Source organism: Falco rusticolus, chromosome 9 (assembly GCF_015220075.1).
Source record: "Falco rusticolus isolate bFalRus1 chromosome 9, bFalRus1.pri, whole genome shotgun sequence".
NCBI lineage: Eukaryota > Metazoa > Chordata > Aves > Falconiformes > Falconidae > Falco > Falco rusticolus.
In genome coordinates this window covers 44,743,989-44,881,755 of record NC_051195.1, presented here as the reverse complement: position 1 = coordinate 44,881,755, position 137,767 = coordinate 44,743,989, and the positions used below count along the sequence as shown (strand labels likewise).

At 51.1% G+C, this 137,767-nt stretch overlaps 6 protein-coding genes across 23 annotated transcripts in view; all 6 read left to right on the top strand.

Moving 5' to 3' along the window:
• The window catches only part of TPRN (taperin), a 21,072-nt gene extending 1,166 nt beyond the window's left edge, over positions 1-19,906 (top strand). Inside the window, exons 2-5 of the mRNA XM_037400137.1 lie at positions 1-1,048; positions 15,121-15,301; positions 15,553-15,683; positions 16,054-19,906. The exon at positions 1-1,048 is cut by the window's left edge and continues 95 nt beyond it. Coding sequence (XP_037256034.1) covers positions 1-1,048; positions 15,121-15,301; positions 15,553-15,683; positions 16,054-16,116 — 1,423 coding nt within the window. The 3' untranslated portion in view covers positions 16,117-19,906. The remainder of the gene's footprint in view (positions 1,049-15,120; positions 15,302-15,552; positions 15,684-16,053) is intronic.
• A 757-nt stretch (positions 19,907-20,663) lies between these two features.
• LOC119153873 (anaphase-promoting complex subunit 2-like) lies at positions 20,664-29,563 on the top strand. Its single transcript, XM_037400822.1, has 13 exons — positions 20,664-20,822; positions 21,472-22,085; positions 22,587-22,719; positions 24,355-24,529; positions 24,667-24,786; positions 25,090-25,207; positions 25,286-25,464; positions 25,579-25,720; positions 26,069-26,144; positions 26,723-26,926; positions 27,577-27,706; positions 28,066-28,301; positions 29,055-29,563. The coding sequence occupies exons 1-13, from the start codon at positions 20,739-20,741 to the stop codon at positions 29,265-29,267; spliced, it is 2,424 nt and encodes an 807-aa protein (XP_037256719.1). The 5' UTR covers positions 20,664-20,738; the 3' UTR covers positions 29,268-29,563.
• A 1,666-nt stretch (positions 29,564-31,229) lies between these two features.
• Positions 31,230-40,091, top strand: LOC119153839 (anaphase-promoting complex subunit 2-like). The gene is made up of 13 exons (XM_037400748.1): positions 31,230-31,348; positions 31,999-32,612; positions 33,113-33,245; positions 34,882-35,056; positions 35,194-35,313; positions 35,617-35,734; positions 35,813-35,991; positions 36,106-36,247; positions 36,596-36,671; positions 37,251-37,454; positions 38,105-38,234; positions 38,594-38,829; positions 39,583-40,091. Exons 1-13 carry the CDS (start codon positions 31,265-31,267, stop codon positions 39,793-39,795), a joined length of 2,424 nt encoding a protein of 807 aa, XP_037256645.1. The 5' UTR covers positions 31,230-31,264; the 3' UTR covers positions 39,796-40,091.
• A 3,002-nt stretch (positions 40,092-43,093) lies between these two features.
• Positions 43,094-54,125, top strand: TOR4A (torsin family 4 member A). Of its 12 annotated transcripts, none has more exons than XM_037400517.1 (2): positions 43,094-43,344; positions 51,265-54,125. In XM_037400517.1, the coding sequence occupies exon 2, from the start codon at positions 51,297-51,299 to the stop codon at positions 52,857-52,859; it is 1,563 nt and encodes a 520-aa protein (XP_037256414.1). In that variant the 5' UTR covers positions 43,094-43,344; positions 51,265-51,296; the 3' UTR covers positions 52,860-54,125. The 12 variants fall into 12 exon arrangements, with proteins under 12 accessions (XP_037256414.1, XP_037256411.1, XP_037256413.1 ...); XM_037400514.1 differs by having other exon boundaries at positions 51,262-54,125; XM_037400516.1 differs by lacking the exon at positions 43,094-43,344 and adding an exon at positions 44,402-44,504 and having other exon boundaries at positions 51,262-54,125.
• A 14,888-nt stretch (positions 54,126-69,013) lies between these two features.
• Positions 69,014-132,072, top strand: LOC119153526 (discoidin domain-containing receptor 2-like). Of its 7 annotated transcripts, XM_037400115.1 has the most exons (18): positions 87,018-87,167; positions 87,932-87,999; positions 98,834-98,971; positions 103,219-103,321; positions 105,552-105,780; positions 109,425-109,572; positions 109,782-109,887; positions 112,574-112,760; positions 116,002-116,248; positions 117,212-117,304; positions 117,826-117,983; positions 118,221-118,416; positions 119,650-119,894; positions 122,365-122,486; positions 122,863-123,060; positions 125,741-125,975; positions 128,223-128,372; positions 129,582-130,582. In XM_037400115.1, exons 3-18 carry the CDS (start codon positions 98,908-98,910, stop codon positions 129,720-129,722), a joined length of 2,622 nt encoding a protein of 873 aa, XP_037256012.1. In that variant the 5' UTR covers positions 87,018-87,167; positions 87,932-87,999; positions 98,834-98,907; the 3' UTR covers positions 129,723-130,582. The 7 variants fall into 7 exon arrangements, with proteins under 7 accessions (XP_037256013.1, XP_037256015.1, XP_037256016.1 ...); XM_037400116.1 differs by lacking the exons at positions 87,018-87,167; positions 87,932-87,999 and adding an exon at positions 69,014-69,078; XM_037400118.1 differs by lacking the exons at positions 87,018-87,167; positions 87,932-87,999 and adding an exon at positions 69,195-69,272.
• Positions 132,073-133,524: 1,452 nt separating this feature from the next.
• FAM166A (family with sequence similarity 166 member A) overlaps positions 133,525-137,767 on the top strand; it is a 14,834-nt gene continuing 10,591 nt past the window's right edge. The window contains 2 exon segments of the mRNA XM_037400136.1: positions 133,525-133,683; positions 137,211-137,644. Of these exon segments, the coding sequence (XP_037256033.1) occupies positions 133,628-133,683; positions 137,211-137,644 (490 nt within the window). The 5' untranslated portion in view covers positions 133,525-133,627.

Below are 137,767 nucleotides of genomic sequence, written 5' to 3'. Positions count from 1 at the left end.
CCAGGCCAACTGCTTTCTCCACAAGATCGGCTCCAACTCCTTCACCGTCACCCCCCGGGGCCTGCCCCCGGGCGGCCGCATCCCCGAGCCCCGTGCCCCGGCCGCAGGCCGCCCCGCACCACCCCAGGGGCCGCCAGTGCCATCGCCCAGCGCTCCCCACGCCAGAGCCAACGCCAGGAGGCCAAAGCCGGAGGAGGCTGAAGCGGCCCCGTCACCCGCACCCAGTGCCACCCTGGCACCCAGTGCCACCCTGGCCCCCAGTGCCCCCAGTGCCACCGGCTCCGTGCAGCCGCTCTCCGCCTCTGCCCCCCGGGCCGGGGGCTCCTTTGAAATCCACCCAGCCCCCAAGCCCGACCTGGCCGCCATCCCAGCCCACGACCTTCAGGCGCAGGCCCTGGCCAAGCTGCGCCTCAATTCACGCAATTCCTTCCTCTTCGTGCCCCGCCGGGAGGGCGGCCCAGCTCTGCCCCCGGCCCCCAGTGCCAGCACCGGGCCGCCATCCCCCGAGGAGAAGGCACTGAAGGAGCCCCCGCGGGCCCCCGCCCCGGAGCAGGAAGAGCCTGTCGCTGCCCCGCCGTCGCCTCTGGATCCCTCGGTACCGGTGACTTACATCGATGACATTGTGGAGCTGGACAGCGGGGAGCTCTCGCCCAGGGCCAGCTCGGCTGCGAGGACGGGGAGCTTGGTGGATCAGCCTGGAGGAGCTGGCCCTCACCTGGAGATGGAGTTCTCCTCCGTGCCCCTCTACAGACCACACTCTGCCCCCCACCAGAGGGGAGGCAGCACCTTCACTGTCGTGCCCAAAAGGAAGCCCGTTGCCCCGGGGCTGCAGGCTCTCACTGATGCCGGTGGAAGGCCACAGCGGGAGGAGGAGGATGAGGAGGAGGATAGCAAGGGAAAAAGCAAAGTCGCAGAGAATGCTGATGGGCCCCAAACAGGAGTGTCCCATAAAAAGCGCTACCCCACGGTGAACGAGATCGAAGTGATTGGGGGGTACCTGTCCCTGGAGAGGTCCTGCATGAGCAAGACGGGCTCTCACCGCAAGAAGGTAACTGCCTGGGGTGCCTCTGCGCTCAGCAGCCGGGCTGAGAGCAGCTTGGGACTGCTTTTGGCTTGGCTTTCTGTGAGGCGCCCGGGTGGGATGACGGGCAGTGCTTCTCTGGTCTGTTAGAGAGCCAGAGGCTTGCTCCCACGGAGCGGGCATTGGGTGCTGGTCCGCCGGGTGGGTGAGGGTGGGATATGGCCCGTGATAACTGCAGGTCCTCTCCCACAGTCGCTTCTTGGAGGTATAATAACAGAAAGTGTTTCAGGTATTTAGAAAATCGAGGTGAGCTGCCTGGTTTGAACTGCTGCGGACTTGACCCCTCTCTAGCTCTGCTCACTGTGTCTGGTGTGTGTTGGACACGTTGAGTTCCCTGTGGCCACTGCCCGGCTCGTGACAGTGCCATGGGCGGTGTGGCATTGGCGTCTTCCCCGCATTAGTGATCTATTGATAGAGGCTCAAGAATTAGGTCTCTATTAGGCAGAAAGAGATCAGCAACAACTTAACCCCTCTTGAGAGGATTATACCACCTGGCTGCTCATTCTGGCTGTGCAGCTACATCTCTGAAGACCAGATGACAATGGCTCCAAGTGTCTTTGGAGCAAATACCAGGTTTTCTCACTGCTTGGGAGCTAGCCTAGAACCTTGTGAGCCTTACGTTGAGAATTAATCTTTCTGTAGCTTGGTCCAGTGCATCTGGCTGTGGTAAAGCTGTGCTGAAAGAACAGGGTATTTTCCTGCACCGGAGGAGTAGGCATGAATTGTTCAGCTCTGAAAGCAGCACACCGAGGTGACAAATCCAGATTTCTAGGTCTGCGACGTGCCATGTTTTTCCATAGTGGGAAGAGTTGTTTCATGTTCCGTTACCTATATTGACTAAATATTTGATGGACTGAATCCACATGGTTGCCCGAGGCACTGAGCATTATAATTTGAGGAAATCTTTTGAACAAGGTGCATCTCATTTAGAAGGGAGACAGGGAGTGCTGTTTCTCGTGGCTTAATGTTAAGGTCCTTCATAACAGCACGCAGTTTGTATTAATATGATTGTACTACTAATGCAGGTAGCAGATCTGGAGCGTGAGCACCATGAAATCCAGAATAAGTAAACGAGCAGCAGAGTCGATTCTCCCTCAGCGCTCCTGCAGTTTTTCCCTGTCCTCCTACAGGGAAATGCTTGGTCAGACTGGAGTTGTTCTGCTGCTCAAATACCTGCTGGCTTGCACTCCTTCCAGCTGTTTTCTTGGGTCTGCTCAGTTCAGTTTGCGATATTCATTTACACCAAATCAGGCATGTGGTATAGATGCTGAAAATAGCAAGACAGCGTGTTAGAGTTGTGGATACTCAGGGTGTAGCAGAGAACAGAGAGGAGACCTTGTGGGACAACCACTCTTAGGTAGGTCTGGCTTCTGATGCAGCCAGAGGAGGTGATTTCTCTGTGCAGAGTGGTGGTGGGGCAGCAGCCTTGCTGATAAAAGAATAAAGCCTCAAGCAAGCAAACTAATTAAATAGTCTGCTGGGGAAGCTGTCCTTAACAGTACAAAAGGCGGGGAGAGGAGGACAAGGCTGGTGTGGCAACTGAATTGTTTAAGGTTGGTCAAACACTGGAACAGGAACCCAGAGAAGTAGTGGCATCACCATCCTTGGAGCTATGTGAAAGTTGCCTGGGGAGAGCCTTGAGCAACTGATCAGCTCAGACATGCTTGGAGCAGGGGTTTGGGCTAGTGACCTCCCGAGTCCTTTCCCAACCTAAAATGTCACAGGATTCTTTGAAATTGGTTGACAGCTGTTCTGTCTGTTCAGTGGTGGGTTTGTGTGACATTGGGCAGGTCATGTAGCTTCTCCGCCTATGTTCTTAACAGCTTAACAGCATTAACTAGCCCACTCTGCAGGCACTCTGAAGATGAAGCGCGCTAAATACCCCAAGATGCGTATACAACTGTAATGACGTTCACAGAATTATACAGGGAGTGTGTCCTGTATGAGAACTTGCATTAAAATCTGGTTTCTGAGAAGAGACATGTTAAAAGGCAAAGGAGGAACTGCCTGTTACATGGCAGGGGTCAGGAAACTGGAAAAAATGGGGACCCTTCGGACAGCAAGTTCCAGCTTAAGGAGAAGTAGTAGAGACAGACATTTCTCTGTAAAACTAAATGTGGCAATGTAGTGGGAGAAACACTAGGTTTTCTGTCAGTTCCCTTCCTGCTAGGGGTGGCAAGCGTGGAGTTTCACTTGGTTGCCAGAGTTCAGGAGAAGCTGTAGCAAATGGAAAGATTCCTGTTTACTCTTAACCTAGAGGATGTTTGTGGCTTTTGCTCTGGGTAATAAGGCTGAGTGTTGATGCCTGAAAAGGAAGGAGCTAGTATTGGGATGCATTCCTTGGTATCTTCCCAGGAGATTGCTGTGTGTCACCAAGACAACCGGCCAAAAACAAGGGTTCTGTTTTGTAGCTACGTCAGGTTTTTCAGAATCTTTATTTTGGCCTGAGTTGGGCAGAAGTAGACATTTCCTGTGAGCTGGAAGCTGAAGTTCTTTGGTAAAACCGATGTCCCTTTCTCTTTTTGGGGGTATCAAAATCAAACCTGATGCCGGTTTCAGTGAGGAGCTACCCAGGTCTTTTGGGGTAATTCTCTCCAGGCAGACCTGCTGGGTGAGCCCACCTCCTGCTGAGCATCTTCTTTTCCAAACCTTACCTTGGATTTGCTGAAAGGTCTTTAAGGATGCTCCAGGCTCAAGAAAATGGTGTGTAGTGAAACTCTGATGACTTGGAAAACTTCATCTGCTTGCTGATACCCAGCAGGAATCTGGGCAAGATAAACAGCAGGTCTAACGCAGCTGGGAAATGCCATGTTCCTGCAGATCTACGGGTGTCTGTGCCTACAGGCAGGGCTAATGGTTTATTAGGAGGGAGAGAGCTGGTGGTGACAGTTAGACTGATTGTTCTGTGAGATGCAAATTGTGTTTTTCTTCAAATGTGGATATTCAGCCTCCCTTTTCCATCCCCGTGTCTGGCCACTGATTGCCTGACTGGTGGAGATGCCAGCAAAAAGGAGCTGACTTGGTCCACATCATCTGGTCCACATCCTTGATGGCTTTTTGGGGTGTGAGGGTAGCTGGGATGGGACAGGAGGGGGTTCCAGTGCTGCTCTGGTCTGCGCGGAGACAGCTCCAGCTCTCCCCGCTCTTGGCCACATGGCTGCTGATGGCGGCTGTGGGGCTTGGGACTTTGCTGTGGCCTGAAGGATGCTGCTGGTGTTCATGGCCTTTCAGGAAAAACAGCTTTATTGCTCCCTCCAGATGCTTCAAATATGCAAAGCAGCCGTTTGTTTTGGGGTTGGAGCTGGATCTTGAGCTGGGGGAGGGAGAGAAACGCTGTGCCTGTGGCAAAATAAAAAATGGGTTCCCAGCTCTCTTGTGCAACTAAAGCGAGGGACAGTCGTCATTCACCCAGGGCTGGGAGGGTGAACGTGGGGTTGTGTATGGTGGGACACGATCAAGATTTGCAGGCGGAGGGCAGAGCCCCAGCTGTGCTCATCCTGGGCTGCCCGTGTGGGTGGGGAGTTTGAGCTCTTGTTGCCCTACAGGTGTTAAGATGCTCTTCAGGACTGTTCATCTACTCTGTGGCTGTTCTGAGACCTCTCTCCAAGCAGTATCACGGTTAGTTCAGATAAAGCCAGGGCAGGGGGGGACAGGACGACTTAATTTGAAAACTAAGTGCACGTTTGCAGCTTTGAACGGACGTGCTGGATTTCAAGCAGAGCACAGGGCAGCTGCTGGAGGAGGCTGGCTGAGCTGTCAGCTCTGGCAGTGAGGACAGGATACGTGTGCAGGAGGGGAAGGAGACCTACTGACCTTTATTCTAAAGAAGGAGTAGGGAAGAGGGTGCAGAGCGCTGTTGGTGACCTCTGTTCAGTGCTCATCTTTGTACTCTGTTATTACAGAAGAAATAAAGGCGCCTCAGTCTGATGGCAGCCCCGGGAGGAAGGGAAGGCTTTGCTGCAGGATGTGGATCTTTGGGATCTCGGAGGATAAAATCTAACTCAGCTGAGCTGACAAGAATCAATCTTGGCTTGGTTACCTGCCAGGATAACATACAATAAAGCTGTCAGCAAGATAGAAATCTAGGTTTCTGTGACACATGTGACTGGCATGTTGGAGCGAGTGATTGAAAAGGGCTGCAAACTGCTGAGCCAGCTGGTGCCCTGAGAAGTCATCTCTCTGTCTTTAGGCTCCATGTTCTAATGTTGTTGGTGGCTGGACCCTCCCGTGAAGGTCCTGTGCGTACAGAATTTACCCCAGCTGTGCTCCTTGCTTATGTCTTGCCACTCCTGCAGTTCATTGCAAGTCACACTGTTTATCCTCTCCAGGACCTGGTACCTCTTGAGGATCCCACGGGAAAAGTGACTTTTGGCCAGGCCACTCGAAGTCCTGTAAATAACAGGACTTGAGAGCCAACAGACATCAGGTTGTTGATGGTTTTGATGTTTTTTGCTTGTCACAGTTGGCAATTTGCTGAGTGCTGGAAGGTGAGCTGCAGCCTTGTGTGAACAGGGCTTACAAGAATGAGGTTGGTGGGATCCAAACAGCCGGAGTCTCATGCTTTCCTGCTTCTTTGTGCAATTGTCTTCAAAGATGTTCAGCTGAACCTCAAAATGTTCCAGCCTACATGGACTTTAGCATGGTCCATTTTCTAATGTTTTGAGCTGCATAATGCCTGAATGTGGCTTCTGAATGCCCGCTTGAATGTCTGTTAAAAAAATATTTTAAGCATCCTTCAGCTTGTCATCCTGGGCAGGATTGGGCAGCATTTTTGTTGGTCTAACCTGCTGAACTTCTTGCTGTGTAGCTTTCTATCTGCTCAGTTCTGCTGGAGTTCTCCTCTGAGAACGAAGTGTAGGCTCGAGAGGCTGGCAGGGACGAGCACTCCCAGCTGTTGCCCAGACCTGTTTGGAGCAAGTCTGCACAGTGTGGATTCTAAATACTAGTGACTGCCTGAAGTACTTTTTTGCAAGGTATAACACAAATAAATTAGCCATAACACAAATAAATTAACCTGGTGGTAGAAGCAAAAAATCTCCCTGCAAAAGTTACTTGGATTCCTTAGTCTCTGTGTTTTGAGGCGGTCAGGACCAAGATTTATGTTCTTTAGCTCTCACAGAGCTGCGTGCTCCTGTTCTATTTACTGTCTCGTGGCTGTGCTCTGCTGGCGCAGATACATCTGCCACCTTTAAGGAGGGGCTGTAGTATGTATCTGACTTGGATGTATTGAATTTTTGGTAGATGAGGTCAGCAGTGACAAGTCCCGCTCAGAAAATAAGTGTCTTGGACGATCAGGTGTGGTCCCTGCCCTGTGGCGGTGATTTCCATTGGCTGTCAGATGTAAGCAGGCTGTTTTACCCAGGCGGTACATTTCCCTGGCCTTTCTAATTCTGCTAATTTTTTAGCCTGTGATGTTGATGCCTGAAGACTCCAGAAATCAGGATCTTGTTGTGATTATAGTTTTTAAACCACCTCACCAGCTGCACTTGAGGCTTTTGGTGGGGAAGTAGGTGTTTTTTTGTTTCTCCACTGCCTGCCAGCTCTTTGAGTGCTGGTACTTTTGTTTCACTAAACTCCTGGCAGAGCAGATGAGTCGTGCGTATCTCATCTCCATAGTGGGCAAATGATTCTCCATGGCCTTGCTGTTCCCACGCTTCACCTCATGCCACAGTGTTCCCAAATTCCCCCTGGTTCTCCTCCTCCCGTCCCCTGCTTGCCTGCTGCTGTGGGCAGCACGGGGAACGGGGCAGAAGAGCTAAAATAGAAACTCTTACGCAAATAAGAGACGAGCCAGCCTTTGAAGCTGGTTAGGACGTGCCCAGGGCTCAGCCCACCGGAGAGCTTGAGAGGAGATTTGGAGTGCTTTGTGCTTTGGATTCTAATCATATGGATTAAAGTTAACGTTATCTTGATCGGTTTCCTTAATCTGTGGACCAGATTGGAGACTGTTTATAATTTCCCTCCATCTCAAGTATTGAGGTTTTCTTGGGTTTGGGTTTTCCTCTCCACTCTTTTTCCAGTACATGGTTGTTCCTGAGAAGGGCTGGGAAAGAAAACACTCAGGCTGGCTAGGGCAGGGGTCCTGCTTGTCTGTGTTATATGTGGGAAACAGTAGGAAAAATTCCAATGTTTAGTTTCCAGGTTTCAGTGGCCGTAAAGGAAACTTCGGTAGCAGCTATTGCAGTAGCAGCTCCTTCACCTCTGGGGTTGCACTTGCTCCCCCCCCCGAGCGAAACCTGGGCAATTTAAAATCTGTTTACAAACTCAGACTCTTCCTAGTGACTGCAGTGGGATGTGGGCACGCAGTGAAGCTGTGATGCTATCACTGTTTGGACAGCATGTGTAGGAAGAGTCATGTGGAGCATCTGTGTCACACAGAGAAACTTCACAAACATCCTGGGAAAACGTGGACTAAAGGAACTCGGTGCTGATGTTTCTGAGAAGTGCCCTTCAGGTGATCTTGGGAACTCAGCAGGATGGAGCTGCTGTTTTGTAGGCCGTGGAAGGACTACAGGCAAGCTGAAGAAAATACCTCAGACATTAGGAGAACAAAACACTGGTGTGGTTAGGGAAATTGTGTAGCTTGTAGCTAGTGAAAATGCAGTTCTGAGGGCATATCTGTAAGCCTCATGGTGAACTTGCTGCACTTAGTCACTTCTCTTCGAGGAAGTATCTTTTGCATGTTAGTAGTCCAGAGAAAGAGAGCCATGATCTCCGTTGTGCTGCTAATACCGTTCACATCACTGAAGCCTTTTGGTCCTGAAGTCTAGAATGAGCTCCTTGCCAGGATGGGAAGTAATTCTGTTCCCAGCCTCCCCATATTTCCCAGGAAATGATGCTCCATCTGTCCCGTTCCAGCTGGAGACTGTTCACTTGCACCAAAGCGAGGTACTTGTTGGACTGCTCTGGTCAGTCTCGGTTGCACAGAAATGTTTGTGGGTGGCATCTCCCAGCGTTGTGCCGTGTTGTAACCACAAATTGTATCCTCAGAGTCGCCTGTAAAGCAGAATCCTCCACTGTTTGGGAGTTTTGTGTGTTGTTTATGAAGATACAAAGTCTTGACACTAATTGTATTTTGTTTATGCCTGCTCTCTTTGTGTATTCAGATGAGGTTTGTTTCGTATATGTAGGGAGATTTGTGCAATTCTTAAAGGCCAAGTAAAGTAATAGTTGAATTGCTTGTTAAACGGTGGAAGGCTCCGGGTCCTCTGTCTGCAGATGTGCGAAGGAATCCTGGGGTGAATAGTTGCTTTGTACTGTTGTCAGACTGGGAGTCGCAACTGCCCTGTGGTTGTTTGGGCACTGGAATTTCTTCTTGCCCGACACAGTCAAGGGAAGAGTTAACAAAGCTGCCTGCCTTGTGATGCTCTCCGGGACTGCCCCTACCCTGTCACTTCTCATCAGGAATTTGAAACTTCCTTCTGTCTTGTGCAAGGAGTTTAATATTTCGAATCTCCATGCATTGCTGCTATCTACCATGTGCTTCAGCATATTGATTACACAGAGCTGGCTTTGTGGGTTGCCTTGTAAATGGAGACTTTCTTGTTTTGCCTTGTGGCTTGGGAGCTGGGATGCGATCCTGGAGGCAACCTCGCCTTTGCCAGCAGCACAGTGCTTACTTGACTTGCTACTGCTGTAAATCTTTAGCGCTGCTGGCTCTATTCAGTAACTAACTCTGTGATGCAGTTAATGGTTGAGCAGAACTCAGTGTTACTCTTAGGAAACCCTTCTTGGAAAAGCATGATCAAGTGAGCCTGTGGTGCAGCAGCCAACACCTGTGCCCCAAAACTCTTCTTGTTGTACAGAATTACAGAAAAGTACATTGCTGAAGTGCTGTCTGCATTTTCCTGGGCATACTTGGGCTGCTTCAGCCATAGCAGTACAGGGTTAATCTGGTATAGGAACCAAGCCTCAAGTCCCCTCCATTCCTAGGGGTACCTGTCAGGGGAAAACCCTTTCCTACTGTGTCAAGGAAACACTTTAGAGGTGCAAAAGCTCCTTATCTTCTGCCAAATGATAGCAAATGCCTTGGTAGTCTGCTGATGCTACTGCAGCCACCCGGCTGACTCATGACTATGCTTTCAGGACAAGTACAGGCATGTAGATAAGCTCATTGCTAACTCCTGTGAAATAGCTCATTTCCCCAAAAATCCTTTATCTAAAGGTTTCAGAGAGAAACTGCATCCCAGGGGAGTTGTCTGCAGGTGGTTATGAAAAAAATGCAGGTCCACACAGAGGTATGCAGTTTATGAGCTGCTTCTCTACCTCCTTGTACTAAATCTGCTGATCTGTGAGAATGGTCAGGCTGGGCCAGATGGAAAGGCCAGGGTAAACACTCTGGGGATCTTTGGCTACCACAAAGAATGTGCTTCTGCCTTCTGGTTCTAGTCTCACAAGCAGTTATTTGTCTGGGCAGGGACCTTCCCTCTCACCCGATGGCAGCGTGGAGCTGGGAGGTTGTCCTTTGGGAAGAGACCTTCCTTTTCACACAGGTCCTGAGCTCTGCTGGGCAGAGCCTCCACCAACCTACTGAGTGGGTTTTGGTGCTGGAGGAGCTTTCCTGCCCAGCCTGGGGGCCCTTTCTGACAAACCTCATGGGATGCTCTGTATCAGCAGGCTTCCTGATGCACTCCCGGCTGAGTGCTGCTGTAGTTTTCAGTTATCTGGTGTGATGGCTTGTGCTTTCGTCTCGTTGACTAAACCTTTAGATGATCGGCGCAGCAGTGAATGGAGCAAAGCTCAGTGTAAGACTGCTCAGAAGCACAAGGTTCTTCAGAACACTGATTTTGTTCATGCTTGCTCTCTCAGGAGTTATCAATCACTCTTTTGTATTCATGCTGAAATTGTTGTCCGCCCTTCTGGCAGATATCAGCCGAAACCCTCCCACTGCTTTTGCTGAGAGAGGAGGAGGCATTTGATTGACCAGGTGTGAAAAGCTGCTTTAAATCACGCTCAGCAGCACATTGGCAATCCATGCATGTCCTAGGCAGTCAGCGCAGTCCCTGAATTTGTCATTTCAGGATTATATTGCTTGGGGCAAGAGGGTGTTCAGAGGAAAACTAGTACCCGAAAAGAACAAATCTTGATCCCTGGTGCTACTCAGCTGTTTGCATCTTGGTTATACTACCCAGGTACTTCACATGTTACTGAAAAATTGCTGTGTCCCTCTTACTGCCATGCAGCAGCCACTGCCCTCTTACCTAGCCTGCAGCAGCAGCGCGGCGGGTTTGGACATGCTGGCAGCACTGTGTGGTGTTGGCAGGGGCAGGAATAAACTCCAGTTTGTGCTTCTTGACTTGCGATGCCATCCGGCTCCTCCACACTGAGTGGGGACGGCAGTGGTGCCCCTTACAGCCTCCTGCAAGAGCCACGGGTTTGGAAGACGGCTGTTCCCAGTCGCCCTGTGGGGAAGAGGAATTGAGCCCAAGCGTTTTCACTGTAGACTGCTATGATGGGGATCAGCTGACTCTCCTCACTGGAATATAGTTAAAGGGTGATTTTTTTTTTTCTCTTTTAATGCCTAGAACAATTTTTTTTCCCATACTATTTGTAAGGTGAGGAATTGGATTGCCAAAGAAGTTCCTGTTTAAAAGGTGTAAAAAACACCTTACATTATCACTTTGGCTTTGCCACATCTGCCAAGAAGTAAATGTGATAATGGATGGAGAAGAGAAAAGCCACACTAAAGAGTTTGCTTCTGGAGTTGATGCAGATTAACCCCATGATTTGCTCCTGAGACTTACGGAGATACCCTGGTTTGTGAGAAGCCATCGGGTGTTTGCTCTTTCATTAACTGTGGAGTCTTACAGGCTTTCCGCCTCAGCTTCTGGCAGTGAGCTTTTTTCTGACATTGGTTGGTTTCTGTAAACTGGTTATTTTTATTTCTAATATGTCTCTGTACATGGGAGCTCTTTCGTGGCTGGTCTGAGTGCAGACTGGGGTCTTGTTTCAGGGCATGCAGTCTGTCAATATCTTTTTTTTTTTTCTTTTTTCTTTTCTGAGCGAGCCCTGTATGACTACTCAGATTGATGCTTATTGGGCAATGTTTACCCTGGCTTCTCTTTCCTGGGTACTCTGTTACTCATTACTGTTCAAATCCTAGCAAATGAATAAATGATTTTTGCAATGGCCGCAAGAATCTGGAAGCCGAAGAGCACAACACTCCCTGAAAAGCCTGCCTTATCCTTCCCAGTGTGGCTCTGCTGAGCAGAGTATTAATATATAGATATATTGGTTTGGGTTGGACCCTGTTTTTGTGACACAGTTCTGGGTGTGAAGCATTCAGCTGAGCAAATAGTGACAAATCCCTGCAAACATCCACGACTGAAAGGTGCAAAAGTCTCCCTTGCCACAACTGGCAGCTGCTGCTGGGGCAGAAATGGAGGAAGCGCTGCTGAGACTTGGTGAGCAGAGCTCTCTGGCTGGGCTCGAGTGTGCTTGGCTCTTCTGGGATATGTTTTTTCTTCTAAAGAAAACAACCCCTGTCACCTTTTGTGTTTCCATAGAAGTCTATATAGGCTGTCAAGGGGATGCTGGCTGTGCAAACCTGCTGGCTGTGCCAGTACTGGCCTCTTGATTTTTCTGTTTAGGTTGTTCCTGGGACTGAATCTGCTTGTGCTCCCTACAAACAGTGCTCAGTGCTGCTTGTGAGCTGCTCAGAGGGTTTCTTAAGGCAGCTGTGTTGTCCCACATGTCCCCTAGCTCTGAATAAGTTGCCCTCCATCCTCTGTTGCATCAAGCAGAGCTGCTCTGTGCTTCCCCCGAAACCACCTCATGCTTGGGGAGAGCAGCTTGCGGGAGGAACCCAGGCGATGCCACGGCAGGTTTATCACCTTGAGTTATGGGGTGCTCGCTCTGCATAGGCAGGGCTGACCGAGTGCCCGGGGAGTGTGTGTGGGTGTGGGAAAGACAGCTGCTCCTGCAGAGCCCGTTTGCTGGAGTCCAGCCCTGTGCCTAGCACCCGGGCTGTTCCTCTGGTGTTTGCTTGACCTGGGTGTGTCCTGGGTGCTTTGTTGCAGAGTGGCCATAGGGCTCTTCCAGCTTCTTGGCAGCAGTGGCACTGGGTGCAGGGGGTGGGGATGCTACTAAGGTAAGTAGTCAACGTGGTTTTGGGGTGGGAGGGCTTGCACCGAGGTGCACTCAGGCCAAGCAGGACTGCCTGGTGTCAGCCTTCGTGTAGGTGGTGCTGGCCCACCCGGAGCTGTTGCTGAAGCAGCAAAATTATCTTGTTGGAAGCTCTCCCCCGGGCTGGGGCCCTGGCAGCGTGGGGCTGGCACCGCTGCGGTTATGATTGCTCTTTCTACTGCTTGGACAGCAGGTACTGGAGGAACCCTGGTGGCAGGGGCGTTCTGCCGGGCACCCAGCCTGGCTCTGGGAGGGAGCGTGGCCCGGGCTGAATTGGCTGTGGGCAAGTGGGAGCTGCTGTGGTTCAGGGCTTAGGTTGGGGTGTTGCCTCTGGGTGCTGCAGGAGTGTCTCCTGGTCATTTCTGCTGCTTTCTACTCCTTGGTTTTATTCCCAGGTGAAGCTCCATTCTTCTCCTGCACTGCATGCAGCTTTGGTCCAAATTGAACTCAAAGTCATTTCTCGTAGAGATTTCCTCACAACAGCAGAAAACAAGGAAAACTTAGATCCATCTCCCAAGCTTGAATTGTAAAACCAAAGCATGTCCCTCCTGTCCCCTTTATTTTCCCTGTTTAGCCAAGTACTGCTTGCCCTCCAGTGCAGTGGCCAGCACCAGTAAGCAGCCTGTGTGCCGTGTCTGGTTCGGGGATAGCTTCTGAGCTTCCAGGAGCCCTGGGCACCTCCACCCTCATGGCCTTCGTGCCTGGCAGCGTGGCTCGTCCCGCAATACAGGCACCACATTGTGACCAGCCGCTGCCCGCTCCGCTGCCTGGCTCGGATCAGGGAGCATCTAGGTCAGCAGCAGGGGTGACAAATTCAGGGAACAGAACTGGATGCTCTGATCTTCAGGGCTGTTATATTCCAACCCCTTTTCTCTGTAATATAATCGTTTCTCTCCCCATGTGTCATCTGGAGAAGGTCAGAATGGCTCTGGCCAAGGCTGGGGCAGGATTGGGGAAAGGCAGCTGGCTGCCCTCTCTGCTGTTTCCATCCTGCCTTCTCCTGGGAGCATGGGGAGAGGAGCCAGCCTGCGTCCAAGGTACATCCCGTACTTAGGCAGAGTAACACACAGCTCCACTGTGTGTATCTGCAGTGCGGAGGGGGCATTAGGTACTCACTCTGTTACCCACATTTGAATTTAAGCTCCCCCTAAGAGCAAGAAATAAATGCATCTGGGCAGCATGTGTGGTTGTTTTGGTAGCTACTTGGGCCACGTGCTGTTTCTCAGCCCGTGGGGTGTTTTGTATATGAGGGAAATTGCAGCTAGGGCACATGGGGCCAATGTGCTGCACTTTCTTCTTGCCAGTTACTACACAGCATCAAAAGTGATATTCTGAACCATCCTGCTCCTACCGACTGTCACAAGCAACCATGTCTTTTTAATTCTGGTCATAACCCTCTTAGCTCAATTTTACTTGTAGTTAGAAGGAAAGGGATCTCAACAGCCTTTGGGGGAGCTGCTCCTGAACCTAGATCTGCATTGGCTAGATACTTCCCTACTTTTGGCATAAATTTATTCCTGGCAAGCTTATCCTTCTTGTTTGTCTGTTGTATGCTGGCATCAGCAGTTCTTTTCTGCTCCTTGGTGTTTATTTTCTTGGTGTATTTACCAAGGGCTGTTGTGCTCTTTCTCAGCCTTCATTTTTGCTGCTGTAAGCAGACTGAGTCTCTTCTCCACCTCTTGAGATGACTTGTAACCAGATCTTCTGAGCAATGATTAGGACATGTAAGGCTGCAGGGGAACAACCCCTTCACTCAGCTTTTCCTTTCAACTTGGAAGAGGACATCTGGACTTGCTGCATCTGGTTTTGGGTGTCCTGCTACAGGATGGATGCAGAGAAACTGGAGCAAGTCCAGCGGAGGCTACCAAAGTGCTCCTGGGGCTAGAGGAAGTGGGATATATGGAGAAGCTGAGGGGGCTGGTTTGTTCAGCCTGGAGGAGAGAAGGGGGGGAGTCCCAGTTGCTGCTTTCCCCTACCTGCTGGGTATTAGAAGGAGGATGGAGCCAGACAGGCCCTATTCCAGTGGAAATGCCTTGCTTTATTCCCGGTTTATTTAAGGAGCATCCTAATGATGATTACAGTCCTGTAGCCAACCCAAAATTTTCTTTCCTGGTTATTCACAGGTGATCAACCCTTCCTCTAAGAGATGTTAGTCTTAAACATCATCCCATTTCTAGTGTTCTTGCTCGCCAGTTTTCTTCATTACCCATAACATTCTGGTTTTCCCTTGAACTCCCATGTTTGAGTCATCTTCATTTCTCAGTCTCCCAGTTATTGTGCAAAGGTCATTAGTGACAATACTAAATAAAAGTGTTTTCAAAACAGAACCTTTAAGGGCCGCCCACTTGTCTGGTATTTTCCCTCTCTACTACCAGTTGTTACCATCTCTTCTTTAGCTGCTTACATCTTACCAATTCTGGTATTAAACCCTGGTTGTATCTAGCTTAAATAGCTTTTTGCCAGGATGGCCTCTCAAAAATGTAGTCCTGATCACTGATGTTTCTGTTGTCTAGAGCATGGGTACACAAACGAGTTGGCAGGCATTAGCAATGTCATTTTCCAACATGTGGGTGCTTCCCTTTCTTCCTTGGGAACACTGGTCTCTCTGAAGCAACATGCTAGCAACTCCGGGCTGCTGTGCATCGGTGTCAGATGATGGCAAAGTATGTGCCAGGGCAAAACGCCAGAGGTAGTGTTGACCTCTCAGCCTCCTGCCTCCATCCCATCTATTTATCTGTCTGCCCTCATGGTTTCTGTCAGCATGGTAAGAGATTAGGTAAGGCATATGGGGGAAGGGGGGACACGTGCAATGGCTCCTTTAAACCCGGCATGGGAGGTAGCCTTTGCCAGAGCAGGTGTTGGGATCAATGGTTTCTTACACTGCTTTCTGATAATTCTCCTTTGCTGTTGTCTAGATGAAGATCTCTTTCAATGAGACAAGTTTGCAGACCATGTTTGAGTACCCTTCGGAGAGCTCACTGGCAGAGGAAGAGGAAGAAGAGGAAGGACATGCTTCTGAACCGGAGGAGGACAAATCTCGAACCTTGTACATTCCACGCCCAAATAGCACTTTGCATCCCAATACACCTAACTCAGGTGAGTGAGGCACTGTGTTGGCGCTGTGGTGTCTGACACTGTCCATGTTTCCTGCAGACCCTTACGGGGCTCCACACGGGTGGAAATCTGACGGCAGCTACTCCTGCTAGCTGATGGCAGAACTGAGGCTTAGTGGGGACAGGGCTCGAACCAGAGTGGGGAACTGCAGATGGGCAGCTGCCATGCCGGGCTCCTGATCCCACTTCCTTTTGGGGTGCTGAGAAGTATTTATGTCAGGTTTGTTCTTCCAGCAGATCTATCCAGCTACACCCCAAAGCACTCTGTGAAGTTCAGTGAGTGGCAGGAGCAGAAGTATGAGGAGATGCCTGCTGCGGAGGGGTACCTCCCAAAGGAAGCTGATTCCCATGGGAACCAAGTGATGGTGAGACCTCAAATCAGCAAGTCTTGGCTTTGCCCTGCTGTGCTCTTATCTGTTGCTTGGGTTGGTCTGGGCAGTGGATGGGATGGGCTGTGCCTTCTGCTGAACACCTGTGTTTGTGTTTGCTGCCCAGGGAGGCGTGCCACCACTCACAAAGGGATCAAGGCAAGGTCCCACTGCCACTAGCAGACCTGTAAAGGAGACTTAATGCAGCTGGCACACTTTATACTCCAGGGCATGTTTGGAGGGGGCAATTAAATGCACTTGTTAGCCCTGGGCAAGATGTCAATACAGCCTTCACCGTCCAAAGGTGTGGGTGCTCATTTGCTTTGGCTTTGATGACACGTCCATGTCAACTCTGCTTTCTCCACAGCTCACCCCAGCAGAGAAGGGCGGACTCTCCGATTTCAGCAGTGAGCCTGCTCTCTATTTTTGATCGCTTTCATCTTCTAGCCTGCAGCAGCGGCCGCTGGACAAAACGTGTCAGTGCACCTTCCGAATGTCCCTGCAAGCACCACAGAAATAAGCTTCTGGGTCCCTCCCTCACCACAGTTTTCGATGGATCCTGATGCCAAGGGTGGACTAGATGCTGTCAGGCATCTTCGGAGAATATTTGCACTGGATTCTGGGACCTAACTACCACTTTTAAGGCATACGATTTATTCTACCTGTGGCCTTGCATATTCCTTGTTCAAGATCAGCTGCCATTTAGGCAAGCATCTTCACAACAGCTATGTAATCCCAGGATGGGTGTTGGTTCTCTCAGTACTTTTCCGAGTCCACTCATCCAGGCACTGTGTGGGGTCTGGACAGCTTTTGTAACACTCCTCCCATCGGAGGCCCCAGTGGAGAACAGTCCTGGAGCTGGGGCGCTGGGAGTATCTGGGCAGTTAGCTGGATTCACAGTCATCGTCGTGATTTGACAGCTAGATTGGGCGTCAGTTTGGAAAACCATTGAAGGTTCATGGTTCTCAGCATGTGTCTGGGTCTAGTTTCGCTGAACCATCATGGAATTAATGTGCCAGTTACATACTTGTGAAGGAATCACTGTGTGAGGGATGGGAAGGGAATAAATGCCTTTAGCTCTAGGTGACATTTTTGCACTATCTATAGTCCAGACTAGCTTGAGCCTCTTGACAATTCCCAAACATTGGCCATAGCTTTGATCTGTCCGTATCCAGCTCTGGCATCCAGTCTCTAGGACCTGCTGGTTGTGCTCCACTTTGCCGGTTCCTCTTGTTGCTTTGTTCCAGCATCTAAGGGGGCCAGGCCCAAGAGTCATCTGCCTCGGTTGGCAGGGAGGCTTCCTTCTAGCCATGCTTGCTTCGCTCCTCCAGTGCAAAGCACAGGAGGGAAATTTAACTCCCTTCCTTCTGCAGAACTTGGACAAGGAATATGTTGTTTTTTCCTAGGATTTTTATAGTTCTATTGTAATTGTTTAATGCAGCCAATATGCAAAGGAATCTGTTAGACCTTTCCATTTAAGTCTTCTACTACTGTAAACTCAGGGTCAAAATTGCACTCTGGAAAAGATGGAACACTGCTGCTAATATGATTTGTACTTCTGGGATTAAAAGAGATGCAGTTGGAATAGATACAGCCTCTTTGGGCTTTATGAAATGAGTGGTACCCCAGCATGTAGCTCTGTCCAAAGGAATAGGCTGTTATCTTTGAGTAAATTTGATACATTTATTACTTTGTCTATTATATATAGATGATGAAAGTCTGTTCAAGGTGACGCTGGTCTATGAAGTGAAAATACTCTTCATAACTTGCGCTTGTTTTGGTGTGTATTGTAGCAGCAGGAGGAAGGTTGTTCTGCTGAAAAATACGGTCAGGACTAAATGTTAGGATATACCTACTTCTAGCTGTTCTTTTCTGCCTTGAGTGCCTAAATATTGCTGGAACGATAATGCAAAAAAAAAAAATACTGAGATACTCAGCAGTTTGTTAGACTTTGGCTGGAGGGGCCACTGGGGAATACTTTCTGCCTCCTTGCACTTCTAAGGCTTGGCCTTTTCAAGCTGGCTCAAGATCTGCTCCCTGTGTGACCTTCTGGGAGAAGTGTGTGGCTGGCAGCACATCTGCCTGTGACACGACGTGAGTACCATGGAAATGGCAATGAATCCCATGTGCTAAGGCTCCTCCTGCTAATGAAATAGTTCAGGACAAGATGCTGAGGCGGGGGTGGAATGAGGAAAAATGCAGGACTGCTAGTGACTGCTAGACTTAAGGGATGAGTAAGTTATCAGGTATGCAGAGTTAAATACTGAGCAGTACCTGCAGCCAGTAGCTGTGCATGCAGCCAAAGGAGATCAGGGACTATGTTGGAAGACAAGGTTATGCACAGCTTTTCTAGCAGAAAAGGTGCTGGTGAGCATCTTGCACTGTGGAAAAGCTCAGGCCAGTTTAAGGCAGCCCTATTTCTAGATTTGCAACTTGATAAAACTGCACGTGGTAAAGTAAAAGCTACTTGTAATTAAAAGTTGGGGACAAGGTGTCTGTACTGGTCCCGACTTCATTCTGCTGTGGGTCAATGAGGAACACTAAAGCCAACAACATCCTGCAGCTTGTTCCACTGACTTGAGCCAACTAAACTGCTGCTCTGGTACTCTGCATGCTGTTCTCGGTGAGTTAGCACTGAGAACAACTTGCCTGGTTAGGACAGGCTCAGTGGAGGCATGGGAGTACAGAGTGTGCTTCTCAAGAGGAGGACGTTGGTGCCCTGCCTGGCGTGCTGCTCACTTCTCTACTCCTTCCTCCAATTTGCCTGCTTTACCTTGCAGCTGTGACTTGCACCTCGTTGGGTGCTGCCTTTGCGCTTCCCGGCTTTGTTCTTGAATCCCTGGCTGTTCCAGATGAACTCTTTATTAGCTTGCTCTTGGCAGAGCAAGGTGAAAGTGGTTTTGAGGGCTGAAGCGTTAGCTGGTAAGTCACCTCCTGGGATACGCTTCAGTATCTCTGTGCTCAAACTAAAGTAGATGCCTACCCTGATCTCTAGCATTGATACACTTTAGCAGATCTCTCATGAATACCAAAGTGCATCTGAAAGGAAAATTTACTTTTCCAAAACAAAGACTTTGATTAAATGTGGCATCCTTGTACCAGAACAGCAGCTGTCCCAGACCAACAGGACTTTCCAGGCTGAAGAACAAGTTTAGGAATGCTTTTGTCCACGTGCTTGTTTCTCTTTTTTTCCTTTTGAAGTGCTTTGCGGCTCACTGGCTTTACCAGCATTCCCAGTTTCTCCCTTCAGGACATCTAGCAACGTCTGAGAACTTTGCAGTATCTGGGAAAGAAAGAAATAAAAATAGTTTTATTTTTACATAAACTGTTTCTGAGTTCCCTCTGAGTTCAGCTGATCTATCTTGCAGTAAGAGGGCTTCTCCAGCCCTTACAATATCTAATTCTCAGCGACGTATCGTCCCATCTCATGGTGGAGGAATTTCTCTGGTTCGTGCCCATATTGGGAGTATGAAACACCTTAAGCAATTTACCTCCCTTGGAGCACAAGGCAAAGAACTTCCTGAAGCGGGCTGGGGGTGAATTTTTGGGTTGGTTTTTTGCTTCTTTGTTTTAAAGGGAGATGTTGATACCTGGGCTTTTTAGATCTGTATGAAATCATGCTCAGCTGACCCATTTTCAACCATCTTCCACTGTTAAAATGGCACACTTCGTTTCTTCCTTCAAGACTAACTCAACTCCACAATGACCTTAATTCAGACTAAATTTTTTATTCATTTTCTCCTATTTTTAGCTTATACTGTACATAATCTAACATTCCCGCTTATGCTCTAGGAAGCAAGGCTACAAATGGGTTTAAGAGATATTGCTGCCTGTCCTTACTGTTTAAAGTTTTAACGCAGTAGACAACTAACAAAACATGAGAGTGGGGTTGTAGTCCCAAAGATCACTTACATTTCTATGACCTTGTGGGAACAGCTGAGTGGTCGGAGGAGAGGCGGACATAAGTGCTGTGCAGGATGAGACACCGGTAGCACATGGTGGTGGGATCTTGTCATCTTGTCTGTGGAAGAAAGTGAACTCCTGCGGCTGCTGGGGCTGGGGGAAGGCAAGGAGTGTGATTCCGGGCAGATGTACATCCCCAGGGAAGGAACTTTGTTGCTGGTGTGTGTGCAGGGCGCCTGCCTTTCCCCTCCGAACCGCCTCTGCGTTCTACCTGCTGTGAGCGCCTTTTGATTTCAATAAACATGAATTCATTTGTAGGCTGGGGGGCTGTGACTCGTATCTTGCGTGGGGTTTCTTCACAAAGGTGCTGCCTGTGTTGCTTTACAGCACAGTTTTTAAGCTATTAAATTTCTATGTGTTCTTCCCCTTCACCCCCAAACCATCCATCGGTTTTTGAAAGAAAATGGCTCCAGCCCCATCTGAAAAATAACTCACAGAAAGTGCTGACGGAGGGAACGGGGGGAGTCGAGGGCATGCAAAAAACAAGTGGGAAAAGGAGAACTGAGGCAGCAGGTCCCAGGGGCGTGGGTGTTTTAAACCAGATAGTTGAAGGAAGGTCATCGCTTATCGGAAAGCGGGCTGGGAAGGTCCTTTTGTTTTTCTTTAAAAAACCGGTGAGTGTGTAATCCAGGAGGGAATTCTGCTGGAATGCTGCCCCAGGCCCGCTCCCTTGCCGACGCCGTCCCACGGCAGGTGGCAGAGGCCGTGTTCCGGGCTGGGCGAAGGCGCGTCCGGCGGGGCGGCACCTCTGCCCGCAGGGCCGCTGTCACCTGCCCGGGCTCACGGCCCCGGGCCGAGCCCCTCGGTCCCGCCAGCGCGGGCTGCCCGGGGGCCCGGCCGGGAGCTGCGCACGGGCCCGGGGTCCCCTGCGGGGGCCGGTCTCGGTTCGGCCGCGGCCGAGCTGCCGCGGCCGGCCCGGGCCCTCGCTACTCCAGGCCCCGCAGCCGCCTCCGCTCCGCCAGCCCCGGCCCCGCCGCCCCTGCAGCCGCGCCATGTGTCCCCCGGCCCCAGACCCGCCGTGTGCCCCCCGCCGCCCGGCCGGGCCCGGCCCTGCCCGCCCCGCCTCCTCCGCGGCGCGGCCCGGCCCGCATGGAGCCGCCGGCGGGCGCGGAGCTCTCGGCCGCCTGGAACACGCTCAGCACCGGCCTGGTGCCGCCCGCCGCCCTGGGGCTGGTGAGCGGGGCCGGGGGGCGGAGGGGCGGCCGGGGCTGCGGGGCTCCGCGCTCTGGGCCCTGTGGGCGCCTGAGGCGGGCCCGGCGCAGGCCCCGACCGCGCAGGCTTCCGCCCCCGGGGGGCTGAGGCGGCCCCGGCCCGGCCGGTCCCGGGGCTGTGGGGAGAAGCGGGCCCGGGGGCGCCTGGCGGGGGCGGCCTGTGGCTGCCGGGGACTGCGAGGGAGAGGCCGCGGCGGCCCAGGCGGCCCGTCAGGGCGGCCGGGCAGGCTCGGGCCCGAGGGCTGGCAGTGGGGGCCCGGGGGCGGTGGGCAGCGAGGGCGGTGGGGGCCCGAGAGCGGTGGGTGCCCCCGGGTGCGGGCACTCGGGGCAGTGGGGGGCCCGGGGGCGGTGGGGGCCGAGAGCGGTGGGAGTCTGGGGCCGGTGGGGGCCCGAGGCCTGGCCATGGGGGCCCGGGGGCGGTGGGCAGTGAGGGCCGTGGGGGTCCCAGGGCGGTGGGCACCAAGGGCGGTGGGCATGGGGCTGTCAGCAGCGCAGCCCCCCGTGGGGCTCGGCGGAGCAGCAGGAGCTGCCAGGCGCCCTCTGAGCTCTGGGCCCCCCGGCACAGGCCCCCAAGGGGGGGTCTCCAGCTCGGTGCCCCCTCGGCTTTCCAGGCAGTCCCGCGGTCGGATGCTGCGCAGCCGCTGAAGGATGCGGAGCTGCGGGCAGCCCTGGACGTCCTGCGGCGTTACGACTTGCACTCGGTGGTGGAGGAGTGGTTCGTCGAGGTGCTGCAGATGGACCTTCAGGCAAACATAGCTCCCGAGTTCTGGAATGGCATCGGCCAGCATGAGAACACGGCTGAGGAGCCCCAGTGCTCCTCGCTCCTCCTGGACGCGTTTGGTCTCCTCAGGAGGCGCCTGGACCCCTACCTGAACAGCCTGGAGCTCCTGGAGAGGTGGACCGAGGCGGGCTTGCTGCTGGGGACGGGTGCCCAGACGCTGCAGGAGAAGGTCTACACCATGTTCAAGGCGATCCTCTTCTTCTCCACGACCAAATCCTTCCAGGAGATGATCCAGCAGTTCTACGGCCGCACGTTCAGGATATACATGCGGCAGTGGAAGAAAGGAGAAGAGGGAAGGAGCGAGCGTGAGAGCAGCATGAGCGAGGACAGTGATCCGGAGGAGGGCGGCGGAGACAGCGCGCTCTGCGCAGGGTGCAGCAGCAAGAGGGAGCAGTGCTGGTGCCCCAAAGCCATGGAGCAGTTTCAGCAGCTCAACGACATCCTGTACGTATGCTTACGGGGTGGTGGCTGTCACTCGCCAGGACCAGGCGGTCTGGACGGGGAGCAGTGGCGGGTTTTCTTCATTTCTGGAGATGGGAGGAGTTGCGCGTGAGGTCGGGCCGGGTCACAGTGATGGGTAGAGAACCTGACGCAGGGTGTCTGCAGGTGGCTGACGACTGGTGGTTGAACAGGAGGAGATCTTTAGAGAGAAAGTTCTTCTCCCTCGATACGACAATGCCTTCCTCTTGCGCTAAAGCCACCTGTCCAAAACGGGGCAAACTTTTCTACATGGAAAAGCTTTTGATAGCCAGAAAGTCACGTTCCTAAGGAAGATGGGGTAGCAGTCACGTCATATGCTATACACGCAGTGCGTCTGTGTGTCAGAGCATTTGCACTGAGGCCTGCATCTGTGGCGTGTCCGGGGCGGAAGGTGCCTTTTGGGTAGCGGGGCTGTCTGTACTTGCTTGTGCCTTTGGTTCCATACACGGTGCATTGTCTCCGTAGCCGCCGACTGCATTTGCTGGAGAGAGTGAGTGCCGATGCGGTCACAACCATCTTGCACAGGATGATAGAAGAGAGGATGGAGCAGCGATGCAGGGGGGAGTACGAGCGCTCCTTCCTGAATGAGTTCCAGGAGGTAAGGCAGGCGTGCGGGCGGCAAGGGCCCTTCCTTTGGAGATGAGCAGCTGCTGCTGTTGGTGCTTTAGCAGCTCTGGCTAAAAGCAGATTCCACCTCAAAACCCCTTGGTCCTGGGCTGCGACTCCCAGCGCCCTTGGCAGAAGAGGTGGTTACAACTCTCAGTTTTGGTTTATGCTGGAGGGGACGGTTTGCTCTGGCCCGTGCGTGACGGACCCTTGTGTTTCACCCGGTGAGGGCCATAGCAGGAATTTCTGTGATTCCGTTTGACAAGCTACGAGAGCGTGCAGTGCCACCTGGCCTGCAGAGGACCCTCCTTCTGCGTAGGTGGGCCCATCGTTAGAATTTGTGTGGCTGTTTTCTGTCCTCTTCCCGATTTTTCAGCACCCATTTAAAACAGGCATCGGGAAAGTGAGACGATGGTCTGGCATTGATCTCACTGGTGGGCCATACACAGAATTAGAATCCTTCCTTGCGACGACCTGGTTGTTTTGCTGCTGCCTTAAACCAAGTTTGTGTTGGTCAGCGTACCCAGTGTGGCCTTCAAATAAATTGGTCTCCGGGTTATGGCTCTTGCAGGATCCAGCCCTGGCTCCGCAGGTTGCCCTGCGCTCTTTGTTCCTGGAGGCGTGACCTTGCCTTTGCCTGTGTGGAAGCACAATGTGTGAAGTGAGGTTGCCGTGCAAACCAGGCGGCTCTCGGTGGTTGCCCCAGTTTCCTTGCTGTTTGCCGCGTCGGCTATTTCTGTCGTGTGCAAACATCGGCAGTCATTTTTGTATTTGCTCCCCTTTAGTTGGTGTGCAGCCCTTTCTTTGCTGGAGCTTGTGTGAAAGAAAGGCTTTTGGGTGACCTGGAGATTGTTTGAGGACATTTTAAGGGCAGCAGGGAAAATGCAACCGCGTTCGGCTTGTCAGACGTAACTGAAGGTGCCCTTGCTCCCATCCCTTTGGGAAGGGCAGCGTGTTTGGCCACAGGACGCTGGAGCGTGTCAGAACTAGGAAGAGAGAATTTTAAGGCAAAAAGCATAAGCCTGGCAAAGCTACCGGCAAAACAGGAGAAGTCTGAGAAACAGCTTGCTAAAAGTACAAGTGAGAGACTCATCAGCAGTGGTCTGGAGAGTCAGTTGATAATCAGACTGTGACAGGAGCGCTCAGAGAAGATAACCTCACAGGAAAGAATGGGTTGGTTTGATAATGATTGTATTCCTTAGAATTGACTTTGCGTCATTTATAGTCCTTTCCTTTTCTCCTTCAGCATGCGTTATCAGCTTTCCACAGTCTTGCCCAGGTTGATGCCCAGGTGTTGTGTAGTTGTCAGGTTTGTCCTGTCTGCCGTTGTAACAGTCAGAACGTGTGCATTTCTTCAGTGCGTCCTTGGTGGAGTAGATAATTAAAATGAGCTCAGCTGGTATTTGAGGTCTTGGTTTCAAGTGCCTGATTTTGGTTGATGGTGGGTCCTTGGGGTGGCTTGCTTGCTCTTGACGGCTTTCAGGAATCACCGAAATGTGTCACAGTCACAGCCGGTGTGGCGGGCAGTTTGCTCATTCATCTGCCTGTTGATAGGTGAAGTGTGGGACACAGCTGTGCATCCAGCTGTGGTGATCACCATCTCTGTGCTCCCCCTGTCCTTGTGCAGTGGATTGAGAAAGTGATCGGCTGGCTCAGCAGGGTTTTTCTGCAAGACGGTCCCTTGGCACGTTCCTCTGCAGAGGCTAGCAGCACCTTGAAGCGCTGGCGGTGCCACGTCCAAAGGTTCTTCTACCACAGCTACGCCAGCATGCGCATCGAAGAGCTCTTCAGCATTATTCGAGGTAGCTTTGAGCCATTCAGTCACTCGGACTTGGCTGGATGCACGATAGCTCGGCCTTCCTCTCCTGCGGTACCGCGCTGTCTCCTCTTGCCTTCCCCTGGAGCGTGGGGCTGCTTCTAATGGTGCCTTGGTTTGTAGATTTCCCAGAGTCCAAGCCTGCTGTGGAGGACCTCAAGTTCTGCCTGGAAAGGACTAATCAGAGGCATCAGCTGCTCAGCTCCCTGAAAAGCGCTCTGGAAACGCGACTTCTGCACCCTGGTGGGTACAACATCCCCGCGTGTGCCGTAACACTGTGGGGAGCCTGGGCATGAATGGGGATCTGGTGGGACCCCTCATCTGGCTTTGTGTTTGATGAGGGGGAGGCGGTCAGGCTGTGCACATTCGGGTGTGCCCGGGCAGCAGGAGCTGCTTAGATCTTTCTGCCTCGTTTTCAAAGGGGTGAGGAGCTGAGCGGGAAGTTTAGCTTTGTCAGGTGGAGCAGAGGGCTTGGAGCATCCAGGCTCCCTGCACCCAAGCTGCCTGTGCTCTGTGACTGTGAGTCCCTGTGCCCCTCTCCTGCAGGAGTCAACACGTCCGACATCATCACTCTGTATATCTCGGCCATCAAGGCACTGCGGGAGCTTGACCCCTCCATGGTTATCCTGGAGGTGGCCTGCGAGCCCATCAGGAAGTATCTGAGGTAGGAGGCTGGCGGGGCGGTCGTGGGCATCCCCTCTCCCTGCCCTTCACTCGCTCTGTTTCTCTTGCCTGTGGGCAGGACTCGGGAAGACACGGTGCGGAAGATTGTGGCCGGTCTCACAGGGGATGCGGAGGGCTCCGATCTTGCCAACGAGCTCTCGAAAGCTGACCCGGTGACCCTGGAGAACGGCCAGGAGAGTGACGATGACATCTCAGAACCGGGGGACTGGGTTCCTGACCCCGTTGACGCGGATCCAGGTTAGGTGCCAGGACCAGAAGTCTTGAGCAGCTCATTTGCTCATCCTCTAGAGCTGAGCTGAGCTGGGGCAGGTCTCTGATAGTCTGGCACTGTCGTCTGCTTGACCTCGCTAGGAAAATCCAGTTCCAAGCGTCGGTCCTCGGACATCATCAGCCTGCTGGTGAGCATCTATGGCAGCAAGGACCTGTTTATCAACGAATACCGCACGCTTCTGGCTGACCGGCTGCTCCATCAGTTCAACTACAACGCTGAGAGGTGAGGTGCAGGTGCCCAGCCTCGTCGCTTTCCATGGTAGAATCACCTGGTGAAGGTTGCTTCAGTTGTGGTCCTATGAGCAGCTGTTCGTCTTTGGCCATTTCCTCTGCAGCTCTGGGTCTGCATGTGGAATTTCACGTGCTCACCTCTTCTCAAGCTGCACCCTGCTCCATCCTGCACTTGGCTTGCACTGATCGGGCAGCATGTAGGTGACACCTTGCAAGGCTTCCTAGGAGGAGCACCCTTGTGCTAGAAGCTACCTGTTTTGGCTGCGTTGCAGGCGGCAGAGGCCAAGCCAGACCCGCCTCTCTGAGGGACCTGTGTCTGATCTGGTGTTTCTCTTACCAGGGAAATCCGCAACGTGGAGCTGCTGAAGCTGCGGTTTGGTGAAGCTCAGATGCACTATTGTGAAGTCATGTTAAAAGTATGGGGTTTACTTTTTAAATTCAAGTCCTGGGTGTTTGAACCCATTGTGAAAGAGGAGGGACTTGAGGAGGGACCCCAAAGGGTTTTCTAGGAAAGCGGGGTTCCCAAAATCCCTGTGAGGGGGCTGGTGTGTGAGAGGCAGAAGTGTGTTCAAAATCTTGTCTGCTTTTTAAGCCCTTTGGGTTGGGTTGTCACCTCTGAGGAATGGTGGCTCTGGTGCTGTTGTCTCTCCTGCTCTTCCTGCCGTGCAGTATTCCAGCAGTGAAGAGCTGGGCTCCTCCAGCTCCTGTGGGGCTGGGACTCTGGCGTTTAATTCACTTGGAGCACTGTAGGAAGCACAGTTCTGGAGGGACTCCAGGCTAGTGTTGAGTGGAACAAGCCCTTTCTCAGCCTCCCCACGACTGTTTCTGAGTGTGCAGCAGACTTTGATGCAGACACACATGACCTTGTCCTTTCCAGTGTCCCCATCGTCATTTGGAGACGATGCTAGTCCCCTTGTTTAAGCTTCCCCTTTAGTAAGGGTTAGCACTGACTTGGAAGAGAAGGAGCTGCCTTAGCTTCCTGTGCCTTTTCCAGGATATGGCTGACTCACGACGCATTAATGCCAACATTCGTGATGAGGAAGAGAAGCTTCCAGAGGAGGAGAGGCCACCGTTCAGCCTTGTTGCTGTTATCCTGTCAAGTGAGTTCTGGCCGCTGCTGAAAGAGGAGAAGCTGGAGCTTCCAGAGAAGGTCAAGGAAGCCATGGAAGCCTATTCCAAGAAGTATGAGAAATTAAAGGTGAGGCACCTTTAACCCTCCTTCAAAACCATGTATGCTGTTGAGACTTTGTTACATGGCGTGGTCTGTGCAAAGTCTGCTTTAACATCCCTTGGATTTTGGCTGCTGGTACACCCGTGCTGTTACGGTGGAATCGCGCAGTCCTTCAGCTTTGAATCGGGGGTTACAGCTGCCCCAGCTCAGCTGTTGCCTCATGGGGGGGGTTTCTCTTTATGGGGTGCCTGGGTCGTTGTGGTGATGGCAGTTAGGGAAGAGAGTTTTCCTCGGCCTTCAAAGCAAGCAGGGCTGTTTTCACAGCAGTATGAGAAGAGATGGCGTGTGTTCCGAGGAAATGCTGCCCCAGAGGAATCTTTCTTTCCCATAGGAGTTTGTCCTGGGCAGCCCGTTTGGTCTTCCAGTGTTTCCTCAGCCTGTGCTTACCCTGCCAGGTCTGGATGACAACTTGTGCCGAGGAGGATGTTTCCCATGATGGGGTGGGGGCTGGCTGGTGGCAGTGCTGGGCGACGTGTGAGGAGGGGAGCAGCTTCAGCATCTGGCAGGGGCCTGGGGGTGCAGCTGGCCCTGGTGGCAGAGGGGCGTTTGCAGTAACGCAGCGCTTAGTGGCTCCTGTTGGCAGATGTGCCGTGAGCGGCTGCTTCCCCCTTTTGCAGGCCATGAGGACCCTGAACTGGAAGTACCACCTGGGCCTGGTGGACTTGGACGTGGAGCTGGCGGATCGCACCCTCTCCCTGTCCGTGTCCCCCGTGCACGCTGCCATCATTTTGCACTTCCAGACCAAGAGTGAGTGCTGCGGCAGAGACTCGGTGTCAACCCCTCGTGTCTGTGTGCTTCGCATGGCTGGGTGGGAGGGCCATGTTAGGGGGGTGGCTGGAGGCTCTGAGAGCTCTGGCAGCGGCACCAAGACCTGGCTCGTGGGCTTGGACCTACCAGAGGGCTCAGCAGGTCCCCAGCCACCCTCGGAGACGGCACGGAGCAGGGCCGCAGCTCAGCACCCGCTCCGCGGCCAGGCAGCCCCTGCGCACAGCTGCTTGCTGCTGGCACTGGCTCCCAGCCGTCCCCGTCCTCTCACCGAGTCGTGGCTGCTGGGGCTGGGTGGGCAGGTGTCCCGCTCTCTTCTCTGAGATCCGTGGGGTCTGCAGGTACGTGGACGCTGACGGAGCTGAGCGAAGTGCTCAAGGTGCCCGTGACGTCGCTGAAGCGTAAGATGACGCTGTGGCTGCAGCAGGGCGTCCTGCGCGAAGAGCCGCAAGGCATCTTCACTGTGATTGAGGAGGAGCAGAAGGACCAGGTGGAGAAGGTCGTTCTGATAGACAGCGACGAGGAGGGGGACTCTGCCATGGCCTCACAGGCTGACCAGAAAGAGGAAGAGCTGCAGGTACGCGCTTGTGCGTCTCGGCCGCTTGCGAAGCCGGCGGGACAATGCAAACATCCCGAGCTTTTGGTTTTGGGGAATCTGATTGAGACGAGGGCTTCAGTTTGCGCTTTGGATTTGCATTTTCCCCTGCAGGTGGCTCAGTGCAGCCTGACGGGTGTTGGAAGGGGCTGTCTCTTGGTAAACGCTCACTGGTGCAGGGGCTGGATCACAGCCTTCCCTCCAGGGAAGTGCCCGGCTGCTGAGCCACGCAGCCATTTGGGTATCTCGACCTCTGTTTTCTCAGTGTAAATAAAGAAAACCTCTGAGACAGGATTTCCTATTTAAAAGCAGCCGTAACTTTCTTGGATTCCCCCGAGCGGGGCTTCATGGCACTTAGGCTGCCAAAAAGGCTGCCCCGGCACTAACAGCTGGACCTTTGCCTTCTCTGCGTTGTGGTTCCTGGGCGCTTCCAGTGCTTTTCCTACCCGTGTGTCATGTGCGCGTGTTGTGCCGCTGGGCAACACGCAGGTGTCATACTGGTGTTTATCCACTGAGGGTCATGCACGGGCTGCACGTCAAATCCTGCTTTCTGGCTGGGTGTCCTGTTCTGGGATGTGTCCTCTTGAAAGGCCGCATGCTCCTGGCTGAGAGCAGAGCTCACAGCCACCTACTACAGCCCTGCTCCGCTTTTGGGATGGGGGATGCTCAAGCTCCCCTTTTCTTCACGGTGCAGATGCCAGCGTGATTTACTGTTGCTCGCGTGTCCCCCCGCAGCTGTTTTGGACGTACATCCAGGCCATGCTGACCAACCTCGAGAGCCTGTCCTTGGAGAGGATTCACAGCATGCTGAAGATGTTTGTGATGACAGGCCCGGTGGTTACCGAGATCGATCTACAAGAGCTGCAGGGTTTCCTGCACAAGAAGGTGCGGGACCAGCAGCTGATCTACTCCGACAGTGTTTATCGCCTTCCCAAGAACTGCAACTAGACTGTGAGCGTCCCTGCCTTCCCCTCGGTGTCACTTCTCTGTGCCTGTGCTGGGTTCCTGCGTGCCACCCAGATCTCTGCACCCTGCTGGGAAGTTCCTCTGCTCTGGGGGTTTTCTGTGCCCTCTTCCCCAAAGCGGGTGTCCTTTTCCACACGGAGACAGCTCAGCAGCAGCCTGGGCTGTGCGCCCACAATTGCTGGGTCTGGGCCTGCTCCCCACGGTGCTTTTCCTCCGGTACGTGAGTGTCTGAGCCCACTTCACTGGGCAATAAAAGCCAGCAGTCGTCTTTTCTCAGACGGTACCAACTCTTTCTCTTTCCTCTCAGCCTGCCAGGCACTGTCTCCCCCTCATTGGGTCTCCATCTGTGGTCCCGGGAGGTTTTGGGAGGGGGGCTGTTGGCTCCACTTGCTGTCTGGGTCTCTGTGTGCGGCTAAAGCAGCATCCTGCAGCTGGCTGTGATGAGCGAGACCCTGCACAAAAGCAAGTGTTTGTGCCATCTCCTGTGGCTGACGTGGGAGGAAGATGCAGGATCCGCTCACCCTTGCTTGGGACTCCTAAACTGTGGGGCACGATCGTTTTGTGGGATGAAGAACGCTTTGGATGGAGGAGGCGTAGCAGTTCTTCAGGGCAAGCTGTTCAGTCCCAGCGGAGAAGTAAGTGGGTTCTGGCAGCGGTGGGATTGCTTCACTGTGGCAGGGAGCCACAGCGGCTGCCCTCAAGGGTGCGTTGTCTTGGTGAGCTCCAGAGGCCCCAGCACCACTGAGATGAAGGAGGGGGTCGGGTGGGATAGCGCCTGAGCTCCGCTGGTTAAGCATCGCGCCCCAGCCTGGGGATCAGGCAGTGGGTTTGGGGATGGCAATCCTGTCTCCGTTTGCTACCGTTCAGGCTTCCGTGGTCCTGCTTCCCAGGTGGGTTTTGCTCCTTGGGAGGAATGTGCTGGGGAAATCTGGCTTTTAATAACCACTTGCTTTCTGTGGAGCAAAGAATGAGTGTCCACGGCTCCAGGAGCCTTCCCCCTCCTCTGCTGGCTCCTGTGTGCCAGCCCGCGGGCACTGCAGCTGCTGGAACTGAGGTCCCAAAGGGCCACGCTTGAACCTCCGGAGCAGCCTGTAACCCCGGCTGCACTGCTGTGCGTCCAGGTGTACGAGAGGCCCGTGGAACACGGAAAGCAACTCCTATTTAACATACAGCCTTGTTTTTCAGTGCCTAAAGGCCTGCAAGTCCCACACTGCTGGCAGCCTTTGTGCAGCTGCCTGCAGCGGAGTGTGGCACTTACCCCCACCTTTTGTGCATTCAGGGTTTTGTTCTGTGGGTAAGAGCACATTTCCGTGTTTCCCCATGGCACTTCACTCAAGGCTGGTGCTGTTGTGGCAGCGGGAACTGTTACGAAGCTGAAAATATTCCTTGAGATGTAGGGGCTCTGGTAACAACCAAATGAACCCCTGTCTGTGAACACAGAGGGTGTGACTCCAGGGGAAGGCAGGAAAGTGAGAAAGCGGCTAATCCTAGATGGCAGCAGGCATGGAGGGAATTCGTGACCGAGAAGCCCCGGCAGAGCTGGCAGGACGCGCTGCCCTCCAGGCTGGTGGGGCGGGCAGGGCACCGGGATGCGCTCGGAACCCCCCGGGCCTGCGCGGCGGGGACATGAGGCACAAACCCGCACGAGCTCACGGCCCCGGGCCAATGCCGCCTCCGGACCCCGCAGCGATGGTCTGGGGATGCCCTTGGACCGGGATCCAGCAGCACCGAAGCGAAGCGCAGCCCCGGTCAGCGCCGGGAGGCGGCCACGCAGCCGCACCGCTCCGCTCCGCCTCCCGGCTCCGCCCGCAGCTCCAGGCCCCGGGCCTGCCGCCCTCCGCAGCCCCGCCGTGTGCCCCCGGGCCGCGGCCCCAGCCCAGCAGTGTGCCCCGCGGCCCCAGACCCGCCGTGTGCCCCCCGCCGCCCGGCCGGGCCCGGCCCTGCCCGCCCCGCCTCCTCTTCGGCGCGGCCCGGCCCGCATGGAGCCGCCGGCGGGCGCGGAGCTCTCGGCCGCCTGGAACACGCTCAGCACCGGCCTGGTGCCGCCCGCCGCCCTGGGGCTGGTGAGCGGGGCCGGGGGGCGGAGGGGCGGCCGGGGCTGCGGGGCTCCGCGCTCTGGGCCCTGTGGGCGCCTGAGGCGGGCCCGGCGCAGGCCCCGACCGCGCAGGCTTCCGCCCCCGGGGGGCTGAGGCGGCCCCGGCCCGGCCGGTCCCGGGGCTGTGGGGAGAAGCGGGCCCGGGGGCGCCTGGCGGGGGCGGCCTGTGGCTGCCGGGGACTGCGAGGGAGAGGCCGCGGCGGCCCAGGCGGCCCGTCAGGGCGGCCGGGGCAGGCTCGGGCCCGAGGGCTGGCAGTGGGGGCCCGGGGGCGGTGGGCAGCGAGGGCGGTGGGGGCCCGAGAGCGGTGGATGCCCCCGGGTGCGGGCACTCGGGGCAGTGGGGGGCCCGGGGGCGGTGGGGGCCGAGAGCGGTGGGAGTCTGGGGCCGGTGGGGGCCCGAGGCCTGGCCATGGGGGCCCGGGGGCGGTGGGCAGTGAGGGCCGTGGGGGTCCCAGGGCGGTGGGCACCAAGGGCGGTGGGCATGGGGCTGTCAGCAGCGCAGCCCCCCGTGGGGCTCGGCGGAGCAGCGGGAGCTGCCAGGCGCCCTCTGAGCTCTGGGCCCCCCGGCACAGGCCCCCAAGGGGGGGTCTCCAGCTCGGTGCCCCCTCGGCTTTCCAGGCAGTCCCGCGGTCGGATGCTGCGCAGCCGCTGAAGGATGCGGAGCTGCGGGCAGCCCTGGACGTCCTGCGGCGTTACGACTTGCACTCGGTGGTGGAGGAGTGGTTCGTCGAGGTGCTGCAGATGGACCTTCAGGCAAACATAGCTCCCGAGTTCTGGAATGGCATCGGCCAGCATGAGAACACGGCTGAGGAGCCCCAGTGCTCCTCGCTCCTCCTGGACGCGTTTGGTCTCCTCAGGAGGCGCCTGGACCCCTACCTGAACAGCCTGGAGCTCCTGGAGAGGTGGACCGAGGCGGGCTTGCTGCTGGGGACGGGTGCCCAGACGCTGCAGGAGAAGGTCTACACCATGTTCAAGGCGATCCTCTTCTTCTCCACGACCAAATCCTTCCAGGAGATGATCCAGCAGTTCTACGGCCGCACGTTCAGGATATACATGCGGCAGTGGAAGAAAGGAGAAGAGGGAAGGAGCGAGCGTGAGAGCAGCATGAGCGAGGACAGTGATCCGGAGGAGGGCGGCGGAGACAGCGCGCTCTGCGCAGGGTGCAGCAGCAAGAGGGAGCAGTGCTGGTGCCCCAAAGCCATGGAGCAGTTTCAGCAGCTCAACGACATCCTGTACGTATGCTTACGGGGTGGTGGCTGTCACTCGCCAGGACCAGGCGGTCTGGACGGGGAGCAGTGGCGGGTTTTCTTCATTTCTGGAGATGGGAGGAGTTGCGCGTGAGGTCGGGCCGGGTCACAGTGATGGGTAGAGAACCTGACGCAGGGTGTCTGCAGGTGGCTGACGACTGGTGGTTGAACAGGAGGAGATCTTTAGAGAGAAAGTTCTTCTCCCTCGATACGACAATGCCTTCCTCTTGCGCTAAAGCCACCTGTCCAAAACGGGGCAAACTTTTCTACATGGAAAAGCTTTTGATAGCCAGAAAGTCACGTTCCTAAGGAAGATGGGGTAGCAGTCACGTCATATGCTATACACGCAGTGCGTCTGTGTGTCAGAGCATTTGCACTGAGGCCTGCATCTGTGGCGTGTCCGGGGCGGAAGGTGCCTTTGGGTAGCGGGGCTGTCTGTACTTGCTTGTGCCTTTGGTTCCATACACGGTGCATTGTCTCCGTAGCCGCCGACTGCATTTGCTGGAGAGAGTGAGCGCCGATGCGGTCACAACCATCTTGCACAGGATGATAGAAGAGAGGATGGAGCAGCGATGCAGGGGGGAGTACGAGCGCTCCTTCCTGAATGAGTTCCAGGAGGTAAGGCAGGCGTGCGGGCGGCAAGGGCCCTTCCTTTGGAGATGAGCAGCTGCTGCTGTTGGTGCTTTAGCAGCTCTGGCTAAAAGCAGATTCCACCTCAAAACCCCTTGGTCCTGGGCTGCGACTCCCAGCGCCCTTGGCAGAAGAGGTGGTTACAACTCTCAGTTTTGGTTTATGCTGGAGGGGACGGTTTGCTCTGGCCCGTGCGTGACGGACCCTTGTGTTTCACCCGGTGAGGGCCATAGCAGGAATTTCTGTGATTCCGTTTGACAAGCTACGAGAGCGTGCAGTGCCACCTGGCCTGCAGAGGACCCTCCTTCTGCGTAGGTGGGCCCATCGTTAGAATTTGTGTGGCCGTTTTCTGTCCTCTTCCCGATTTTTCAGCACCCATTTAAAACAGGCATCGGGAAAGTGAGACGATGGTCTGGCATTGATCTCACTGGTGGGCCATACACAGAATTAGAATCCTTCCTTGCGACGACCTGGTTGTTTTGCTGCTGCCTTAAACCAAGTTTGTGTTGGTCAGCGTACCCAGTGTGGCCTTCAAATAAAATTGGTCTCCGGGTTATGGCTCTTGCAGGATCCAGCCCTGGCTCCGCAGGTTGCCCTGCGCTCTTTGTTCCTGGAGGCGTGACCTTGCCTTTGCCTGTGTGGAAGCACAATGTGTGAAGTGAGGTTGCCGTGCAAACCAGGCGGCTCTCGGTGGTTGCCCCAGTTTCCTTGCTGTTTGCCGCGTCGGCTATTTCTGTCGTGTGCAAACATCGGCAGTCATTTTGTATTTGCTCCCCTTTAGTTGGTGTGCAGCCCTTTCTTTGCTGGAGCTTGTGTGAAAGAAAGGCTTTTGGGTGACCTGGAGATTGTTTGAGGACATTTTAAGGGCAGCAGGGAAAATGCAACCGCGTTCGGCTTGTCAGACGTAACTGAAGGTGCCCTTGCTCCCATCCCTTTGGGAAGGGCAGCGTGTTTGGCCACAGGACGCTGGAGCGTGTCAGAACTAGGAAGAGAGAATTTTAAGGCAAAAAGCATAAGCCTGGCAAAGCTACCGGCAAAACAGGAGAAGTCTGAGAAACAGCTTGCTAAAAGTACAAGTGAGAGACTCATCAGCAGTGGTCTGGAGAGTCAGTTGATAATCAGACTGTGACAGGAGCGCTCAGAGAAGATAACCTCACAGGAAAGAATGGGTTGGTTTGATAATGATTGTATTCCTTAGAATTGACTTTGCGTCATTTATAGTCCTTTCCTTTTCTCCTTCAGCATGCGTTATCAGCTTTCCACAGTCTTGCCCAGGTTGATGCCCAGGTGTTGTGTAGTTGTCAGGTTTGTCCTGTCTGCCGTTGTAACAGTCAGAACGTGTGCATTTCTTCAGTGCGTCCTTGGTGGAGTAGATAATTAAAAATGAGCTCAGCTGGTATTTGAGGTCTTGGTTTCAAGTGCCTGATTTTGGTTGATGGTGGGTCCTTGGGGTGGCTTTCTTGCTCTTGACGGCTTTCAGGAATCACCGAAATGTGTCACAGTCACAGCCGGTGTGGCGGGCAGTTTGCTCATTCATCTGCCTGTTGATAGGTGAAGTGTGGGACACAGCTGTGCATCCAGCTGTGGTGATCACCATCTCTGTGCTCCCCCTGTCCTTGTGCAGTGGATTGAGAAAGTGATCGGCTGGCTCAGCAGGGTTTTTCTGCAAGACGGTCCCTTGGCACGTTCCTCTGCAGAGGCTAGCAGCACCTTGAAGCGCTGGCGGTGCCACGTCCAAAGGTTCTTCTACCACAGCTACGCCAGCATGCGCATCGAAGAGCTCTTCAGCATTATTCGAGGTAGCTTTGAGCCATTCAGTCACTCGGACTTGGCTGGATGCACGATAGCTCGGCCTTCCTCTCCTGCGGTACCGCGCTGTCTCCTCTTGCCTTCCCCTGGAGCGTGGGGCTGCTTCTAATGGTGCCTTGGTTTGTAGATTTCCCAGAGTCCAAGCCTGCTGTGGAGGACCTCAAGTTCTGCCTGGAAAGGACTAATCAGAGGCATCAGCTGCTCAGCTCCCTGAAAAGCGCTCTGGAAACGCGACTTCTGCACCCTGGTGGGTACAACATCCCCGCGTGTGCCGTAACACTGTGGGGAGCCTGGGCATGAATGGGGATCTGGTGGGACCCCTCATCTGGCTTTGTGTTTGATGAGGGGGAGGCGGTCAGGCTGTGCACATTCGGGTGTGCCCGGGCAGCAGGAGCTGCTTAGATCTTTCTGCCTCGTTTTCAAAGGGGTGAGGAGCTGAGCGGGAAGTTTAGCTTTGTCAGGTGGAGCAGAGGGCTTGGAGCATCCAGGCTCCCTGCACCCAAGCTGCCTGTGCTCTGTGACTGTGAGTCCCTGTGCCCCTCTCCTGCAGGAGTCAACACGTCCGACATCATCACTCTGTATATCTCGGCCATCAAGGCACTGCGGGAGCTTGACCCCTCCATGGTTATCCTGGAGGTGGCCTGCGAGCCCATCAGGAAGTATCTGAGGTAGGAGGCTGGCGGGGCGGTCGTGGGCATCCCCTCTCCCTGCCCTTCACTCGCTCTGTTTCTCTTGCCTGTGGGCAGGACTCGGGAAGACACGGTGCGGAAGATTGTGGCCGGTCTCACAGGGGATGCGGAGGGCTCCGATCTTGCCAACGAGCTCTCGAAAGCTGACCCGGTGACCCTGGAGAACGGCCAGGAGAGTGACGATGACATCTCAGAACCGGGGGACTGGGTTCCTGACCCCGTTGACGCGGATCCAGGTTAGGTGCCAGGACCAGAAGTCTTGAGCAGCTCATTTGCTCATCCTCTAGAGCTGAGCTGAGCTGGGGCAGGTCTCTGATAGTCTGGCACTGTCGTCTGCTTGACCTCGCTAGGAAAATCCAGTTCCAAGCGTCGGTCCTCGGACATCATCAGCCTGCTGGTGAGCATCTATGGCAGCAAGGACCTGTTTATCAACGAATACCGCACGCTTCTGGCTGACCGGCTGCTCCATCAGTTCAACTACAACGCTGAGAGGTGAGGTGCAGGTGCCCAGCCTCGTCGCTTTCCATGGTAGAATCACCTGGTGAAGGTTGCTTCAGTTGTGGTCCTATGAGCAGCTGTTCGTCTTTGGCCATTTCCTCTGCAGCTCTGGGTCTGCATGTGGAATTTCACGTGCTCACCTCTTCTCAAGCTGCACCCTGCTCCATCCTGCACTTGGCTTGCACTGATCGGGCAGCATGTAGGTGACACCTTGCAAGGCTTCCTAGGAGGAGCACCCTTGTGCTAGAAGCTACCTGTTTTGGCTGCGTTGCAGGCGGCAGAGGCCAAGCCAGACCCGCCTCTCTGAGGGACCTGTGTCTGATCTGGTGTTTCTCTTACCAGGGAAATCCGCAACGTGGAGCTGCTGAAGCTGCGGTTTGGTGAAGCTCAGATGCACTATTGTGAAGTCATGTTAAAAGTATGGGGTTTACTTTTTAAATTCAAGTCCTGGGTGTTTGAACCCATTGTGAAAGAGGAGGGACTTGAGGAGGGACCCCAAAAGGGTTTTCTAGGAAAGCGGGGTTCCCAAAATCCCTGTGAGGGGGCTGGTGTGTGAGAGGCAGAAGTGTGTTCAAAATCTTGTCTGCTTTTTAAGCCCTTTGGGTTGGGTTGTCACCTCTGAGGAATGGTGGCTCTGGTGCTGTTGTCTCTCCTGCTCTTCCTGCCGTGCAGTATTCCAGCAGTGAAGAGCTGGGCTCCTCCAGCTCCTGTGGGGCTGGGACTCTGGCGTTTAATTCACTTGGAGCACTGTAGGAAGCACAGTTCTGGAGGGACTCCAGGCTAGTGTTGAGTGGAACAAGCCCTTTCTCAGCCTCCCCACGACTGTTTCTGAGTGTGCAGCAGACTTTGATGCAGACACACATGACCTTGTCCTTTCCAGTGTCCCCATCGTCATTTGGAGACGATGCTAGTCCCCTTGTTTAAGCTTCCCCTTTAGTAAGGGTTAGCACTGACTTGGAAGAGAAGGAGCTGCCTTAGCTTCCTGTGCCTTTTCCAGGATATGGCTGACTCACGACGCATTAATGCCAACATTCGTGATGAGGAAGAGAAGCTTCCAGAGGAGGAGAGGCCACCGTTCAGCCTTGTTGCTGTTATCCTGTCAAGTGAGTTCTGGCCGCTGCTGAAAGAGGAGAAGCTGGAGCTTCCAGAGAAGGTCAAGGAAGCCATGGAAGCCTATTCCAAGAAGTATGAGAAATTAAAGGTGAGGCACCTTTAACCCTCCTTCAAAACCATGTATGCTGTTGAGACTTTGTTACATGGCGTGGTCTGTGCAAAGTCTGCTTTAACATCCCTTGGATTTTGGCTGCTGGTACACCCGTGCTGTTACGGTGGAATCGCGCAGTCCTTCAGCTTTGAATCGGGGGTTACAGCTGCCCCAGCTCAGCTGTTGCCTCATGGGGGGGGTTTCTCTTTATGGGGTGCCTGGGTCGTTGTGGTGATGGCAGTTAGGGAAGAGAGTTTTCCTCGGCCTTCAAAGCAAGCAGGGCTGTTTTCACAGCAGTATGAGAAGAGATGGCGTGTGTTCCGAGGAAATGCTGCCCCAGAGGAATCTTTCTTTCCCATAGGAGTTTGTCCTGGGCAGCCCGTTTGGTCTTCCAGTGTTTCCTCAGCCTGTGCTTACCCTGCCAGGTCTGGATGACAACTTGTGCCGAGGAGGATGTTTCCCATGATGGGGTGGGGGCTGGCTGGTGGCAGTGCTGGGCGACGTGTGAGGAGGGGAGCAGCTTCAGCATCTGGCAGGGGCCTGGGGGTGCAGCTGGCCCTGGTGGCAGAGGGGCGTTTGCAGTAACGCAGCGCTTAGTGGCTCCTGTTGGCAGATGTGCCGTGAGCGGCTGCTTCCCCCTTTTGCAGGCCATGAGGACCCTGAACTGGAAGTACCACCTGGGCCTGGTGGACTTGGACGTGGAGCTGGCGGATCGCACCCTCTCCCTGTCCGTGTCCCCCGTGCACGCTGCCATCATTTTGCACTTCCAGACCAAGAGTGAGTGCTGCGGCAGAGACTCGGTGTCAACCCCTCGTGTCTGTGTGCTTCGCATGGCTGGGTGGGAGGGCCATGTTAGGGGGGTGGCTGGAGGCTCTGAGAGCTCTGGCAGCGGCACCAAGACCTGGCTCGTGGGCTTGGACCTACCAGAGGGCTCAGCAGGTCCCCAGCCACCCTCGGAGACGGCACGGAGCAGGGCCGCAGCTCAGCACCCGCTCCGCGGCCAGGCAGCCCCTGCGCACAGCTGCTTGCCGCTGGCACTGGCTCCCAGCCGTCCCCGTCCTCTCACCGAGTCGTGGCTGCTGGGGCTGGGTGGGCAGGTGTCCCGCTCTCTTCTCTGAGATCCGTGGGGTCTGCAGGTACGTGGACGCTGACGGAGCTGAGCGAAGTGCTCAAGGTGCCCGTGACGTCGCTGAAGCGTAAGATGACGCTGTGGCTGCAGCAGGGCGTCCTGCGCGAAGAGCCGCAAGGCATCTTCACTGTGATTGAGGAGGAGCAGAAGGACCAGGTGGAGAAGGTCGTTCTGATAGACAGCGACGAGGAGGGGGACTCTGCCATGGCCTCACAGGCTGACCAGAAAGAGGAAGAGCTGCAGGTACGCGCTTGTGCGTCTCGGCTGCTTGTGAAGCCGGCGGGACAATGCAAACATCCCGAGCTTTTGGTTTTGGGGAATCCGATTGAGACGAGGGCTTCAGTTTGCTCTTTGGATTTGCATTTTCCCCTGCAGGTGGCTCAGTGCAGCCTGACGGGTGTTGGAAGGGGCTGTCTCTTGGTAAACGCTCACTGGTGCAGGGGCTGGATCACAGCCTTCCCTCCAGGGAAGTGCCCGGCTGCTGAGCCACGCAGCCATTTGGGTATCTCGACCTCTGTTTTCTCAGTGTAAATAAAGAAAACCTCTGAGACAGGATTTCCTATTTAAAAGCAGCCGTAACTTTCTTGGATTCCCCCGAGCGGGGCTTCATGGCACTTAGGCTGCCAAAAAGGCTGCCCCGGCACTAACAGCTGGACCTTTGCCTTCTCTGCGTTGTGGTTCCTGGGCGCTTCCAGTGCTTTTCCTACCCGTGTGTCATGTGCGCGTGTTGTGCCGCTGGGCAACACGCAGGTGTCATACTGGTGTTTATCCACTGAGGGTCATGCACGGGCTGCACGTCAAATCCTGCTTTCTGGCTGGGTGTCCTGTTCTTGGATGTGTCCTCTTGAAAGGCCGCATGCTCCTGGCTGAGAGCAGAGCTCACAGCCACCTACTACAGCCCTGCTCCGCTTTTGGGATGGGGGATGCTCAAGCTCCCCTTTTCTTCACGGTGCAGATGCCAGCGTGATTTACTGTTGCTCGCGTGTCCCCCCGCAGCTGTTCTGGACGTACATCCAGGCCATGCTGACCAACCTCGAGAGCCTGTCCTTGGAGAGGATTCACAGCATGCTGAAGATGTTTGTGATGACAGGCCCGGTGGTTACCGAGATCGATCTACAAGAGCTGCAGGGTTTCCTGCACAAGAAGGTGCGGGACCAGCAGCTGATCTACTCAGGCAGTGTCTATCGCCTTCCCAAGAACTGCAACTAGACTGCGAGCGTCCCTGCCTTCCCCTCGGTGTCACTTCTCTGTGCCTGTGCTGGGTTCCTGCGTGCCACCCAGATCTCTGCACCCTGCTGGGAAGTTCCTCTGCTCTGGGGGTTTTCTGTGCCCTCTTCCCCAAAGCGGGTGTCCTTTTCCACACGGAGACAGCTCAGCAGCAGCCTGGGCTGTGCGCCCACAACTGCTGGGTCTGGGCCTGCTCCCCACGGTGCTTTTCCTCCGGTACGTGAGTGTCTGAGCCCACTTCACTGGGCAATAAAAGCCAGCAGTCGTCTTTTCTCAGACGGTACCAACTCTTTTTCTTTCCTCTCAGCCCGCCAGGCACTGTCTCCCCCTCATCGGGTCTCCGTCTGTGGTCCCGGGAGGTTTTGGGAGGGGGGCTGTTGGCTCCACTTGCTGTCTGGGTCTCTGTGTGCGGCTAAAGCAGCATCCTGCAGCTGGCTGTGATGAGCGAGACCCTGCACAAAAGCAAGTGTTTGTGCCATCTCCTGTGGCTGACATGGGAGGAAGATGCAGGATCCGCTCACCCTTGCTTGGGACTCCTAAACTGTGGGGCACGATCGTTTTGTGGGATGAAGAACGCTTTGGATGGAGGAGGCGTAGCAGTTCTTCAGGGCAAGCTGTTCAGTCCCAGCGGAGAAGTAAGTGGGTTCTGGCAGCGGTGGGATTGCTTCACTGTGGCAGGGAGCCACAGCGGCTGCCCTCAAGGGTGCGTTGTCTTGGTGAGCTCCAGAGGCCCCGGCACCACTGAGATGAAGGAGGGGGTCGGGTGGGATAGCGCCTGAGCTCCACTGGTTAAGCGTCGCGCCCCAGCCTGGGGATCAGGCAGTGGGTTTGGGGATGGCAATCCTGTCTCCGTTTGCTACCGTTCAGGCTTCCGTGGTCCTGCTTCCCAGGTGGGTTTTGCTCCTTGGGAGGAATGTGCTGGGGAAATCTGGCTTTTAATAACCACTTGCTTTCTGTGGAGCAAAGAATGAGTGTCCACGGCTCCAGGAGCCTTCCCCCTCCTCTGCTGGCTCCTGTGTGCCAGCCCGCGGGCACTGCAGCTGCTGGAACTGAGGTCCCAAAGGGCCACGCTTGAACCTCCGGAGCAGCCTGTAACCCCGGCTGCACTGCTGTGCGTCCAGGTGCACGAGAGGCCCGTGGAACACGGAAAGCAACTCCTATTTAACATACAGCCTTGTTGACGCTCACCTGCCACTAAATAAATCAAAGCAGCCCAGAAGTGTCTGGGCTCCATCCAAAACTTCTTGCCATGGGAAGGCGAGATGGAGGAAGACATGGGCAGCCTGTGCAGATATCCCTTGAGGAATCCTCTTCTCTGTATGTGCTGCAGGTGCAGAGCCCCAGGGCTGCGTTTGGCAGCTTCTCTTGTTTTGTTTTACTCTTTCAGGAAAGAAAACTGTTTGAGCATGTGGAAGTATCTGGAAAGGCAGGCAGCCGCAGGGTCAGTGTCTGCCAGCCACAGGAGCTGGAGCTGCGCGGGGTGTGCCATGGCACGTCCCACTCCACGCTTCGTGGCTGTCCATTGAATGTCTGGGCACGCTGCGGCTGCGACGGCGCGGGCAAATGGCTCTTTTTGATCTTTTGAGATCAAAGGAACCACCAGCATTGCAGCGGGGCTGCTGGCAGCCAGGGCTGTCCCTGGCCACTGGTGCAGGCAGGGCCGGCTGCTGGGGCAGGGATGGTGGCTGTGAGTGACGCCAGGGCCCTGGCCAGTTCTGCTGTGCTTGTAGATGCAAAAATATTTCTTTATCTATGAGCACAGGTGGATATATTCCTCACCCCGCAAGGCAGGCTGCTGCGGCGCAGTGAGTGTGCCCTAGCCATACCCCATCCCCGGCAGCGCTCCCAGCCTCCCCGTGATGAGATGTGGGGCACATCCAGCCCTCCCCACCGTGCCCAAAGCTCTGCCGGTGCTGGGGGGGTCAGGGTGGGGAAGGGATGGGATGAGCACCTTTCCTGCCCTGACTTTTCCCAGCTGCCTTGATGCTGCCCCTGTGGGATGTGATGAGTTTGGCCATTCTGAGCGGGAGGGCGAGTGTCTCTGCTGCGGAGGGGACCCGGAGTTGTTTCCCTCCCCACGGAAGGTCCTGGCGTGGCTGAGCTGGAGCCACCAGCTGAGCATGGTCTTTTCAAAGTATTAGAATAGGAAAAAATTTGGTTTAATGAACACTTTAGCTTTTGTGGAATGTAAAAGCCTTAAAATTAATTGAAACAAGCTGGAAAGGCAATTTTTCAGCCTGAACAGAGGAAGCTGGGGAGAAGTAAGGGCTTTGTGCTCTTCCCTGTGCCATTTGCCATGCAGCTGCATCGCTTCCAGCTAGAGCTACATGTGCTGGCTGGGGCAAAGCCCTGCCCAGGGCAAAGCCCTGCCCCAGGTCCCTCACTTTTGCAAATCGCTTCCACTTTTAGAGGAAAGAAAAAAAAACCTATCGCTCAAATGCACGGAAAACCCCATGTCTTTACTCCTTAGATGCTTGGAAATGGCTTCAGTTCCTCTGGGGTGTTTTACCAACGCCCTTGTTGCATGGCATAAATCCTTCCTGTGGACACCCCTTTATGGGGGAGCGTGTCACAATGATTCTCCCTGATTGCCGCTTGTGAAATGAGTCAACATTTATGGCACCGGGGGGACGCTGACTGCGGGACGCCGCGTAGGTGGCTGTCCCACCCGCCGCAGAGGAGTGGCTGCGGGCACTCGCTGCTCTCCATCTTCACCAAATTACTTCCCAAGTTTTCCATTTTTCTCCCCATATTTTCTACTTTTTTCCCAAGGGAAGAAGCAGTGTGAACACGAAGCCTCCGAGGTGCAGCCGTGTGTGCCACAGGTCCCTGCCCTCTCCGCTTGCCCACCCAGCACCCTTCCCATTGCCGCCCTGGCACTGAGCCCAGCCGGCGCCTCACGGCTTGACCGCAGCCTTCACCGAGGCCAGCACATGAGGGGGCGAAGCTGCCAAGCCCATCTTTCGTTGTATTTTCCCCTTTTTTAATGGTTTTACTGAGGTGGGGATGGAGCTCAGCTGGAGGAGGAAGCAGCAGCGGATTTAAATTGGGGGTTAGACGCTGTCATCTGGACCAGCGCCCCTTGAGTGGCTTTAAAAAAAATAAATTAGATAAAATTCCACACTTTCCTTCAAAAAGAGCAGTCGCCCTCATTTGCCGTGGTCTATTTATAAACTGTTTAGAAGGGCCATGATAACCTAAGCAGGATGCGGCGTCCCTACAGGGGACATTCCCCGGCCCACAGATAAACTGTTTGGGTTATTTAGGATGTGTTAAAGCAGGGCTGCTTATGAAGGCTGGAATTCTTTGCGAGGGGTGAGATTGGGAAGAGCGCAGGGTCTGGCTCCACGGCTCTGGGACAGCATCCTGCCCGGGGAATTGCTGATCTGCTGCCGGTTTGACGCTGAGGGACCTTGCTTCTTGCTGATACGCCGCCAGGTTTAGGATGCAGGAGGGCTGGCGGTGTGGAGAAGCCCCGTGGAAGTGAGGGGCTGGAGCAGCGGTAGAGGATTCAGGGCAGATCAACGCAAGGTGGGTGATATAAAAGGAAAAAAAACATCCAACAGCCCAGGCCATCGCTAGTGTGGCGGCTCAATGCTCAGAAGAAGGACATGTGGCTCTGGAAATGATGCTGCGGGGCTGGATCCTGCACGTGGTGCTCCCAGGGGATGCTGCCTGCCAGCTGCTTGGGAAGCCCCATGCAAGGAAGCTGCTGCCTACCATGGATCAGATTATTTTATTTTAACTTTTATTCTTTTTGGGGGGCTGCAGGGAGGGCTGGCTCTGAGTTTGGGGTCTGTGGGGCTGCTCAGGGGTTTCTGTGTCCTCACCCTGGTGCCATTTCCCCTTCTCTCACTTGGTTTCAGGGCCACCTGCCTGCTCCCTGCCTGCTCCAAGCTTTGCATCCATGGGGTGTATTTCTGATCTCTACATCCGTTTTCCTGGCAGTTCCAAGCCCGAGACCTTTTTGGCGGCCTTTAGCTGCTTTTTTTGATGGATTTCCTCCTTTTTTGCAAAGTTTCTCCAGGCAAGGCCAGCACTGTGGGTGTGGGACCCTCCGTCCTGGAGCTGCTGGTGCTCACCCTGGATCTGTTCTGGGATGTGGGCACCCATAGCTTCCCTGCAAAGGGACCTGCTGGCCCTGCGGGGGTTCGTTCACCTTGTTCTGACTTCCCAGGGGAGCAGAGGGGCTTGGGGTGCACGTGTCAGGGATGCAGCTGCTGCTCATCAGCCCTGGAGGTATTTTGGCTACACAGGCGATGTGCCAAAAAAAATATGCAGGAAAACCCTAACATTGTCTCTAAGTTGGTGCCCAGCAGCAAGGGACCATGCAGGCGCCCCAACCTCCGGCGACGCTTTCTGGTGGGTACCAGTATCGGGGGGTGCCCGTCACCCGTGGGTACCCAAACCAGTGGGTACAGGTTGGTAACTGGTACCACAATCTTGGCTCGGAGGTGGCCGTTCCCCTGTCCCCGGGGCTTTCTTGCCCCTTTTCCCCCCGAGGTGCGCCGTGGTGGGGCAGAGCTGTGGGAGAGGCTGTGTTTGCGCAGGATTTGCATTCGTGGCTGCAGGAAGGGCCGTGGCCCCGCAGCCGCTCGGCCCGATCCCCAGCCACCATTTCCTCCCTGCCTGGGGCCCGGCGCGGGGCTCCGGCACCGGCAGGGACACGGGACAGGGCTTGTGGCCCCAAGGTGAGTGGAGGGGACTGGGGTTGGCAGGAGAGAGGGCCCCAACCCCCCCCCCCACCGCTGCACTGTACAGACCTACCCCATCGCGCTGCCCCATTGCATGCATACAGCCCCCCGGGTGCATGGCCCCAGTGCACAGGGGTGCCCCTCCCCCATAGCTGCATTGTCCCCCTGCACCCCCCTGCCACTGCCACCCTGCCTGTGCATGTCCCCGCCATTGCACAGCCCCCCCATGTACACAGCCCACTCCATTGCATGTGGGGGTCCCCCCAGGCACTGCTCCCCCATTGCATTGCTCCCCACACAGCACCCACCCCACTATGTTGTCCCCCACATACAGACGCCCCCCGTTGCATTGTCACCATGCCAACATGTGCCTGCCCCCCCAGGATGTCCCCTCCCCATGGCACGGCAGCTTGTTCCCTCTACTTTGGGGTGCCAGAGGTCCCCAAAGCCCCCTGGGGGGGATGCGGCCCCCACACCAGGGCCGCGGCAGGGGCAGCAGCAGCACGAGGAGGTATTTTGGCCAGGAACACCAGCAGCAGCCAGTTTCTACAGTCCTGTCCCCCTTCTCCCTGCCTGCCCGATGGGTCACACTGGAGGGATGTCCCCACATGGGACACCTCTTGGTGCCAGTGATGCCCCTGCCCCGTCCTCCCGCTCCCCCCAGGTGCCCCCCTGGCTTTCTTGGCAGCCACCCCAGACTGAGCCAAGGATTTGGGAGGCTGGTTAGCGTTGGCACCAGGACAGCATCCCCAGCTGCCAGCGCCAGCCCTGCAGCACCCTGCATCCATCACCTGTCACCTGCACGGGCACCCCATGGCTGTGTGTGGCCCCCGGCACAGGCTGGTGGTGGCCACGCTGCCCCGCTGAGGTCCCCACGTGCCATCGAGCTCCCCCAGCACCACCAGGGTCCCACACAGGTTGCTCCCACGTCCCCACTGTAACCAAGAGCTTGTCACCGTCTGCTCTGGCCATGGCCCCCGCCAGCTCTCTGTCCCCACAGCTGGGGAGGGGTTTAGCAATGCCATTTCCCAGGCAGGGTAAGCATCCCTGGAAGCATTGCTTCGAGCCCTGCTTCCACTCTCCCTTGCCTTCCTGCTGCATTTCCGAGGCTGCTTGCCCCCCATGCCCCCCCCCCAGCTGCCCAAGGGGCGCTGGGGATGGCTCACGCTCCTTCCCAGTTTCAGCAATAAATTTTTTTCTGGGCTGTTAGGGTTTGCTCACGGCCCTTGGGTGGTGGCTGGGAGCTTCTTGCTCCTCTGATTGCTTGGGGGGGCATTGCTTTTCTTTTTCTTAAATGGTTTTCAACCATGCTGCTTGTGGGAATATCTTCCTTCACAAAAATCTGAATTAGCCAGAAAAACATTTATTTTCATGGCTACTCCTGAAATCCCTGCCCAAGCTCCTCCGGAGGGGACCTCCAGCTTGGGGTCAGCCCTGCCGGGCTTCCCAACCCAGAGAGCAGCTCCCAGCTTTTCCATGCCAGTGGCTGTCCTGCAGCTGAGCTCCTCTGCCTTCGTGACACAAATCCCCACATTTGCAAGGATTTGTTAGGCAAATCTTCCCTTGCCACAGTGGAGGCACGTCCGGCCACCCAGCACAGGGTCAGGGAGACTTTGCATGTCTGGGCTGCAGGGATCCTGCTCGGAGCATCCCCTTCCCACGGAGATGCTGGGACCTTGATATGTATCACAGCCAGGGTGGGATCTGCACTGCGATGATCCAAAACACCCCAAATTGGTGGGTTTTTTTCTTTATTTTTAGCCCTGGGCAGCTGTTCTCACAGGGAGCGGGTTCCAGCTGGGGGTTTATCCAACAATAGGAGCTTGAAAGACTGGCAAGAGGTGGCATTGCTGCTCTGGCTTTGCCAAATGGGCTTGCTTTTTGGGAGAAAAGCTTTGGCCGGATTGTGCAAGTGCAGGTGGGAGGTGTCGGGGCAGGTTCATTAGGGCTAAAGGAAAGCTGAGCTGCAGGTGGAGGCGAGGCGGAGCTGCTGTGATGAGCCCTTGCACTGCCAGGTACAGAAAAAACTCCGCTGCTTCCTCCTCCTCACAATGCAGCTGGTGGAAGAAGTAAGTGGTTTTTCCCCGGGGAGTTTTTGTGCAGCGAGGGCTCGGGGTGCCCGCGCCGTCCCTGGCAGAGGTCAGTCCTGCAGCAGCTGTGCGGCCTGGCCCGGCCACCCCCATGTCCCGCTGCCGTGGGGCTGGGGGCTGCCAAGGGGCCAAAAGCCACCGCAGGGTTGGGGTGGCTGGGGCAGAGGAGCTGCTGTGGTGCAGGAGCTTGCCCAGGGACAGACAAATAACTCCTCTGGACTTGCTGTTTTTTTCCAGACTCACTGTTTATTTATGGACTCACCATTTTTTCCCCAGATTCACTTAATTTTCTGCCCTCCCTGTTTTCCCTGCTGACAAGGTCCCTCATCCCCAAGCTGCACCAGCTCTGGGACAGCCCCGATAACCTCCCAAAGCATCACCGCTTCGACCTTTGTTGGTGACGGGCTCCCAGCTAATTACACCACAGAGGGTGGGGATGTTTTGCCTGAACTTTGGGCTTTCGAGGCTGCGCGGGTGATGAGCTCATCCCGCTGCCCCATCCCCATCCTGCTGCGGACACCTGGGATTCGTGTTTCTTTGCACGATGCCACCGTGACGGCAGCCACCGAGGAGGGCTTTGAGCAAGAGAGGGGAGAGAAGACGGGGAGAAGGAAGTGCCGCTGCCAGCCACTCCTCCTCACCATTTCCTCTCTGCGGTTGGGTTTTTATACGGATAAGGGGGGCCAGAGGAGCAGCTGGCCTGTCCAAGGCCGGGGGCTGGGCTCGGCAGCCGAAGAGGAACGCCGGCAGTCGGCCTCAAGGAAGACGCTGTGGGTAACTGCGCTTGGTTCGGCTCCCCCATCCTGTCCCCCACCCCGTGGAGGGTCACCAGGGCACCCCTCGGCTTCGGCCACTTCAAGCTCCATCCCCACCACCACCTCCTGCTGGTCCCAATGGACCCTTCCCACCAAAAAACACCCCAGTTTTGTGGGGACCCTCCTGTTCCTGCCGGTTTTGGATGCTCCAGGCTCTTTCCCTGCGCTTGCTGCCCTTCCCAATTGGTCTCGGTCTTTGGAGCTTGGTAAAATGTTTGAGCTGGGAGGGAGGCTGGCAGGGCTTGGTGGCGAGCAGGCTCTCGGGGCAACACGGGTGGCTTTTGCATTGCTTGGCTGTCACCTTTGTGCTGGGTTTTTGGGGAGGGTGAGTGCCTGTAGACCCCGAGCTCAAGCCGTGAAGCAAACCATGTGTCTCAGCTTGTTTCTGAGCAGTGTTTGTGGGGAGCTGCAATGCGGAGTGCCAGGGCTGTGCCCTGCACCGGGGCCGTGCTGGACTCTGCCAGCAGCCAGGATTTTTGCTCCCAGCCACGGAAACCCTTCAATCCACAGCCCCTGCTGCCAGGGGCTGTTTTGCTCCACATGCCCCCTGTAAATGTTCAGTTTTGGTCAGATGGGGTTGGATTTCAGCTGGGATGGGGGATCAGCTTTTGGAATTTTCCAGCTATTCCCTTTTCCCAGCACCTTTGCTAACCCAAAGAGCCTGAGTCTGGGGGGCAGCTCCCTCCTCTCCGACGCCATCCTTGGGATTCAGCAGCCGGCACTTTAACTGGGGACACGTTTCTCTGGCTGCTGTCAGCCCATGTCTCCTGCAAACTGGGCACTGTCTACCCATGAACATCATCTGCCCGGGGGCTGCCCCTCCCCAGTCCTGTCCCAGTTCCCTCCCAGCTGCCTCTGACTGCTGCACAGGCTGGTCTGTTGTGGAAACCTTGTTTTGGCAGGAGCAGGGTCATGCACAAAGGCAAATGTTGGGGAAGAGCTGAAGGAGGAAGGCTGGAGGTTTCTCAGCAGAGCTAAAAGCAAGCCTTCCTGCCGTGCGGCTGGAGCGGGCGCAGAGCAGCAACTAACGGTGTTTGCACAAGCACTTGTGATGCTGCAGGCTGCATGGCCGGGTTCTTTTTCCTATCGTTTTTGCCAAACATCTAATTAAGCTGCTGAATGCCCATCTCTGCAGGCTGGCAGCGCTGCTGGGCTAGCACAGCTGCCTGCCCTGGCCCCAGTCTGGTGTTGAGCAAGCGGGGGCTGCTCTCACAAAATTTGAGTCCTATGTAAATACCAGCAGGTATTAGGAACTGAGTCATGGTATTAATGGGATTATTATATGCGTGACTGGACAGATTTCTTGCTGAGGATGGGATTTGGTCCCTACACCCTGCCTCACTCGGCTCATCTGGAGGGCTGGGCATCCCATGCTGGTGGGATGGATGTGCTGTTTGGGCTCTCAGCTTTTGGGAAAGAAGGTCTTAAGCATCTCCCAGCTAATAGCGCTCAGTCCTTGCTGTTTTCCACCAGCTTCCCCGCACGAACACAGCAGTGGTCAGAGAGCTGGCTCTGGGTGCAAGGAGCTGAGCCACTTCATGCTTCAGCCAGGGCTAGGGGCAGGGTGGGATGGCAGCCTGCTGTGTGCTGGCAGCATCCCCAGGGGAGCGTTTGGGATGTCTAGTATTTCCCTGCCCGTGTCCTTCTGATCCTTAAGCCTTTTCCCATGAACTCCCACAGCTTCCCCCCGGCATTCAATCAGCCCCCTCTATACCTGCTTGGGTTTGGGGCTGAGAGAGCTTCACCTTGCGTTTGCACTGATGTGTGTTACAGCCAGGAGGGCTGTCCTGGCCCCAGGCTGAGCTCTGCCATGTCCCCGCTCCCTGGGGACTGTGTCTGTGCCAGTCTGCGCTGCACAGGCTGCTTCCCAGCAGCTCCGGGAACAGCCAGCCTTTTGGGGACCTTCTGGCACTGTGTGAGCAGTGCAAAGCGTGCAAGATGAAGAGAAGCAAAGGTGTGACCCCAGGGTGGTGTGGGGACAACCTGGGGCTCCCTGGCATCCCTGGTAGCAGTGGGCCCCTAGGCCTCCTGCCAAACGCTGTCTCTGTGCCTGTTTGCAGGAATCTCATCCAACTGGTTTTGCTCTGGGCACGGCCAAAGCCTGCAAATGGTCAGCAATTAGTACTCGGGGCTAATTGCTGCACAGCAGTAGCTCGTCCAGCAATTAGTGCTGGGCTGGCCCCAGCTCCTTCCCACAAGGAGCCGGCTGCCAGCACATGGAGTAGCAGTCAGCTTGTCCCCGAGGCGGGGGTGAAGGCTTTGCTTGGCATGTCCCGGCACTTCGGAGGGGCCGGGGAAGGAGCAGGGTGAAGCGAGGAGACGCCTGGGAGCGTTTCCCTGTGACTCCCCACGCAGCATCCCCGGCCGCCCTTTTGCTCGCTATGTGCCGGCGGGCGGCCGCCTGCGTCAGCCTCATGGCAGGGGAAGTAAAACCTTCGCTGGAGCGTGACATTTTGCAGGTTGGTGACTTCCTGCTGAGCCGAAGCGAGTTAATAACAAACCTTTCGGGAACCTCCTCCTCCTCCTCCTCACTAGGGATGTGGTGCTTTAAGCCAGACCTATGCTTGATTTTCTTGGGCAGCTGGTGAAAGCGGCTTGCCTTGCTCTGCCCATGCTGCCTTCCTGCTCTCGGGGCTGGCGATGTCACGGCAGCAAACTGTCCCTTGCGTCAGCGCTGCCGCAGTCCAGAGGCGGTGGGGAAATGCCCTCCCACCATGACACAGCTTCTGCCACCACTGCCTTCGTGTCAGGCAGGGATGGATCCGTCCCTGGCACTGTGGCAAGTGGAGGTGGTCGTGCACGGGGTCCTGCGCCGTGTGGCTGCATCCAGGGCTGGAGGTCTGTGTTCTTGTGGCGGCTTGCCCCCTGAATCCGTACCTCTTGTCATCGCATCCCACTGCTGGAACACGGCCTCTCCTCTTCTTCCTAGTTCACTGACTGAGGTTTGCCCATGCGTTCTCCATCCAGAAGGTTATTCCCAGGGATGCTCACGTCCCTGCGCTCTCCTGCGTGGCTCCGGGGTCTTGTGTGGGAACGGCACAGCATCTGCCACGTGTCTGGGGTGTGAGTGCATGGGCACACGGGGCAGGGAAGGACTGTGGGGGTAGGAGGGTCGGGGTGCTGTGGGGCAGCCCCGCTCCTCTCCCCACAGCTGTGTGCTGCTGGCAGGCTTAGTCACAGCTGTGCCCCTTCTCTGCAACCTGTTTGAGCGCCTCCTGCCCTGGGGCAGCCTGGGGACACTGCCCTCGCCTCCTCCCCCTGCCAGCAGTGCCTGGCACTGCCTGGCATACCCGTCGGCTGGGAAGAATCCCCCCAGGGAGATGCTGTGCCACCACAACCTGCGTGGCAAGAGCGTTTTCATAGTAGGTTACTCCCATGCACGCTCCCACACCCCGCAGCAGCTGTGCAGGTGGCTGTTCCTGTAGGAGTGTGTACGTGTGTGTGCACGTGTGCAGGTGCGGAGGGGTGGGTTTGCGTCCTGCTTAAATCCAGCAGATGTAAGGAAATAGGACTGGGAAGCTCAGTTCGGAGCATGGGTCGGTCTGCCGGGGGCTCCCCAGCTCTGGCTTCAGCCAGCTCTGAGATTTCCTTCTATATGTGAAGGCAGGATTGGTTTTGTGATATACATCAATTTGCATTTATTTACACTGAATTTCATCCATAGTTTTGCACATCTAGAGCATCTTCCAGAAAATCAGCTTAGGTCTGAAAGTCTCACTGCCACCTTACCATTGCCAATTGCTACAGATAATGGTTCTGTCTGTTAGAAAGTGGGATATCTGTCTAATCTGTTATTGGTCACTTTCTGGTCTTACAAATTGATTTTACTTTGTTTTGCTTTTCACAAAGAAGATGATGTGAATGGGCTGTAAGAACCAGACGAGATGGATGGAGAGCTGCCCTCTGCTGAGGTGGATGGGGAGGTGTCCTCTGCTGCGGAGGGAGGAGAGGTGCCCAGTGTGGAGAGCGATACCGAAGGAGAGGTGCCCTGTGCGGAGAGCAGTGCAGGAGGAGAGATGCCTGGGGCTGAGACCAACACAAAAGAAGAGGCACCTTGTGCTGAGAGCAGTGCGGAAGGAGAGATGCCCGGGGCTGACAGTGACAGAGAAGGGGAAATGCCCTGTGCTGAGAGTGATGCAAAAGGAGAGGCATCTTGCTATGAAACCGATGGGGAAGAAGTACTGGAAGCTGAAATCCCTGCTGCTTCAAAGAAAATGTCTTCTATTTCTTCTCCCTTGCGGGCAATCATCCGCTTGCGACGACGATACCGGCTGCAAAAGAAAAGCCGCCTGCATTTAGAGCTCTCTCGAGAAAAGTCTTCAGAGCTTGTCCATACAAGGCTGCTTCAAAGGCAACTTTCCTTGAACCGAACTAGCCTGTACGGCCCTTCCATGTCCTTCTTTAATGAGGCAGGCTTAGAAACTTCCCGGTACTTTACCTTTGACACATCTGTGGAGCAGTATGCAATGAAAAAATGCAGGCAGAAAAAGAACCGCAGAAAATCTAGGATAGTCCTGTATCCAGATAAAACAAAAAGATACCTTCCAACAGAGGAGAAAAGCAAGGCAAAACGCTGCCTCCTCTTACTCATTGTCATTATCTTCTTCCAGATTCTCAATGCAATAGAGAACCTGGATGATAACCTCCAAAAATATGACCTAGATGGTTTGGAAAAAACAATGCACCGGGAAGTATTTGGGCAGAAGGTTGCTGTGGAAAGTATTATGGAATTACTGAAAGACTATCTGGCTACCCACATACACAACAAGCCTCTAGTAATCTCTTTAAATGGCCCGACAGGAGTTGGAAAGAGTCATGTTGGCTGGCTGCTGGCCAAACACTTTCGGTCTGTCATGGACAATGACTTTGTGCTTCAGTACTTTGTTATGCACCACTGCCCCAGTGGGGTGGCTCCTCTTACTTGTGAAATAGATTTGTCTCGGAAGATTTCTGACATGGTTACAAGAGCAGAAATAGAAGAGAAGATACCATTGTTTATTCTGGATGAGGTTGAACTCATGTCTCCGGTCCTGCTGGACACTCTCAGCCGATTCTTTGAACCCAATCAAACTAATGAGTTCCTCAATGCCATCTACATTTTAATAAGCAACATAGGAGGTGGTGAAATAGCTAAGTTTGTTATCCAGAATGCATCTGCTGAGCTTCTGCATCAGCAAAGGGGAGCTGAAGAACTGCTCAGCATCATCCAGCCTGTACTGATTGATGCCCACCCTCTCTGGAAGTCTGCAGACATCATCCCGTTTGTTCTTCTGGAGAAAACTCACGTCATAAACTGCTTCCTAGAGGAAATGAGGAGGGAAGGGCTGTATCCCGACCAGAAGCACATCGAAAATTTAGCGAGTCAGCTCAGTTACTACACTACAGGGGACAAGGAGTATTCCAGCATGGGCTGCAAGCAGGTTGTGGCCAAAGTCAACCTGCTGTAGTGATTCACTGCAGAGACCGAGTCCTGCTCTTAGGATTTGCAAAATTCTGGGTTTATGGAGGAGTAGGTGACAGCAGGCTGTGGTCCCAGCGTCCTTTCTCAGCCCTGCACTGGCTCTGCTGGGGTCAAGGTAGAGGGATGGCAGCCTGGGCTCCTCTGCAACGTGGTCTCTGGTCTCCTCCAGATGCTTCACTTGTTCCTCATGTTGCATGAATAAGCCAGGGGCAACGAAGCCCAAGCAGTCTCCCATTAATTGTGAGATGTTTTGTTTGTTCCTCTCACGCTCACTTGGGATACTTGTCATTGAGGAGCTGTGAGATGAGAACAGACGCTGTGGGATATAAACAGGAGGGGGAAATAGTGACTGGGTTACTGTCCCTGCAGTACACGTAGCTGTGTCTCACTCCTCCTCCAGGCTCACAGCCTTCAGGTCTTTGCTTTGCTTGGTCCTGCCTGGTGGTACATGGAGCAGAGACAGTGCTGTACGCCTGGGAGAACTGGGGGAATTTGTGGCTCCTGACCCCCCAAACACCCAGGCAGTCAGAGCTCTGCTTTCCCCAGCTCCTGTGTGGCCACGTGCTCCAGACTGCTTTTTGGACCTGTTCCCGAGCTGTTGCTCTTCTGAGCTCATACCTGAGCTCACCTTTGGCACCTCCAGTGACATTTCTGCCCCGCAAGTCTGTTTGGGCTCGTCTTGAAGACTGTTCAGCTGTGCCAGCCAGTGCAGAAATAACAGACGGATTGTTTCAGGTCTGGTGGTGGCAGCTCTTCCTGAGAGCTCTTCTGCTTTGTGCTTCTGGGTACAGTTCACCACACTCCTTATCTAGAAAGCCCAAAATAGCAACTGACAAGATATTAAGCAGCACACACTGGAAAAGACAGTTTGGGCTGTCTGGGCCGAGTGCAGTGGGAATCCTGGGCTTGTTCCCAGTCCTGCGAGGCCAAGAAGAGGTTCTTTGCCCCCGAGACCCTGGGGAGAGCGTGCTGCCTGGAAGCACCTGAGGGAAAGCACATGTCCTTGTTTGAGCAGGCAAACGGGGCAGGTATTTATGATGTTGCTTTTTCAGGTTTTGGTTTTGTACCTAAATCTCCTTCTACAATTTGTTGTGAATTATCATATACGTAATCCTATGGAAGTTTGCACTGGCTGTTTGACTTGCCTCTTTCTAATTGTTGGTCTCCAAAGACTTCCATCACAAACTCCTGCTTCCAGAACTATTGTCAGGAATAAATCCAAACTATCCTGAATAAAATCCTTCTAAGTACATTTCCTTTATTTGATTGAAATGCGATTTCCCTCCCAAATTTATCTTCTGGGCCGACGTAGCTGCACTGCCATGCCTGTGCTTCTTGGTGACTTGGATCGGGAGCGAAGGCTACAGCTTTGCTGCGTGTTTCTTGCAGTCCACCTCGATGCGGGGGGTGTGTGTGCAGCTCCTCAAGGTATGCTCATGGTAAGCCCCATCCAAAACCCACAGAGTGCAGCAAAAGCTGTGTGCCACACAGCTCCTGCACCCCCCAGAGCTGCACAGGGGGGGCTGGGCTGGAGACTGGGTAAGTGTGTCCTTGGCTGAGATGATGCTGGGCTGGAAAGCCTGTCCATGGTTTCTCCTCTTGAAATTATCCAGTAGAGAAGCCCATGTTGGCAGAACTCCCCCATGGCACCAGAAGAGCCCCCTGAGCTGGGGGACACGCGGTTCCCAACACCTGTACCCCTTTCCCTCCCAAAGAAGCTTGGCTTTGAGTTGCAGAACAAAATGCTGGGGCTGCTGGGGGAAGGGGACAGCCTGGGGTGACGCAGCATGTAAGCAAGTTGGCAGGCAAAGGTGTCACCTGTGGTGTACCCCGGGGTGAGTGTGCACCCCAGCATGGTGCTGCAGACCCACCCCTGGCTTCCTGGCCCCTGCTCCATCCCAGGGTCATTTCTTTTCCATGCTGGAGTTGGAGATGCGCCCCCTGTGCTGTGCGTGGTTCCTGACAGATAACCCTGCACTGTGCCTTGTGCCCATGCATGGACTGATGCTGCTCCCTCCCACCCAGCCTCAGGGACCGCCAGGCACATGCTTGTCCCTGTCACATCAACTGGCAGTGGATGGCACCGGGGATCGTGCCTGCGGGTGCTCAGGTGGGATGCTATCTGCGGGAACCTTGATGTCTGGACAAAGTGGGCTGCTGAGATATGGAAACAGCAAACTCCTGCCTGCTGGCATCGGCACTGACGCACCCGCTGCCTTTGGTGGTGTCTCTCCTAGCACCCATGGGTGTTGCCCAAGTCCCTGCTCAGCTGCAGGGCTCCATTGTTTTGCAGCCAGCCTCTGGGACTGGGGCAGTGACCCTGCTCTGCTTGGTGCCCACAGCCCCCGTCACCTGTAGGAATGTCATCAGGCACAACCTTCCGTCCAGCCTCTTCCATTTTCCAGCTGCAGGAGGATCCTTAGTGGTTCCTGCGAAAGGGCTGAAAGCTGGAGACCACTTGACCCTCAAACTGGTCCTACACGCAAGCTGGGAGGCTTTTCTTTTGTACAGACGCTGATAATGAACGGCTTTCATGAAGCTTGTGGGCTTGGAGCACTCCAGGCAGGAACGCCGTGGCCAGGTTTCCCAGGGCACTCCTGTGCCAGGGACGTGGCTGCCTGCTCCGTGTGGCCCGGGGCTCTGAGGCTGCAAACGGGCTGTGCCCTGTGTTTCTGCACGGACATGGCCTGTCTCCAACCAGAGGAAGGTGAGTGCATGGACACGTTCTGCATGAGCTCTGGCTAACTTCAGCTGCCTCCAGGAAAAGAGGTTTGTCTTTAAATATTCCTAAAAAGGAGCTAATCCCAGCTGCCTCCGTTAATCAAGGTGAGCCTGTCTAAAGCCGCCTCCAGAGGTGGATGCTGGATGATGTGGCCAGCCTGGCTGTGAGGCTCAGTCCTCCCTGGGATTGCTTTCTGCTGTGGGAATATGCTCCAGTGATGGCACAGTACTGGACTAGAGCTGCTCTGTTACACACCACAGCATCGTGCCAGCCTTGCTGGTCCTGCCTGGTCCCCGAGCTTCCCCAAGTGTCGCTGGAGCTGCTCCTACAGCAGTGTGCCCACCCAGCAGGACCTTGCCCTTGCTGGCAGGTGCCTCTGGTTAGGATGGCTCTGCCAAGGCCCACAGAGGACACGGCACATTGGCCTGGGGCACCTGAACAGTGTTTGCAGGTAGGTGCATATTTGAGATGCCACTTGCAGGGGGTGCAAGAGTGACAGTCAACCCATTTTCACATACACTAATGATATGCCCTTGCACGCACAGCAAGGAAAAGCTACAGGTGATCCCTGGAAGGTTAAGTGCTTTGTTGCTTTCTTTCCAGCTCCTGTGGTCATCACTAAACAGATGAGCTGGAACCAGGAAAGCAAATTTTAACATCAGTGATAGCAGGGGAAGATCACAGATTGCAGTAGGGGAGAAAAGAGCAAGGACAGCTCAGGTAACAGCTTTCCCAATAGCTGTGAATGATGCAATTCATCTGAGGGTGCAGAGGGAACTGTCTGCAATGGCTTTTGAGACCACAGGGTGATGGGGTGAGTCTGAAAGGTGGAGGGAGGACAAGCACCCGCTCTCCTTGGCAAGGGGGAGAAAGGCACAGGTGAATATGGGAGCAAATGCACGGGAGGAATAACATCCAACGTTTTCCAAGTTAAGTTGTGACCATAGAGTCTAATTTCCTCCCCTGACAGCTGATAGGATAGTCAAAGAATAGCTGTTAAAAGTTACTAGGATGAACTGGAAAGTTTTCCAGAGCTTGGGAAATTCAATATTGCCCAAACAGTGGGGAGGACAGAGATGGGAGTTTGTCTGCCCATTGGATTTAGAGGGGATGCGGAGCTGAGAGGCATGCAAGCATTGCAGAAGACAGGCTTGGGATGAAAGGCATAAATTGGAGGAAAGGTCTGAAAGAAGGTGCTGCAGAGGAGGGTGAGAGTGAGCAAATGCACGTTCCAGGGCTGGGAGGGTGAAGGGCTGGAAGGAAAACAAGCTGGGGGGGATCACAGCGCTCACGCTCCACACATGGAATAACACCACGGGGTTGTGAGGAAGGCAAACATCCCATTAAAATGTATAAATAGGTGTGTTGCATATGCAAAGGATGAAGTAATGCGGGGCCACGTGTGGTGCCTTGCTGGAGCGCTGTGGCCATATTTGGGCACCCTCCTGGGGAGGGAGACCTGGGGCTGCAGCGCACCAGCCGCCCTGCCTGCAAAAGTGAGGAGGGGAGCGAGCCGGGGGTGTGTGTGATGCAGCCTGGGGAAAAGTTTCAGGTGAAGCATGATAAGAGGTTTCAAATATGCAAAAGACTGGCAGATAGGAGACAGTGGTGCTGGGTTTGCCTGGTCCTCCTTGGCAGGGTGTGGAGTTGGCTCTGGAGAGTGAGATTTAGGTTAAACTTCAGGAAAATTGCTGTAGCTGCGGAAGTGAAGCACCAAAATGGATTTACTGGAGCAGCTGCAGAACTGCTGCTTCTGAACCTAGGGACAGAAGAGGATGGTTTAGCCAGAGCCCCAGAACTCTGCCTCAGTGCTCTCACAAGGTCCCACTTCACCCATCTTCCATCACCCCTTGGTGCCTGTCAAGGGTTCAGCTGTAACTTTCTCCTTCCCAGCCACGTGGCTGGTCTTACTTGCAGTGTTTAGTTTTCACAGAGTTCACACCAATTTAACGTTACTGCTCTGTAGTGGATTTGTTTCAGTTACTAAAATACCTGGATTTAGGTGCAAAGTTTCAGGCACCTGTATCTGAAAACTGTCAGCCTGGGGAAGTGTGGTGAGATCAGTGAGTAACTCCCTGAATGGATTGATTTTCCCAGGTGGAATGAGTTAGAAGGACAAGGGAATCAGCCAGTATTGAAACTAGAGTATGCAGAAGAGTTAATCACTTAAGTAAATTAATCTAGAACCCTGTTTACTTCCCCTTGCCACTTTTCCCTTATTGATTCAGTTTATTGATAGAGATTAGATATGATCGTAGGGTCTAATAAGTATTAGACATGATTTTAGGTCTACATCTAGAGCTATCTCACAGAACCTGTAGCCGTCTCCGGGAAGTACCGGCAGAAGGGGCAGACCTCCCCAGCACGGTTCAATACTGCCCCGTTACAGATGTGGAGCTGGTCGGTGGCTCCCTGTGCCGCCATGCAGGAGCAGAGCTCCTGATGTGGGACTTGGCATCGGCTCTGGTCCTCCTCTGGCTGTGGAGGTTGCTGCAAGGGGCCGCTCACGGCTCCTTGCAGGATGCAGGCGGGCCAGAATCTTCTGTGGATGCTATTTTGAGTTTACCAATGCTGTGCTTCCAGTGGTGTTTCATTAACGGCTCCCTCAAGCTGGGATTCAACTGAATCCCAGTTTTTGGCATCTTGAGGTAGTCTGAGTAAGTCTGCCTGGGATTTCCCCATCCCTGCTTCCTGGAAAGAGGCTTCCCAGGAACTCAGGCCTGGGAAACGGCCACCTAGAAAACCTTGCCTGAGCCACAGCTCATGCTCCAGGCTTCCTTGGCAGGGTTGGACCCCAGGGGCCAAGTGGTACCCATGCAGCCCCCAGGTTATTCCAGCTCTTGTGCTCCTGGATGCAACAGTGAGGACAGAGTGAGTTCCTGCAGGCCAAACTCACACTAAGCCAGCAGCTGTGGGCCAGGCCTTGCTTAGTTTGCTGCTAGAGCCGTGGAAGCCATCACTGCCACCTTGAGCTATAGGTCATCTTTGTAGGGGCATCTTGCCCTGCACTTGGCTTTTGTTGCTTTACTCCGGGAGGGACAACCATGTTCTCTCCATCCCCAGCTCCCAGCCTTGCTGCTCCAGGCTCGGGCACCTCCCCAAACCCCCACAGCTTCTGTTAACTTTTGGCATCAGCTCCAGTTTCCCCAGAGGGGCAGGAGGGATTTGGTCCTAAGGAGTCCATCCTTCACCGGATCCTGGCACCTGACCCCATGAGATGTGTGTACATTTTTTTGGCCGGCAAGTGATAAGTTAAAGAAAGGATTAACTGCAGCTAAACCCTCTGTTTTCACCTGTACCTTTGCCCCTCTCCTGCTCCTGTAATGTGCTGCAGTACCCACACACTCTCACTCAAACCAGACCCATATTTTTTTGCTTGGAAGAACAGGCAAGATACCATAAATACATATTTCAGAAGCTGGGAGAAAGGTATTCCTAGAACTTACGGTTTTCTTTTAAACATTTTGAGCCACCCAACACGATCTGTGTGCAAGTACAAAAGGAGTTGCAGGCATGACTGATATCAAGGAATCCGATGTGGTGTTCCCACCCAGCCCTCCCCAGCTGCCACATTGTCACCACATGGCTCTCAGCTCCCCGGTAGCTTTTCCAAGGCTGCAGCTGAAGAGGTACGTACAACTGGTGTTACTATCGCACGCTGTTTCTCATAGACCACAGCAAACTGCCCAGTTCTTCCTGAGATAACTTCATATGTCCCCATGGGATCAAGGTTTCCGAGTCACAGGCTTGCTTCGCCTATGATGAGGTGCTGCAGGGACCTTGGAAAGTCAGTTCTAAGGTTTTGCTTTGAGCATAAGCTGGTCCTTAGCTTTGAGGTTGTTGCTTCTCTCTCCGTGAAAAAGGGCTTGCGTGCCTCAGGTGAGCTCCAGCTATTTCCGATGATGTAATGGATGTTTCTGCCCCTCCCTGCAGACTTCTTTAGCACAAACAGCACCGCAATTCTTGGATGTCTTGAGGTCAGAACACTGTACTGAATGTTGCAGAGCACCTTGGCCTGACATGACCCAGTGTCCTCAGCTCCACCAGTGCTATGGCCTCTGTCATCTTCAGCTGCAAAAGCCACTCCGTGCTGGTGCTTTTACTCGCGTGACACATCCCATGGGCTTTCAGGTTGCACCTTTATCCTAAAGGTCCAGCACCTCCATCTCTGAGTGCTGCTCCTGATGCATTCAAGGCTCAGTTTTTGGCTTTGGTGATCTATTGATGAAATGCACTGAAGTCACTGGGTTAGAGGGGGTTGATGAAATTCAGTTCTTTGGATCCAGCTCAACAGAAATTGTTTTTCCTCTCCTTGCACCTGGTGGGCTGAAGATCTGCTTCTTGCAGTGCTGATTCATCTTAGTTCTTCTCACTTGAGGAAGATCCAGTGACCTGCTTGGACAAGCTCACCTGGGAGTTATAAATACATCCCTGCGTAATACTCACATGACAATAAGCTACTGGGGAATGATCATTGCCAATAAGAACAGGATTTGTCCCTACAGGTAGAGACCCCTTTTCCTGGGGCTCATTTGGAGGCTGGGTTATTACTCGCCTCCCTACAGCTGGGTGTTGGGCAATGCTGGTGAGATGGATTAGGCTCATGAGAGATGCAAGATGTGGAACATCACTGAGAAACCTCTACATGATTAACACGAGGTGATGCTGTTGGTGCCAGAGCAGGAGTCAGGACAGGATGCTCCTGTCCATCGGGAGCTGCCCATTAACTGCGCTGAGGTAAACACAGCTTATATAATGGGACAGCTGGAAGAAATTGAGCTGATCTGTCTCCTGGATAGATCCTGGTTGAAATAAAGGGGGTAGCTGAATGCATTACTGAATGTTTAACATCCAGGTGTATTTGGTGTCCGGTTCAGGCACCTGCCTGTAGCACTTTCTCCTCTGAACTGAGCCTGGCCAGCCCCAAACCCATGGCCTCGGAGTGGGAGGGTTCATTACTGACCCTCCAGCCTGACTCATTCATGTGTCGGGGCCAGGGTGGGTCTGAGGGCTCAGGCACCACAGGGCAAAGCAGCAGCAATCCCCATTAATTATTTTCTTATCGTGTGCTTCTTTTAAACCAGTTACGTGATTTAGGTGCTGCCTGACAATATTGCACCAGTCGTGGGAGGCAGATGCTCGGCAGGGAGTGCAGCTAGGGCATGGCCACTGAGCACAGCTTTAGCCATCAGAGTTAAGGGACAAGCAATTTTACCCCACCCTGACCAGCTTCTATGAGAGATGGTGACTACAGAGGCTGCTTGAGCCCGTTCCTTACATCTTAGGAGTTGCCTTGCCAGAAGTTGCCATTAGGCAGGTAATTTTGGAAGCAGCAATTTGTCTTCCAGCCCTCTGGACTTTGCCTTGTGGTGGAGGAAAAAGATGACTGAGGACCATTAAAGTTCTGTCTTTAAGCCCTGGCTGTGTCTCAGGTTTAAGCGCTCATCTGGGCAGCATAAGAGACTGCCCTGAGGAAGGTGTTTTTCAGCAGCGAGTGTCTTCAGGTGAGCCACTGGCTCCAGCACTTGGTTTGAATGGGGATTAGGGGTGACAGCAAAAGCCACAAGCAGTGTTGCCATGTGGAACTAATGACCATCACCTTGGAGGTGCTGGGTGGTACCTATCTAGAGATGGGACTACATGCGTGCCAGTCACTGTGTTAGTAGCTGCATGTTGGTTTTGCCTAAGACTTAGTTTCCCGTGGAATAAGCCTGATGACTGAGAGTTTTCACATCATGACAGCAGGGGACATGATGGTGATTGACAATGCTGAAAGCACAGATGTTTGATGCCTTGTGACTTAAAGCCAATATCACTTTGTTCTTCCAAGAAGCAGAAAGCAAGCAACGTTAGGGAACCCAAAGGGCAAGAAGAGCTATCAAAGAACAGTTTTAAAATTTGAATTTTGCCCTTTGCTGCTTTGTGGTGGCTAAAGGCTGCCTGAGAAGACTTAGGAGAGATCAAGATATGTTTGATTTTACATTAGCCATCCAGAGCTGGTTGGCTGTTTTACAGAAGTCCATCTTTCATTCCCACCCGCTTGGTGCAGGTGTGAGATGCCCAACGCTGACAAAGATGCATGAAATTTGCAGCTAAATCCTCTAAGTTCATGACAAAGGTCCAAGAGAGCTGGAGACTTCTCCAGCAGGTTTGAGGGCACTCAGCCCTTTCAGGCTCTGTTTAGTTATCATAAGGCACCAAGAATTTGAATGTGAGTGTTGTTCTTTCCTTTTCTGGGCATATCTGAGATTGAGCTTGCCAGAGCAAGTGCTGAGGTTGCTTGTTTTCTGGGGTAGAGTGCTGAGACTGCACAGGGTCATAACAGAAACTGGGGTCTCCCACCTCCGCCTCTCCAGCTCAAGGCCAGCGATCCTGGCAGCTGGGATGGGAAGGCAGGGGAGGAAGGTGAAATCATGCCTGTCCTCAGACTCCACTTTTGTTCTTTATAGCAGATAGGTGAATTTTAATGAAGGATATGCTCTCAAAAGCACTGAAATATCTTGAGGCAAAGTCTTGTGATAGACAGTTGTAATAAAGGAGAACGGAACTGGGCAGGAGAAAATTTGGAGCATGCTCTCACACTCCTGTTAGCAAAGAGTGCCCACGGGCAGATCCGTGGTGCTGGGAGCAGAGACATTCCAGAGCAGTTTGTGAGTCAGCTGAGCTCCTCCCATCACAACTTCACTCATCAAAGCAAGTATTTATAGCACAGGTAGGAGTAGGGAGAGAAATCAAAGAAGAGCTTCCCAGAAAGATGCATAAATCACTCCAAGAGTTCAGCTCTGGGGTTCTGCATTTTTTGCTTTAATAAGAATGAATAAATGTGCTGTTGTTATTACTAATATTTCTTAACATTATTTCATCGGTCTGCTTTTTGAATTAAAACCATCTTTGAGCAAAGAGGTATTTTCAGAGAGCTCTCCCAGCTTTCAGAGCTACCACAGCAAGCTGCTAAGGACATGCTGTCTTACACCAGAGAAAATATTTTCTCCAGCACAGATCTGCTGAAAAACAATTCAGAAAGTCTGTCCAGGCCGATGTTTGCTGTCCGAACTGTCGGGAGACCTCCAGGCCTTCCAACAAAGCGAAGCAGAAAAGCCAGAAGGGTGCTGTACCCAGCCCAGGTGAGAAAATATTTGCCACGTCAGGAGAAAGACCTAGTCAGGCGGTGGCTGCTCTTCTTTGTTGGCATCGTCCTCATGCAGGTCTTAACTGAGGATCCTGAGCAAGAGAGACTGGCTGGGGGAAAAAGCCTTAGAAAGCAGCCACTCTGTGCGCCAGCATCGCTGCCGGCTGCAGGGCTCGGGGCTGCAGGGAACAGCTCCAGAGAAGACAGGGCTGTTTCAGAGGCCCCGGCAATCATTTCCACATCAGCTTATGGGCACCAGCCTCCCAGGCAAACCACGGCAAATGTGCCGCAACAAGCAAGGAGACATCCACAAGCCTTCTGCAGGCGATGCTTGACCAGTTTCTCCCGTGCAGAGCACTAAACTGTGTGTGAGAAGCTGACCTCCTGCTCCTGCTCTCGGACATCAGCTGCTGGAGCACCATCGTCAGCAGCAGGTGGCCTGTGAACTCCTGCACCCCTCCAAGGGGACACCAGGACTCTGGTGACACAGGGGCCAGCAGTGGCCAGAAGAGACTTCGATGAAAGACCAGGACTGCAGGAAGAGCCGTGCAGTTTTCACTGCTGATTTTGTTTGTGGCTGCGATGAGAGACTGTGGTTTCCAAGAGCTGTAACAAAAGGCTGTAGGACTTAGGTTTACTCTCCTGGGTCGGGTTTGTACTCTGCTAACCTACCTGTCACTGTTGCATAACTTTTTCCAGTGCCTTTATTTGCATGTTGTAATTTAGTGTCAGTTCTCACAAATTAGCAGAAAGTAGCTCAGCTCTTGAAGTGACGAGAGTGCAAAGATCCTGTGTGCTTTCCTCCCTCTGTTACGCTGTAAGAATAAAACTGCCAAGATCAGACTTTCACAACTTGTTTCATCTGAGATTTTAAAATTAAGATTTGCCACGCTGCCGTGTGCTGGGAAGTGCTGACCTTCCTGGGGAAATAAAACTGTCCAACCAGCAAGAATAGTGGGGTCAGAGCCACAGCAGGACCCAGACACCGACACACTGGTGCCCAGCACTGGGAGAGGGTTCATGGACCTGGGTCAGGTGCTACGGCTCCAGTTGGGGAGATGGGGCACGGTATGAACCACGGCACTGGGATAAGATATCTCCTTGGGGAAACGCTGGGAGGCCCCTAAAGAAAACCATGGGACATGCTGGGAAGGAGGGTTGGTTGAGGGGAAGGTCAAACTAGGGTTCACCAGTGATCTCTTCTAACTGACACCTCTGCCATTTCTGCATTTACGGGTTACTGGGAGTTCAGTAGCACTTTGTGGTTCTGTGCATGAATTATGGGATCAGCCACCAATTTTTTGGACAAAGTGAATGTGATGCTGTCTGGGGGCTAAAAAGCAAGATGCAGCTTAGAGTGGGGCTGCTGCCTCCCAGACATGAGCAGGCTGCCTGAGTTAGAAATAAAGAAATATGGCTCAGGACCTGGTTCTGCTCCTTGTCCAGCCATGGGGCTTATTGCAAAGAGCCACTCATGGCTCCTTGCTGGAAATGCAGAGTCCAGGATTTTCAGTGGATGATATTTTGAACTTACTGAATTTCCTGGGCTGCTTTATCAGCCAGCCCCTGAGGCTGGGATTCAGCTGCCCTAATTTAGGCATCCTGAGGAAAGTCTGAGTAATCTGCCCGGGATTTCCCCAGCCCCACTCCCTGGGAAGAGCCTGCCTGGGGAAAGGCCACCTGGAAAATCTTCTCCAAAGCATGTCCATGCTCTAGACTCATGTATCTCATGTATGAGGACTCCTCGCCATGAAGGTCAGTCCCAAAAGGCCATGCTGTGCCTTTGCAGCCCCCAGCTTTGTCCTTCAGCTCTTCAGTCCAACATTCCACTCTGTAGAAGAACAAACTTTTGCAGGGTTGCTCAGGGTTTTGTTCAGACCAACTTCTAAAATCTCCAGGCATGGAGATTTCACCACCTCCTTGGCCAACCTCTTACCTGGGACATAAATCAGATCTTTTCCATGCCACGTGATGACAGACAGCTAGTGTGCCTCACATAGCTGTTCACTGAGCAATGTGTCTCAGAAAGCAGGTCTTCTCATGGCAACAGCAATTAGTTCCTCAGGCCCCGATAAGAGCAGAACTCAGATGTTTCATAATGAACTGAAGCAGCCACACGTGACCCAGAGATGGAAGGAAGCTGGATCACACATGCAGTGATTGCAGAAGAGGTGTGGAAAAACCAAGCGCAGCACGGCAGGCCAAAACAGAGAAGAGCAAGGAGCTGCAGCCCACGGCAATGCAGAGGGACCTGCTTATCTCAAAAAAACTGCAGCTGAAAAAGCTGAATCACTCACAGAATGCAGCTGCTTAATTTCTACTAAAAAAAAAAAAAAAAAAAAAGTGCAATCTGTCCATGTGCAGCCAGGGAACTGTGTGGAGCAAGTAGCAGCTGGAACACAACTTCTGTGAGTGGTGGCCCAGGACGAGCCCTTCAGAGGGGCTCTGCATCCCTTGTGTAGGCAGGGGAAGGCGTGCAATCACAAGGAACAACTGAAGATGGAGTTTGGAAAATTCTGGAATTGTAAAGGTTGTGGGAAAGAGAAAGGTCTTTCTACAATGGTGATGGTGGTGGTGGTGAAATCTTTCAGGGTTGGTTGCGAACCTGGTGAGCAAGGGCTTCCCCCAAGCCCAGCAGAGCCCAGAGGCACCACGAGGGGGCAGCAGAGGCAGGCGTTGCAGGGCGCAGAGGCAGCGGCCTGCGGCGCTCCCGGCACCCGAACAGCGACACCGCAATGGCGCACACGCAAGAAATGGCTCGGGATCCTGTCACCGCCTTGCGAGAGGGCTGGTGGGGGGGGGAAAGCGGAACCTGTCCAAACAAACTAGCGCGATGGGGCATAACGCAGCAAAACAGATGCAGGTGCCTGAAATATAAAACCCCCATCGCTGAGTCTTACAGGTGAGATGTTTTCTTGTTCCGTACAGCACAGGATGGCAAGCTGAGGTGTACGGTAATGCAGATGTAACAAAGGCAGCCATCAACCGACTTCTAAGCCAGATATTGACAGCTTAAGTCAATGCAGCTGCTGAAAACTCATTTCCAACCTGGTGGCTTGAATGAGCTAAATACAAAAAGGACTGCTGTAATCTGTTGCATGAAGTCTAGCGTTTCATGTTGTGGTCAGCCCCTGCTCCTACCTGCTACGTTCCTGTTTGCTGCAGCACTTGCTTTTGGCCCGACCTAACATGGCAGGACCAGCTCAGAGCGAGGGCAGGAGTGAAGGATGCTGCTAGGGGTGCACATTCCTGGTCCACAGCACGGTGCTGTGAGGGCTGTCACGCAGCTGAGCCTTGCCCAGCCCTGTTGTAGCTACTCCCGGGCCTGTGCATTGCCAGGGCAGTTTAGAGATACGTGTACCAGGTCCAGCTGAGCTCACAGGGGATGGGCAGCCTGCCAGGACAGCTTTGGGAGCCCTGGAATGCCCTGGGGGGATAACAGACAGGCTCTGTAGCAGGGACATGCCAGGACTCAGTTCCGTACTTGAATTTCCAGCCCTGCAAGGCTTGTGGTTCCTGCTAGTAGCTGCCTTTTCTGCACAGGGGGGCCCTTGCAGCCCAGCTCTATTGCCCCAGACGCCTCCAATATCACCTGCTGTCCACGGGCTAGAGCCTACATCTCATTCCTTCATCTTCCAGAGTCCCCAGTTCCCCATTCTGCATGCTCCAGAGTATACATGCTCCAGCCCCAGCCCCTTCTTTCCTCATACCAGCCGTCCCTCCAACCTCTTCCCTTGTCCAAGTCCCCTTAGGCGATCTCAGCCCCATCTTGCTGCCCCAGAGTCCCCCAGTCCTGCTACAGGGCACAGAGTCCTTTGCTCCAGCACACACCCCTGCTTGGTAAAATCTCTTGGCCTCTAATGCAGACAGCATCCAGATGTGTACTGGGAGCAGCCCCTGGGACATTCTGCCTGGAACGGTCCCAGGGGAGCATGATGGATGCACTACGTCAAACCCAGGCCAGGGACCATGCCGGCGGTTTGCCGTTACATATAATCACATCCCTGTACCCAGCAGTGTCCCCAGGAGCTGCTTAATTTAGTACAATAGATGTGTCCTAGGGGACCAAGCACACTGAGATGCAGCACTCCAAGATGCTCCTAAAGGGGTACCTCTGGCCATATTTCCCTGATCCAACAACACGAACACTTGACCCCCTGTCCCCATGCCCATCTAGAGTACCCACAGAGGTGCTCAGTATTTTTTCTGAGGGAGCTGTAAGAAGACTGTCCGTAACCTCACTAGCAGAGGAAGCTCTGTGGCAGCTTTTCAAGTTGCCCCCAAATGTAGGAGCCAGCACTGCATCCCCTCGCTGTGCAATGAGGGCACCGCCGCTGCTCCCCGCGGAGGCATGCCATGGGAGTTATAAACACAGCTGCTTTCGTGAGGGGCGTTGCTCACCCTCTGGCTCTGCCTAGGTTGGACTGACGGTGTCCCAGAAGTGTAATGGAGAAAATATTAAAACGCTTTTTTGTTGCACTGCCTCACCTAGATATTACGTGCTGCACTACTGCATTGCACAACTGGTTGTCTGAGAAAGGGTAGGCTGAAAAGACTGCTGTAAAGAAGACTTTAGAAGACAAAAGTCAGGGGAAATGATAAATAAATGAGCAATCTAGTGAAGATGTGCCAGGGTCTGTACCTCTTCTTGCCTTGCAGCGTTAGAGAGCTACTCAACCGAGCTAAAAGCCATCAAATTGAAAACTGATTTGTGTTCACTCGTGCAGCAAAAAAGGAGTAAAAATTCTTTTTGGGAGACAGAAAGTTTGATCACAAGGACGATGGGATTACCCTGACACCCAGTGTTTCTGCTTCCTGGACAAAGCAACATTCTTCACTGTTACTTGCTCATAAACAGTATCTTCAAAAAGTCCAGCTACTTTATGCCTGGAGGCTGTGTCACTCTGTCCAGCTGGTCACTAATGTTTTGGCTATGTTTTTACCTGGTGTGCTGGACATCTCCTCCGAGCACACCCTGTCCCCGGTAAACAGGGTTTTCCTTCCTTCCCTTTCTCCTGCCCGGGAGAGTTTCCCACTCACATTTGCTTTCTTCAGCTTGTTGGAGGCCGTGTGCCTGGGCAGCCCCAGGGAAGGGTCCGTCTCCTTTGACATCGCTGTAAAAACGAGCTGAATCGACGTCAAGTTTGTTAAAAAGAGGCAGGTGTGGGAGAGGCTGTTGTAACCGGCTGGTGGCCCCACGCCACTGAGTGCCATCACAGCTCTGGGGGTGCTGGGCCAGCAGGAGGGACCTGCTGGCACCACGGCAGGGGTGGGACCCTCAGGGATAAGGTGGTGACCTGGGGCAGGTGGCAGTGGCTGGGGAGCAAGGGCAATGCCATGGTGGCTGAGGAACATGGCGGTGACCTGAGGGATGAGGGGCAACAGGGGGACATGAGGGGGCTCTAATGTATATAAGGTAACCTACGAATGTGGCGGGGGCGTGAGGTACACCAGAGGGACATGGGGACACAGCATGGCCCTGAGGCATGGGGGGTCCCCTGGGAACACGGTGGGGCCCTGAGGCACAGGGGGACACGGCTCAGCCCTGAGGCACACGGGGACATAGGCCTGAGGCACAGGGGGATACAGCTCAGCCCTGACGCACAGGGGGACATGGTGGGGCCCCAGCCCTGAGGCACATGGGGACACAGCTCAGCCCTGACACACAGGGGGACATGGGGGCACAGCCCTGAGGCACATGGGGACACAGCTCAGCCCTGAGGCACAGCAGGACACAGCTCAGCCCCGAGGTACAGGGGGACATGGGGACACCGTGGGGCCCTGAGGTGCACGGGACGTGAGTCAGCCCTGAGGCACCTGGGTGTTACAGGAACATGACTCAGCCCGGAGCACGCAGGGACACGGTGGGGCCCTGAGACACATGGAAGATGTGGGGACATGGCGGGGCGCTGAGGCACACGAAGGACATGGGTACACGGGGACAGAGCCCTGAAGCAGGACGTGCGGACATGGGGGACACAGCCCTGAGGCACATGGGGAACTTGGGGACATGGTGGGGAGCTGAGGCAGACGGAAGATGAGGGGACACGGGGACACGGCCCCGAGGCACACGGAGGACGTGGAGACACGGGGACACAGCCCCGAGGCCCCGGGCGACGCGGCCCCGGGCGCTGCCCACGGGCGGCCCCGGCCCAGCGCCGGGCGAGCCGCGGCTCCCGCCCTCCGCGCCGCGTTGCCACAGCGACGCCCCCGCGGCCCCGCGGCGCCGCGCGCCCCCGCGAGCTGTCGCTTTAAGAGCGGCGCGGCCGCGGCCGCCCCCGCCCTCGCCCGCCCGGGGCCGGAAGGGGGCCGTGGTGCAGCGCGCCCGCCCGCCGCCGCCGCCCGGTCCCTCAGGTAAGCGCGGCGGCTCCCCGGCCCCACCCCGCCCGCCGCCACCGGGGGAGGCGCTGCCCGGGGCGGCCGCCCCGTCCCGCCGGCTGCCCGCGGGCCCGGCGCCGTGGCCGCCGCCGTCCCGCCCCGTTCCCGGCCGGCCGCTGGGCGGCCGTAAGTGCGGGGGGAGCTCGGGGCCGCTCCCGGGGCGCCTTTCGGTAAAGCCGGCGGGGCTCCGGGCCTCCAGTGGGGCAGGGGGCGCCGAGCGGGTCCCCTGCGGCCGCGCCCGGCTCCTGCTGCGGCCCGGGGCGGGCAGGGGCCGGGGCCGGGCGGGCGAGTCGCCCGGGGCTGGGGCACGCCGCCCGGTGCCGTGCGGGCTGCAGCGCGGGGCTTACTCCCTCGGCTGCCCGGGAGCGCGTAAACCTGTTGAAGCGCTACTCTGGACAGTTCGGTGTTTTCAGGCAGTAACGTGCGGCGAGAGACCTTTCTAATTAGCGCTGCCAGCAGTATTTCGTGGGGTTTCCAGCCTTTGTTAGGCCGCCGGCCGGCAGCGGGCTCAGCACCGCTCCGCAGGGTGCCCCCGCGGCGGGGGCTGCCCCCGCGCCCCGCGGCCAAGCACCGACCCGCACCGGCCGTCGCCTGCTGCCCCGCGGCTGGAGCCGCGTTGGGGGGCTCTGTGGCCCCGCCAGCAGCTGGCAGAGTAAGCTGTGCGGTGTAACGGTGGTGGCAGTTACACGCAGGTCCCACGGTCTGGTTTGTCCTCGTAAGCTTGAGAGGTGGGTGCTTGTGCTGGCCGACGGTGTCATCTGCTTGGGTTTTTTTCCCTTTGTGAAAGACTTTTTTTTTTTTTCTTTAAGTATACCTCTGTGGGAAAACTTTGGTTTTCAACTTTTTGTTTTGACCTTTTCTGGTTGATACTCAGTATTTCAGTTTCTTGTTCATCGGTGCTTTTCCGTTTCTTCCTGTTTGCGCTGGATGCGCTAGCTTGCTGTTTCTTTGGCTCACCTGGCTTCTGAATTTTCTGTAAGGGAATGGGGGATTGGGAGAAGACAAAAGTATGAGAATCTAGGACTATTTCCTCACAGCTTCTCTAGCAGCATCTTGTAAGCCAAAGGGGAAGAGGAAAGAAAAGAAAACTTGATCAAGTGGAGCTCAGGGTGCCTTGCTTTTTTGGAGGCAGAAAGGGAAAAATTTGGTGAGGGAGCAACTGAGATTTGTTTCACTTGTATTCCTCTTCTTTTGAAGTTAAAAGATAAACCAACATTTTGAAACGCTTCAGTTTTAAATGCCGAGCTCTTCTTTGTCTCTTCAACTGACTCCACTGAAAAAGAAAGTTCTTTAAAAAAGCCCTTTAGTGGCAGATCTCCAGTTGTGGAGCCAGAAGCGGTGGTGTGTGTGGGCAGAGAGGCCTTGCTGCTCTTCCATCAGCCATTCCTGCCTTCTCTCTGTGGACCATAAAATTAGAAAGGCTCTGGTGTCCGTTTAATCTGATTGTCTGCGTACTGTGGGCTGTTGAAATCAAGAGAAGCTCTGTGAATTAGCCCCCATGCCACTTGTGGCTTGCTCAGCCTGTGGGTTCTGGCCTCTGGTGTATAATTAAGAAAAGTAATTATATTTTAAGAAGGCCTGTATCTATTATCCAGGTGTGTGCTTGTTGCCTGGGCAGATGTCAGTGTGTATGAGCTTTCTTTTGCTGCTACCAAGTTATCTGTGGCCTTCTGATGGTTGTAGGCTACAGTTTGAAAATCTGCAGCATCTTAAACTTTCAGGAGCAGTCCCTGTGAGACCTTGAGGTGCTCTGTCCTTCTCCTCCCCTGCGAATTGCCCAGGTGACCTGCCTTTTCCCTTGGAGCTGGCTCCTTGCCTTTCCCAGGAGCCCTCATCTTTTTCATTCAATTCACTGTCCAGGAAAACCTTCATTTGTTGCATCTTTCCTGAATGTGGTTTTTGTGCGCAGTGACAAGCCTGGCCATGGAGAGCACAGGTCTGTGGTGAGGGACAGAGAGCCAAGAGCAACTGGAACTGGGTGTTAGTGAAAACTGTCAACTTTGCAGCGAAGGAGGATGTCCAAAACATGCAGCTGTCTATTGAGGCTTGAGGTAGCTCGTTGGAAAAGAGTGGAGATTTGGGTCTTTGAATTCTAAATAGTCATTGAGAAGAAAGTGTCAGAAAGTTTTATTAGTGTCCAAATACTGGGGAATTATCTTGGCTGGAGTCCAAAGGTGAAATGGCAGTAGGACTCTGGGATGACTTCAGGAATGCTACTTGTTGCTGCAGTTCTGCACCATTTGATGTGGTCACTCATCTTCTGAAGATGTCCTAGAGGGATTTCAAAACAGTTGAAATATGCAAGAACTGGTGTCTTAGGAGTATGCTGCTTGTTCAGGGTTTCCTGCCCTTCCTTCCTTTTGTGGTGGCTGTTTCTCAGAGAGTTTGGCTGGACTTGGGGGTCTGTGCCCTGGAGGGACCGGCAGCTTCCCGTGAGAAGACTTTTTGGGTACCAGAGAAATAGCCTAGAGCCCCTGCTGAGTGGAGAGCAGTGCAGGCAACAGTGTGCCCATCCAGGTGATGTACTTGGGGAGTGGGGCAGCTGTGCTCTGAATCTCTCCCTGTGGCTAGTCAGGCATGCGGGGGTGCTGTCAGCTGGGCTAAGGCAGCACAGGGCAGTTAGGGGCATGGGAGAGGCCTGGGCATCCAGGAGGAGAGAGGAGTTCAGCAGGGAGGTAGATCTGACAGGGAGCAGATGCCTACCACAGTGGTAAACAGCACAGAGAGAATAGTTGCCTCTGCCCTGCATGTTCTGGTTGGATCAACTTCAGGGAGATTTTCGATGAGCCTGTAGGTGAAATTCACTGTTTGATTCCCCGAATGTCCTGCTGTTCCCTTGGGCTGTTTGTATCTGCTGGTGTTTGCCAGACGTTGCCTCTTAAACTGCAGCTGTTTTTGCAGGTTCCCAGTTACTGCACAGTTGTTCTTACTGTGTTTATTTTAGTGGTTATAAACTGATTTTTAAAAAGGAGTTGGAACTTGAACTGGAAAATCTCCTTTTTCTTCTTCCCCTTCACGATTTGGTTGAGAAGCTATGCCATAGGAGGTGGCAGCTGAGCCCTTCAATATTGCCCCCCCTTTATGCTTTGAGTTTTCTGAGATGGGGGTTTCCCAGGGATTTGGGGGTGGCTGTCCTGCACCTTGATTTTGGTAGCAGACATATGTTTGGGGGGGTGTCTGATCTTGATCTAAGTAAAATTAGGAACTTGGCTAGGGAGTACAGAGCTTGATGGAGACTTTTTTGTCTCATAACATTGTTTAGCCTGTATGTTTGCAGTTGAAGAAAGCAATGTGTTTCTTTTTTCTTAAAGACACAGAGAGCAAAAAGCTTCTTTAGGGCAATATTTCAAATTGTTGTGAGGTTGAGGGTTGCGTTTGGAGCTAGAAGGTGTCACCATTGATCAAAACAGTTTCACTGTGACTGTCATCTTGCATTGTACAGGGCAAAGTCCCTCACAGTGATTCTCACAGTGGGTTTGAGAACTATGGTTTGAGGTTGTAGGTCATCTTTTTGAAGAGTCGTAAGTAGCTTTAGTAAAGGTACAAACTGAGGAAGAACTGAGTGCAGTTAACTTGATCCTCTGCTGTCATGGTATTACCTTCCCATTCTGATCTTTGCTTTCTTCTGTTTGTTTCATAACAGTTACTTTTGCAAGTTGAACTGAGAATAGGTGCTGGAAGTAGTGAATAATCACTTTGAATAAGCCATGGCTGGGAAGAGCCAAGTGCTCAGTCCTCCTGATCTCTTTTGTTAGAGACTGTTTTGTTAGAGGCTTTACTTTTTTTCTTCTGTGTTGAACGTTAAACAGTGATTTCTATGCAGGAAGTTTAAGGAAAGTCTTTCAAAGTGCTTGAATGACCAACTAGGGGCAGCTAAGAAAGGGTTGCCTGGGAGATGCTGTGGACAGCAGCTAATGCAGGGTGTGAGAGCTTGCATGGAAGAAAGGCAGGATCCTGATCTCATCTTCCCTGCCTCCCCTTTGGGGTGGAAGCGTGGTGGTCCTTCTGAAAGCTCAGGGAATGCAAATGTGACTGAGTTTGCAGGCATGAGTCACACTGCTTGTTCTACTCACTGTAGTGCTCCTTCTAAATGAACAAGGTGCAGCTGGCCCTGCAAATGTGAACAGAGTATAATCTGGGAATCAAATGCTGCACTTCATTTCCTATGTGCTTTGCACTGCTCGTGCTTCCCTGAGGTTTTCACTGGGAAAGAAAAGATACTGCCTTGTGGGGAGGGGTGCCCACGGGCAGAGTGTAAGCTTTCTGGATGCTCCTGGCAGCGTCACCGGAAACTGATGTAAAATTCTGTTACACCACTTTCAGCAATCTCAGGGTAAAGCTGGCTTCCAGTGAGCTTATTGTTCCCTTACTCCTCTTCAGAGCTCCCACTATACTGGTTATTCTTCTGTCTGGGTGTGTGTCTAGGGTCCGAGTGATAATTGTGGGGGAATACTGAAATACATACTCAGAAATTAAGAAAATGCTCTTACGCATTCAGGTCACCACTGTTGCATGTTCAATGGGTTGCTTTTCTGGATGCTACTCAACTTGCAGCTCTGAGTTTGTTCTTGCACTCTTCCAGCACCTGCTTAAAATGAGTTTGTATGAAAATGTGAGTGCTTTCAGGCTGTGGAGAATGAAAACATGATGCTCCAGTCAGGTGTTGGCAAACTGTCCTGCTGTCTGGAGTTGTATGGGAGGAGAAATGGTTTCTTGGTTGTGTGACTCCAGTGGGGAGAGAGCAGCTGGGGTTTAACAAACTGGTTAAAATAATATAGGCCCCCAAATTCTCCAGAGACATCTCTCCTTTCCTAGAAGCTTCCTTTAACAAGCTGATTTCTCAGGCTGATTGCTTGCAGATGAGATCATTCAGTGTGTTCTTCAGGGAAAGAATCTCTGAACTTAGACTAGCGAGTGAGAAAGTTTTAATACGCAAGTCACATGCCCAGTGTCCTCATGGCACATACAAAACACAAGAGACTGTGAAAGCATCCGTCTTCAGGATGGCTTTGTGCTCCAGCAAGAGCTTTCTGAATATAAATAATACCAAGGGATGCTCTCAAGTGCTGGGTCCCTGTTGCTTGGACAGCAACATGAGATAGCAAGGAAGCATTTCATCCTTCCTTAGCTCTGTTTCTCTCTTTAGTGTGTGTGGTGTTGGGATAAGGCCAAGTGAGGGAAGGCTCTCATCTGCTTTAATTCCACAGACGTTTTTCTGCTGGCTTCAGCAGAGGAATTTATGTAGAATTGATGATAGTTCTTCTGTTGATGCATGAGAACATTCTGAGCAGGGAGGACTTGATGCTGATGTTCTGCCACAGAGGATCCCACCAATCTCTGGTACCTCTCAAAAGGGATGCTGTTTTCCACTTCTCTTGATGGCAACTTGGGCTAAGGTGTACTTAATGGAAAGGCTGCTTCTTCCAAAGTAATCACAGCCATCGCTTAAGAATGTTGAAAATTAAGCAAAGCTGTTCTAAAGTGATGTTGGATGGTGTTCCCAGCACAGGAGACCAAGCTAAAAACTTTTGTTGCCAATAACTTTATAAAGTACAACCTGTTCTCACAGGCAAGGTAGAGGCGCACTTTCCTGATGCCAGGGCTCCTTTGTGCCTGAAATTACTTCTTCCAATCAAGAAGGCATTAGTTATGCAAAAAAAGATAGTATTTTTTTTACTAATACTGATTATGGAAATAAGAGTCAAGGAGCCATTTGTTCTCAATCTCTCTCTCTAAAAAAAAAGTGAAAATAAAAATTGGAATCAGACTGGGTGGGGAAAATTTCAAATCCCAAACTTGAAATCTGCTGACATTTTATGTAACTTGGAATGTATAAAGCAAGATGTGTTAAAAGCTCCTTCCACTCCATTTCAGTGCCTGGAGGGGAGACTCGTTCTGTGGGTCACGCTTGCTTCCTGAAACAAATAGGTGAAAGTAAATCTTACAGGTGAGCACAGACTTGGTGGTGTGGTTTTTTTCCCCTGTTGCTATGCTGCCTGTCACTTAAGCATGTCTGCTCCATGGGAGTTTATCAGAAACTCTTTTCCAATGCTTAACTTCATGCAGGAGGTGTCATGTCATTTCATGGAGGTGGAAAGTCAAGTGCACAGAGGTGGAAAACCTGTATGCATGCTCATCAAGCTTTGATATCCTTGTGTGTGGTACAGTGCAAGTTAAAATACCTACTTTCTATGTTGTACTAATTTATTCCCTAGGTAAAATAGTTGTGAACATAAGTTGCTTTGGTTCCATGTCCTAGTCACTGGCTGATACTCCCAGGATCCTTCTTTTAATGCAAAGGACTGGCAAACCACTTGTAGCTCTGAGGGATTGCAGTGAGGCTGTATATTTTTCAAACCAGCTCAAGCATTTATTTCTTAATGCTGCTCCCTGCTCATGGATGAGATCCTGCTGGGTCTGTTCATGGGCTGTCTGTCCACCAGGAGTCTGATGATTGTCCCAGGGCAGCCACCTGGGCCGAGCAGTGCATACACATGGGAGAGGATGAGCTGTACCCTGAAGAGTGCTGCCTAAACCTTGTTTTGTCCATGAAGCTTCAAGTAAGGAGCTGTTGAAACACCAGCCCACTCAGAACTAATGCTTGCAGAATGTATGACCAAGGAATTAAACTGGGTGGAGTTGTTCCAAAATTTGGATTTGGGGCCTGTCTGCTTCTAATGCAGCAGCTCTCTGGGTGTTTGCTTGGAAGGGCTCCCAGCATGGATGATGCTCTCTTGACCTGATTTGACTTTCCTTCCTTGATGCTTGGGTACTGTGCCCAAATCTCTCTGCAAAGCTCTGCAGTGCAGAGCTCTGGTGCGTGATAAACCTGAAACAAGTCAGCTCCTGTCCAGAGATCGTAGGGAGATGGATCAGCTTGTATGTGCCGTGGGGGATGGAGGAGAGGGCGAGAGGACAAGAGGCGGCACAGACAAACAAACAGTTGTGTTTCTTCCTCAGGACTGTCCTGTGTCCTGAGTCTGCCAGCTGCAATTTGGAGGCCAGAAGAAGAGGGTGGGGTATTTTCTTCCAATCAGATGAATTTTTGCAGTAAAAATGAGAAGTTAGTTCAGTTTCTCTGGGAATAGCATTTAAGGTGTAAAAATGTCCCACCCATCAGTAACAAAGAGCTGCTGAAGAACGAGCAAATACAGAGACAGGGCCTGCAGAGCACACTGCATTTGCAGCTCTTATTTTTCCTTGAATCTGGGCATGTTTCTGTTGCATGTATCATTTGGTAGTGATATCAATTATTGTGTTGCTGCCTTCTGGAGAGCTAAACTAGTCAAATGTCAGGTTTTGTTCTCTGTATTACTGCTTTATTTTGCTTGTGCTTGTTGGCTTCTACCTGTCAAAAAGTGAAAAAAACAAAACAAACCCATACAAAAAACCTGTAGCAGAAATAGCTGGAGTACCAGTATTGTCCAATGTGAAAATGTCAGCCTGTAATGAGTGCTTTTCCCTAAGCTTAGGCTGTTTCTTATGTTCCTGACAAGCTGTCACACCTTTGTACTGGGTAATGTGATCTTCCAGGAGTTTCTTTAGTTTCTGCATTGATAGTGAAGCTGAGTTGGGGGTGCTGGTGCGAATGTGCAGCGCGAGCCTCCAGTGCCATGTTGTTGTTTGGGATGAGGTGTTGGTCATGTATGCTGTGATTTGGCTGCTGAAGAGAACAGAGCAGCAGCCATGCAGCGAGCTCCCTCACAGTTTCCGTGGACAAGGATCCCAACACTGTAAATTCATCTTGTGGACTTTGTAAGTGCGTGTGTCTTGCGTTTGTCTGGATTCTGATGGATATGATTCCAATAACCCAGTCTCCCAAAGTGCCCTTCATCTTTCCATCAGTTTGATGCCATCCATCTACATACTTTCTTTCATGGTTTGGGGCAACCTGGACAGGGCTCTACTCTCAGAAAATGAGCTTTGCTGGCCAGTGCCATGTGCATGTACCATGGGAGACAGCTGGGAGGAACAGCATTGTGGCAGTTTCTCTGGTGGCCAACGACCCTCTTTTCTCTTGGTGCCTGATGCTGCTTCCCCATCACCCTCCAGACAGAGCATTGCATGTAGGCATGCTGCCTTCTTCCTGAGGACTGAACCCACCAGTGATTAGATGTGGTTCAGTCTCTGCTACGGCATTTTTTGGCCTCCTCCCAGCACTGGAAGGACACCAAATAGCAGCAGTGCTTCTGCAACCTCCCTAGAGTAAAGACTTATAGTGGGAAATGATTTTTCTAGTTGTTTCTAATGTCCTGAGAGCTATTGGCTGTCTTGCTTTTAACCTGTATTCTTGGAATAATTGCAAGCCTTTGTATTTGAACACATAGCTGAAGTTAAATGCCAAAAAGAAATCTCTTATGGCAGGTGTTAATTTGTGCAAGGACAGTCTGACGCAGTGTGCTGACCCTGTGTGAGACCTGTACAATACATCAAGGCACAGATACTGGTACTCCAGTATCCCTGCCAGTACAGAATTAGCCCTGATTGTGTCAGTGCCGACATACTTAACCAAGCTTTTAATATAATCTAGAAGGATCTCTTCAGAGAAACTTGATGCAAGTCTTTCATAAAACCGTTGGCAATAATTATTATGCCTCTTCTCATTTGCTGTCACAGAATGATGGAAATACTGGTTGGAAAGGACATCTAGAGATCTTCAGCCTGACCTCCTGCTTGAAGTGGGACTGTCTCCAGTGTGTGATCGCCTCAGCCGTAGCTTTGTCTGGCCAAGTCCTGAAAACGTCCGGGGATGGAGCAGTGTACCATGCCGGATCAGCTTTTGTTTGCTTTTGCTTGAGAGTTGTACCTAGAGAACCACCTTATGGTGTGTTATGCATTTAAGTTTGAATTACCTCATCCTGCTGGTTTAAAAACATTTAAGTGAACAGTTAGGAAACGTCCCAGTAGGGCTAATAGTGTAACATGTCTGAATCCTTCAGTCTTTTCCATGCTAGTATGGGAAATATGAGCAGACCCTAGTGCTGTTTCTGCAGGAAAAGGCAGGGATCCTGTTAGGTGGTTTTCTCATGTTTGCATGGGGTGTTACAGGTGAAGCAGTGCTTGTAGGATCTATCCTGCTGTTGGAATGAGCGTATGGGTGTTTCCCCCTTGGTATTAGCTGTGGTGCTTGCCCAGATAGGAGCTGCACTGGTCAGGAGGGGCAGGAGGAGCACTGTGAGCATCCTTTGCCCTGAGGCGAGTGTGGGATTGGTGCCAGCCAGCTGTGCGCCCAGGCTGAGGCCACACATACACAAGGCATGCAGCTGCCTTTTATCTACCCTCCCCAGCCCCTCACAATGGGAGGAGAGGGTTTTCCCCAGAGCCTGCTGTGTTTATTTCAGAAAAAATACCAGGTCATGAGATCAGTGTGCCTGCTGGAGTGCACATCTAAGTTGCCTATCACGGCCCTGAGTATTAACGGGAGCAGAAGAGCTCTCTACATCTGAGAAGTAAACTTGCCTTCAGAAATGCCACAAGCTTCTGGACGCAGTGGGTGTCCGTGAATGGCATGTAGTCAGGCCAGACCAGAGGCCTGCTGCTGCGTCTGGGCTGGATTTCTTCAGACAAAGCTGCAGATTGCAACACCCTTATACTTAGGCCAGGAGGCCTTGCTTTGAGGGGAAATGGCTGAGATGCAAGGAGCTGCTGAGGAGGTGGAAGCTTCCTTAGCCAAGGCCTTGTTGCTAGACTCAAGTCTGGCTGCATCCCTGGACTCTGCATACCCTCATGTCACGGGGAGATTCAGAAATTGTGTGTGCTTCATTGGCACTGAAAGGGAGAGCTGCTGTGGGATGGTTGTGATCTTGCTTGGCACTGTCTTCTGCTCTGGAGATTCATGTTGTTTTCCTTCAGTGCAAACCAGCCGTCGTGTCAGAGAAGTCTGGTCATGTGGAGTGAGCAGCAGCGTCCTTGGGTGTGTTACAGATTCTCACTTGCGCCATGCAGAGGGGCCCTTTGGTATCCTGCCCGTCTGAACCGCGTGCCCGGGAGCATGCTCCTGCCTTTTGTTTCCATACCAGAGGCAATGAAAAGGGCTGGGAGCATGGGCTTCTGCAGTCTTCTGGTTATTTGAAGATGATAGTCCTGCTGAGGAATCGCAGAAATGTGGTGACTACTGTTGTCAGCTGCTCTCTGCATGCTAGCTTCGGACAAAAGCGCAGAGGTCAGGTTTGGGGTTGTATGGTTGGAGGGTGCTGGAGCAACAGCTGTACAGGGCTTCAGGGGTGGCAGCTAGAGGCTGACTTTGGCTGACAGCTCTTCTTATGCCACCAGTTCTTCCATGCACCACTTAACTGTTGCAGGGGTCTGTCTTTGTGCATGACAAGCGGAGGAGCTGGAGCAGCATTGCTACAAGCTGAGCTTAGCCCATTTGTTTTAGCGTCCCTTGCTGGAAAAGCAAATGGCTGGTGCTGAATCTCCCTTCCCGTGTGCTGTTCCTCCTTGCTGAGGCTTATAGCTTTTGGTTTGCTTTGGCTTTCTGCTCATTCTCGCAGTCTCTGGAATAAAACCTCCAATGAAGGAAGCTGATTAGCTTTTCTCTGAGCTGGATTTGGAATTAACACTCAGACATTGGTCTTCTCGGATCCCCATGGCTTGTACTTTTTGAGGTGAAATATGCCAACACAGTTTCACCCAGGAAGCTTCTGGGGGAGAGGAACAGACTTGGGAAAGGATCACTGCAGGTGGGATAGCAGGGCTTTGCCCCCAGCAGTCCTGGCACCTGTGCAGCTCTGCTTGTCAGAACTCTCCTTATACTGCCTTCCTTGCTCCAAACTCATTACTGGGATAGAGGGCGGAGAGAAGGACATGAAGCACAATGCTCAGGATATTAGATATTATCTAGTGTTTCAAGAATAAAGGTCAGCTTTGAAAGAGGCCTTGTGCCTGCTGTATATATCAATTGCTTCCAGGGATTAGATATTAAAAGCCCAGAGCAGAAGCTTTACTACCTCATGGGAGTTGAGCCCTTCCTTGGAGTGGCAGTGCTTGCTGTTGCAGGACACCAGAGGGTACTTCGCAGACAAAAGCGAGGCAAAGAAGCTGGAGAGATCCTGCCTGGGCTGCTCCCAGTGTCCAGGGATAGGGAGGGATGTCTGCTTGCAGATGATGGTTTCCTCTGCCCCTTTCTCACAGTTGCGTCAGCAAAGATGGCCAGGGAGAGTGTTTACAAGTGTGTCCTTGCTGAGTGCTGCTGCTGCTCTGTGCCAGGAGTTTATTCCTTGTCTAGATGATGTTCACTGGGGCTCTGTCATAGCAACTGAAGCTAAATTGGTCTCACTCCACTTGTTCTGACCTGGGGGTTTAAGTACTACTTTCCTTCTCTCTACTCTCATCCCCAGCTTTGAAGCAGCCCATGATGTGGCAGCTGGGGACCATGTTTAGAAGACGGGAGGCTGCTGCTGCTGTTAGGATCTTTCCTGGTAGTATTAGAGCTCTGAGTGAGATTTTGGGGGCTGGAGGGGAGTTGTCATTCCTTCATTGCCACCTCCCCAGTCACTTACCCCTGGGTGAGGGAGCCATGATGGCAAAGTGATGCTGAGGCTGCCTCTGCTCCCATGTCCCAGTAGGACAGGGCTTCACTGAGCAGCTGCCTGTGTGCCCAGAAACAAGCAGCTTGGCTTAGCTGCAGAACTTTATCTGTTGAGGCATGAGGATGTATCTATCCTGTGGCTGGACCAGAGGCTGTGCTTGTTGTGGTGATGTAGCAAGTTGCTGAGGGGCAGAGGAGACTCCACACTGCTGTGGTGTTTGCCCTGTTGAGGACCCTCATCATCTCTCTTCAGAGCAGGAAAGGTTTCCTTGGCATGGGATGGGAGATGTGTGGTGGAGCGCGAGTGCTCCCCTTGTGCCCTGTTGTCTCTTACACCACTTGAGGAGGGTTTGTCCCACATCAAGTCCCATGTATGTCACGACATGAGCTATGTTGTAATCTCTGAGCTGCCTTCTGTTATCCTGCACAGCAGCTCTAGTCGGTACCTTGTATGTAAGGGTGGTGGTGTCAGTATTTCTTAAAGGATATCACATATGCGTCCCAAACTTGTCCTCCCCACTGTGCCAAGCTCTGCCCTGCTTTCCTCTTTCCCAGGTTTACAGCTGGAAGTGGATTTCTTTGCAGTGAGAGGATGGTACTAGCAGAGCTAGGCTGAGCAGATGTTTCAGCTGGGGTAGGGTGGGAGTGAACATGCCCTCACATCATGGTTAAGGGCAGAAGAGGGCTGTAGGGGGTAAACAAAGCACTTTTACAGCAGGCTGCTGTGTTGCATCAAAAGTTCCTGGAAAGGTGATAGGTGGGAACTGGCTTTCACCACCTCTCACTGAAAGAATAAAAAGCTTGAACATTGTGCAGGTCCAGTCCTTAGTGGGACTGTCCTGTGCTCTTCAACTCCTTTGTCCCTGCTTAGCCATAGGCTGCTCAAGTGATGGCCTGGTCCTGTCTGATATGAGATATTGGTGCTTACTGGGGTCACTGGGCCCTGCTGTTGCCTTCTTGGATAAAGGCAGGTAGAGGTCCTGCCATAGCTGGGCTAGGTGGGTGACTGGAAGGCAAGGAGTATAAAGGCCATGGAGCAGAGCCACTGCAGAAGGACGGGTGGTCTGGTGTATCACCGGCGCAGCCTGTGCTGCTGCTGCTTCAGGAGAGGCCTGGCAGAAAAAGCTTTTAGGTGTTTCTCTAATTAGTGTTTTCCTTATTCTCACTCAGGTATGTATCCTTGTCTCACCGCTGGTAACTGAGACAGTTCTCTGGCTGCAAGTCACAGGTCTAGTGCGTGTCTCTTGACATCCATTTCTATAGTGGGGTTACGTAGCTTCTCCTCTGCAAGAACCTTGTGCTTGGTACAGAGGAGGGATCTCAGGTGTTCAATGCTGTCTGTCTGTCTTGAGGTGTTTCTCTAGTTGTCTTCACCTTAGCATCAACATGCTCGTGGGTGTTCCTTCATTTATTTCTCCCACTGCCACCTGATCAGGCAGTGGCTCTGGGACAGCAAAAGGCAACTTCCTGATTTCAGTGTGAACAGCTCACTAGTTCATCACCCACAAATTTCAGCTGTGCTATTCAGTATAGCAGGTTATTTTTAAGCACTGGATGAAAATAAGCTGCTTTTAAAGCCTGTAGAAACATTTTCAAGGCATAATCTTCTGTTTTCTGAGACCGTCTCTTATCTCTTAGAATGCTTTTGAAGTACTTCTGGGATTTATGATACTGTGTAGATTCCTTAAAAACAGCCAGATTGTCCTGCATTGGGGTAAACAAGCTTTTGTGTCTAAATTTCTAGATGGAATTTACTATCTGCTAATGGGTCTTCATCTGTTAGTGGGACAGATTTTTTTTATGAAGCCAAACATGATCTGTTGGAGAAACTGTAAAAATGCCAGCCCTGGCCTGAGCTGCTGGTTCTGCTCCCTTGCTGTTTGGAAACTTGCTCATGCTGCAGAAAGCTGTTCTATGCAAAATCAAAACAGGGTCTGTTGATGTTATTTCTAGTCCTTTGAGAAGATGACTTACTGGTCACATGTGCTGCTATGAGGTCATTAGGAAGTTTCTCAAATACACAATTTGAGAACCGATGACGCTATTGCAGAAGTATGCTCCCTCTGCGATGTGAGATGCAAAACTCTCTGAAGTACTTCAGTTTGTAATAGCTCTGAGTGGGATCTGTTATTGTGCATATTTGGGCTCATTCCAGTGAAAAAAGTGTTTTCTGCTTTGCTTCATCCTTAGATTGATTAGTGAATGTATAGCGTGGGATCAAGTTACATTTCAGAGGGCATCCAGCAGAGAGCCTATTTCTATGTTGAAGTGCTGAAGGCATCAGTGAGTAACTGCAAGATCATCAGTTTTCTAGCAGTGCTTTGTGTGTCTATGGCGCTGTCCTTCCCCAGGGAAAGAAGCTACTCAGATCTGTTTGGACTTGGGCCATTGCTCTTCCCAGGGCTGTGGGAGAATGGGAAGCTTTCTGTACAGCCTTGATGTTGCTTATGTGATGTGCATCTGCTTTGATGCTTTTATTGGTGTCCCTCCTGGACTCCCTGTTCCTGGATGTCTAGCAGTACCTTCTGTCACAAACTGCCCTGTGTCCTCCAAAGGGAATTGTTCTGGTCCCAGCTTACCCCAGGGGCCTGTATCCAGCTTGGTCCCTGTGCATCATGATGTTGACAGGGCAGGCATCCTTATTTTGGCAGGAGAGTGCCTTGTAAGTGTGTTACCTGAATCAGTAACACAATCGTGGAGTAGGGCTTCCCAACCAGGAAAGGTTCTCATACCTTTCCACCTCCACCCTACTGCTGGTCATTGTGTTTCTGTCCCAAACCATCTATGAGCCTTAGGGATTGTCCCATCCCTCTGAGATGATTAACACACTCACACATGGACAAATTACCCAGGGGCAAAAAAGTAAATAGTTTTCTGTTCTTGGTATGGAGGGGTGGATTGTGTGGCTGAGATGGCATAAGGAGGAAGATGGGAGCATTTGGCTGTATGTGACCATGGCTTACAGCTGTATTTTCCAGTTGGCACTTAGTGTGGGCACAGGGTAGTTCATGTCTGCTTCCTTTTTTCTTTTGAATACCTGCTGTAGTTTAACCCCAGCCAGCAACCAAGCACCACACAGTTGTTTGCTCACTCCCCCCAGTTGGGATGGGGGAAAGCATCAGAAGCGTAGAAGTGAGAAAACTTGTGTGTTGAGATAAAGACAGTTTAATAAGCAAAGCAAAAGCCTGGCACACAAGCAGAGCAGAACAAGGAATTCATTCACCACTCCCCATGGAAGGCAGGTGTTCAGCTGTCCCCAGGCCAGTAGGGCTCAGTCACATGTAATGGTGACTTGGGAAGGCAAACGCCATCACTCTGAATGTGTTGTCCTGTGTCCCATGCCCCCCCCCCAAATCTTCCTTCTTCCTCCAGCTTTACATGCTGAGCATGATGCTGTATGGTGTGGAATATCCCTTTGGTCAGTTGGAGTCAACTGTCCCATCTGCATCCTCTCCCAGCTCCTTGCGCCCCTCAGCCTGCTTGCTGGCGGGGTGGGGTGAGGAGCAGAAGAGGCCTTGACTCTGTGTAAGGATTGTTCAGCCGGAACTAAAACTTCCCCTCTTATCAGCACAAATGCAAAACACAACTCCTGCTAGCTACTGTGAAGATAATTAACTCTACCCCAGCCAAAGCCCTGGACTTCAGGTGAGCGGACTTTGGCCTGTTCAGGGCTCTGCTTGGTAGCTGACCATGGGATAAAGCCCTGGAGGGACGAGGGGCCCAAGAAAGCTGGTTGATACGCAGGGATCACCTCCACCTCCTCTGAGTTCAGGAGTGGTGCATCCCAACAAAGAGGAAGTCAGGTAAAAATGCCAGGAGGCCTGCGTGGATGAACAAGGAGCTCCTGGACAAACTCAAACACAAAAAGGAAGCCTACAAAGGGTGGAAACAAGGACGGGGAGCCTGGGAGAAATACAGAGAAATTGTCCAAGCAGCCAGGGGTCAAGTTAGGAAAGCTAAAGCCCTGGTAGAATTTAATTTGGCCAGGGATGTCAAGGGCAACAAAGAAAGCTTCTATAGGTATATCGGTGATAAAAGGAAGACTAGGGGAAATGTGGGCCTTCTCCAGAACAAAATGGGAGATCTGGTTACCTGGGATGTGGAGAAGGCTGAGGTATTCAACAGCTTCTTTGCCTTTGTCCTTATGGGCAAGTGCTCTGGCCACACTGCCCAAGTCGCAGAAGGCAAAGGCAGTGACAATGAAGAACTGCTCACTGTAGGAGAAGATCAGGTTCAAGAACATCTAAGGAACCTGCAGGTGCACAAGTCCATGGGACCTGATAAGATGCCTCTGCGGGTCCTTGGGGAAGTGGTGGATGAAATGGCTAAGCCACTATCCATCATATTTGGGAAGTTGTGGCAGCCCCGTGAAGTTCCCACTGACTGGAAAAGGGGAAACATAACCCCCAATTTTAAAGAGCGGGGAAAAAAGGAAGACCTGGAACTACAGGCCAGTCAGTTTCACCTTGGTGTCTGGCAAGACCATGGAGCAGATCCTCCTGGAAGCTACGCTGAGGCACATGGAAAATAAGGAAGTCATTGATGACAGCTGATACAGCTTTACTAAGGGAAAATTGTGCCTGACTGATTTGGTGGCCTTCTGCGATGGGGTTACAGCATTGGCAGATATGGGAAGAGCAGCTGATGTCATCTACCTGGAATTGTGCAAAGCATTTGACACTGTCCCATGTAATATTCTTGTCTCTAAAGGATGTCTCCATGGAAAGACATGGATTTGATGGATGAAGTACTTGGTGGATAAGGAACTGGCTGGATGGTCACACTCAAAGAGTTGCAGTCAATGGTTTGATGTCCAGGTGGAAACTGGTGACAGGTGGTGTTCCTCAGGGGTCTGTACCGGGTCCGGTGCTGTTTAACAGCTTTGTCAGCAGCATGGACACTGGGATTGCGGGCACCCTCAGCACGTTTGCTGACAACACCAAGCTGTGTGCTGTGGTTGATGTGCTGGAGGGCAGGGATGCCATCCAGAGGGACCTTGACGGGCTTAAGCGGTGGGCCTGTGCAAACCTCATAAAGTTCAGCAAGGCCAAGTGCAAGGTCCTGCATGTGGGTCAGGGCAATCCCAAGCACAAATACAAGCTGGGTGGAGAACAGATTGAGAGCAGCCCTGAGGGGAAAGACGTGGAGGTGTTGGTTGGTGAGAAGCTCACCATGGCCAGCAATGTGCACTTGCAGCCCAGACAGCCAACCAAATCCTGGGCTGCATCAAAAGAAGCGTGACCAGCAGGCTGAGGGAGATGGCGTTCCTCTCAAATCCCAGTGGCCTTGTCACCCAGGTGAGCGTGGCCCCTGGCTGCTGCACCCCAGGGCTCTCCAGCGGCTGCAGCAGTAGCTTTGCAGCAGAGCCCGGCTGTGGGCAGGGGTGGCAGCTGGAGGGTGGTGTGGCAGCCCTGTGGCTGTGCCCTGTGGTGGTGCCTTACTGGCATGTGTGGGTGCTTGCCCCAGGGTGCCCGCAGCCTCCAGGTCTGGGAGGCCACATCAGTGCCTCCTGTGGCTCCATCTGCTGTGCTTCTGCTTGTCCTGCCACCATGGAGCCTCAGCAATGTCACCTGCCCGTGTCACCTGTCACCCTTGGTAGTTATCTCTGCCCAACTGCCACGTTCTGGTGTTGAGTTTTGTGTTTTCTCTCTATTTTTAAGTGGAAAGGAAATGAACGTGGTGTCGTGCAGCTGTGTGACAGCTGGGTTTGTGATCTTCACTCCTGTGGGACCCCAACCAGAGGAAACCAGTAGAGGTGAGCTGTTGTGATGAACATGCATCGAGCCCTGGCGTCACTGCCCTCTTCCAGGAAAGCCTTTGGAAGCAAAAGTCCAAATGTCTGAGAAGTGCCCCCACTCTGCTCTTTGCTTGTGATAATCCCGCCGGCTGGACTTGCTTAATAAATGACTAGTTCTGTCTCTGCTTTTTACCTTTCCCCCATGGACAAGACGGGCTGGTGAAGAGCATGAGGAGCACGGCGGGGTGATGCCTCTGCCAGGATTTTTCCCGCGAGCGCAGGGAGCAGTGTTAAACAAGAAGGTGCAAGCTGGCTCCATGGTGCTGTGCTGGGGCCTGGCTTGCCCCTGGGACTACACGGGCCCTGCTTCCTGAGCAGGAGAGCTGCTTTATGTTGTGGTTTTACTAAATGAATTCAAAGCTTGGCCTTCCTCCAGGCGAAGTCTGGGCCAGGTGCCAGCGGAGCAGCCCCTAGGGAGAGCACTGGAGCAAGGAGGGGCCAACAGCAGGGAAGAGCAGAGGAATCCAAGAAGGCAGATTTGCCTAGAAAACAGCTCTGTTTCCATCTGCTCGGTCAGGAGTTGCTATAGGAACTGGGATGATAGAGGCAGGGCCATCTCCTGGGCCTGTCTGTGTGTGTGGAGGGAGGGAGGAGGGAGGAGTTACTCAAGTTTGAACATATCATATGTGCTGGTGGAAAGTTGCAAAGAATGTCGAAACTACAGCCTGGCTCAACCTGTGGAGTTCAAAAGAGACATGGCAGTTGTTCCCTGTGCTCAGCAGGCCCCGGGCAAGGCAGGTAGGGTCCTTTCGGCTTAACTCAGCTTGCGGTCGGCTCTTTTCTGTTGTTGGATAAAGCACAAATGCCTTCGGAGACTTGCTGGAGGTGGAGGGGGGTTTGTAGAGGTGGCAGTGCTGGGAGGTGAAGGCTTTTCTCCCTGGGCTGGAAGGGAGACTGTGGCTCTTTGCACCTTGTTTTCATCCCACAGCTGTGGGAGGGTTTGCACATCGTGGGTATTCCCGCAGCGTTGCATGCCCACGGCCCTCTGGGATTTGTGGGATCTTTTGTTGGGTAGAAATGTGAAGCTGGCTGGTGTCGTCCTGCTGGACAGAAGTGGTTTCTGGGGCTGTGGCTCTCTGGGAAAGCCCATGGTGTTTGAGCTGACAATCAGACATGCTTGCCTGAAATGTTTCAGGGCTAAGACTGAGTCAGATATGCAAAAGCTGGAGCTGGCAGCGAGTTGCTTGTGGACGGTGGGAAAGTGGGGAGGACACGTTCCTGCCCTCTGAGCCCAAATGACTCCTGCCCCATGTGAGTTTTGTGGCTGTGTTGCCTGTGTTCACTCACCTCTTCTCTTGAGGAGATGCAGAGCTCTTGACGCACCTACTGCAGTTTTTGTCACTGTCAAACTTTCTCAGACTCACATTGAGCCTAAAACACAGGAGTGTGAATGCGCAGGAAACTGCTTCTGAGAATCCTTGTTTTTAGGGTTAACGGTGGGGCTCTCCAGTAGCAGCCCTTCCAGATAAAATCTAATTTCCCCAATAAACCCATTTTTTTAGGTGCTGAGAACTTTCCAAAATAGCTGTGTTTCTACCAGAGCATTCCAGGATCGCTCACTGCTCCACAGGTATTTATTTAATAGGTTTGGGTGAAATTTCATCTGCCCTTTTTGTGTCACTGAGGATTATCTCTGCTGAAAAAAAAAAAGTGGGTAGTGTTGTTTCTCTTTTTGAGAAGCTGCACAATAAGCTGCTGAAAACTGAAATGCGATCTTTATACACAGATGCGAAGCTTGCCAAACTGGATTAGATCACAGCCCACCTACTCAGGCACCCATCTTATCTCAGGCAGTGGCTCCTTGGCACATTGCGCATAAAAGCCCGAGAGCTTCAATGCAGACACATGTGGAATAACTTGCCTGCATAGGAGATAACTTTCTGGCCATGTTAATTACTGGTTTGCTTATGCCTGGCTAGATGAAAATTTATATCTAGTGTACTCTTTTACTCTGCTAATGGAATCGCAGATGTTCTTATTATGTAGATCCACTTCCAATATTTTATTGAATTACTCCCACGTTGCTCTGTGGCAGTATGTCCCAGAGGCTTCATGTGCATGGTATGCTGTGGAATTTCATTTCCTCAGTTTTAATTTGTTGTTTTTTGATTTCAGTTGATTTTCAATATGGAAAAGAGGTAAATGGGATCCTTTTTTTGGTCTAGGCGTCATTATTTTATGTACTACTTTTTTTTTCCCCTTAATCTCTCCTGTTTCTCTCATCTTTGCCTCAATCCTAGGATTTTTGTACAGCTACCTGCCTTCTGTGCAATTGCTAAATCTTATTACTACTTTGTGAGTCCTGTTTTCTGGTCTGCCTTGAGAAAATTTGATCAGAATCAGCCATTCTGACTTTCCATAGCTGTGAAATATTGTGAGAGGTTTTTCAGTGTTCCTGTAGTTTCCTATGTTTATAAGGAAAACATTTGGTTTAATTGTTTGAAATACATTGTGGTAAGCACAGATCTCTAGGCTGTCTATAGTCATGCTAGGTATTTTGTTGGAACATTTAGTTAATTGAAATTTCATCTCTGTACATGAGAAGTTATATTTTATCTTGTAGACTTACACTAGTAAGGAGTAAACCCAGCAGAACGTAGGTAGACCAGTCTGGAAATACTCACTGGAGTTTGCAGGCTTGCTGCAGCAATTTCAGTGGTTCTGTAAGCGTTGCCCCTCACTGCTCCCATCTTTGCCAGGCACTTAGTAAATTAAACTTTGAAAATGTGTTGTGTAGTTAAGAGATTTTGCTGAAGCAGGATGTAACCCTGTGCGTACCCAGACTTTGCTTTCTTGGTTAGGTGCGCTGATGCACGTTCTGCTTAGCCTCTGAAGTGATGCACACTGAGGACACGACCTGCCTTGTCCTCGCTGGTGCAGGCCAGTGTTAGGGAGGGCAGCCACACTTCCCGCTTGCTGCAGTTTGGTATTTGGAGTTATTTCAAGCTGTGGAATGCATTAAATGATGATAATTTTTGCTGCTTTCTGATATTGGAAAAGCTTCTTCGAGTTTGGTCTACTTTTGTAGAGATATGGCATAGCTTTTTGCATTCATAAACATTTTTTTGGTAAGACTCCAGCGGAACCAGCAGTGCTTCTCGAGTGAAGGGTGAAGTCTGTGTGCCAGTGACAGGTGCACTGAACTTTTGTTTTATGAATACGAAGAGACGTTTTACAAAACTCATAAAACGCAGCTTTTTGTAGTATCAGCATTTCTGTGGTGGTTTGATGGAAACTAGATGGCCAGCTAAATTAGTAGATGTTCCAAAATAGTGTTTCTGGTTTGATTTTTCACTGAACCATCTCTTAGTTTGGCTTCCACCCTTGCAAAAATCAGCAGCTTCTCAGCTTGGTGCTGGGTACTACGTGCTGCTGTATGCAACTTTGTTTGCTTCTCTTCTGGTTTTGCAAAGAGTCTGTTCCAGTAATCATGTTTTATTTTTTAAAAAGAACCCACTAGGAGCAATTTGGGAAAAAAAAAAAAGGTGCGGATAAATAGCTGTTACTGTGAAGTATTTTGGAAGGTAGGCAATTAATAAGGAAAGCAGAAGATAAGTGAAAAAGCATAGCAAATACATCTCAGGGCACTGAGAAATATTTTGATATCTGTATAACAAAACAAATTTCATCCATGGTGTTTATATTGTTGGGAAAGCTTAAAAATACCCAACTGATTGCTAATAACAATACTGAGCAGCAAAATGTTTCCTGTGTTTGGGGAGAAGCTGGATGATGTATTCTCCTTTATGAGAATATGGAAATAACCTTCCATTACACTGGTAATGAGGGAGGGTGTTAAACACAAGATAACATTTAAAAGTCTTTGGAACTTGAGCAAGATTGGAACCTGTTTGTTTAAAACAAACTGGCAAAGCAGCTTTCTGAATCCTGCCTGCTAATGTGTAATAAATCTGGGAAGACCGAAGGAGTTCCAGAAGTTTGGGAAAACGTAAATGTAGCAGTGTTTTAAAACAGAGTGGGAGCAGGTAACCAACAGGTGGTTGAGACTAACCTCCATAACCTCCATCCAGAGCGAGATCTGAGGAAACCAGTGCATTCCTAAATCAATGTCAAATTAAAGAAAGAACATGCTCAGTGATCCATGTGCTCTGATGGAAAGCAGATCACGTCCGAAAAGTCTTCAGATTGTGGTTTTTAATGAGATTCCTGTACTGGTTGCCAAAAGTAACTGCATTGACATCATATATCTGGTTCCTAAGTTCCCTGCTGTTGACCAAACGCTGCTGCTCCTGGGAAGCAGAAGAGGCTGTGCTTTGGAAGTGGGGGCAAGTCAGGTCCCTGGGGCAGCTCCTGGGTAGCACTGTGAAGGCAGGTCCCCCTTGCCCTGGGCAGGGTCCCATCTCTGGCATATCCTCATGTCCTGCCGGGGTGCCTCACCACTGCTGGTAGCTGGTGGGCTCTGAGCTGAGAAACACCTTCCTGAGCAGTTCTGGTGGTATCTGGCTTTTGTTTGCTGTTAGCGTAACCAGTCCCTGCCCTCTTGCTTGCTAATGTGGCAATATCTCAGCTTCCATTTGGCTGATCAGTATGATGTTGAATAAGTAGATTTAGAAAGTGCCACCTGATACCACTCAAAAATAGTTACCGGTGGGAATGTGATCCGTGCAGTGTCTAAACAGAGGGCTGTGGAGTAGTGCTCTAGTATCACTATGGGACAAACTCCGTTATTCCCTGGTTTGCCCATGAAGAAGCTGGTGGGAGTCGTAGCAAAATCTGGCCAGAGCTGCTCCACTGCCTGGGTGGAACCTCGGTCTCACGAGTGGTGACTTGGGAGCAAATTCTAAGTAACTTAATACTGAAATTTGGCTTCGCTGAGGAGGCTGATGGTGGTTTAGTCAGGACAAGAGAAGGCTGTGGGATGTCTAAGAGCAGATTATCAAGATGACAGAAACAGCCTTTTACTGAGGTGTGTAGCAGGAGGGTTGACAGTTATCTTCAACTGCAGTAACAGGAGGTGCTGTCCTAGTGTAAGGAGGCGTGAAGTTTTCCCTCCGCAGACAGTCAAGCAGTGGAAGAGGTTGTCCAGAGAGGTGGAGGAGCCTCCATCCTTGGGGTTTTTTAAGACCCAGCTGGACAAAGTCCTACATAGGCTGCTCTGAAATTGGTGCTAACACTGCTTTGAGCAAGAGGTGGGATTAGATGTTCTCCTGAGGATCTCCTCCAGCCCGAATAATTCTGCAACTCGGTAACCTGATCTCCTTTAGAATACAAATTCGAGTACAGTTAAGTAAAAGGTTATGGTGGAGCCCCTTGAGAGTGGGGAGGGAGGAAGGTGGTTTAGATTGAGTGCTCTTAATATTCCATCTGTCACCTGTGTGGTTAACATGTCATATATATGGTTGCTATGTGAGACTCACAGTGGAAGATTGTAGTTCTTGAGAGGACTATTGCTAACTTGTAGTTGATATGTTTTAAGGATAGTGTAAAAAAAAAAAAAAAAGAAAAAAAGCTGGAGAGATGCCAGTGTAATGAATAGAGTGAAAATGTCCATGTGCCAGGTGCTCTCTGGTGCCTGTTCTGTGTGGGAAGGAAGCTCTGGTAAGGGTAAGGGACAGTGATCACCACTGCTTGGGCACATGGAAGAGAATTAATTGCAACTTCTGGTTTGTGCACATCTTTGGTTTTCCTGCTGCTTCTGTCATATGGAAGCAATGGGCCTGGAGGCTGCTTCTCAGTTGAGGGGACCTGTGTTTTGGAGGGCTTGTTGGAGTGCATGAGGCTCACCCTGCCCCTGCTGCTGGGTTTAGGGTTCCTGGGGGATGGTGTGCATTCATGTCCTGTGTAGTGTTGCAGCGTGCCTGGCACTTCTGCCTGGGTCATGGGAAGTACCTCCAAGTTCCTCAGTTGAGATAAGCACAGTGTACTCTTGCCCTGGGGTTGATGGGGAAGGGTGTCTGTGTTTTTGGATTAGTTGAGCGAAGAACCACCAATAGTTAGTATGGTGAATTTGCATTTCCTTATCTTTGGCTTTGCATTTCTAATAGTTTCTAATTTTGGTTTCTACTTTGGTTTCTAACTTTGCATTAAATTCATTTGTTCGTTTATCCCAAAGTCTGGGTTTGTGTCAAAAGTGCTGTCTGCAGTTTTACAAAGTGAGGACACCCCACTCCTGTGGGGCTGGCCAACAGGCAATGGGAAAATGCTGAAAGATTTGTGGGTCTCCAACTCTTCTGCAAAAACACAACACCTCCAGGCTGTAGATAAGGTACTCGGTCATGTTTGAGTCCATGGGCTGAACCTTCTCCCAGTATTAAATGGTGATGTCATAGGTGACTGGAATGCTGTTTTTCTCCTAAAATTTAGCAAGAGTGAGGTGTCACTTTTTTTTTTAGAATAGCCCTTTTAGATGTTTGGTTACAATGTGGAAAAAGATTCAAGCCCTCCTCAGGGCATTCCTGTCACCCACCCCTCAAGAGGGTGACAGTAAAGTACACCCAGACCTTGATGTTCCCATCCTTCTGCCAGTGCCTGAGACACAGCTCTGTGGTGGCCCTGTCCCTGCCCTGAGTGCCACTCCTGAATATGGTGGTCTTTTTCTTAGCCCCACGTGTTCTTTTGTGTCTCTTGTGATGACAGGTTGCTTTTATCTGTCCAGCCTTGTTGCTGCTTTGGACATGGCTTTGTGGTGTCACTGTTCTTGCCCTATGTCCCCCACCGCATTCCTAACATTGTCATGGGTTTTTACTCTTTCTGCCCATCTCTGTTGGTGCCTATATCCAAGATGTCCTGTTGCAGCCTTGCACTTCATGCCAGAATCTTGCTGGGCTGGCCCAGCTCCCCTGTTACTGTCTAGCATGTTGATTTTTGGTGTCACTGTTTGCACTTGGGTTTGTCCAGGTGTCACCCATGTGTCATGCAGAGGCCTCTCCCTGTGCTGCCTGGTTGACTGAGTCTAGGGATGGCTAGAGACCATACTCTCAGTGCACCTAAGGGACAACTTGTTGCTGCCTTCTCACAGGGCTCCTGCACACGTGGTGTGGCTGCCTTGATACTGGGCTCATCTGTTCACCCTCCAGTGGCTCTGCTGGAGTGGGTGGTCACCTTCTCACGCCAGCAGTGCTGCTCTACTTTTTTCCAATGTTGTGGCAGTTGGTGCCACTAGAAGATACTACCTTTTCTTAAGGTTACTATCCCCATGCACTCTTAGCGTGATGTTGAGTTGCAAAGGCAAAATCTTTGTTCCTGTTGAATAGGAATGCGTAGAGAGGAGATGACTGGGGCTTAAAAGCTCTCTTAAAAACTAAAAATTGATACCAGCAGCAAGAATTGTAAACTAAGCAAAACATTTTAAGAAGCGATCAGAATCCTTTGTGCTAAGCATTTTCTTCAACAGATTGTTTGGTCCAAACTGGAGCTGCATGGGCTGTAAAGTATGTGCTCCAGAGGAAGACTGCTGGGTTTGGGGTATCCCAGGTTAATTCTGAGGCAGAGAAGTGTTCCACCATCATGCTAGAGCTAGAAAAATAGAAATCATGCTTTCCAGCCTCTTATTCAGACTTCAGATATTGCCCCATGAATTCCTTTAGGAATGCTAGGAGATACCATGCAATCCTCCTAATAGTTTCTGAACCTCTTCTGAGGAAACTTTGATTTAGGGTAGGTCCTCTTGTAACATGTGGTGTGCATCATACATGCAGAGCTGTAAGTATCCATCACAACCGGGGAGTTTCTTGGTGCGGTGCTGGGCATCTGTAATGGGATTCCTGCAGCAAACCCTAAGGTCCCATTCCGAGGTAATGATCTGTGAAGGAACCAGTTAAAACAAATGCCTGTTTCAGTTGGGATCTAGAGAGGCTTGCAAACATGCCAGACCTCCGTAATGGATCTCTGGAGGGAGAACAGTACCTGGAGGAGCTCCAAGTCCCACCTTCTTCGTGCACATCACTAAAGAATAGCTCCCTCCTGCGCCCACTGTGCTCAAAGGCCCCATGCTGCGCTGGGGATGGTGCTGGGTCACAGCGAGCTGTTTCTCTGCGGAGAGATGAATTGGCTTTTTAGACGTGGTATCTGCTGGGTATATTGGGAAAAACTTCCCTCTTTTGCATTTTCTTAGTAAGTTTTTTTAGCAAGTAGATTTTTATTTTTTTTCCACTCACAATGATTGTAACAGGATTTTATTCTCCTGTAGCCAGCTGTTAGCAATTAGCAACTTGATCCATTCAGTCCTGAGAACAGAGTTTAACACTTTCTTGCCTCTGTGAGTATGTTGCTAATCCTGTTTTTGCTGGTTTCGGGCTTGTGCTATAGTTTGGCACTTTCTGTGTATGTGTGGGCAGGTCAGGAAGAAAGGGCTGAGTACAGCAAGGGGCTCTAATGCAGCTGAAAGAGGTACAAATAAAAGTATCAAGTCATCTACCCAGGAAAAAATCATTAGGAAGATGATTTCCAAAGCAGTTTGGACAGAGGCTTATATATAGTAGTATATTCCAGTGTGTTCTAGCACTGGGAAGTGTGCAGTTTGGGAATCCAGTCTACTACTAGCTGAGATTTAGACTCAGCAGAAATCAACATCAGTAGTTCTTCAGAGATTTCCGGCAGTACAAGCTCCCAAGTGGAGCTAAGGCTTCTCTAAATTATGAGGCAGGAGAGAAAAACACTCTTGATGACCTCGCTCAAGAGAAGAACAGCTGCAGTGGAGCACCAGAAGATGAGAAATGACACTGTTTGCTCCCTGTGTGCAGCACCTCTCCCAGGACAACCCCCAAACATGCTTCAGGACTGGGAACTGAGTGTGTTGGGAAGAATAAACCCAGCACAGCCTGAACCCAGCTGCTGGGGTCCTTGTGTAGGGCTGAACTGCTGGAAATAGTTCATCACTGCCATACCAAGGTGAGAATTTGTCTCGCCAAACTGTGGCCGCCTGGGAAGGATGAGGCTAGTGCAGCCAGCCATTTAGGGCCTTCCCTCTGTCATCACTAGGGATGGACATATCCAGAGAGGATTCACGCTGCTCGTCTTGGTAGGGAAGGGCCAAATTCAAAACCAGCTTTTATAGGCACAGAGCTGCAGGCAGGTGAGCTCTAGAGCCAGCTCCGAAGCTTTCCTTTTCTCTCCTGGAGGCCAGGCTGGCCTCCATGGCCACGCTTTCCAGTTTTGGCTTGCAGTTCCCCCAGGCCCACGCTATTTTTGTGTGACGTTCCAAGCTCCACATACCCATCAGGTTCTGGGCAGCCCCTGGTTCCCAGGGTGTTGGCTGAAGCAAGCAGGACATGGTGGGACAGGGACAGCCACAGTCTGTGCTGCCCCAGCCTGCACCCTTCCTCCAGCGCTGGTTGCTGGCTTGGTGGCAGGAGCTGACATGGTGTGCTTGGGCATTTCTCTGTGACTTCCCTTGTTCACACTCCACCCTGTTCTTTCTTTCCTCTTGTTATTGTTTACATTCTGATCACCCCGTGCCAGCGGTGAAATGCTGTGGCTGGCTATGTGGCAGTAGCATAGGTGTCACTTAGAATGTGGCATGAGCTCTGGGTAAAGCAAATGGGCATTTAAATTATTATTATTTTTTTGTTTGTCAAAAACAAAACATTTACCTGGTCAAATGAGGTAACGGTACTGTTTGTGTTGCATGGATTATGTTGCTGTGATATTTGTGGCCGTGGTGATGACTTGCATGTCATTTTGAGAGGATGAGAGATGCTTCGCACAGCTACTGTTTCGTCAAAAGACAAAACCCCTGCGCGAAGTGTCAGCTTCCCTCCGGGTGAAGCTGGGCTGTGAGCTCTGCGCCGATGGCAGAGGGTGGTGGGTGCTGGGTTGTTCTTGTGCTCTGCTGCAGGCATCTGCCTCCCTGCTGTTGGTCTTTCCTTGCTGGGCTCTCGGATCAAACGGGAAGCCAAGGCATCTGAACACTTAGCGATGTCTGGGGTTGCTCTCGCTTCTTTTTTTTGCTCCAACAGTGGTCTCTGGGCCTCTGCTAGCCACGCACAATGACTATTTCAATGCTTTCTGGCCATCCTTTCCCCTAACCCTGGACAAGTTAGAGGGAGCTCCCAGGGTGTTTTGGTGGGAGCTAGCCTGTACCTTTATGGATGCCTGGTCCTCTCCTTGCTGGCCAGGCTCTGAAGGAGTTAATGAGGGCATGCAGTGTATGTGTGCTTGTCCTCTGCCATCTGAGGGCTCCAGTGTAGCTGGCAGCTTTTAAACCTCTGGCTGAGAAGTCACCTGGGAGATGTCTCCAAGCTGCTGTTCTCCTGCCAGGACCTCTTTAGCTCTGTTCAGAGGCTGATCCAGCATGGGGACCCCCAGGAAGGATCTTTAGCCCAGGCTGCACCCATATGGTATAGCTGATCTGGGTAGACACCGAAGTGATGGGCAGGGCACCCTGTACACCATCAAACAGCGCTCTCCTGTGTTTCCCATAACCTTTCCCAGGAAGGTAGTTAGAGTTAAAGGCTTTAATGTTCATGACACTTTCCTTGCTCAAGTCCTGTGGGTGCAAAGTCTCCTCTAGTGCTGAACTCTCTCCAGTTCCCCCTTGCAAGTCTTGTGCTGGGAGCCTCTGGGGCACCCTAGCCATCACCTGCATAGATGAACATCCACCAGATCTGTCTTTCTGCTGCAAAATGTCTTTACAAAGTCTCCCTCTGCATGGCTACAAGAAGCCTCTGCTCCATGTTGCAGTCTGCCATGGGATGGTGGCAACTGGTATGTTTGCATCAGAGGTCACCAGCCTCACCTCCTTCCTCCACCCCCCATTTCGTGGGGGAAGGTGACCTTTGATGCACACACAGCTTGAGAGTGCTTGGTCAAAACCTCTTTTCTGATTGCTGGACCCTCCTGCTGAGATCGGGACTGCCTTTTCTCTCCAGTGCTCTGCTTTTGCACACTCACCACCTGAGATGCCACAAAAATCACAAACCTTGTCAGCTGCCTTCCAGCCTCGGCCAGGGCAGTCACATAGAGTACAAGAGGTGACTGAAGCAGGAGGGGTCCTGGCAATTGTAAGGTTGGTTTGTTTGTTTGTTTGCCTGCATTGTTGTGTGACTGAGCACAGCACCACTGGGCAGTGTGCACTGGTCATTAGTTTCCCCTCCTGCATGCCTGTTTGGCTCTTTTCCCAAGAAGGCCCTTAGTTGTTTTTCAGGCTTGGAGCCATCTTTTCTGACGGAATCCAGCAGGGACAATGGCCAGTAGCAAATCCTTAAGAAAGAGAATAAAAACCGGGCAAGCTTCAGTGATTCTAACCCTGATTTAGCTTCTGGGCGTCTAGCAATCTGTGGCTGGGGGATTTCCTGAGCCAAAGGTTTTACCTTTGGATTTAAGAAGCTGTGGTGTATCTTTTTGTTGTGAATATATCCAATTGTTTTGGTATCCACAGCAACTCATGGCTGTGACTTGTACAGTTTAATTACGTTGGGTGGAAAAAATACAGCCTTTTGTTATGAATCTCTGAGCTAATGGCATCTGATGTGCTTGCACGCATGTATGCACCAGCACAACGATGGTCGCTTTTGTAGCCTCTCTTTCTTTACTAACAAATCTGAAGATTCAGTTTTTCCTTTTTACTACCACTCTGAGGATTCTTGAGCAAACACCCTCTGGTCCTGACAACTTTGCATCTACTGATTTGTTCTGTTATCTTTTTGCTTGACGTTTCAATACGAGGCAGAGCCTCTAACCTGCCTTCTGTAAAGCTTATCTTCCAGGATGGGAAGCTCCCAAGGCTCTTTGTAGTGAATGTGGACACGAAGAATTCACATAACTGCTGATATGACCTTGTGTTCCTTTAGGTGTTATCATGGCTTTCCACTGAAATTGCCAGCATTTAAGCTCTTTGCTATTTTCCTTGTTTCCAAACAGGAAATTAAGTGTGCTCGCATGTGTGAGTGCACATGCTCTTTTGGCAGCACTGTGAACATGTAGGAAGAGATTAGTTACACCCTGTTTTAGACATTTATCTTAAGGCTGTATGACAAGTTCCTGAGTGCCCCCTTGGCTACTTGGAGTAGATGGCTGGTGCAGATAGAGGTGTGTGTTGCATGGATAAACCCCGCTTGGGGATCCTGGTCGGACTATCCAGGTTCAGTACTTGTTAACATGATAAGGAAAGTGAAGAATCAATGGGGGAGAGATGATTTTGCATTGGACTTGTTTAAAAGCAATTAAGAGAGTATGTGTCTGCACAGTAGCCATGGCAGCTGAGCTCCTAAAACCTGAATTACATTAATAGCTTTAGATACGTTATAGGTTGTCAGGCAATCATTAGCTCTTCGCTAAGCCTCCTATCAGGTGATGGGTCAGAGTAGGGCTGAGGTCAGGACACTCTTAAAGACATGGAAGGTTGCCCAACCCATCATGAGGCAATGTCAATATAGCAAGTCTGCAGCACAGAGAAGTCCTGTCTTTGGAGGGCTCTCATCTTGTGTTTCTGCTTTGTCTTTCAGAAATGTAGATGGCAGCTGCTGTTTTTGAAGGATTCGCACCCATCTGACCCTGCACAGCGCCTCCGATTGCTACCATGATCTTCTGCATGCTGCTGTTGGCCTCACTGCCTGAGCCATCTGGCACCGAAGTCAACCCTGGTAGGGAGCTGCCAGCCTGGGAGAGGACTCTGATGTCCCACCTTTCATACACTTGTTCTTAGCCTTTCTTTGCCTCCCATGATGAATGCATATGAATGTAATGAATGCATGTAAATGTAATCACTAATGTAGTTCCTGAATGTCCCCCTCTGGACTGAGATGGCCAGTCTTCCTCAACAAGCTGTGCTGGAGCGGGACATCTCTCCCAACAGTCCCAGGAGGGCTCAGGCACATGGATATATTCCTTTCTTTGCCCACCCAGAGGGTCTTGCGCTCTCAGCAGGCCTGTCTTGAGCTTTATCACTTCATTGCTTTGACCATGCGACCTGCAGAGAAAACCTGGCTCTAGACTGGCTCAGAGATACTGTGCTCGCTGTGGAAGGGAAATTACCAGTTAGCAAAGCATAAGCCACAGCACTCCAGCTGGTGACAAGGGTTCTGGAGAGACAAGTGTGGAAGGAAAGTTAGAAAACCCTACCTGGCACAAAGCTAGGGTGGAGATGGGGATATGAGCCTATGAGTCCCTGTGGAGGGCATGACCTCTTATCCTACAGCATTTGGCCAGTCGTAATCATGAAGGAGGTGAGTAAGATAATGGTCTGCAATATATTGCAAAAATTCCTGTAATGAGGTGGTTTGAGCTGGAGACAGTCTGTGAAATGAGTCTAATCCTTTCCCAGCTTGGCTGAAGGTGTGGTGAGGCAGCAGTGCTACCCTGAGGGCCTTTGTTAGCTCTGCTGGCTCTGGCTCTGTTTGTTTGGAGCCCTCTGACTGTCTGGCCCTGACCCTGCTCTGGCCTGGGGATCTTTGCAGAGGTTTGAGGTTGTGCCGCAACCAGTGAGAAGTGAAGCGAGGCCTGTGGGGAGCTCAGCAGGCACCCCTGTGCTCCCCTGTTACACAGCTGCTCCCTGCACTGTACACCCCCCCATGTGTCCAACTTTGAAGTGGAGTTGCCATCTGGTTCTGATGCTTAAAAACTAGTGGGAGAAGAGGGAAGACAGCAGCTAGGGGGTCAGTCACATGCCAGTTCCTTTGGGGGGGTGGTAAGAACAGAAGTTAGCATACTCAAAGGTGCAGGAATATTTCCCCCCAATACCCAGACCCTGGGAGGTGGGGTGGGCTTTGAGCACAGGGCTGTGGTGCCACCCTTCTGCAGTCATCATCTTTTCCACCAAGAAATAAGCATGTAGCTTTGTTTGTACCTCTCAATTCTGCCTGTGGCTTCTACGAGCAGCTTTGCTTTCTCAGCTCCCACAGTGCTCAGCCACCTCTTACGTCCAAGGGGCTGTGCCCTGTTGTTCCCAGCCAAACTCTAGCACACCTATAGCTCAGCTGATGCTCCTTGGCTGTGATGCCCGCAGGCTCCATTGATCATCTTGACCTCCTGCTCTTCTCCAGGAGTGGTCTGAAGCACCTCCTGCATTACCTTCTAAATCAAAGGGCTGCTTTGTGGATGATTCAGACCTATGTAGGAGGGATCCTGTGGATTCCTTCTGCCTAGCATCAGTTGTTTGACCTCACTAACAGAGGTGAGCTTCATACTTTTCTGAGCCTCAGTGTGTTCTGTCTGCATGGCAGGTTAGTGTCATAGTCATAGCATAGTAAAGCATCAGGGATAACTGAGCAGGAGTCCTGGTGGCACCTGAACAGAACCTAAGGATGGCTTTGGTCAGGAGGATTTACATTTTGGTGAGAGCCACAGTCTTCTGCCAGGGACACTCTGAATTCCATTTGTCAGCCTGGAGTTTGTGAACTAATGAGTTTTGTGAAGGATTGCAGTAAGTCCCAGTGCCCCCAAGACCTTCCCAGCCAGCTAGCTGTCCATCTGGCATTGCTGTATGGTGGGCACTTGACCTTTAAATAAGGTATGACCAGACAGGACTCACACTGCAGAAACACAAAAACATTTTTCTGCTTTCAGCTGACAACCCCACCCTTTTGGAAAATCTTCGGATATTTACCCTTAGTTTAGCAACATACTAGCTTTCCAGGAATAGATCAGATTGTACTGGTCTGTGGTGGGATAGTCTGGGCTAGTGTGGTTTACTAAACTTGCTGCTCCGTATCGGAGCATGGTTAGAGCTCCCTGTTGGCTCTCAGCAGCCACAAACACCATGCTTGATCCCAGTCAGACACAGTTTACCTCCCAGTGAATTCTTCTGTAGACAGGCCTCGTAGGAAACCTCAGACATGTGAATGAATGTTCTGGGTGAGACCAGAGGCCTCTCCAGCTTGGTGTCCTGACTCCAGCAGGGTCTGGTCCCAGCAGTGCTTTATCCCAGGTGTGCTCTCGGCTTGCTGCAGTCTGCTGCTTAGGAGCATTCTGAGCTAGCACTTGTGTATTTGCTTGTGGTAGCTGTGAGTTTGTCTCCAGCTGACTTTTGAACCCATGTGAGTCTTTGGCATTTGGAGCGTTTAACAGATTTAAGGATGTGTATGTTGTTTTTGAACTCTACTACCCGATCTTTTGATGCCTCCCTGGTTCTGGTATCTTAAGAGACAGTGAGTGATTAATTGTTCAGGGTATAAATTACCTTTGTCATACTTCAGTAATCGCTTTTGTAACAGCGAGGCTGCAGATCTTCCCTTTTGCATCATCTGTGTTGCCTTCTCTGCCTTTTGATGGGAGAAGGAAGGAGTAAGAGCTCTATTCCATGTCTGACTGGCATGTAACATGCATACAGACAGTGGTGTAATAGTGTTTTCTAGTTTTTGTCTGTATTCCCTTTGCTTTTTTCTATATTAAACAATCTGGTATCATCAGCAAACACTGCCACCTCACCACCCATCTCCTTTACAAGATTATTTAGGAATATACATAACACATTTGTTGGTAGTGTGCCTGCTAACAGCTGCAGCCAAGCCCTACTGAAACAACCTATTTGCAAACATTGCTACGTTGAAATCTGTCAGGTAGTTATTCAGCCTGTGGCTTTTTCTTCTCTGTGGTGGCAACAACAAGGTGGTTTCATGCTGCTGTCTCTTGTAGCTTCTGAACCCAGCGAACAACTTTATCTAGGTTTGTTGCAAGAGTAGCAGTCCTGAGATAGAGAAATGATGAAGACACCCCCCCCAAGGCTGTGCCCTCGCTGGGGGAAAGGCAGGCAAGGCTGCTGATATGGTGGTGTAGCAGTGAGGATGCCAACTGACACATGTGCCACTCTGGAGTGACTGGAGCATGTGTTGGCTCTTGCCCGTGTCACTGCAGATGGAATGAGCTGGGGCTGTTGTGGGGCTGCTGTGAGCTCTGGGGAAAATGTTCAGTAATCTATAGGAGAGTCTATTTCCCCTTTTTCTGTGACTTGCCATTGACTATGCTTTTATCTTTTAATTGTTTCATGATTTAATCTCATATAACTTTTTGATCTGCTGTTGATGTAAGTCTGACAAAAATATCTTGCTTGCCTGTTTTGAATACTGAGCCTTAATGAATACATTAAGATTTTTGAGTTTTCTGAAACATCTCTAGTATTCCAAGACACGTTTAAAACTTGTGTCAGGGGAGAGAGCCGGGCCAGCTTGGATTTGTAAGCTACATCTGCGCTGTCTTTAGTGTATTGAGCTCGTAGAGCACTGTTGCTTGAGCCAGTTGTCTGTACTCTGGAGGCCCCAAGTTTGAGAGTCTTCTCCTGCCTGGAGAGAAACGCTTGCTCCACTTGAGGCTGAGGGTGGGGAATGGACCTGAATGGGGCAGTGTGGATGGTCAGGGCCTCGTGCTCAAGTGTAAGCTCTAGCCTGCAGTGACATGACAGAGCAGACACTTCTATAAGCTAGTCTAGTCACCTGTAATAGAAGCTATTTGACTCCTCACTTGTTCCTGGACTGGTGAAAATAATGATTGTTCCTATTTGAATGCAAGTCAAGCATCCAGTTTATTCCAGAAGAAGAAAAATCTTTAACAATTGCTTCCTTTCTGTGTCTCATCATTATTGGTAAGTAATTTTTCATTGTAAAAGAGGTCCAAGCAACCAGTAACACTGGTATGTTTTTGGAGGTTTTTAAAATGTTTCTTTGTAAAGCCTTTGCCTTGCCAGGACTCCGCTGAATACTAACTATGGGTGTATTTCATTACTTATAACTTCAGTTTATGATAATAACTAAGTATTTAATCCTTTTTATTTGCATTCTCTGTTTTATCATTACCATGTTTATTCCCTAGGCATGATAGCCTTTTAATTAAACTTGTCTGGCAATTTAGAAGGAAATGGTACTGATCTTTTTTTACTTGCTTGTGTTCCCATTTTCAGCTATATGCCGTTACCCTTTGGGTATGCATGAAGGGACAATACGAGATGAAGACATCACGGCTTCTAGCCAGTGGTATGATTCCACAGGACCCCAGTATGCACGGTAGGTTAATCTCTGGCATAAAATGTGATCCTCTTTTTTTTTTTCTTCTGTATATCCAATATGTGATTGAGGAAGAAGTTCTCTCACCCTTAAATAAACCTGTTTGCTTAGCTTCTTCACTGCTTCCATATTAAATCTAACTAGTGCACAGGCCAAGAGACAATGGTCATGGTCACAAGTGGTAATACAGGAAATTCTGATTCAATATCAAGGAAGAAAAAAATATCCTTTCCTGTGAAAATGAAGCTGTGGGACAGGTACCCAGAGAGCTGGTGATGTCTCAGTGTTTGGATATTTTCAGACTTGGCTGTACCAAGGCCTTGAGCAACACACTGTAGCTTTGGACTTAAGCCCTGCTGTGAGCAGGAGATTGGACTAGAGACTTCCAGAGGTTGCTTCCGACCCTCATCTTCCTGTAGTTCTATGAATACATCTCTAATGGATATGTGACTTACATGTCAGCTAGGGACAGTGCCCTTGGGATTCTTATAAGAGTGCTTTAAACTAAAACATAGGAAATCATTTACCACGGTAAACTGTTCAACAGCATCCTATTGAGGAAATAGACTGTGTCCACTCTGACTCAAAAACCTGGAGACTGCAGAGTCAAGGAATTGTTTAAAATAGCTAAAGGATTTGCTTTCAATGTCAAGCAATACTTACCTTTGTCCTGAGCCTGGCTTTTCATTATTTCATTTCTCTCAAAGCTACTAACTTACAGATGTAAGTTTCCTTGGAATTATTTATAATGATGATCTCAAACACTCCTACAGTTTTGGTGCAAGTCAGGTATGAATTTCCGGATAACTATGATATCTATGTTCTTGTGATGAGTTTGGGCAGTCCAAAATCATAAAATTCTCCTGGTGCTTGATTTTGATATTTTTTTTCCTTAGTCTGTGTTGGAGCAAAGATGCTAAGTGTTGTGTGTTTTAATGGAGTTTGAACAAGCCTGTGGGTCTGAAAGCTGGGAGACTTATTTTGTTCTGAGGTATGGCTTATCTCTGGTTCTGCAAATACTTCAGGCATCGCTTGCCATCTGTTACCATCATCTCTTTGCCAGGGCAGCTGTATGTCCACAGGGTGAAGACATGAAGGCACCCTCCAGCTGACTTCATTTTGTTAGAGGTCATAGTTGTCCAGTGCAGATGTCTGTCCCTGTCATTTCAGTCACCCTTCCTGCTTTTTTTATAACTTCTTTTACTTGCCACTTCACTGTAAGAAGGTCTGGCACAAACAGCTGATGAACCTGAAACAAAAACCTTCTCTAGCCTGTGCCTTGACCTCCAGTGTCTCCTGGGTGCTGCCTCCTGCAGCATGGGGGGTAGCACTCGCTGATCCCATCAAGCAGAGATGGGTAGCTGTCCGAAAGACAAGGGCCCTTCAAGGGCTTGCTGTTCGCCAAGATATCCTTGTTGCTAAAAACCCCACATGGTGGTCTTGTGTCTGGATACATTTTTCACATTTCAAACTCTCACCACCTTGTGGCTTGCACAGCTGAGCCTACAGAAGCCAAGGTAAGGCAGTGTTACCTTCAGTGGCGCTGATAGCTGCAGCACTCTGCTCAGTGTGCAGTTCCCAAGGATAAAAGCCTTAATCTTGGCAGCTGGTGCCACAATGTTCAGCTTTGAAGCAGAGACCTTCACATCCTACATGCAGCAGTGGCCTGTGCAAGCAGCTCTGATGAATGACAGAAACATGAAAGATGCATTGGGATGGCACAGAATAATTTGTAGATGGGCAGAGATTTTCTTTTGAAAAGGGATTTTTAAGATGCTCCCCTTTGTGCTTGTTAGAGCTCTAGGAGGTGGTCAAGCAGAGGTTCAGGCCCTTCTGTGTGGGGTTTGGAAGTGAGTATGCACTTCACCAGCAAGGTGCTGAAAAGCATGTGGTATGTAATTGCCTACTGAGTAGCATTGCTGTTTCTGATCAATGTGGAGGTGCATGTCTGGGAAAGAAATTGCTTCTAACAGTTAATGAAAGGTATCTGAAACTGAAGGAGTTGTTCTGCATAGGGGAGAACTGGCTACAGAACTCTTTAAGTCTCAATTGACCATCACCCTGAAGGGGAGAGGTATTTGGTAGCCAGCTGTCAGGTCTCATTTGCTGATTTGATTTCTTTTTTCCCAATTCTCAAACTTTCAAGGTGTTTCCTCAGTTCTTGGGAACACTAGATCCTTGGAAGTGATGCTTTTTTTAATGTGTGTGATTATTTTTTTTTTCCCCTCAGGTTACAAAGGGAAGAGGGGGATGGAGCCTGGTGCCCGGCTGGCTTGCTGCAGCCAGAAGATGTACAGTTCCTTCAAATTGACCTGCACAAGCTCTTTTTTATCACTTTGATTGGGACTCAGGGACGGCATGCCCGGGCCACAGGCAAAGAATTTGCCCGTGCTTACCGAATTGACTATAGTCGCAATGGAGAGCGCTGGATCTCCTGGAAGGACCGTCAGGGCAGGAAGGTGAGTGTAGCAGGAACTGAATCATGGAGCATGCAGATGTTGTTATGGAGAACTAGACTGTAGAAGGCACATCCTCTACATACTGCATAGTGCATTCTACTTCATCCTGGCTCCTCTCTGTCAAGGCATTCAGGGTTCTCTGCCTTAGTCCTGTGTTTGCTGTGATGTTGGACTCTTATTTCCCTGACCTGACTCCCCCAGATCCCAGTTACTGCTGTCACTGAAAGTTGTGTCTCTTCACTGCCTTTGTGTCCATGTTCAGAACATCATGTGAATGTCCCTCTACCAGCTAGATGCTTGCTTCTGAATGGGAAGCTGCAAAGCAGGTGCCTGCTTTCTCATTTAAAAAAGAGAGGGGGTGGCAGGGAATGGACTTGAGTTTCTGGGCATCTGATAGCGTTCAATGTAGGGAGCAGTGAGGAGGAAGGAGTTCAGAGGGTAGGATGTGTGCTGAGCACACATACTTAGGCTTCTCACTCCTCACAGTTGTCTTATCCTCTCTCCAGACCTGAGTACGTAGCTCAGCACTGGCAGTACTCTGGTCATGTTTGTAATTACTAAACTTCCCCTGGGAAGGAATCACCTTCTCTTATCTGCAGCTCGCCTGACCTGGTCACCCTGCCTCAGGCTGGCTTGTGAAGCCTGAAGACCTAAGCCAAAGTAGAAAGGTACTGGGTGTGATGTTTTCTTGTGCTGGGGGGTGCTTTGGAAGTCAACAGTGGGGTTTGTTTTTCAGTATTAGGTAATAGCTTTTAGATTGAGTGAGCCAATAATTCATTAACAGACCTTTGATTGGCTGTTTGGCCATTGCCATTATCTTGCCCATCCCTTGCATATAGGTGTACGCTACAAACACTGTCTGCAGGATAGGAAAAGAGTTAACGGTTCTTCTTCGGTACTTTAGGTGAAGTCTGCCTGCATCTTGAGTGATACCAGAACTCAGTAGGCTTACACTGTCCACAAGCAGCTAAATGTCCCTTGTCTCCCACCCCAGTCCTGTGCAGAGTGCTGTTCTTGGGTACTCAGGATTCTGTTAGCGTCAGGTGTTATGATTTAGTGTGTGTCAGTTTTTGCAAGATCTCCCTCTTAGGCTGTAATAGGGTAATGAGCATGTGTTCAGCTGTGTATGATGCTGTAATGTGAGCCATCCTCTGTTTTGTATATGTGGAAGTCCACATATATTCTGTCTGTGTGTATACCTGTTCCCATCACATGAGATCAAAAAGGTTTCCCTCCTGGTATCCTTAGAGAAGATGCTTCTGCCTCTCTGTCCCTGCTGTTTCTGGACATACATTCTGGACATTTCCAAATGGAATGCAATTCCTGCCATTTCAGCTTCTCTGAAAAATGACTTTCCATAAACCATGCTTTTCAAAATGTCACCAATAGGGGCATATTCCATTAGTGAATTTGTATTTCAGAGGCACTGCTGTCTGGTCAAAAAAATTGATTACAATGTCCTGTAAAATCATTCAGACCTTGGAATGAGGTGCAAGATCCTAATCTACTTCCCTGTATGCATTAGGAAGGCTTCTTCCAGTCCTGCAGTTGATAGATGCCCAGCTGCTGATGTTTCAGGGTATGACTATGTGAGCCCTTCTTGGCAATATCTCTGTCCAAGGGGATCAGACAAATTATTTCAGTCAAAAAACCCAAACCAACCCCTTCACTGTGCTGCTAAGTTTCAGACATGTAGCCTGTGCTGCTCCTCACAAGGGAAGTCACTTCCAGCTTTAATTGGCTCAGTAAAGGCAGAGTCAATTTGATGACCCCTTGTCTCTGGTACCAGTTAAGACTGGTCCTCTCTGTTGGTGCTGATGTTGCGTGGTGGAAGTGCCGTTAAGTCCTGGGTCCTCATCATCTTCTGCTGTCAGCCACCTGCAGTCGTTTGCCAGCAGCACCACTTCATTCTTGCTGTTGGGAGCATTGGCACCAGTAGTGGCTGGGACTGGAGGCTGGTGCTGAGTTTGTGCCTCACACAACTGATTCACTTTGGGCTTTTTGGCCCTGAGAAACTGTGTGCTCAATAGCAGCATCCCCACCTGGTGGAGGTGCTAGGGAAAGTGCCGCTTCTCTTTTGCTTCTCTCGGATGTTTCTACAGGACAAGCAAAAATGTCAGCTCTTCCACTACGGAGCTGGTGCAGAGGTGCCTTTTTATGATGTGGATGGCTGAAGCTTTCTTCCTGTTCCTCTGTGCAGCACTGTCTGTCTCGGACTCTTTGGCTTGACATGTGTCACCTCAGATTCCCTGACAAATGGCCAACTCCAGAGGATCTGTCCAACTCCTGTGATGAAGATGGGATATTCTGCTATATGCTGTCTCCTTGTGGTTTTTATCTCCTATCAGCAAGGTCTTGTGGAACCGGCCTAGGTGGCTTCCAGGTCTCCTGTTTTAGGCTGTCTGACAGCTGAAAGGGTTAATTGCTTTCACTTATTTCCTGAAGACAGGAATGACTTATGTACTCCCTGCTTCATTAGAAGTAGTCATGGGTGTTTCTCCTAGGAAGAGAGATACTAAGAGGCTGCAGGTTAAAGGCCTGTCGAGGAGGTGAGCTTACTCTTTTGCTTTCCTTCTGTTTTCTTTGGTCTGCTCCTGGGACTTTGTGGCTTTGTATAGCTGTCCGGCCGGGTACAGGGAACTTCCACAGCTATCCTGGTGCGGTCCAGTAGACCACCAGAGGTGGCTGGCTCTTCAGGGAGGTAGGGTCTTCTGAGTGGTTTCTTTTTGTGACACTACAAGGTCTTTTACTTCTGAGTGGACTCTAGCCACATCTGGACATCTCCCCTGCTGCCATGAAGAGGAAAACACCTCCGTCGTTGGCCCCCCTCATCTGTTTAACTGCCTATACACCAACAATTGCAATCTACATGGTCTTTTGAGTAACCTCAGCCTCCGATTCATCCTTCCCACCAATAGCATCTCTGAACAGGAACCTTCACACTCAGAAGTGTTCTTATTTTGTTTCCATAGGACCAAATACTTTCCAAACTACTGGGGGATTGACAGCTTCAGCTGTTTCCACACACTGACTGTCAAAATATAGTGGACTCTTCCCAGAACTGCAGTGAAACTGAGGGGAGGGGGAGGATGAAAGTCGCTGTTTAGATCAGACTGCGCTTCAGCAGGATGGGGTGACGGTGGCAATGCTGAGCACTTCGGTTCAGGACATCTGCTGTGCAGCTGCTTGCGCCTTCATCCCCCAAACACTGCAGCACCTCTGGAATTGTGTTGGCTTATAGAGAAAGGACATCAGGACCCTCCACCAGGTAACTGGTGAGGAGAGCAAGTGCTCAGTTACCTGTTTTGAGAAAGTACACAGAGGCTTGCTTGAAGAAAGAGGAATTAAGCAGTAGTAACTGGAGGTGTTTGCAACGTACATGTACATTCATCTCCTTCCTGCCATTCTCCTCTCCCTCAGAGAACAGCCTGGTATGGGTCTGCAGTGGACAGGAGGTGAAATGGCAGCACCCTTCACCCTGTAAGCCACGTACCAGGTAGGCGGAGGGGAGCAGCAGCAGCTAACCCTCTGCAGGTACTGTGTGGGAAAGCTCCCCAGTGTCAAATGATAAGGTGCAAGTACACCACTGTACAAATGAACAACACGACAGGGAGAAGTTGCTGGTAAGGATCTCTCTTCTCCAGGTGATCCAAGGCAACATCGACACTTACGACGTGGTCTTGAAAGATCTTCGGCCTCCCATCATTGCACGCTTTATCCGGGTGATTCCTGTGACAGAGATGCCAATGACTGTCTGTATGAGGGTGGAGCTCTATGGCTGTGTCTGGTATGGTAAGTAGCGATTCCCATGCCTGTCACTGGAAAGTAGTCCTTACGCAATGCTGACTGGGACTCACCTGCGTCCCCACGTATGCAGAGGGAATCCCAGGCCCATGGAACTGCTTCTGTTGGTCCACATCATAAATAAAAGGATCATATGGACAGAGATGATGGAAGGCTGCTGCTGCTGTGTTTCTGAGGTATATGGCCTTCTTTTTTAGATGGTTTGGCATCCTATAGCATCCCTGAAGGAGGGACAATAGCGGCTCCTGGCTTCCCCATCGTTTATCTGAATGACTCGACCTATGATGGCTACCAGGAGCGCAGGTGGGAGAAGTCGTCCTGTTCTCTCTCGGTCACTGTGCGAATTATCTCTTCTTTCCTACTTACCCTGTCCCCAGTATCTTGTATCCCAAACACTTTGTGACCTTCAGAGCTGTAAGCTAGCCTGCTAGTTCTGCAAAGCATCATGGCTTCATTAGTCCAGGCCCTTTGACACGTTGTTAGTTGCTCTTTTAGAGGAGGGCGTGGGCTCAGGATGCATCAGATTCATTTTCCTCCAGCAGACAAAGGCTGGCAGGAAAGAAATAATTTTTTTGTTATTGGAAGTTGTTACTTCTCTTTAAAGAGAAGAGTACGTCCTTATACAGCTCAGTACTGTCTTTGTTCACAGCTTCCATCTTTACGTGATGTGATGATGCAGTCCTGATGTGTCCAGTTGCCTTAAAGCCCTCATCGCTCTTGCTCTAATTGTGACCATATTCACTGCACTGATTTCTTTGTTGGTTCAGGTATAGCCTTAAGCTGTCATTGATAGCTTAAGGTGCTGCTACTCTTCTGTTGTCCCAGGTTGGAGAGTGAGAGCTGGCTGGACCTTCTCCCTGTGCAGTCCCAGTGTTGCTGGAGCAGCTGAAGGTCCTTGTCCTCTTCACTGCCTTTGCGTTTGCAGTTTGATATCTGAAATGCATTCTCTAGCAGACTGCATCTTAAACTGTTGCAGGAGGTCTCCAGGGTAAACTGGGCATCCGAGAAAGTGCGCAACACCTGAACTCTAGGCCTGCACTTGATACCTGTGAGCTTCTGGACAGATTTGAGACATTGTTTTTGAAAACAAAGCTCTGATGGACTTGAAACAACTTGGAAAACTGCATCACTCCCTGTGAGAAGCTCCAGATCAGCAGAGGCACCACTGCCAATGTGGTATGAGAGGAAGGTGGCTGATTACTCAATCTAAAGATTTCTTGGGTATGATGCTTTTCCAATTTGGAGTCAAAAAGCCATAATTAACTGGATTTTGACAGCTCATTACAAGGTCTGTTAACTTTTTACATCACTGAGATTAGTTAGGTAGGGTAGCATGTTATTGACATTCTGGTGTCTCTGGTTTATGTGATAGTTAACTCATGGAAACAGAGTTCGTTAAGGGTCTGTATCTGAAATGTTAAATAACTGGCTGAACTTCCAGACATTAGTGTAACAGCTTTCTTTGCTATAAATACAGATTTGAGTGTGTTTCAATGGCTTGAAACCTCAGACAAACTTGGGCATGGATATCGTTTTGAGGCAGCATATCCCTGCCTGTGCATGAATGTGCCTGATAAGTGATCTGACAGTGTCTCTTCAGTGACCTGCTGTCTCCCATTGACTTAAGGTGTTTTCATTTTATGTCCTGTTTCAGTTGTCATTAACTTCCAGAAGATTTTTACTGTTGCCTAAATGTTTTGTTATGCTTAGAGGTGATTTTTGTGAACTTGTTTGTGTTCTATCATGCTGGATGTTAAAATAACAGGGTGGAAAGTACATTATTCATGCTTGTAGGATGTTGCAAGATACTGAGTAACGATGTTTTTATATGTTAATATCTGATGTTTTCAAGCTGCGTTGATATAGCAGGGATTGGATATTTTAAAAATAAGTTTTTACGTGCAGAAAGATGTAGGTGTTGCACTTAGCTCACCAGCACTAACTTAGGAAGCTGGGTCAGCTGGTGAGTGTCGGGGAGCTACAGATGTAGGCACAAACCCCAGCGTGCTAAGCAAGGACTCTTTCAAACTATGTGACTTCTAGGTTATGTGCCTGACTGGCCTGGAAGCAGGAGTCTGCCTCTTCCAGCTGTTAATCCTGTTTTGGAGTTCAAACAGATGCATACCTGTGCAAATCCTAGTGGCAGGAGGGCTCACTTGGAATGTACTTGCAGAGCTTCGGTGTATGTAGCAGCAGCCCAGCCCGGGTTACGAAGACTGCCTAGAGGCAGCTGAAGGGAACCGGTCCAGGGAGCAAGTTCAGGCACTAGTACAGCTGAACTGTTTGCGCTTTCCTTGCTGTAGGACAAGGGACGTGCCAGGGATGGCTCCCAGAAGACTGGTGAGTCAGGAGTGTACCACATCTGGCATCTTCTACTCTGGAACAGTGCTGGAAAACTGCAGTGGGCTCTGCATTCTGAGGTGGAATGAGGCAGGGTCCTGGGCAAGGCTGTGGAAATGGAGCCGATAACGCTCTCCTCTTGCACAAGGAGCAATGCCAACAGTTATCCTAGTTAGAACTGGCTGTGGCTGGGTGAGCTGCCCATGGTCTCACTGCTCTTTTTCCTTCTTCTCTGTGCCTGCCTGCACAGCTTCCCCTGCTGGTTCCCCCAGGACAGGACGGAGCAGTGTTCCTCCCATGCAGCTCCATGGTGAAATGCTGCAATTAAAGCTCTCTGTTTGGAGACCGTACAGTGTCATTTTCTGTAGTCTCAGTTTTCATTCTCAAGAGACTCTGCTTGTAGTTTGGCTTTGCTGTTACTGCTTGATATCAATGCAAAAGCTTCTGTCTCTTCCTGTGGAGGGACAGATTTTAAAAGCCCAGCTCTGACAAAATAAAGGTGATCTTGCGTAAGAACAGGGAATGAGTTCCTGTCCAGAACTGGTTCAGAATAAACTCTTTTCCTGGTACCAACTGAAGGACCCACGTGCTTTCATGTTTGAGCTCTCCTGGCTGGTGTTCTGCCTCATTGTTCGTTCTTTCTTGCTAGGCATTTGTACGGCGGTCTGGGCCAGCTGACAGATGGTGTGCTAGGACTGGACGACTTCACACAGAGCCACCAGTACCGTGTGTGGCCAGGCTATGACTATGTTGGCTGGAAGAACGAGAGCTTCAGCACAGGCTCTGTTGAAATGGAGTTCCAGTTTGACCGACCACGGAACTTTACCTCCATGAAGGTAGTCAGTTGTCCCTCTCCAGCAGCCTGGGACAGGCTTTGGGTCTGGGTGCTTCCTGATTGCCCCTTTGGATCCCTTTCCCAAAGCAGGAGGATACAAGCTGCCTGGCAGCAGAATCCACCATAGGCAGAATTTGAGCAGATGTCCCACGTTTGCCAGTGTAGAAAGGTAAAGCAGGGGGAGCACTTGCCTCCCCAGAGCTCAGACACTCTCCTTTCAGTATTTGGCTTAAAGAAATAAAAAGCAGACACCTGAAGTGGTGGTTAGGCAGCTGAGGTGGATTTAGGTTGTAGGCTACTTACTATCTAGGGGCTGCCTGACCCTTGTGGTAAAGGAATGTTTCCATTTTGTTTCCCATTTTGACCAAAAATTTTGCTGGATGCCTCAATCTGTGCTTGTGCTGTGGGAAATTGCTTAAGCACGTGGGAAAAGGATGAGCTGAACTTTGAGCTTGTAGTAAACAGCAGAATCTTTTATAAAGGATTGGTGGCTTTTCTTGTAGAGATTTCAAATGAAGGAGAACCCACCACATCCTTAAGTAAATTGTTTTGGTGGTTACTTACCCTAGTTTTATTTTGTCTATTTTTAACTTGCAACCATTGGCTCTTAGCCTGCTTTTGCTGGCAAGAATAGAGACCTGCCTTCTCAGAAATATTCCTGCTTCTACACTGTGATTAAAAGATTTTCTTAATGTTTGCTTCAGTAAACTAAGTTGGCTGAAGTTCTCAATGCCTTCCCTGTGAGATCCAGGGTCATTTTGGTAGCTGTCTTCCTGTCCTTTTTTCTTTGTCGGTACACTTTTTGAGGTATAGAAACTGGAACTGGATGCAGGCTTTCCATCAAACTGCATAAAAGAATGGTACCAGTTTCCTGCTTTTGGACAATTTTTCTTTGTTTATGAATCTTGTGATCATATTAGTTGTCCTAGCCAACGGACAGGGAGCCAGTGTTCATTAAGACTTCGGTATCATGCTGAAAGTCAGTTCAAAGTTACTGGTGTCCAGGGTAGAAAGCACCACTTGCATTTTGTTCCCAAGTTCACAACCCTGAAATGAGTCAGTTATGAAAACTTCAGATTATTTTAGGAAACAGCTTATTTTTTCCCCCATAATTTATTTTATTGATGTAATTCTGCTGTCTCTTTAAGATCACTGAAAAAAAAACCCCAAATAACCTTGATCTAGGAATACATTCTGGTTAGAAAAACACCTAGAGATTAATTTGTGCCTTAAAATTTCTAAGATCTACTAGTTGACAATTTTTAATCAAGTAGTATAATTCGTGAGTTCATACTATGCTAATTGGAGTCAGATGATAGATATAATGAGTAAATCAAATGCCTTACAAAAGTCTGTCATGTAAACACAGCCATCCTGATCAATCAAACACATAAGCTCATAAAAATAGCTACTTCGTCTAGTATTCCATTATAAAGCTGTATTGATTAGCATAAATTATTCTTCATTATTTATTGAATGTCATCTGTTTGCATTTATTTTGTATAGGCCAGGTGGTCTGTAAATACTTTCTTGTATCTTCCTACCTGTTAGCTTTATGCCAGTCCTCTGCACTTCCCCAGTATCCAAGAAAGTATTAAAAATAAATGTTAGCAAGTTTTGCAACTGCATTGCAAATTACTTAGGCTTATTATAAAATTAGACCTTAGTAGGTGGTATTTGGAATAGAAAGTGTCTCTGTATCAGTCCAAGATGCGAACCTATCCAACTCCAGTCCAAATGTAGCACAAATCATATATTGCAGGCATGAAGCATTCCTGCCTTGTTATGGATGACTAGTTCTCCTTATTGAATGATGTTGTCTAAGCTTCATCTGTTCCTAATTATACACAAATACTGTTCTTTTGTCTCCTTACTGTTCATCAGGCCTGTCATCCTCATTACTGCTTCACTGCTATTCACTGCGAGACCTTGCAGAGGCCAAGCAATTAATGGGGTTCAAAGCTGCACTTGGTTTGGAAACTTGTTGTCACTGTTGCTAATACTCCAGTCATTAGGAACTGATTTCTAGAGCTGCTAGGAAGGGTTGGACCACCATGGCTATGAAAATGGAGTAGCCTAAAGGATATTGAAGATCTTACTGCTTCTGGTTCCTGGTCACTGGCCATAGTGCCAAGATACTGTGGTCCAGATCTTCAGGATGGCGTGGCAGAGCTTTAACTGTCATGTTTGTTTAAAAAGGCACAGGGGCAGGTTTTGTATTGAGGGCAGGCAGGGGAACAGTATAAAGGATCCTTACCAACTTTGTTCCTCCTCCTGAAGCCTGCTTTGGAAGTGCTGAAGGCCTGGGAGAGTGCCTGGTGTTTGGTGGTGATGGGTCTGCAGTGCCACAACCCAGGAAGATGGAGATGTCACTTTGATGTTGAAGCCTCTTGGTTTGGGTGCAGCCCAAGAGCAGGGGGAAGCAAGCTGCTGCCAGTTCTTGGGAGGATGAACTAAACCTCCCAAATAGAGAAGGAGGTGTGAAGTCAGCCTGACAGCAGTTTGTGAACTGTTACTGTGGAAGTGGACTATGTGGAGCTGTAACTCGGAGATGAGAGAGGATGCCTTTGTTCTAGTGAGATGTTGACATGGCAGCACAGTGATTGCAGTCTAAATTCCAACGTCATCGGCGAAGTCAGTGGTGCTGTTGCAGCAGGGACAACCTGATGATGAGCTACCAGCAGAGGTTAATGGGTGCAGGCTTGCATAATGGTCTTCATAAAACTTGGATCCTTCGTTGTCTTCAAGGTGCAACCACAGCAGAAAAGCTGCTGTGTGTTGGGGGAACGTCTTCTCGAGCTTGTACTGTTTTTTGAAGAAATTAGCTTAGACAGAAAGCCTACAGCATATGCAAAAAGAAGCTAGAGCCCATGCATGGTTTTGCTTTCCCCTCTTCAGGTTATATGTTCAAGGAGAAATGGTCTGTAAGGCTTCAGATCAGTACAGGCTTTGTTTGATTGATCGTTATATGGGCTTTTTGAAGAGCCTGCCTAAATTTGACCATTAATGTAGCTTTTGCATCTGAAGGTAAGAGCTATTTCGGATAACTTTTTGCTTAAATGTTCTCATTGCACACTGAGTGGCTGGAGCTATACTGGAACCAACTCGGTCATCCTGGGTTAGGAGTGTTCATGCAGTGCAATATTAGAAATAGAAAATCTTCATGGATGGAAAATCCCTGAGGTTTGATTTGTTTCAGTAAAACTTTCTCCTGTCTGACTGATTAGTTCTCTTCTTCCTAGGTGCATTGTAACAACATGTTTTCCAAGGGGGTGAAGATCTTCCAGAAGGTGGAGTGTTTGTTCAAACCACGCCTGATTGCAGACTGGGAGTCCGAACCTGTTGGTGTGGCAACTGTCTTGGATGACAAAAACCCCAGTGCTAGGTTTGTGACTGTCCCCCTCAATCAGCGTGTAGGTAAAGCCATACTTTGCCGCTTCTACTTTGCTGACACCTGGATGATGATGAGCGAGATTTCCTTCCAGTCAGGTGAGTATTCCTTCAATCAAGCAGATTTGGCAAAGCACAGAAAGCAAAAGAAATGGTGTGGAGGTGCGGGATATGTGGGGTTAATGTGAGTGTAGGGCACTGTGGGGCTATGTGATGGGAGGCAGGAGGTGCTAGAAGCACTGGAAGGGCAATGCGGGAGCAGAAAGGGCCAGTCCACAGTAGATACTTTTCAGGCTGACACTGATGCATTTGTGGAGAAGCACAAGCAGGGCAACCAAAAATTGGACTATAGAGCATTTCCTCTTTGAGAGAGAGTTGCCTGCTGGCTTGTGGGGTTGATTTTTACTTTACCAAGTATTTTGTTATAATTTAAGTGTATCTACAGATGATTAAGTTAGCAATTACGAAAAATAAGAGGCTGATTTTTTTTCCTCATCAAGTCTTAACTACGATGCAGAAGTCAGTGCCATGAGGTGCTTTGAAAGGCTCTAGAAGGGAATGGACAAGAGTCTTGGAGAAAACTGCCAGCACTGACAGTGAAATGATCTGACTGTAGCTTCCTACATGAAGGTCCCTAATCAGCTATAGTGAGAGAGCATTCCTGGGGAGTGGGATTGCTGCTGCTGCTGCCTGCAGCTTGCTGATAGCAGCCCCTCCTGGCTTCCCTCTGTCACACATGGAACTAGGCAGACTAGCCTGGGATGGTGATTCTTACGATCATGCTGAAATGGGGGGAAAAAAGCACCCTTGCTCCAGTCCCCTGTGTCTGGCCAAGCTCAGGGGAGCATCCCGCACATGCTGGCGGTTGGCTGTGGTCAGGGTGTATGTGCCACTCAGTGCAGAGGCTCATTCCCACAGGTGTGCTGGGAAGTGCTGAGTGAGCAGGTATCTAGAGCTGTTTGTGACCTGCTTGGGAAGGCAGGGGTGGCTGCTGGGGTTGCACTGACGGCTGGCAGGAGCAGGGAGATTTTTTGGACTGACACCTTCCTTTCCTTCCCACAGACATGGAGAGCGTGAATCCTAATTTTGTTACGGTAGCCACAAGCACAACGGATCTTCTGGAAACAGAGTGCAATGTTACTGAGGGGACCTGGGGTAAGGAGTTCTGTTATTTAGCCATGCCAGTAGCTCAAGTGTTGGGGACTTCACAGTAACATCGTAGTTAACATGGTCTTTCCCTCTGTTTCTGGAGATTTGGGTATGGCCTGGTTATTGCCCTTGTGCACAGGGCTGCATCTTACAGTCCTCTGAGCCTCAGCTATTTCTTCTTCCCTCAGCTGGCCAAGGCTGCCTCGGAGCAAGTGGGCTGAAGGCATATGTGCAGCCAGTGAAACTCCGAAAACTGTCTGCTCTGATATGGATCCTTTGCAGGAATCTGTTCCAACACAAAGAACAGTCTTTGGTTGCAGAAGTCCTCTGCACAATTCTTAGCTGTGAGCCTCAAGAATGAGAATTTATGATAAGAGTAAGATGTGAGTACAGCTAGTATTAATGCTCAGGAAGCTGCCTAAGATCTTTCCTGTACCAGACTGTAGGAAGGGACATGTAGGACGTTAGCCAGCACAGATAACCTGTGCTTTAACTTCAGATTCTTCTTCATGCCTCTGTGATTGCAGAAACCACATCATCTGTAACCAGCACCTGGATAGGAGAGAAAGCAGATGACTCCAATACCTCCATCCTTGTGGGCTGCCTTGTGGCTATTATTCTACTGCTCCTGATGATTATAATCATTATTCTTTGGAAGCAATATGTTCAAAAAAGGTTGGAAAAGGTAATACAATGGGGCTATTTTTGCAAACACAAGTTCAGTACTAAGCATTAACTCTAATGAGCTCAGAATTACGTGGAAAGTGCAGGCTTTCCACAGCTCCATAGAGCAGCGAAAACCCTGTTCTCACAGCAGGGGAGGATGCCAGCCCTATCCAAGATGTTACTGGAAATTGCTGCGGTTGCAGCCAATACATTACTTAACTGAGCATTGCCTCAGCACTTTTCTTCTCTTTTGCAGGCCCCACGTCGAATCCTGGAGGAGGATGCCACAGTTCGCCTCTCCTTCTACAGCTACACTATTGCCAACAACCAGACCCAGATCCACCAGTCAAATCCCACTTATGAACGTGCTTTTCCACTGGATTTGGAATATCACCAGCCAGCTACACTGCTCCAAAAGCTTCCAGAACTCTCCCAAAGTGCAGAGGATTCAGGTAATGTCATCATCAGTCTCCAGAAGCTAGGCATTTATTCTTTCACTATTTCTCTCAGATTTTTACAATGTGCCACTTGTTTCAGTGTCTTAAGTAATCTTCTCTGACTCCTATGCAATACAATACTAACCCAGGGACCCTAAGACAATATTCTGGAGCTTGGAAACTTTTTAGCATGTGACTTTGGCAGATGGAGCATCAGCCCCATTAGAGGGTGGTGGCCTTTGTTTGTTCTCTTTGAAGACTGTGTTTATACGTTAGCCAGGTCATCTTTTAGGAGCTCAATTTTGGCAATCGGAACAATCGCACATATTTTGTCTCATTGGTGCTTTGGCAGTGGAGTTGCTGCCTGCAGCACTCCTGTGCTGTCCAGACTGGCTGGCTGAGACCTTTAACATTTTTTCCTGCAGCAAGGGCCCTTTGAAATTCCCCTACAAAAAGCAGAGGGAGATGCAGCAGAGAATTGTCAGTGGTGCCCTGGCTTCCAACCCCTGGGGAGCTTTTGGACTCGGGCAGAAGGGAACTTTCCAGTAGTGTTTTGTACTCAGTGATGGCAGGGCTGATCAGCAAATGGAAGAGCAGTGCTGCATTCCTCAAGCGCTGACGGGGTGCTAAGATCCAGCATTATACTACACAGGGAGACAGATTTGGATTGAGTCAGGATGTGAATTTGAAGCAGAACGAATGTTCTGTGTAATACTGAACATACAGGGAGTTATATAAAGAGTTATCCCACGGTATTGATGTGAATAAGCTGAAAAAGGTAATGTAGCATGCTAACAGAGGACATGGAAAATGGAAACTTCAACCAAGAAGGGAATCCAGAGCAGGTTTGATGTTGCAAACACCCCTGCATCAGGTGAGGGAAACAGATTATATTCAGGGTGAATCAGGAACAGGAAATCACTTCACACTCATGTCTCCACGTCTGGGCAGGAACTTGAGCGCTCAACTGGATAGAGCAGGCAGCTGTCTAACACTAATTCACTGGCACCTCACAGGTATTCTGGTGTCTGCAGAAGTGTGGCTTGTTCTGGTTTAAGCCCTAGTTAAACCAAAGCAGTCTTCCATCTGGGTGTACTTTGGTACAAGGTAGTAGCCATGTGGCTAGGCTGAATTCCCAGAGGTCTGCAGGATCGAGAGGACTGGAAGCGTCTCCATGGTAGGAATGGGCCGTACTGGTTTTAAGGGAGTGAATGTGTCTGACTCCACCTATCTTTGGTTTCCCCTTAGTGTGCAGTGGGGACTATGCTGAGCCTGACCTGACCAAGTCGACACCTCACCAAGGCTTTCAGAACAATGTTCCTCACTATGCCGAAACAGATATCGTCCACCTGCAAGGTGTGACTGGCAACAACATGTACGCTGTCCCAGCCCTCACTGTGGATTCGCTTACCAAGAAGGACATCTCGGTGGGTGAATTCCCGCGGCAGCAGCTACGCCTCAAGGAGAAGCTGGGAGAAGGACAGTTTGGAGAGGTACAGCCATTCTCTTCCACTTTTCCTCCAACAGAAAGGAGATGCCCCTCTGGCACTGCTTCATACTTGAGGGCTGAGGGTTCTGCATACCAGCATTTTATGGAATATGTGTCTTTGCTCTTGGGGAAAGCTGATGTCCCTTAGGGTAGGCTTCAGAGAGCCCAGCTCTGTGCTATGAGGCTGCTGCTTGGTACCATGTGAATCTTTCTCGACAGGTGAACTTTGCAAACTGCCTCTGTTTGCTGTCTATATCCCTGTTCATGAGCTTACAGAAGAGGCCTGGGGATGGGAATTCAGACTGGCTTATGGTCTTCCATGGGGACATACCAAACATGCAATTGTGCGTTTAAAAACTCTAGCAGTGATTCCAGCCAAGACAGATTGATCCTAGCTGTAAAAACAGCTTTCCTGTTAACAGCTGGAGGTTCTGGTGGGGCTCTGCATGCTGACCCAAGCAAAGACAGACTTCCCAAGTGTGGTGATGCCCTCACATGTTCTCTAGAATTGCTGCTTGCTCAGACCCTGGTTTCTGTCAGAAGCCTCGGGCAGCATGATACATGCATCTGTCATCTGCCAAGGTTTGTCTTTATTCCTTGAGCTCCTTTCAAGCTGTGAATGTTTTCACCTTGCCTTTTCTTCTCTCCTTGCTTCATTTCCACACTATTCCTAGTTCCATACTGAGCAGGTCTTCCACTCTCCTGCTCCCACTTTTCCACTCTTCTTTTCCTTCCCAGCTTTTGCTCATGCACAGCCTTAAATTCTGCCTGTCTACCACATCTTGGCAAAGCACAACCTTTTACTGAATGCTTCCTCCTCTGTGATGTGCTCAACTTTATGTCCCTTCTGACGGCACACCTTCCCTACCCCAGCCCCTTCCCTGTCCCACTCCTTTCTGGATTGCTCCTCGTATTGCGGAGGTGCTGACATCCTCAGCCTCTTCACCTGGCTGTCAGTGTAGCCCCTTCTGCTGTTGCCTGGATCCTGCCCTGTCCTATGCTCCAAAAGTGAAAGAAGCTTTTTTCTTCTTCATTGTTTTGCTTCTGGTTTCTCTTTTCTTCTCATTCCTGTCCTTCTAGTAACTGTCAAAGCTTTCTCCTTCTCCTTTGTGTTGTCAAACAGCAGCCATTAGGCTCTCCCATCTCCATTGTCCTCTGAGATTGATTCAGCATCTGCTCCTTTCCTTACATCGCTTTCCCTCACTTTTCTAAATGTGCTGCATCACATTCTCCCATCTCTTCTTCTCACCTCCTTAGTCTTTACCAAAGTAGTTGTCATCATATGTTTTGCTCCACTGCTCTTGGCTTAGTGTGCAGCCTTGCTTCTAGAAACATGGCTCATCACTTTTTTCACCTCTCCACTCAGAGCTTCCTTTCTTTTCAGTCTCTTCCTTGATCCTAACCATCCACTCCCTGGGCTCAGTGACACATCACCTGCACTTAGTACTGTGGCTGTTTTCTGTTCCTAGTCTCATGACTACACCTTTACCACAGCAGATTTCATTTGCCATGTAACTGCAGCAGCATCTTTGTACTTTTGTTTCTCTTCTGTGCGTTTGTGGTGTTTTCTATGCTGTCTCCTTTTTCTCCTCACCATCCTAGTCACGTAAGTTCTTGCTGCTTGCTTCATGTAAAATTTGTTAGGCTTCTGTTACATTCCTCTCACTCCTGCGAGTCTTTGACTGACACATCCAGCCTGCTCCCCTTCTCCTGTCCTGCACACTTGAGTCTGTCTGCTTTCCCTACCCTAGCATCTCTTGTCCATTGGAATATGCGTTCTGGTAACTTCTTAAGCAAGTGTCTTGTCAGTGCTTATACAATCCTGGCAGTAATCTTATGTCTTCATTTATCTGAAGAAACTTGGAATTCTGTGTACTTAGAGTATTCGTCTCTGGGTATGCTCAAAGGAGAGATGTTCATATCATGCACACGCTTCTTTTCCTGGGAATTAGAGGACTTCGCATAGTTAGCTGTAATTCCTGGATGCTCCTCAGTTAAGTTTGAGCAGTGACTCAAGCCAGACTGCCGGGCAGTTCTGGACTTGTGTGGCTGTTCTGTGCTGTACATGCCAAACCTGCTGCAGCCATGCTGTCTGCATGCACGTGCAGAGTAAAGCAGACTACTTCAGGCCAGTGACCTTCCTGAACATCTCCTGTACTTGCCAGGCAAATCTGAGTGCCTCAGTCTACTGCACCAGTCTGCACGTGTGCAGGAAAATCGGTGTGCTAGGGACGTCAGGCTGCAATCCACATGTGTTCCTGCATCATGGGCTGCATAGCATACGTACCCATTTGGCCCAAGATCTAGGGTCAGCCTGTGGGCTGTTTCTGATCAGAACAGTGTCACCTGTACTGGATCATTCACTTGGTCATTCTGCCAGTGGTGACCAAGCCGGGACTTCAGTGTGATGTTGTTTGCTTGCGGTTTTCTGCCTGTGCGTGGTCTCATAGTTGCCTTTACCTTCTGCCCCACAGGTGCACCTTTGTGAAGCTGATGGCCTGCTGGAATTCCTGGGAGTCTCATCTACAGAATTCACTCACCAGCCAGTTCTCGTAGCAGTGAAGATGCTGAGGTCAGATGTCAACAAAACAGCCAGGTAAGCACATCTGCAGGGCTTACGATCTCTGAAGAAAAACAAATATTCCCCAAGCAACAGTTTGACATAGGTTAACCCTGGTGAGTTTTGTAAGAGTGCCATGTGTCTCTGGTGCATGGTCTGTGTGTTCCTGTAAGGAACAGGACATGGGTGGGCAGTGAGGGATAGGAATAGATGCAACATCAAACTGAAATGCTCTGTTAGTCTTGTTTGCTGGGGAAGGGGTCAACATTGAACACAAGCACAGAACCAGCTTTCAAACACAGTGTGTGCAGAAGCGTAAATGTCTCTGAACTGAGGTTTTCTTACATGCCACTTCTGCTTTTCTTGGAGAAAGGAATAGTTCAGGATTTGAACCTGTTTTCTGTTTTACAAGAAATGATTTCCTGAAGGAGATCAAGATCATGTCACGACTGAAGAACCCAAATATCATCCGGCTTTTGGGGGTGTGTGTGCGTGATGACCCACTGTGCATGATAACAGAGTACATGGAAAATGGAGACCTCAATCAGTTCCTGTCGCAGAGGGAGATCTACAGCAAATTTGCCATTTCAAACAATATTCCCTGCGTCAGGTAAGAGGAGCTGCCCATCTTTGGGACAAATAACAGTCCAGAGCTACCAGTTGCATCTGCTGTGCCTTTTGGGCAATGACCATCTTCCAGCCCAACTAGTGCCACGTGCTGTGGACACTAGTCCTGCTTTGTGTGGGAGGTTGTTCTTGAGACCTCTGGAGGTCTTATCCCATGAAGTGTCCCCGGCTGTGGGCTGTTCTGGTCACCGTGACAATCTTAGATGTACTGTTTACTGATGTGACCACCTGTTTGTATTAGTGGGCTTGCATCAAATGTTTCATTAATATGGGAAGCCAGTTGCATTACAGCAAGAATTTTGGGATGCAAATCCAGAATGTCTCTTCGGCTTTTAAGAAAGTTCATATGTTCTTTGGATGTCTAAAAAATACTACGTGAACAGTTTTATGTGAAGCTTCACTGAGGCAAGATTTAATCAGCCAACAGAAGGAGAATATTTTGGCAAACCATTTTCTGTCAGCAGTGGCTCTTATCTCCCTCCTGTATGGAAGCATTAAATCTAACAAAGCATCTCTATTGCAGGTGATGTTCCTTCAGAGGAGACTTGTATGTAGCACTAATGTAGTCTGCGTGATAAAGAAACCTGCACTGCTCAGCGCTGCCGTGTTGCTTAGCCTTTGGCAGGTACCTCCCCAAAGGCTCAGATTTATTTGTTGTTCAAGATCTAGGCAGTTAGGCAGAGCCAGTTCTGTTGGTGGACTGGACAGGGGATGGCTGGGTCTTGCCACGGTGAGACAACACCAGTGTTTGTGCCGGTAGCTGGCAGGGATTTGCATCTGAGTAGGAACATATTCCTGCTCTCTCCCGTCTCCTGCCCTTTCTGCACATCTGAAACAGCTTTCACCTTTAGACTTGCGGTTTTGTTTCTTGGCCAAAGCCTTAAACTGTCCTTTCTTCTTTATCTCCTCCTCACCTCTCATCTGACTTCAGCTCTGTCACTCACATTATTCTTCCTTGGATTCCATTACTTGGCTCTACTTGTAGTTTTTCTTTCTCTCCAGCTGATCCTCCAGCCCTCTCCTTTTGTCCCTTCCAGCCAGATACGGTTTCACATCAAAGGAAGGGTGGTGCAGCTAGCTCGGATATCTGTCTACACAGGAGTTGTTTACTGAGAGCGAAATGAATCCTGCTGCCAAAGAGTGCAGCTTGTCTCTGCCAGTGCCTGTGGGTGTCTAGTTGATGTGGTGAGGTCCAACCATCCCACCTGTCTCAAGCCCGATATTTGGTGCACCAAATGTGGTGACCAGCCCTTTCCTGCAGACACATCACATGTTTTTAAGCCCTTATGGCTCTTCAGTATTTGAAATGAATCTCCCTGCTGCATCTCTGGCTGTCTGGCAAATCGATGGCTTGGCTGAGGAGTGTCTCCCATCCTGCCCCTCCATGCAGAGCCGCAGGCTGAGCCCTGCAGAGCTGCTGAGCGGAGGGGCAGGTAGCCAAAAGGTAGCTGCTGGCAGGACCCTGCCAGGGTGCAGGTGGACCAGGAGAGACTGGGCTTCTTGGTAGCAAGAGCAACAGCCTAGGCAGGGAGACAACGGCAACGGAGCAGGGGGATGGGAGAATGTAGGATCTTGGAGACTCTGCCTACTCCTATGTGGCAAGCCAACAATCAGGTTAACGAGGTAGAAGTGGGTGGCAAAGTTCCTTCTCTGGGGCACAGCAGGTCCCCCCACATCAGGAGAAACATCGAGCTGGCTGTGGGACTGGGCTGTGCCACCTGGCTGAGCTGTGACACTCACCATGCTGAAAGGCTGGGAGGGAAATGGTGCCGGGACACTCCTGCCGGGGTGAGGGGCTGCCTCTGAATCGCTGTAGTGATAGCGTAGCTGTTGATTAGAATAGGTATATCTGATCTGTGATCTTTAGATGCATTACACTATTGTAATTTAGATAACATGGTAGTGCTTTCCTCATTGCCACCAGAACACAAAGAGAAGGAGGCTGAGACTTTCTTTTTCTGACCTGTATCGGAGAAATACTGTGAACGTTTTATTAGATTTCTTGTGACAAGTGCTCGGTTATGTGAAGTGTTTGAGCACACACAGTGGGGAAACGAGCTGAGCATCACAGAATAATTGTGTGAAGAATGCTGAAAGTCAGATGTACTGTGTATCACGCAACTTTATTAATAATTATCTTAATTTTGCTAATGGGGGAATGAAGATTATATGAAATGGGAAATGCATCTGTTTGTATTTTCAATAATAAACGTATTTTTACAAAAAGTAAGCTCTCTTTACTGTTAAGTGACATATTTATGTAAGCATGGTGCCTGTGTTAAAAACTGCTTAGCTTGGTATTTTAAAGATATGAGATTCTGAGATTATACAGCCTAATTTTCTATGTCTCTGTGGAATGCTGGTGCTTTGGTACATAAACTATTTGAAAATCTTGATATTGTAGTTGATAATAAAAACCTACAGGATGTCACATTCTAAGGGCCCTGAATTTCAGGGACAGCTTGTCTGTTCTTGCTTAGTCAGCTCAGGAGCTTGGCTTAGCCTGGCAGGTGAGGGTGTTAATGCCCTAAAACTAGACAGTTTAGTTTCAATATTATGGCAGAAAATAAAATGACAGGTCACTGCAACACATCAAATGCAACAGAGTTGAGTGTGGGGAACTCTACTGATTTTTCTTTCTCCTATGTTTTCTTTTAATGCAGCTACTCTAATCTGCTGTACATGGCCACCCAGATTGCCTCTGGCATGAAGTATTTAGCATCTCTGAATTTTGTGCACAGAGATCTGGCAACTCGCAACTGCCTGGTGGGGAACAACTACACTATCAAGATTGCAGACTTTGGCATGAGCAGGAATCTTTACAGTGGGGATTACTACCGTATCCAGGGGAGAGCTGTACTGCCCATACGCTGGATGGCCTGGGAAAGCATCCTCCTGGTAGGGACTGCACAAAAGCATTTTCTGTTCCTTCCTTTGACTCTCACTGTGCTCCTAAACCAGTAACACATACATGTGTAGCAGTCATTACAGCATCAAAATGTATGCTACAGATGGCCCCAGGTAAGAAGTCCATTAGGTTGTGTTGGACATAACTCTTGTCCTGGGAAAGGAGTGTGCCCTTGCAAATACAGTGCAGATTGTAGAATCAGAGAATAGTCTGGATTGGAAGGGACCTTTAAAGGCCATCTAGTCCAACCCTGCTGCAGTGAGCAGGGACATCAACTAATCACTTTGGTCAGAGCCCTGTCCAACCTGACCCTGAGTGCTTCCAGGGATGGGGCATCTGCCACCTCTCTGGGCAACCTGTTCTGGTGTTTCACCACCCTCACTGTAAAAAAAATTCTTCTTTATACCTAGTCTGAGTCTACCTTCTCTTAGTTTAAAACCATTACTCCTTGTCCTATCGCTGCAGGCCGTGCTAAGAAGTCTGTCTCCACCTTCCTTGTGGGCCCCCCTTAAACACTAAAAGCCTGCAGTAAGGTCTCCCTGGAGCCTTCTCTTCTCCAGGCTGAACAACCCTAACTCAGCCTGCCCTCACAGGAGAGGTTTTCCAGCCCTCTGATCATTTTTGTGGCCCCCTCTGGGCCTGCTCCAGCAGATCGATGTCTTGCATGTGCTGAGGACCCCAGAGCTGGATGCAGTACTGGGGGTGGGGGGCGAGGGGGTCTCGCAAGAGTGGAGCGGAGGGGCAGAATCAGCTCCCTTGACCTGCTGGCCATGCTGCTTGTGATGCAGCCCAGGGTACAGTTGGCTTTCTGGGCTGTGAGCACACATTGCTGGGTCATGTCCAGCTCTTCATCCACCAGCACCCCAAGACCCTCCCTGCAGGGCTGCTCTCGATCCCTTCGTAGCCCAGCCTGTGTTGATACCAGGGTTGCCCCGACCCAGGTGCATGATCTTGCACTTGACCTTGTTGAACCTTGTGAGGTTCACATGAGCCACTTCTGGAGCTTGTCCAGGTCCCTCTGAATGGTGTCCCATCCCTCAGCCCTCACCTGGCACCTAACTTCTGTGCCTGGCGTTCAGGATCCCTGCTGGAACTGTAAGGAAGTTGCCTCCTCTCTGCTTATTTCCCTAGCTGGGAAGCTGAGAGGGGCAGGGACAAAACTTCAAGTGCCAGGGCTGGTTTTGAGGTTGGGGTTTTGCTTTGTGTTTAAGGGTCCTGCTGTCTCCCCTTAGGACACTGTTCAGCAGCCCAAATGCACCCGGTCTGGAGGCAGTTCCTTAATGTTCAGCCCAATTATTCCTTTGTCAGACTAATTGGTAAGATCACCTAGTTAAACTTCCTTACAACACACACTCCAGGTACCCAGAAGAATTGTCATTCTCTGCTATAAAGGCTGATAGGCCTAAGCTTTCCTAAATTCACCCTATTTTCCTGGTTACAGCTGCATCTAAACCATAAGTCACTCCCATCTTCCTTGTGTGAATGTCTTCCAAGCGTTGACAGGCTGCTGGCATTGCCAGATAAGCCTCGGCAATCTGGGTCTTGGATGCTTTCTGCCCAAACAGGCCCTCCAACCTCCCAGTGTTTTGTTATTTTCTAGCAATGTTTAGCTGCTTTTTACATCTTCAGAAACGCATTGTTGCAAACATGGCCAGTTTGGGTACATTTTTTGAAGACAGAAAACAGGGACAGCAAGCAGGCTGTCACCAGCTTCTTACATGTGCAAAAATGAAAATTATCTTGGCCTTTCTCTAAGAGTCTCGAGTCTGCTTCGGTTCTGTTTCCACCCTGAGGGCTCTGCTTTCTGTTCAAAGGCCTGTCTGAGCTGCACTGCTGTGTGTTGGGTGGAGGAAGGCAGTAGCTATCTGCCTGGCTGCCACTGTCTGTTTTCCTACTACTGCAAATACAGACTTTCTGAGGAGGGTCAGGAGTCTCTGGCTTTATCTGACACTTGCTCCCTGTTTCAAGAGGTTTATCCCAGTGAAAACAGCACCTTAGAGCTGTCCCATGGGTCCCACAGACATGCTGCTCCTGCTCCACAAAGCGGTTGTCACACCTCAGTCCCTTTGTGCATTGCTGAGCATAGGTCACCTGCTCTGCTGTCTCATTTTCAGAGCACTTTTCCAGGTGTGAATTCTGCATCCTTGGATTTAGCTGCAGAGGGTGTAGACTGAAGTGTTTTTTGCTGAATGTGCACTGTGAGCAACCTGGGCTTACAACATCCTTTCTCTTCACAGGGCAAGTTCACCACAGCCAGTGATGTCTGGGCATTTGGGGTCACCCTCTGGGAGATGTTCATACTGTGTAAGGAGCAGCCCTACAGCCTCCTCTCAGATGAACAAGTCATCGAGAACACAGGAGAGTTCTTCCGGAGCCAGGGCAGGCAGGTAAGAAAGCAAACGTGATCTCTCCTTCTTGAGTTACCCTGGTCACATCCAGGTGGGATCTCTCCAGGGCCTTCAGGGTGGCCTTACATCACCTGCAGAAGACTCTGCTTCTATTACTAATCTTCTGAGTGTATCCTTCCTCTTTTTATCTCCCTTTATCTGGGCTCACTGCACTGGCTTTTGTCTCTTGGAGTCCCTCTGGAGGGATCTCCTGGCTCTGTCCAGTGCTTCTTCCCTATTATAAGCTGCTCCTATTTCAGTCTGTCCTCTTTAGCTTTTCTGGGCTCTCCTGCACAGCCCTTTTGCTCTTTTCCTTTGTTAGATCTCTCTCCTACTAGCATTTTCTCTGACAGACAAAGCACGTGCTGAGGTTGGGAAGGAGGAGTTAGTTCCCAGGGAATTAAATACTCCCTGAACAAGCCTTTCACATTTGTTCTAGTTGCTGAAGGGCTTTCCCATGTCACTGTCCTCTCTTACTAACTCCCAGGCAGGACTGTGCATTCCACTGTTGCTGCCTCCAGTAGATACCAGTGATGACGCAGGACAATCACACCCCCTCAGTACAGAGGATCACTGTGCCCAAAAAAAGTGGCGTGCCAGCTCAGAACACTTGGCTGTTCTCCCAGAATTCACCTTTAGCACTAAACAAGTTAAAGGATTAAGGGGAATAAAATGATGGGAGGTTTTATTCACTGTCTCCCAAATACTAATGATTTACTGAAGAGCCTAAAAGATATGTATTGAAATGAGAGGGGGGAAAAATTCTGCCAAGCTGTGCTTTAGATAAGCTCTAAAAGGTGTTTTTTCTGTCTCTGCTAACAAGCTGACACGATGCTTAGAAAGCCTCATGGGTTGTCTACGGTGAGTGAAAGTATTTGGATTTTATTGTGGTAAATTTGGTTTTGGTTTGTGTTTTGCTGTCACCTGGAAGATAAGTCTGCTCTGAAGCATTCATGTTTCCTGGGGGACAAAGGACTGTTTTGTGACCAGCTCATCAGACAAGTTGGCAAAGTGTCCGCGGTGCCATTTGAGATGGCGTCAAAGCTCCATCCGGACTGCGCTGCCAGATTCATGCTTAATGGATTTCAAACATTGCATGATGACTGTCTTGTAAACCTAGAGTGAAACTGTCTTTTTGGTGTTAACTTAGTAAACGTTCAGTTCTTTCACGAAAACCCACTGAAATAGCTGTAAATTTCTTCCTTCCAGATCTATCTCTCCCAGACTCCTCTGTGTCCTAACCCTGTGTTTGACCTGATGCTGAAATGTTGGAGCAGGGATATAAAAGATCGTCCCACTTTTGACATGATTCACCACTTCCTGCTGGAACAAATGGAATCAAACATTTGACTCCAGAGAAAGAGACGAACTGTTGAGAACAGAGTGCCTTTGGTCTCTCTTTGCCTGTACCTCACGGGAAGATGGTCAGGCCACCTTGCTCTCCTCCCCTGGCTGGACCGTATTTAAGTTGAGATGTCCATGGCAGCTGCTCATTCTATTGGCCATGGTCTGACACACAGGACCAGAGGATCTCATTTGGTTGACAAATCATCTCCTCTTCTGAATCATTTCCTGGGAATACTGTGAGCGGGGTTTTACTAGATACCTGTACACCTTTGGGCAAAACGAATGAGTAAAACTTGGAGGGACTTGGAGCTTTCTCCTGGGTGGAATACAAAGCTACCGGCTGGTGAGAGCGCTACCACTCACGACCAGATTTCTAGAAGTAAAGACTTCGGTCATCTAAAACTATTCCATTAAATCAAATGGAAGTCTTGTGCACATTAGCGAGTGTTTCTGTATGCTCTTGCTTCAGACAATATGTATAGTGAGAGACTAGAAATGTCTAGAGCTAGGAGGTGGTGTAACGGACTTGAGAACTGACAGAGCATTTAGCAACCCTTTGGAAGTAATGCTACCAGGGTCTACGGAGGATGCTGATACAAGAGTCCAAGATAATGTTCTTTTTTCCTGTGGTTGTTAAGCACTGCTTTTGTTATATATGTGCGTTTTCCCCACACTGGATTTTTTTTTTCTAGAAAAAAAATTTTGAAAATGAATGTTAAAGGTCATAGGAAGGTCACTGCCGTAGAAGATCTTCTTTTGGCCTACAAATTAAGGCTAGGGTAGGGAGTTTGTATTGAAAAGTAGCTGATACTGTACTACTGTCACTATGTAGATTTATTAGCCTAATGAACTTGTAGCCACAATGGACTGATGTGCAATTAATCCTGTATAATTACCCATTAATATGAGATCTCTAAGTCAATGCTGTTACATGTGCAGAGGGAACTTAGATTTGGTGAAACAGAATGGCTGAGAGCAGAACCCGCTATGTCACTTGTTGTAGCTCATGTGAGAGGAAAAGGAGCAGAGTACGGGTCGTCCCCTGGCACACGCGTGTGCACACACACAGATATGTCCGTCAGTGTGAGCAGTTCCTCTTAGACCTGCAGCAGGGTTAGTGCTGTTGGCCAGGCAGATGTGCTTTGGTCCAGGCTCCGTTATCGCAGTGATCAAACCTGGCAGCGGGAGATGGGGGTGACGTATCCTCTTAGTTGGGGATTGTGTTTTATTTCAGATGCTCCCTGCACAGTGCAAGACCATTTACTCATTGGACTTGGGGTTGTTTGTTGTTTGTCGTGTCACAAACGGCTCATTCTCTGGAGGGTTTTAGAGGGCTCTGAAATCCATTTGGAGTGAGTTAGAGAACTCTGCTCATTTCTACAATAAATCCATTGTGGATTTACCAGGTGCCTGGGGAATACTCTGCTATTCCCTCTCTAATCGTTTAGCCGGATCCTTAGGACCAAACCAAGTAGTTCATAAGCTGGGAGAAGATGAAAGCTCAGCACTTGACTTTTTTTTTTTAAACAGCATCCAGCATAGCATATATTTCCAGTAAAAATTATAAAGATAATTTTTATTTTAGCCACAAGCGTAGTATGACTGGCTGTTTGTGCTATGAGTTCTGTAAGAGGGCACTGCTGAGAGAATGTCAAAACAGTTATAATATGAGGATGATTGTTATGTTGAAAGAAAAAAGCATGCTTCTGAGTTGGCAGATGCCAGGATGGAGTGCGGCATGGCTGTGTCTGCTCCCTGGGCAGGGCGTACTCCATCGGGAAGCTCCCCAGTTGCAGCTCACTTGGTAGGACTGTGCCCAGGTTGTGCTGCTGCAGACGCGGTGGGGGGTTCCTGTGGCTGTGCAAAGGTGTCTCCATCCGAGCTGGTCCTCTGAGCCCCTTTTATGTGCTAAGGAGCCAGAGGGTCCAAGTCTTCTCGTTTCCCTGCAAGGGCTACGTGGGCTCACGTGAATCTCGCCCCCAAATGGGTGTTGTGTTTTCCCGTTTGAGTAGAGGGGCCCAGAGTGAGCTGCCGTTCCACGTGTGTGCTGTCTGTCCGGAGCTGGGTGGTGGGAGTAAAGGCCAGCGTGGTCCTGCTGCAGCCTGCTGGGCACTGGTGGCTGGCAGACCACACGCTGGTTGTATTTCTGGAATATTTCTACTCTGTCCCAGAAAACGTACCCAAGTCACATGCAGCCATGCGCATGATCTCCTGCACTTCAGAGTTTAGAGATACCAGAGTGCTTAATGTCACCTGGATGGGCTTTGTACTTCTGTTACGTCAGGATGTGCTGTTCCTCCGCTGACATGTTGACATACGAAGTTTCTCTCATATCAATAAATTCTAATGATAACCTTGACAAAAGTGAATTTCTACTTTTTCACCCAGGTGCCTGCGCTGAGGACAGAGATCCTGGTGTGGTTGTTCAGTAGCTCTTTGGTTTGTGTGTGACCCCCAGGTTTGGAAGGAGCAGCCACTGGCTGTTTAAAGGGATGAGTTTTGAAGGGAGTGCTGGAGAGGGGCTGGTGGGACCTGGATCAGTCTGGGATCGTTGTTTGGGGCTGTGAATATGGTGCTGCATTTCAGTAACAATTTTTAGGTCTTCGTGTTAAAATCAGAAGATCTGGGCTGGGAGGAACCTTTCTATGTCTCTTATAAAATTGTCTACTGAAAGCGGAGCCAACTTTAGAGCTCCATTTGGGTGCTCTGGGCTTTGAAAATCTCCAAGGATGGAGATGCCACCACTTCCCCTCACAGGGGTTGTGCTGCTCCCATGGAGGAGAATTTTCTCCCTATGTCCCGTGGGCCTTCCCCTTGCTGCATTTTGTGTCTCTTACCTCTGTGTCTTGCCCTGTGCACCTCTGAGCAAAGCCATCATCCCCTCACAGCCCCATCCACCCTGCAGACCTGGAGAGGTCTCCCCCTGATTAGAGCTTAGATGTTTGGACCACCTCAAATTCATTTATAAAGGGCTGGAAGTTCCAGATCTTAAAGTGTTTAGGCACCAAGGGCAGCATTTTTATGTCCTCAGATACAGTTTTGGGTGGAGTGTAGGCACCAAGTGCATGTGAACAACCCTTGTATACTCTGCTGCTTAGTAGCTTTGAAACCTTAAAATGATTCTGCTAGCCATGTGGCCGGGCTCTTCAAGGCCATAGGGGGATTCTGGCAATGAACCAGGTTTGCTGCTGCAGTTGTAGTTGATGGAGATGACGCTGGTGTGAACAGGCACAGTGGTCTTCAACTTGAGGATGTACTGGCCACCCGTGGCCACTGGGTAAAGAGGAGACCCATGTTCTGGGCCTGCCTTCAGCTGGGGGGGTGAAACCCACAGCGCACATGACAGCATGACCAGGCGGTGTTGGGAGTGGGAGCAGCCTTCATCCTGCATGAAGCAAGGCAGCGAAGGACTGCGTCCTCAAACAGCCCGCCCGGGGGGCAGCGAGGGAGCGGAGGGTTGAGCCCCACACTGCAGCGCGGTGAATTCCTTAACTTCTGCCTTGAGGTTTACTCGACAGAAGCACGTGCACGTAGCCCGGTGTGCACAGGCAGCGTGACCTGGCCGTGCGCGTGCTGCACCAGTGCCCAGGGCTCGCACAGCAAAAGTTGTGCGTGTTGGATGTGAACTGCACCACGAATGTGTATTTGTGCTGGGGGCCGCTCGTGGGGAACACCTGGTGCTGCTGTCCCAAGGGCTTTGAGCCTTCAGGAAACCTGACAAATGTTATAAAATCTCCGTGTTCATCCAAAATTTCCGGGGGGGGGGGGGGGGGGGGGGAGTGTGCTGCAGGTGGAAGTGCTGTCGGGTACCAGCATCACTCCTGGCAGCATCGCAGAGGTTTCCTGGGCGACTGCATCCCGCTTTATCTCCTTCCTCCCACTGCTGCCATGAGAGCTGCCGCATTGCCATGGCAGCCCTGAAGGAAAACAACCTCTTCCCTCCCAGTCCATACTATATCCCCGGGTAGTTCTGAAGTTAATCCAAAATGTCTGTTCATTTCCAATGCAAATAGCTCCGCTTGGGATCACGTAGTATTTGATTCATGATGCTTTGGGTTGTTTTTTTTAAACATACTATTAAATATTCCAAGTAACAGTGCTTCGAAGAAGACGGAGCTCCAGGGTAAGCAGTGCTACCTGATACCAGGGTATAATTAAGGACCATACCATAGCACATTGAGGGTAAAGTAAAAATTGTTCTTTTCCCCTCTTTTTTTTTTTTTCATTTGTTTTGAGCTGCCAAATGTTACCAGGGCTGCTGTGCAGGGTTTGCTTTCCAAACTGTCCTAAGTTTTGCATCAAAGATGTTTGAAGGTCTCCTTTGATTAAATATTTGCATAGACGTGATACGGTCTTGTCAAGTTGGTTGGGGCACAGTCCTGCTGCCAGAGCAGAGCTCTTTGAAGAAGGCAGCGACTCTGGGTGCTGGTGATCTAAATTGATGTGTGGTTAGATGTATTCCCTCCCGCAAAAAAAAAAAAAAAAAAAGAGCTTTTTGGAACATTCTCCTCTAAAGGCTTAGAAAGAAGAAACCAAGCTGTCATGGGTAGGAGGTGATGTGGTGTTGGTTAGAAGGTGAGACATGAACAGCAGAAGTAAGTGGATGGGCTTTGTGGTGGAGGAGTTGGGGAGGGGTCCCCGGTGACCCCTGCTGAGAAGTGACACTAAATGGGCTGGGAAGGGCTGGATGGCCGCTGGGGGGAAACAAGCTCCTGTTGGTACAAAACCGCTGGGGTTAGTCCAGCCTGAGGGCTGACTCTGAGGGGCATCAGGGCGACCTCCCAGGGTGCAGGGGCTGGTGATGGACCAGGCTGCAAACCTCAGCGCAGGGGCAGGAGGCAGGCAGGTCCCAGGCTGCAGGTTAAGGAAGGAAACGCGCTCCACCCTTCACGATGCTCCTGCGGTGACGATGGGATCAGTCCTTCCCATTACAGCAACACGCAGGATTTTTCCATTCCTGATCCCCCTATCCTCCAACCTTACATAAGCTCTGGGGTTGGGTTTTTTTTTTAACATGTTTTTGCCTTGCTGCGGTTGTCTGAACGATGTGAGTGTTACTCCGTGCATGCTGTCACCCTGTCAAAGCTGTGCGCTGACAGTGGCTTGGGAAAGATGAGTAACAGCAAGGAGGGAGCTGTGGCAGGGCTGGCACCTCCAAAAGCCTCAGGACTTTCCCCTGCCTGCTCCTGCTTGCAGGCAGCTCCCCCAGGAGCAGGGAATACTGACAGCAGCCAGGGCTGCTCCTCTCTGGGTTGCTGCTTTGGCCGCTGAAAGCAGGAGGAAGAGGAACCAAATTGTGCTACTGCTTTTTGCAGCACCTCGCAGGCTGGTAGTGTCACCCCGAGCCCCTGAGGAAGCCCCCATGGGTGGCTGCGGGTGCTGCTTTGCATCTGCTTTGGGTGGCTGAGTGCAAGGTGGAGCTGCCTCGAGGCCATCACTGAGCCCAGGCTCCGCTCCTGGCAGGAGGTGAGGGAAGGTGCCTTGTCACAGCATCTCACCAGTTGTCCCGTGTGCTGCAGCCGGCCGTGCCGGTAAACCCACAAACACAACCAGGACGTCAGAACAGGTTGCTGTCGTTCAGGTGGAGCGATGGTCACAGCCAGGGCTTTGCAATGCCACCACGGTTGCTTGAGAGCATCGGGAAGCCAAGCCCAACGTGCGGGATGGTTTGGGAAGGACTTGGTGGGCAGAGAAGGGGTAAACCCCGGGGTGCTGGGCAGCGGGCACAGCCCTGCCCGGCTCTGCGGGACCGGGAGGGGTGCGGAGCCCAGCGAGGACGGGCCCAGGGCCAAGGCTGTTCCTGGGCGATCGGGAAGGCAGAGCAGGTTTGGGTGACGCAGCCTGGGGAGCGGCGATCGCAGAGATAGGGCTGAGTAAGAGGAGAGTGAAATGGGGCTCAGCCTTGGGAAAGCAGGTTGCTCACTGCTCAGCAGCGAGGTTTGGGGTCAGCAGTGGCACGAACTACAGAAATGGGGGCTCCCTCCAGTTCTTAATCAAAATACCCAGGAGGAGGAGGAGAAACAGCCCTGCTGAGACCGGTCTCCTGCCCATGCGCCAAGGCTTTTACCGGTAGCACCTGTAATTCACTTTGCAGCAGATCCCTTCTCCATAAACCCAGACTGACTTGCCTGAGCTCCTCAGATTACCTCGCTTTTAATTGCTCATGAATTGAATCCTTTCTCAGCCCTACCATTATTTTGCTCATGATCAAAATTCCTTCAGCCATCCTGTAATTATTGGGCTATGTCATTTGTGCTCTTGCTCAGCTTTATCGTCCCAGTGTAGCTTCCCCGTGTTGCAAGACTTGCTGAAAATTATCCATGGGGACGAGCCACCGAGCTCCTCTGGCAGCTGCTGGTGAGAGATCCTGCATGCAAAGTGGGAAAAGTTGCCAAATGTAAATGCACAGCTCTGCTCGCTGTTGTTTAAAGTATTTGGAAGGGAAAGGACTTACTCATCATCTTATGATCCTCATGCATCATCTGGCTTTATCCCCAGATATGCAGTGGGCTCATTGATTGAATATTTCTGTCCGTACATTGCAACTGGCAGCTCTACCTTTGGTGGTGGGATAACATCGCCATTAGGAAATCCAATGCTGGGAATAGCTGAAGTTTCTGATCTGTACTGGTGGACTCGGGAGGGGAGCCAGAGCTCCACCACCTGCCCTACCCTGGGCCACCAAAAAGTCGCAACTGCCTGTCCCATGCCACAGGGAGCGGAGAGGCAGCAATGCCATGACACACCCCACGGAGGGGTCCCAAAAAATGGAGCGATGCTTGTTCCTGGGGCTGAGCAGCCACCTGCCTGCCCATGCCTCTCCCGTGCAATGCAGGGCCTGGGGGGGCTGTGAGCCCCATCCTGCTCTTTGCTAGAAGGGTACGGAGCAGAGAGGTTTGGAGGGTTCAAGCAGCCATTTGTCTTTATTTTTGAGTTTCAGTATTGAACAAGGGACACTGGGAAATTCCCAGTAACTCACAGTGTTTTAGAACGGGGTGGGGGATTACAAGATTGAAAGCTGAGGTGTGTTGAACTGGAAATACTGTAACTGGAGAGCTGTTGGTGTCAGCGCTGTCCAAGCGCCTGCCGCCCATGCTGTGCTCCCGCTGTACATTTTCCCATCCCCAGGTGCTGCTTCAGCCGCTCTCCCTGACCCCATCCTGTATTTCTCCATGAACCAAAGCACAAGCCCGTGCCTATACATGCCTGTAAATCTGAGCCAGTTTTCATGTGAAAACACGCATGTGCGAGCATACACAGACCTGCCTGGCTGCACACGCAGCCACACGCACCTCCTCGGTGCTCCCCTCGTGCCGCTGCTCCAGTGGTGTCAATTCATTCCCAGTCGCTTGCAGATCCCGGCACGATCCCCTTCCCTCGCTCGTGTGCTCCTGGCCTTGCCAGTGCACAAAAGTTTTGGAGCAGGTCACCCTGCCCGTGGATGCTCCACATGCCATCTCACTGATGGCTCTGTTTTGGTTTCCTTCTCAGCTACCAGGGCTTTGTCCCTCAGTACGGTTCCTGGTTTGGAGAAACCTTTGGCAAAAGCCGGTGCTGCCTGCTGATGGACCCTGGCGTCGGGAGGAGCCCCTGCCCCTTGCTGGCAGCACTGCATCGGCAGAAGTTCATCCAGCGGGACAAAGCGCTGTGCCTGGGGTTCTCCCCGGCCGTCCAGGTGAGCAGACCCCGGGTCTCATCCCTTCACTCTGCTAACGAGCACAGGGTCGATCATGAGCAGGGGGGTCTGTGCCCATCCTTGGTAGGCTCCTGGGGTGAAACGGGGGGGAGGTTCCATGGAGCGATCCTGGCTCTGGTGCAGGAGCATGGACACCTGAGAGCAGCACTGCTGCGGAGCTGGACCACTTGCCCCTGGCTGCTGGGCACGGGGCATCCGCTGGAGTGGAGAGGAGAATGTCAGTTCGCAGGTAACTTAGATGAGAATAAATGATTTTAGGGCACACTATGAACTCATTTCCCCATTCTTCTCTATTCGTTTTGTGATTTAACCTCAGCCAGCAATTCAGCCCCACACAGCTGCTTGCTTGCTC

What these genes read in the sequence shown, in the direction of transcription:
- TOR4A (XM_037400517.1), top strand. Translation starts at nt 51,297, where the DNA reads ATGGATGGAGAGCTGCCCTCTGCTGAGGTGGATGGGGAGGTGTCCTCT.
- LOC119153873 (XM_037400822.1), top strand. Translation starts at nt 20,739, where the DNA reads ATGGAGCCGCCGGCGGGCGCGGAGCTCTCGGCCGCCTGGAACACGCTC. An exon ending in GCTCTTCAGCATTATTCGAG is followed by an intron (nt 24,530 to 24,666) that starts GTAGCTTTGAGC and finishes CTTGGTTTGTAG; the next exon opens with ATTTCCCAGAGTCCAAGCCT. An exon ending in CCCCGTTGACGCGGATCCAG is followed by an intron (nt 25,465 to 25,578) that starts GTTAGGTGCCAG and finishes TGACCTCGCTAG; the next exon opens with GAAAATCCAGTTCCAAGCGT.
- LOC119153839 (XM_037400748.1), top strand. Translation starts at nt 31,265, where the DNA reads ATGGAGCCGCCGGCGGGCGCGGAGCTCTCGGCCGCCTGGAACACGCTC. An exon ending in TCCTGAATGAGTTCCAGGAG is followed by an intron (nt 33,246 to 34,881) that starts GTAAGGCAGGCG and finishes GTCCTTGTGCAG; the next exon opens with TGGATTGAGAAAGTGATCGG. An exon ending in AACGCGACTTCTGCACCCTG is followed by an intron (nt 35,314 to 35,616) that starts GTGGGTACAACA and finishes CCTCTCCTGCAG; the next exon opens with GAGTCAACACGTCCGACATC.
- LOC119153526 (XM_037400114.1), top strand. Translation starts at nt 98,908, where the DNA reads ATGATCTTCTGCATGCTGCTGTTGGCCTCACTGCCTGAGCCATCTGGC. An exon ending in AGGACCGTCAGGGCAGGAAG is followed by an intron (nt 105,781 to 109,424) that starts GTGAGTGTAGCA and finishes TCTCTTCTCCAG; the next exon opens with GTGATCCAAGGCAACATCGA. An exon ending in CCTGGGAAAGCATCCTCCTG is followed by an intron (nt 125,976 to 128,222) that starts GTAGGGACTGCA and finishes TTCTCTTCACAG; the next exon opens with GGCAAGTTCACCACAGCCAG.